Below are 129,847 nucleotides of genomic sequence, written 5' to 3'. Positions count from 1 at the left end.
AAATGGTGTTTTAAAAGTCGATGACCGACATTACTCGAAAACGGCTTGACCAATTAGTCTAAAATTTTAACACAAGCTTCTTAAATAAATTTTTTAGTAATTCATCAGTAATTAAACGAAGATTTTTTCTCACCGATAACACTGTGGTACAAAAAAAAAAGTTGCAAAAAAACTTTGGATCGGACATGATGAGGGTTGTAGCTTATGAAAAACTGAAAATAATGGTATAGTTGAAATTTCCAATACACCCCCAAAATCTCATTTTATGGCCATAAAACCGTTTTTCAGTAGGTTGATATGAACAATCACTCCTAACTTCGCCAATTTCCATCCGATTTCGAATTTGCTTTTTTAGTTCGAAAGAACAAAAACAAGCCTTTTTGACAGTGTGTTAACATTTTTTCTGAAATGACAACTGACGAGACTGTAGACGGAAGTATTTGGAATTTTTTTATTTTTTCTCTATTTTTTCGACTTTGACATAATTTTTACGATATTATCCGATATTGAGGATTTTTTTTAGTACACTACTGTTATAGTAAATTTAATTTTGCGTCAAATGAGCTATATTTGACTGTAATTGAATTAAAATTAATAGAGTTGTGCGAGTTTTAAGATTTTTTGTTTTTTTTTTTTACTAATTTGGAATGTTGGTATAGCTTACGCTAAATGGGAATAAGGACGTGTTTTGATGCGTTATTATAGATACGTAATATTTATTGGAGTATATATGAATACATAAGAGTACACTGTACTGCATACAACAGAACTGGTTAGAACTTACGAAAATATCTGACATATTAAAGCACATTTTTTTCAATAGAAATATGGAAAAGCTCCCAAGTGTGCCAAAGTTCACACTGTACATTGATTAACAAAAGAAGTTTGTTATTATAATTTAACCTTATTAAAACGTCAAAGTTTTATTGTTTGTTTCATTGAAATTCAAAAGATATAAATCAAAACGTTGCCAGAAAAGTCAAATTTCTCAATATTCTCCGATGATATGGCATCATCAGCCTTATCATAAACCAGATGATTGTTATTTTTGTAAAACGGACGTAAACGGTCATCATTATAAAACTCGAAAGCACATAAAGTATGCTGATGTTGCAACTGTTAAGAACCCCGTAGTCTTGGACGATATGATTGACTCAACTGCAGGTCATGAACTGAAGAAAGTTCAACTCATTGCTGATGATGATCAAACTGATAACAATAAACCTGATGACGAAGAGTACTTTCCGTCTGGTTCTAAGTCTTCAGAACGACACATTGTATCAAATTCAGATTTTCAGGATCTTTCTCGTGATTTACTTCTATCGGGAAGACAATCTGAAACGCTCGCTTCTCGATTTAAACAATGGAATTTAGTTGATGACGACTTCAGATGAATGCTGATGATCGAATTTCTTACAGAGAAGTATTCAAAACTGATGAAGAAATGACAAATGTACCGTACCATACTAAACTCCAAAGGGCCGTTTCCAATGCATTTTTAAGTTTGGAACCAGTGTCGTTGTGTACTGCACCGTACCATACCGTACAGTGCTGCACTGCACAATACTCCAATAAATATTATGCGTTTATAATGACACTTGTTATTATTTTCATGCTTCGAAACGCATACCAAATCTCGTAGTAAAAAAAGAAAAAATCTTAAAACCCACACAACTCTATTAATTTTAATTCAATTACAGTCAAATATAGCTCATTCGACGCAAAATTAAATTTACTATAACAGTAGTGTACTAAAAAAATCCTCAATATCGGATAATATCGTAAAAATTATGTCAAAGTCGAAAAAATAGAGAAAAAATAAAAAAATTCCAAATACTTCCGTCTACAGTCTCGTCAGTTGTCATTTCAGAAAAAATGTTAACACACTGTCAAAAAGGCTTGTTTTTGTTCTTTCGAACTAAAAAAGCAAATTCGAAATCGGATGGAAATTGGCGAAGTTAGGAGTGATTGTTCATATCAACCTACTGAAAAACGGTTTTATGGCCATAAAATGAGATTTTGGGGGTGTATTGGAAATTTCAACTATACCATTATTTTCAGTTTTTCATAAGCTACAACCCTCACCATGTCCGATCCAAAGTTTTTTTGCAACTTTTTTTTTTGTACCACAGTGTAATTATATATTTTTTTTTATAAACAATTTAAGGCCGAAATTCTTGTCAAAACTCAATTTTTTTTTTTTGTTTTTGAGAAACCGCCGAAAAAATTTATTTTGCTATTCCTTCGATTAATTACTACATAGATTTAACATTACATAAACGAAATCTGTTTGGTTTTTAAATTTCACAGGATCCAGTTCAGAGATATAGTCGTCACCGCAAAACGTCTTTTTCGAGAGGAGCTCCCGGAGATCAGCTCTGGCTCCTTTCCAAATAAACATTTTTACTAATACTAAGTCTTAAAATACAGTTAAAAGATAACATAATATGTGTACAAATTTTTGGATCAATAAATTTAAAAGTTTTCTTAGAAAAAAATTCTGGAAAATTCACTTTTTTTCGGTCTTCTAACTATATAAAGGGTGATTTTTTAAGAGCTATAGTAAAGCTTTTCAAAAAAACATACGTAAAATTCAGAAAAAAGCATGAAATTTTTATTTAAATCGATAGTACAGTCCGTATAATTTAATGTTTGAAGATTATTTCATGCAAATGTTGACCGCGACTGCGCTTCAAATGGTCCATCCGCTTAGTCCAATTTTGGCATACTCTTTCCAATGTTTCGGCCGATATCTCACATATAAATGCTTTAATGTTGTCTTCCAATGCGTTAATTTAAGCAGGCTTGTCTGAACATAGCCCCACAAAAAATAATCTAAAGGCGTTACATCGCACGATCTGGGTGGCCAATTGACAGGTCCCGAATGTGAAATAAAATGTTCACCGAACAAGTCCATTGTTACGAGTGCTGTGTGGCATGTGGCACCGTCTTGCTGAAACCACGTGCCATGCAAGTCAAGCTCTTGCATTTTGGGTAAAAAAAAGTTGGATATCATTTCACGGTAGCGCTCACCATTCACAGATACGTTACGATTCGCAGCATCTTTGAAGAAGTACGGTCCAATGATACCTCCAGCCCATAAACCGCACCAAACTGTGACCTTTTCTGGATACATTGGTAGCTCTTGCAATTCTTCTGGCCGATCTTCACTCCAAAATCGACAATTCTGCTTATTTACGTACCCATTGATCTAAAATTGAGCTTCGTCGCCGAATACAATTTTTCGATAAAACTTTCCAAGAGCCCATTCACCAAAAATTCTGCGTTGCGGTAGGTCGTTCGACTTCGATTCTTGCACCAGCTTTATTTTGAAAGGCTTCACACCTAAATCCTTTCGCAAAATTTTCCACGTTGTTGAGTAACAGAGGCCCAATTGCTGCGAACGGCGACAAATCGATAATTGATGGTCATCATTAACACTGGCCGATACAGCTGTGATATTTTCTTTAGTTCACACTCTACGTAAGCGTGTTGGTGGTTTGATGTCCAATAATGTAAATTTGGTTCTAAATTTAGTCACAATAGCTCGAATAGCCCCTTCAGTGGGTCGATTAAATTGACCAAAAAAGTGGAAGAAGCGCGCGATAAACTTTCTTAACAGAACACCCATTTTTATAATAAAATTCAATGATTCGCAAGCGTTGTTCGTTTGTAAGACGATTCATGGTTAAATTATAGACCAAACTGAAGATGTTTGACAGTGAAACAAAACACGAAACGTGCGTCAGCTATTTAAACCAACTGTTTAAAAAGATAATAGCTAAAAAATCACCCTTTATGCGCACGCTCTGGAGGCAGCCTATTTGTACAGCTTTAGACTCGTTATAGGATGCCCCCTGCCTTGCCAGTTCATCAGCCTTCTCATTTCCTTCTATGTTCCTATGGCTAGGTACCCAGATGAGAGTTATGTTTGCCGTGCGCGCTAAGGCATTAAGTTCTTCTTTGCATTGTCCGACGATTTTTGAATCGGTTAAAGGTGACTTAAAAGCTAAGATGGCCGCTTGACTATCTAAAAAAATGCATACTTCCGATAGCTGTTGTGAATTGTTTTTAATTATACTGCAAGCTTCCCTTATCAAGAAAACTTCTGCTTGAAAAATACTATTCCAATACTTTTGTTTCATACTCGAAATATATACTTACATATCGTCCCCTTAGTATAACAATAGCCTATGTGCTCATAGGCTATTATTTTTTTATTGCATTTTTTGATTCTCCATCGTCGATTTTATATGTGGTCAAAATTTTATCAAATTCTAGTTCCACAAAGTGGGTCAAAACGTCAGTCAAAAATAATAAATATTTACAGACATAACGAGATTTGAGTGAGAGCTACTTTCGACAAAAAGTTTGAAATTCATTTTCTCAAAACATCAAAAAATTTATAGGCTATTTTAATACTAAGGGGACGATATATACATTAGGGGAAAAAGAAATGTAAGAAGCTTTTCAAAAGTGGCGCCTAGATGTCAGTAGTGAATAATTCCTTTTTCTTTATGTCATCGTTGACATTAGCCATGTGGACAGATGTGCAATTTTAACCAAAAACGCGTTAAAATTATTGAAACTTACTATAAAAAACGTCGATCATTAGGAACATCATCATCATGCATAGCACTTCACCTCGGTGTAAGCCTTAATAATAATTGGTGCATACACTTCTCTTTGGTATAATCTCAGGCTCCCATATAACGCGTTTTTCAATAGGTGCGCTTCAACTTTTTTCCGATAGGGAGGGCGAACGACGCAATATTTTTTATTTTTCGCTTGTCATTTGTAAACTTCATTAGTATACATTTCATCATGGAACGCTACACACTTGAGCAACGATTGCAAATCGTGCAAATTTTTTATGAAAATAATCGTGCAAATTTTTTATGAAAATTTATAAATTTTCCAAAAAATCATCTTCAGTGATGAAGCTCACTTTTGGCTCAATGGCTTTGTCAACAAGCAAAATATGCGTTACTGGGCAGAAAGCAATCCACACGTGATTCATGAGGCAACGTTGCATCCCGAAAAAATCACTGTTTGGTGCGGTTTACATGCCGGCGGCGTAATTGGCCCATATTTTTTCGTTGACGAGAACGATCGCCACGTTACTGTGAATGGAAATCGATACCGCGACATGATAAACGATTATTTTTGGCCGCAATTGAATGGTATGGACTTAGACGACATGTGGTTTCAACAGGACGGGGCCGCAAGCCACACAGCACACGCTACAATAGATTTGTTGAAGAGTAAGTTCGATGAGCGCATTATTTCCAGAAATGGACCGGTCGAATGGCCGACGCGCTCGTGTTATTTGACGCCTCTAGACTATTTTCTTTGGGGTTATGTGAAGTCATTGGTCTACAGTAACAAGCCGGCGACGATTGGTGAGCTCAGAGCCAATATTGAACGCGAAATTGCTGGAATTTCGGCCGATTTATGCAAAAGAGTGGTCGAAAATTGGGTTCAACGATTGGACTTCGTAAAACGTGCACGCGGTAGTAATGCAAAAGAAATCGAATTTCATACTTAAATGTATATATTCAAACTCGATAATAGAAAAACAAAAATTAGTTAAAAAAGTCAAACCGTTTGTGTTTTATTCAAAAAAAAGTTGAAGCGCTCTTACTGAAAAACGCTTTACGTTTGTAAGAGTCATTAAGGGGTTAGGGGTAGTCAGAATTTTCAAAAAATTGATTTTTTTTTTTGCATTTTCTTAAAGTATAATGTTTTAAAAATATTGTGTAAAAATTTGAAGTGAATCCGACAAATACTTTTCAAGTTATTCAACAATTAACAAAGGGCGCTCGGCCGCTCGGAGCCGATAGCAAAACTTTAAATGCGTTTTTCTCAAAACTATGTTTTTCAAACTGGTGAACACTGTAACTTAAAAACCGCTACGTAGATTTCAATAAAATTTATACAGCTTTTGAAAAACATAAAAAACTTGTGCCTGATCGAAGGATTTTTTTTTTTTCAAAAATTTCGATTTTTTTTTAACAATTAACTGTTGGTTTTTTGCTCTAAAATCTGGAAAAAATTTTCTGAGGCCACCATTTTGTTCATTTTGAAAAAAAAAAAAAAGCTTCGATCAGGCACAAGATTATCTATTAATAAAACTAATTTTTCTTGTCCGATTGGTTTTAGATGAATCTGCAAGGACTTGTGATGTTCACCGCAAGGGTCTTCTGGAGAAACGGGCTTCACACAAACAGCGATAACTTTTGCAATTATTAATTTTTTTTTTTTGAAATTTTGGCGAAGTCAAGTTAAAACATGATGTTTTCATGCTATGTTTTTATTTTTGTTAAATAAATTAATTAAGTAGCAAAAAAAAATTCGTGAAAATCATCATTTTTTCGGGCCTCTGACTACCCCTAACCCCTTAAGAACAACCAATCGCGAAATTCGTGATTTTTTTGGTGGAAATAATTGTCCAAATGCGTCGAAAATTCAAAGGGTGATGGAAAAATTTCAAGAAATTGGTTCTGTCGAAGATAGAAACAGGACTGGCAGACCAAAAACTGGACGCTCTGTTGAGAATATTCCTGCTTAAAGGAGTTTAAGCTTAAAAGATCTGAAAAGAAGTGTTCAAAAATTGTATCAACGGAATTAAAATAATAAGATTTTTGCAGATTCTTTCAAATCGGTCCAGCAGTCATTTTAACGTTGATGCTATCAACATCGTCTGACAGCGTAATAATACCAACCGAATACTGACCAATCCTCTTCGTCGCTCCAACTACATATGTAACTTTGCTGCTTGCGGTTCCTCACAAGTAAAATTTTTATTTTCTTTTTTAATGTTTTCTGAACTAATAAGACATATTTTTATAAAACGTCATCACAAACGTTGTTTTGGATTTTTATTTGTTTACACTTCGTAAAACAGCGGATTTTAATTGTATCTTATTGTGCCTGATTTTAGATACGGCAGAAGTTACAAAGCATAAATTTCGTTAGAACTTCTAATGACTATAAATTTCTCAGTACAAAAGAGTCTATGAGCAGCAGTATTGGCCCATTACAAAACTTCACAAAGCGCGCCAGCCAACTGTGTTAAGCTTTGGCAAATCATCATGAATTGGAAATTTACTTTACGAAGAAAAGTCTGTTCGAGAAGTTCATAGAGCAAAGAATTGAAGAAGACGCCAAATATTCATTCGTTGGCGTTCTCAAGTTGTTGGCCTTTGTCCTTCGACTACGTGGAAAATATTACGTAAGAATATTGGCTTACGTGCCTATAAAATAAAGCTCGTGCAAAAATTGAAGCAAAATGATCATCGTCTGCGTCCCTTTTTTGCTGATTGAGCTCATTTAGATTTATTGGAAAAAGTAGTCAAAAATTTAACTGAAATTTTTTTAACTCCATTTCCTTCAGTTTGCACTTAAAATTAGCCCATTTACAAAATTTGGGCGAATATTGCAGAATATTGTTACGTTTAATTTGCAATGGCTCCATACACATACACACAGGGTGATACAGGCGATATGAAGTGCTACCTATTCAAAACACCATAACTTTTTTGTGTGAAATTAGTTTTTATTGATTTCAAAGAAAAAATTGTTCAAAAATGATTACAATTTTAACATATATCCACTTTAGCTCGATATGACCACCTTTTGCTTTGACTATAGCCTTCAAACGATCAAAAAATTAGTTACATCTTGCACGAATGTGATCTTGAGGTATTTTGGCCCATTCTCGTATAATCGCTTTTTTCAGCGTATCCATACTGGCATATTTTTTAGTCCTCACCTTGCTCTCCATTATGGTCCCTGGTTATTGACGACCTCCTAGTCAAACTAAGTGAGTTAGGCTTGGAGGTAATTGGCTATGCTGACGATATTGCAGTGATTATTCATGGCAAATTCGACAGAACAATATCCAGTATTATGAATCAAACATTAAATTTCATTCTAAACTGGTGTCGTGCAGAAGGACTTTCTATAAATCCCAGCAAGACTATTATTGTACCCTTCACAAACAGATATAAGTTGGACCTTGGTTCAATTACTGTCGAAGGAACAAATATAAACTATTCCAATGAGGTCAAATATTTAGGAGTTGTTCTGGATAAAAGACTAAATTGGAACTCTCACCTTAAATCGGTGATAGATAAAGCCACCAGAGCCATGTGGGCATGTCGCAGTCTCCTGGGGAGAACATGGGGTATTGACTCCAAAATGATTCATTGGATGTATACAATGATGATTCGACCAATCATCACCTATGCGTCCCTTGTTTGGTGGCCCAAAACCACACAAGAAACAGCCAAGAAATTACTGGCAAGTCTTCAAAGGCAGGCCTGTTTGTCTATAACAGGTGCCATGCGAAGCTATCCCACAACTGCAATTGAAGCGATAGTAGGACTATCCCCACTGCATATATTCATATGGAAATGTGCAGCCAGAAATGCACTAAAAATGCAAATCTTGTCAAAAAAGGAATACAGTGACTCTGGTCATATGAGTATTCTAAGAAAAATACCGGATAAGGATATTAGCTGTTCAGTAACAGACTACATGATTCCGAAACGGGTCTTCAATAGAAATTATGAGATAATTATCTCAGACCGTGATGAATGGGAAATTGGAGGACCTTGGGTTAACCCAAAAAGTCTAATATGGTTCACTGATGGTTCAAAAACAAATACTGGAGTTGGTGCCGGGATCTTTGGACCCAACACAAAAATTTCAGAACCCATGGGCAAATGGCCCAGTGTCTTCCAGGCCGAAATCCAAGCGATTTCGATCTGTGCACTGACAAATCTAAAAAGGGGTATCAAAGGGGCCCACATAACTATATATTCGGACAGCCAAGCGGCACTGAAAGCACTAATGTCTCACTCTTTGGAGTCGAGACTAGTGGAAGAATGTGTAAACAATCTTCAAAAATTAAGTACAAAAAATACGGTTGTACTTTGCTGGGTTCCAGGTCACTCTGGAATCGAGGGTAACGAAATTGCTGATGAACTGGCTAGGGCTGGATCGACATCAGACCTTATAGGACCAGAACCATATTGTGGTATCAACTGGGCGGAAGCTAAATCCAGGGTAGACCAGTGGGAACATACTCTCAGAATAGCTTACTGGGAAAATAATCTGAAACTTCGTCAAGCCAAGAGGTTGGTTAGACCCTTTACCTACAAAAAGGAACTGAATAACTTACGAAAAGTAGATATCAGGAAAATAGTAGGCTTTCTTACGGGCCACTACTATCTAAACTATCATCTTAACAGAATTCAACTCCTCAGGGACACTGAGTGTAGACTCTGTCTTGAAGATGATGAAACAACGGAGCACTTATTGTGCGAGTGCGTTGCACTGGCTAGAACCAGAATGCAAATTTTCCACCGTGATCAACTGGATCCGGAAGAAATAAAGAAAGCTCCTATTACAGATATACTAAGGTTTATACGTATAGCAGAAAAATTGTTGGAAGAACATGGCTTTCAACCAACTCCTTTCCAAAGGCAGAGAACAACTAGGCAAACTAGAACCTGATGTAGTGGTCGGGCAACTTTCGCGGATGATCAGAAGGATCATCCATATTAAATTAGGTAGCTTGACACAAAAGATCTTTTAGGTCGCAGTGTCGGTCATTGGACCACCTACTAGGATAAATTAAATTAAATTAAATTGCTCTCCAAAATGGACCAGATGGAATAGTCCATCGGATTTGCGTCTGGCGAATTCGGAAGCCATTGTGTGGACGAAATGAAGTGTGGAACATGATTTTTTAACCATTTTTGGTTCACACGAGCTTTATGAGACAGTACCGAGTCCTGTTGGAACGCCCATGCTCTACAACCGAAATGTTTGCGTGTCCATGGCTCTAAAGCAGCTTCTAAAACATTTTCCCAATAATAAGTCGCATTCACTTTGACACCAGACTCGATAAAAACGATTGGAGAGCGTCCATCAGCGGTCACTGCGGCCCGAACTATTACTTACGATGGGGAATTGCTTCGAGTGGCCATACGTAGGCTCAAATTCTCGTATGAGCGTTCGGTCAAGTAAACACGATCGTTTTGAGTGTTTATGAACTGCTCAATTGGGATTTTTTTTTCATCAGAAAACACAATGTTAGGAAATTCGCTACGTTCGTGCAAGCGCAACAACTCCTTTGCTCTTTCGCACCGAACTCTTTTTTGCTGGGTTGAAAAATCGTGTGCTTTTTGGAACTTGTAAGCCTTGACCTTCAGCTCATTTTTCAATGTGCGTCGAATGCTGTCTTGCGATATTTTCAGTTCTTTGGCCATTTTTCTTCCACTTCGACGTGGATTTCCTTCAAGTCGAGCCTTCACTTTCCGAACCATTTCTGGCGTTGTTGCGTTTTTTTGTTTTTTGGTCCACCTCCATAGCGTGTTGCAATGCTACCAGTATCATTGTAGCGTTTTATAGTGCGATACACAAACATTTTATTCACTTTGAGGTGACTGAGCTGACCGAACAATGGCTGGTTGTGATTTTCCAGCCAAATATAACGCAATCACACTATTACGTTTGAATTCCAGAAAAAACAGAAAAAAAAATCAACAAAACTGAGACGCAAATGCTTTTGATGGCTTATAAACAATATATTGAACTGTCATTAGAACAATTTTGACGTTGATGTCATGAGCTGTTTTACAGATACAAGCAGTGTGAAGTTGTTAACACTTCATTTCGTTCACCTTGTACATACTTTACATGTGTATGTGTCATGTGAATGATAAGCGGAGGAAATCGTTTTAATCTTCATAATTTTACAAATTCATACATTAAAAAATGCTAATACCAGTATATAGATATGTACATACATATGTACATGTATGTATATACATATGTATGATACGAACGATACCTTCATATCTACCTACATACATATCTGCCAAGGAACATAAGCGCATGCAAATACAAACAAGCATACATAAATATCTATCACTTGCTCGAATCATATGTACATATGTATGTATGTATTACTTGAAGAGGAAAAAGAAAGCAGCCCAGAACTAGACCAGGTGCCATCGAAATTATTTGTGTAGTCGTGCATAGGTACATACAGACATACTTATAAAGTGTAAATATATACAATTTTTTTCCTTTGATCAGTTGCTACTGCCAAAATAAACAACGCAGGCTTTATTGTGTATTAATGTACGTACCCTGTACATACATACGTATTGCCATTCGACTAATAGAAACAGGATGTGTTATAAGTGGCTCTTATAAAGAAATCAAGTTTGGAATTATTTACTCTACTGATTTTATTCCAAGAAAATACACATAAATAAGCAATGTACCTATGCGCGCGTATGTATGTATGTATTGTATGTTCTTGTGAGTGTTTATGTATGCAAATAAGTGATTGATCTGAAAGTAATTATAAGTTGAAGTCAGAAATAATTCATCAAATTTATATACTAACATACATCAATATGTACGAGTATGTAGATAAAAAAAGCATAACCCTTTAGCTCTACGAGGTACGCTCAGCAAGTATGCATACTGAAGCTCTCACGACCGTTAGGAATATTTGGGAAACATGTGTGAACAGTGCACCTGGAGTGATGGAAATTTTTATTTTTAAATAACGTTTTTACTAAATGAAAAAAATTATTTTGAGTGATGGAAATTTTTATTTTGTCCTTTATGCGCTCCATTGCTTGTTGGTTTGTATACTGCAGCTGTCTCGTTCACAAGTGCCAAATGTGATTCGCGTACGCCGCCATTTGCAAAATTTATAAATGTTCGGTTGGTTGATTAATTTTGCGCCTCTTGATTGAATGTATTAAATACTGGGGCAATTTCAAGTAAAATACGAGGTGTGTTGAAAAAGTAACGTGAATTTTTAAATTTCACGGACAACGTACAGGGTCCGGCACTCGAAGTGTAACCAATTAAAAAGGCCACAAATTTAGTTTGGAAAATTACTTTTTATCAATTCAAAGTAAAAAATGTGTGAAAATATTGTAATACAAAATTAAGAATCAATTAAGGTTTCCTCGATATGACCACCTTTAGCCTGGACTATGGCCTTGAAGCGGTCCAGAAACAAATCGCAAGTTGCCCGTATGTCTTGCAAGAATTTTGGCTCACTCGCAGACAATGACTTTTTTAGCGCCTCGAGACTGGTGCTTCTTTTATTTTGGGCCTTGCTCTCCAAATGGCCCAAAGAGACTAATTCATCGGATTCGCGTCTGGTGAATTTGAGAGCCATTGTGCACGTTATGAAGTTCGGAACGTTGGTTTTTAGCCATTCTTGTTTCACTCGAGCTTTGTGAGACGGTCCCGAGTCCTGTTGAAACGTCCATGGTCTGCCACTGAAATGTTTGTCTGCTCACAAATATGGCCATGTGCAGTTACAGCGGCCCAAACCATTACCTGTGGCGGGTGCTGCCTCCTGGTGGCCAATCGATGACTTAAATTCTCGTAATGAACGGTCGGTCAGATAAACCCTATGTTTTGGGAGTTTACGAATTGCTCAATTTGAAAAATTTTCCTCTCAGAAAATACAATGTTCGGAAATTGACCGCTTTCGGCCAAGCGATGCAAGTCCTTAGCTCTCGCAAGTCTGACTTGTTGCTGCTTTGGTGTGAGATAATGCGCCTGTTGGATCTTGTAAAGTTTGACTTTGAGATCATTTTTCAGTATGCAGCGGATTCTACGGTCAGATATTTTCAGTTCTTTCGATGTGAGATATATTCAGTTCGTTTGATTGGCACTTTGACGGAACGTCAATTCCGTCGTCGTCGATTAAGGTATCGGGATCTTCAAATTCTCTGTGACATGCGCAGCGATCACTGTTTAACAGGTTCGTGAAGTGTTCCCTCTATAATTTAAGATTGCTCTGGATGTGAGTCACCAGTTCGCCGTCTTTGTTACAGGAAAACGCCCCGGTCTTAAAACCTGTTGGCCAGCATCTCAAGCTCCTCGCACTCACGTATTTCGGCCTCTCGTTTCTTCTTTCGTCTCTCTTAGCGATCCCACATGGCCCGCGTTGCGCCCGGGGATTTCGTTTAAATTGCTTCTTCACTTTTCGAACCATTTCACGTGACGTTGCAATCTTTTGATGACCACCTCCTTGGCGTTTTGCGATGCTACCAGTATCATTGTAACGAGTAATGGTGCGATAAACAAAAACTTTATTTACCTTAAGGTGCTCGAGCTGACGAACAATCGCTGGTTGCGATTTTCCAGACATATAATGCAATCACATTTTCACGTTTTAAATCCATTACTGATTTTCACTTTTCGCGTTTACTCTCGGCAAAATGCATCCGCACGCTTGTAAACAATACTCTGGACTTTCATTCAATATGATGCACGAGCAGTCTGAAGTTAGTTACACTTCGAGTACCGGACCCTGTATATTCGGATTGCTCATAGTCACGTACTATTACTGCATACTCAGAAGCACCACCATACCACATTTCATCTCTATGTTATCTATGAGTTCATAATTCCGTTCATCTAATAGTTTGCAGAGACTAGATGTGGAATTATACCAGTCAGGCACAAAAAAAGAAAAACTGAGAGAATTTTTCACAAATTTGGTATAGGATATCTAGAGAATATAGAATAGAACTTGTGTTTCTTCGAAGTTAACAAGTGTTATAGCTTTATTTGCGCTAGAGCAATAATTAAGAGGAGTATATGATAAAAGCCACGTGTGACTAGAATTCGGTAGTGCCCGGGCTCGGAACTCCGAGCATGTATTTCTGCTATGAAAAGGCTCCTCATAGAGAACCATATCCCAGGTGAAAAGATTTGTAGAGGTGTGACCAAGGTCAGACCGTTAACTGGCTCTCAGCGAATTTTAAGAAATCAGCTGATTGGCTGACTTAACCGGAGATGTGCTTACAAAAATACTGAGACTGTGACTTGGTATATACGAAAAAAATCAGCACATCCATTGACTTCGTTGCCGTCTGAACAACGACTGATTGGACGAGATCGGACAAACACACAACATAAATGTGTAAGCGACAATTACATATATATATAATACATGGTGAAGTCCAAAATAAACAAGACTGAGCTAAAATAGAAATTACAGGAGCTTTGTTCTGACAACTTCGAGTTTATTTATTCAAAATGCGATCTAAAAGCTTTTCGAAAGAGTGTTTCAGGTCATTAACCGGAATGTCCTTCAGGATAACGTTACAAGCCTTTTGGATAGCCTCTACCGACGCAAAACGTTTTCCTTTCATGGCCAAATGCAATTTTCCGAATAGGTAGAAATCACAGGGAGCCATATCAGGCGAATACGGTGAGTGATTGATGGTTAAAAAGCGATTTCTAGTCAAAAAATCAGTCCCAAGAGTGGATCGATGAGATGGTGCATTATCATGCAATAAGCGGTATTCAGGGCGAACGTTTCATCACCAGTTACAATGTTGTAAAGAAAGTTCTCGTCTTTTCTCGCCTCTTTAATGAGGTCTTTCCAATGTTTAATTCTGAGCAATTTTTGGTCCTCAGTTAACTTGTGCGGAATGAAACGTGCATCGACTTTTCGTTAGCCCGAATGATCAGTTAAAATGCGATAAATCGATGTTTTGGAGATATTCAACTCTGACTCCATGAATTTCAACGATGACTTTAATTCATTTTTATAAATTTACGAACAATTTTTATGGAGTTTTCGGTGATTACTGATTTTGGGCGGCCCGTATGTTCATTATCATTTATGTCCTCCCAACCGTCTCTGAAACGTGTAAACCTCTCTTGAACTCTGGTACGAGGTAGACAATTATCGACATACACTTTTTTCATCAATTCAAATGTTTCGGTGAACATTGTACCGATTTAGAACAAAATTTGATATTAGCTCTTTGTTCGAAACTCATTTTTCTACCGATGACTATAACTTCGGTTCCACTGAACCGAATGTCATCACGCTTTCACTGGAAGTCAGCTAGGCATGTAACTTCCAACGCACTAACTCATTAAATAGATGGTGCCATGAAAAACACTTTTATGACGCTTGTATTTTTTTTTTTAATTTCACCTTGTACTAAAGAAATTGGTATCCACTCCATGATTAGCCCTTTAATGGCTCTAAAACATAACATATATGGCCCACTTAGAAATACTTCTGCTCAAATATGAACGAGACTGATTTAATAAAACACAAACGGTTCATTATTGTTCAATTTTTATTTTATCTCCTTCAAAGTAATCACCATTGGAGGCGATACACATATGCCAACGTTTTTTCCTATCATCATAGCATTTCTGGAAGGCCGATTTCGGTATGGATTTCAGTTCCTTCTTCGAATTCTCTTTTATGACTTCAATTGTCTCAAAATGTTTTCCACGGAGCGGCAACTTGAGCTTGGGAAACAGGAAAAAGTCACATGGAGCCATATCAGGCGAATACGGTGCTTGCGGAACGATATTAACATTATTTTTGTTCAAATAATCGCGAACAAGACGTGATGTGTGAGCTGGTGCATTATCGTGATGCAAGAACCATGACTTGTTGTCCCACAATTCCTTCCTTTTAAGACGAATGTTCTCGCGCAAACGCTTTAAAACGTCTAAATAATATTCAGCGTTAACCGATCGGCGGTCACACGGCAATTTTCAAGCACAATTTCTTTTACTTTTCCGATGTTTTCGTCGTTTACTGATGTTGCTGGACGACGTTCATGAGGCAAGTTTTCAACCGATGTACGGCCCTCTTTGAACGATTTGTACCACTGGAAAACACGTGCACGCGATAGAGCAGAGTCCCCATAGATTGTCTGCAACATTTTTAAGGCGTCTGAAGCCGAAATTTTGTTGGAATAACAAAATTTCAAACAAATTCTTTGTTCAACTTGAATTTCCATCGTTAAATTCGAAAAACACACTCGAGGTTGACTTGTTTACAGTAGCACAGAAAACAAACTATGTGACATATCACGCTGAAATTTGCCATGTAAGCTTATAACAGTCCTACCATCCAACAAAAAATTTATTTTTGCCATATTCATCCGCGAACCGTTTTATTGATAAAGTCTCGTTCATATTTGAGCAGAAGTATAACCAATGAACCAAAGTAATACTTTCTATCTTAATTTATTTTTTTGCAGAAGGTTTTAGATACTCAGAGAAATTATGTAAATGGAAATAAATTATTTATTATAATTATTTTAACCCGAAAGTATGTAAATATTTGTAAACATGCAAAATTGGGAGCAATTTTTAACAAAGGGATTAAACAATAATAATTAATGGACTAAACTCCGAAAGAGTTTCATTTACGCTCACGAAGGTTAGGGGCGGTTGATGAATTTTCTTTGCCGGCCTCAAAGGATAAACTTCAGCAAAGCTTTTTAAGGAGAAGGCCAACTAAACTAAATTATCGCTTGCCAGAAAGCTTGCTCGAATGCATTATTGATTGTTGTTGTTTATTTGCTTCCAATGCTACAGCATATTAATGTTCACATAGTAACAACCACATACATACATGCATACGTAAGTACACTTTTAACACAAATCCCTTTTATTTAATTTTTCAAATATTTATTTTTAGTGATTTTAGTCGTTACGCCGAGCCGAGTGTAACACTCTTAGGCGTACTGTTAACTGCATATACATACATATCTACATACATTAACATATATTTGTTTGAATGTCTACATACATATGTACATATGTAAGTCCCAACAATTAAGACACTTTATTCGTATGAAAAGTGCACTTGTAAAAATATACGGAATAAAATTATTTATGAGACCTATTTGTTTTGCTTTATCGCAGAATTCATGTAACAATGCCAACATCAAAAAGATCTCCTCCACTTCTGCTTCGTGCACATGTCTCGAGGTTTTCCTAGTCCGCCAACGGTTGGATGAGCAGTCAGGTTGCGCAGCTAATTCACTAGATTTATAAATAAAATCATGTAATAAGAAGGTATGTTTTAGTCAAATGCGTTCTGCACCTACAGTTTAAAATATTGCTGTTACTTCGTTAAATTATGGGCACTAATGTCTATGCTAGAATGCGTTTTAAGGTTAAATGCTTGGCATGCCAAAACTGCATACACTTACATAATTAGATATTTTCAATATATAAATATTAATTTTTCAAAACGACAAAGATTTTTTGGGTTGTACTTGGTTTTGTCGAAAAACCGCCGGCTTTCTCCTGATGCTTTCCATTTCAATTCAACCGGGCTATTCGGGACATTTTCTTCGATTTCGATGTAACTCAAATATGTTGCTCTCTGGTCAAAATAATGAGACACGTATTTTTTTGTTCGCCCGAAAAATTTTTTTTTTCATGATTTATCGGCAATTTTGTATTTCGGCTCAAAATCGATTTTTTCAATTATACTATATAAGAAAATTTGTTTTTCTTGGTTCAAAATGATCGTCATTACTTACACGAGCGCCTTCATGCACAAACAATAGCAAAAAAGTAGTTGAAAATTTTTTATTTTGCAAAAAAACAAAAAGTGCGAAATTTCGTCGAAATTCAATATTTCAAAAAGTGTATTTTTTTTAACTTTTTCCAAATCAAAAGGACATCTCAAACTTCAATTGAGCTGAATGCTCAGTAGCTCAAATGAGTTGTTTTTGAGTAAAAAACCTGTTTCGCACTTTTTGTTTTTTGCAAAATAAAAAAAAATTCAACTACTTTTTTGTTATTGTTTGTACATGAATACAATGACAATCATTTTGAACCCAGAATCATTAAAATAGGTTCATTTTTGACTAAGTTATGAGCAATTAAAAAAACATTTCTTATATAATTGAAAAAATCGATTTTGAGCCGAAAAACAAAATTGCGATAAAACTTGAAAAATTTTTTTTGCGGGCGAACAAAAAAATACGTGTCTCATTATTTTGACCAGAGAGCAACATATTTGAGTTACATCGAAATCGAAGAACATGTCCCAAATAGCCCGATTGAATTGAAATGGAAAGCATCTCCTAAAATTTGCGAATTTTTATTCTTTTAATCTGACCGTTTGTTGAGTTGGGCCGAGATCAAAAGTTTTTGTTAGAAGATAGTGAACCAATTCCATGTCCTTTATTGAAGGATTGCCCAAGTACAGGGTGTGCCATATACACTTGACACATGGGAACTATGAAAAATTTAGCGAAAAATCGGTCAATTTCGATTTGCTTGCGATTGGGTCAATGAAAAATAAAATAAGTTAATAATAAACTTATATTAGGTGTTTGACCGAGCTTCCCCTCATATATGTGGCGTGAGTCTTGATGCTGTTCCACAATGGAGGGACCTACCGTTTTAAGCTGACTCCGAACGGCAAATGGTTCTTTATGGGATAGCAGAAAAAGCTCAGAGGTTTGCCGAGGGGCGACCGCTGTAAAAAAAAACTTATTCTATCATGTTGCTGTTTCATGCACGCAGATTCAAACCTACACATTCCCGAATGGTAGTCACGCACCAACCCATTCGGCTACGGTGGCCGTCAATGGCCGTAAGCCATATTGAGAAAATTGTCACAATGGTCTGTTTTCTCCATTTTTCATAACATTTTTGAGCATTTCTGGGGTTACGAATATTGGACTTCAGGGAGTCGAATGTTGAGGTTTATTATTGCACACATTTCCCTTTAAGTAACCCCAAAGGAAAAGTCCGGTGCTATTAAATCAGGCGAGCGTGGAGATCAGCTGTCTTTAAAGATGAGCCGCTGAAAGAACATTATCTTCAGTAAATTCAGCGTCTGCCGCGCCATATATTGTATCATATAGTAAATCTTGCACCATTCTGCTGGAACGAATAATACTCTAACTGATTTTTCTCGATGGCGACAAAAATCCGGTGATCATCGATCGATATAGGTCACCATTGCCAGTATATCTTGGAATTGTAATGTCTGTGTTATTTACGATAGTTGCGAAGCTATAGGGTTTTTCAGTAAGAGCGCTTCAACTTTTGAACTTTTTTGAATAAAACACAAACGGTTTGACTTTTTTAACTAATTTTTTTTTATTATCAAGTTTGAACATATACATTTAAGTATGAAATTCGATTTCTTTTGCATGACCACCGCGTGCACGTTTTACGAAGTCCAATCGTTGAACCCAATTTTCGACCACTCTTTTGCATAAATCGGCCGAAATTCCAGCAATTTCGCATTCAATATTGGCTCTGAGCTCACAAATCGTCGCCGGCTTGTTACTGTAGACCAATGACTTCACATAACCCCAAAACGGGACGGCTTGTTAAATGGACCGTAAAATGGCCGTAATGCTCTTAAAGTAGCAGCAACAGAACGATTATTTTCATAAAAAATTTGCACGATTTGCAATCGTTGCTCAAGTGTGTAGCGTTCCATGATGAAATGTATACTAATGAAGTTTACAAATGACAAGCGAAAAATAAAAAATATTGCGTCGTTCGCCCTCCATATCGGAAAAAAGTTGAAGCGCACCTATTGAATAACCCTATACCTTTACCTCTTAGTTTCCAAGCGCCACTCGCTACCCACTTATAAATTATGACCACATTCATATAGTGAGCCACTTGCTCCCACCCGCTTACAGCCGCTTAGAGGTAAACAGACACAGTAGACTCTGATAGGCTCGTGTATCAAATTGTCGAAATGACCCCCCAGAATTTTAAGATATCATATATTTATAATCCCGCGATCAAATAGGTGTCAGGCCGAGAACGGTCAGAATTTTTAGGCTGCTTGAATCGTATACAAAATGATTGTTTCTGATCACTGGTAATTTTTTAAGATGTCCGGAAAGATAATCACTAAATCTAAGCCGCTGGTCTGCTTAAAAGCGTGAATATAGTCCAAAAATTCTCTGTGGCCCTTGGAATCAGGACTCAGAATATCCTGGCGACTCCACGTCATTCAATATACAAATTCGTAGCTGTGTTACTGCTCATTGGACGATGGCTTCACACGCGGATAAGGTAGGTTTACCATTTAATCCCCATTGCAGTAGCTGTGGGCACCTTTCAGAGAAGGAAAAACTGTTGAGCACTTTCCCTGTAAATGTCCAGGTGACCCTTTTTCCGATAGCCTTGGACAGTGCGCTAACTTGAATCCCATCAATATTCTCCATTACATCAACAGCTTTGACTGACTGTAGATATCTGCCTGTTGGGGAGTACCAGAGTGGTACTTCAACCATTTCACCTACCTGATTTCGATGCTGTGTGAATATTACTGAAACGTTTTTGTGAAATTATGAATAATTGCAATTCATGATATTCGATTATTTAGCAGTCGATCGCAAGTACCAAATGACGAAGACCAACCAGTAAATTTAGTGGTACATTGTGAAGAATAAAAATAGAAAAATTAACTATTTGTTGGACAGGTATGTACAGGGTTGGCCATATTAAACTGACCCATGTGATTATTAAAAAAATATGGAAAAAGAAACATTTTTTTGTGTTTCATTGTGAAAAACATTTAATTTAGTTCAAGGAGATTCGTTTACATCACTTTTTGAATATGATATCGCGCAGGTGGTCGCCCTTAGCTCGTATAGCGTAATGTGCCCGTTTTTCGGCGTTTTCCATAGTTTTGGCCAGCGTCTCGGCCGATATGGCGGCTATTTCCCGTCGGATATTGGCCTTAAGTGCGCCTAGTGTCTTTGGCTTGTTGACGTAAACCTTAGATTTCAAATTACAGTAAAAAGTTATAGGGTTACTCAATGGGTCAGTTTAATATGGCCAACCCTGTATATACATAATTGGCGCGTACACCGTTTTTGTTTTTTGGGTGTTTAGCCGAGCTCCTCCTCCTATTTGTGGCGTGCGCCTTGATGTTGTTCCACAAATGGAAGGACCTACAGTTTCAAGCCGACTCCGAACGGCAGATATTTTTTATGAGGAGCTTTTTCATACCAGAAATACACTCGGTGGTTTGCCATTGCCTGCCGAGGGGTGGTCGCTATTAGAAAAAACTTTTTCTTCATTCTTGGTCTTTCACCCAGATTCGAACCTACGTTGTTGGACGAGTATTCTGTTGAAGAATTCAGATATGCAATTGAAGAATTGCAAAAGGAAACTGACAATGAAAATAATAAAACTAATCCAGACGGATTATCAACATCTGAGACGCTAGAATTTATATTTCGACTTGGCTTTTTCACAAAGAAAGTACAAAACCTTGCGTGAAAACATTAAAATTTTCGTTACATGAGCGAAAGCAGACTTATTCCGGGTTAAAGTCCCAAATTTATGAGATATCAACTCATGATGATTCCTCCACGTGAATAAAAAAAGTCAAAAACCCTCATACGCCTTACACATCCCAATCAATGGAAACATACAAATAAAAGAGAAATTATAAATTTTCAGCAAAGAATGTGGCAAGTTGTATAGCAGTATGCGGAATATTTAGGTTTGCTCAAATTCGAGGTATTTGTTTCGAATTACTTCAGCAGAAAACATTTGTACGCTACATAAACACGCGAGCAAACACAAAATATAGTACATAAGTAAGAAATAATCGAAATACTTGAAAATTTTATTACATGCCACCTACTGTTGTTGCTGTTTCTTGGTTGCTTGCTGCAAAAGCAAGATGAAAGCATGTACAATATACACACAAACGCCGTGCACACATATACATATATATATAAATTAATTTACTCGGACATGCTTTTGTTGACATATGCTCGTATGTAGTCAAGCTTATGCGAATCATTTATTTTTTCTTCCCTCAAATGATTAGAGTGTATGTGTGTGTACGAGACGCTTACAGTGTAACGAATTCGGCTAAATCTATAAAAATTATACTTTTTATTCTGTACTTGTGAAAAATTATTGGCGAAGAAGTTGAGGTCTTCATCCTATGTAACTTTATGATTGTATAAAGCGGTTATACGACGAATTTTATCATACGGATCGTTAGTTTGTGGAAAGCTCTTGGAAGAGGTTACAACATCAAATTACTTGACAGAATGCAAAGATCAGCCAGAACGACCCGGATTTATATCCGGCTAAGGACTGTCACTTCAGCAGCATTTCCCGTATATGTATGGGGAATGTTTATGGTGTTACAACAACAACAACGGCCAGTGCATCTAGATCATGATTCACTGTTAAACGTTATTCCGATAGATCTACATATAAAGAAGATGCCAACCATGAGTGAATTTAGGTTAAATGAATCGGGTGGCTGGAAGGGAAAAACGGATGGTCATGTCAGTCTTTAATTGTGACATACTCAGTTCACTTCTGGGAGGATTGATTACATCGTCCTAACGGTGCCAATCAACGGAAATTTTACCACTATCTTTCTATCTCGCGAGGAATGGAGTAAGGGACTTTTACTAAACAACTTCGACCCTACGGTCTACACAGCTGGTTCAAAAATGTATTGTGTTGTTGGAGCTGGTATGTATTCTCATAGAATTAAAATTAAAAAACCTCGGCCTCTTCCCTGTAGGTCCGGCACTCGAAGTGTAACCAACTTCAGACCGCTCGCAGACCCAACTTCAGATCAGCTTTCTATTAGTTGACCAAATGACAGTCCAGAGTATTGCGGAAGCATTTTGTCGAGAGTAAACGCAAAAAAAGAAAATCAGTAATGGATTGCATTAAATTTGGCTGAAAAATCACAACCAGCTATTGTTCGTGAGCTCAAGCAGCTAAAAGTAAATAAAATTTTTGTTTATCACACCATTACTCGTTACAATGATTCTGGTAGCATTATGAAACGTCTTGGAGGTGGTCATCAAAAGATTGCAACGTCACGTGAAACGGTTCAAAAAGTGAAGAGGCGACTTAAGCGAAATCACCGACGAAGTGCCAATGAAATGGCGAAAGTACTGAAAATATCTCACCGTAGCATCCGCTGCATACTGAAAAGTGATCTCAAAGTCAAACCTTACAAGATACAAAAGGCGCACGATCTCACACCAGAGCAGCAACAAGTCAGAGAGAGAGTTGAGAGAGTCAAAAAGTTGCATCGCTTGGCCAAAAGCGGTCAATTTCCGAACATTGTATTTTCTGACAAGAAAATTTTTCAAATTGAGCAATTCGTAAACTCTCAAAACGATAGGGTTTATTTGACCGACCGTTCATTACGAGAATTTAAGTAATCGATTGGCCATCAGGAGGCAGCACCCGCCACAGGTAAGGCTTTAGGCCGTTGTAACCGCAGATGGGCGATCTCCAATCGTTTTCATCGAGCCTGGCGTCAAGGTAAATGCGAAATATTATGGGAAAAGTATTCTGGAGGTTGATTTGTAGCCGTGGCTAGACAAACATTCCGTTGGCAGACCAAGTACGTTTCAACAGGACGCGGCACCCTCTCGCAAAGCTCGAATGAACCAAGAATGGTTAAAAAACAACCTTACGAACTTCATAACGTCCACACAATGGCTGACATATCCGCGAGTGGGTTAAAATACTGGCAAGTCACATTCGGGCAGCTTGCCATTCTTTTCCGGACCGTCTCAAAGCCATAGTCAAGGCAAAAGTCACTTTTTTTACTTTGAATTGAATAAAAGTAATTTTCCAAACTAAATTTGTGGCCATTTTAATTGGTTACACTTCGAGTGTCGGACCCTATAACAGTGTCTTCCAGGCGGAAGTATTGGCAATAGATGAAGTTTGTATACTACTAATCGCAGACTTCTCTTTTAAGGGCAATATCCAGGCACTGGATTTGACTACAACAACCACTAAAATCGGTATTCACACCACTGGGTGCAATCAAGAATCTAATCTCCTCAAAATATCTACGAATAGGTATTGTAGATGGAAGGATCAGACAACCTGCAACGTCAGCAGATTGTTATAGCTCACCTACACCCACAAACAATAGTCAACATTGACAAATATGAAACGAAGGGATGCCTGCTTCTCACGGCAGTGATAATTAGCTTCTGGCCCATAGGTGAGCCAGCAGCCAAAATGGGTATCCCTTATAATATAAGGTTATTCAATAGGTGCGCTTCAACTTTTTTCCGATAGGGAGGCCGAACGACGCAATATTTTTTATTTTTCGCTTGTCATTTGTAAACTTCATTAGTATACATTTCATCATGGAACGCTACACACTTGAGCAACGATTGCAAATCGTGCAAATTTTTTATGAAAATAATCGTTCTGTTTCTGCTACTTTAAAAGCATTACGGCCATTTTACGGTCCATTTAACAAGCCGTCCCGTTTTGGGGTTATGTGAAGTCATTGGTCTACAGTAACAAGCCGGCGACGATTTGTGAGCTCAGAGCCAATATTGAACGCGAAATTGCTGGAATTTCGGCCGATTTATGCAAAAGAGTGGTCGAAAATTGGGTTCAACGATTGGACTTCGTAAAACGTGCACGCGGTGGTCATGCAAAAGAAATCGAATTTCATACTTAAATGTATATGTTTAAACTCGATAATAAAAAAAAAATTAGTTAAAAAAGTCAAACCGTTTGTGTTTTATTCAAAAAAGTTCAAAAGTTGAAGCGCTCTTACTGAAAAAACCCTATATATTAATATGAGGAAAAAGAAATACATTATTTTCTCGGTAAATGGCTGTAGGGAAGTTTATGCTCGTTGTCAAGGCGACATTTCGCACTAATAAAAAAATCGTTTGTTGTTTTTTTGTTTTTTTTTCATTCCGTTATGAATTACAGGGTGTTAACAATGGAAGGAAAATTCGGTACATTTTTTTTTCTTTGATAAAGAAGAAAATGCAAGCCAGGCCGCTGAAATTGTTAATGGTGTTTATGGTCCCGATACCGTGTCGTCGATTTCGTTCAGGCATTTTTGATGTTAAAGAAAATGTCGAGAAAAGCACAGAAATAATCGAAATTTACCGGCTTTTTAATAGTCTTAAAACTGTTTTAAGCCATTTGCGCAAACATTTTACGCAAAAATAATGTATTTCTTTTTCCGCAAATAAATATTTTTTTATTTCGGCCCGCATGAGAGGTAGGCGTGGCAGTGAGCCAATCTTTGTCACATTTCAATTATTTGTCTTTCCCAAGTGAACATAAAATAAGGACGAAAATTCAACGAAATCAAAGTAATCTCACTAATTGTGTGCACAAATTTTAAGGAGGCGTTGCACTGTGCACTTTCATGTATGTATGTACGTAGTTACTGTACCGAGTTTTAGCAAAGGCGGATGCGGTGGTGCTGTGGCAATTTGTTAAGCACTCAACGTACTTGTATTGCTTTGCGATTTCGTGGTGGCTACCCCGTATTTTTTATTTATTTTTTTTTTATTTAATTTCTTTTTTTTTTGTTTTTTTTTTATTTCTTTTTTTTATTTCTTTTTTTTTTTGTTTTTTTTTTTTTTTGGTAGGAAAAGAATGGGAGTGAATGTCAATACAAAAGCTAATTCTATTTATACGCCTATCTACGGCTAGCTCAGGCACTTGGCACATTCAAATGAATACAGTAGCCCATATTTTATATCTCGTCGGTGGTAAGGTGAATGCAAAAAACACTTTATTACAACGTAATCTGCACAACACTCTGCCCTGCATATTGTTTAAGTTAAAAATACCCCGTAACGTATGCGGTCGCAGGCGCTGCGCCTTGCTGCACTTTGCGCTGCTATGCTTTGAATAGTTTAGCATTGATTGTTGAGTTTTTAAATTAGAAAAAAGGCCCTTCTTACTGCTGTACTGGTATTTAACGCTGCTGATTTTTTTTTGTTTCGGTTTTTGTGTTTTTTTTAACAATTTCACAAATTTCATCTCCTATCGAAGGCGGCGATCATAAGTTAGAAGCTTGCAACTATAAGGCACACTGATACACGTACTCGTATATGTACGTACTTATACCTACATACATCCATATGGACCATCATATTAATATATTATTAAGTTTTAGCTAACACACAGCATGCGTTGCTACGCGACAGTAAATAAAGTGAAAACAACCAATCAGAGAAATATGAAACAAAATGAATTTTACTAATTTTTGTATCTTTCAATTTTTGGTCTTTACTGTTGTTGTCGCAGCAGTATAAACATTCCCCATACATATACGGGGAATGCTGCTGAAGTGACAGTCCTTAGCTCGTTCCGGTTACATAGAACCGATTGTCGTGGGAACTGTCAGTTTTTGGTCCTCCCATTTAGGGCGTAAGTAAGCAATTGATCTGGAGCAAGCTACCTAGTATAATTAATTGATCTTTACACGGATTTTCCAGTTCGATTCCACCACATTTAAAAAATTGTTCCTTGGCTTTATTTGTTGTACAGCAAATGCAAGGTGCATTAGAAAGTACAGCCGCTTGAAATTTAAAGGCAAATCCTTGAGGTAGGAATAATTGAAATAGGCGAAATAAGCACATTTTCCGCTTTCTACCGGCAACACTGGTTAACAAATAATTAATGATTTGTTCACCCAAGAACCAGACCATCGAATCCAAACTCGTAGCTGTGTTTACCGGTCACTGAACGATCGGCACACACACGGAAAAACTAGGTTTACCATTTAACCTCTATTGCAGAAGCTGTGGGGACCTTTCAGAGAAGGAGACTGTTGAGCACATTCTCTGTAAATGTCAGGCTTAGGCAGCTAGACGAAAGGTTACTGCGTGCTCCTTTCTTCGTCAGCCTGGGGCAGTGCGCCAACCTAAATCCCATCAATCTTCTCCATATATCAACAGCTCTGGCTAGCTGTGGATATCTTCCAGTTGTCATGAGACCTACCATAGTGATATCAAAACGGCGCTTGTAGTGGTACTTCCCAGTGTGGTACTTCAGCCATTCCACCTACATACATACCTACCTACCAGACCATCGAACTTCTATGTAAAATCGCTAGCTGTGCCGAGTTAAAGAAAAGAACGTAGATCATAAAAAATCGCATATCAAAAGAACCACTTAGCCGATCAAAACCAGTGATATATCGAATTAAAGGTAATTAAATTGTTCATGTTCAATTTTTATTACACTTTATTTATTACATTTAATTATTTTTAATAATAATAATAAATAATAGTAATACGAATTAGATGGATTGGGCACGTACTGCGCATGCCGAAAGAGCGAAATGCTAGGAAAGCTTTTATTTTAACACCAATTGGAGGAAGAAAAAGAGGACGCCCACGAAAGCGATGGTTAGATGACGTCGAATCAGATCTTAAGCAAATGAACGTACACAACTGGAGAGATGTAGCCATGGATAGAATAAAGTGGAGAAAAATTGTTGATGAAGCTATGGTCCACCACGGACTGTGAGGCTAAGAAGAAGAAGAATAATAATTATTATAATTTTTTAACATTTTGAATGAAAGAAATATATGAGAAAGCGATTTTCGAAACTTATTTCTTAAGTTAGAATTTTCAAAAAATCGTTCTTTTTTTTGTTTTTCTTAATGTAGATATCTCATATTTAAGAATACACACCGAAAATTTAATATCGTTCCGGTGAATATTTTCGAAGTTACACGCAAATTTGAAAAGGCGCTTCAGAGTGCTTGAAAGTGCTTTTCAAATTTTTGATGCGTTTTTCTCAAAATGGTGTTTTCAAAGTCGGTGCCCAACACTACGCGAAAACGGCTTAGGCGATTAGTCTCAAATTTTAACACGAGCTTCTTAAAAATATTTTTTAGTATTCAATCGAAGATTTTTTCTCACCGATAAATATTTTCTTTTATAAACAATTTAAGGCTGAAATTTTGGTCAAAAATGGATGTTTTTTTGAGAAACCGCCATTTTGGCAAAAAAAAATGTTTTTCTTATTCCTTCGGTTAATTACTAGATTTAACATTACTTTGACGAAATCTGTTTGGTCCTTCAATTTCAGAGGATCCAGTTCAGAGATATAGTGGTCACCGCAAAACGTCTTTGTTGATAGGAACTCCCGAGAGAAATGGTGCCTATACGAGTACATCAATATGAAGCAAAGAAAAGAGTGGGTGGCTCCAGGATACACGCCAAAGCCGAGAGTCAAGTCGGATCTTCAACCTAAGAAGATGATGATATGTGTTTGGTGGGACTGGAAGGGCATGGTGCACTGGGAAATACTTGAAAAGAATGCCACGGACAACAAAGAGCTCCACATTGCCCAGGTACACCGCGTGAACGAAGCTATTCGACTAAAAAGACCTGAACGCCATGATCAAATCATACTCCTTCACGACAACGCCCGGCCCCATGTTGCACAAGTCGTCAAAGCCGCACTACAAGAGCTCGAATGGAAGGTCCTTCAGCATCCGCCGTATTCTCCGGACTTTGCACCGACCGATTATCATCTTTTCCGCTCCCTGTGAAACCATATGAAGAGCGTAACCTTCGATAACAAAGAGGCCCTTAAAAACTGACGCAACAGCTTCTTTGACACCAGAACTGGCGATTTTTGGCGGAACGGCATCAACAAATAAGTCGAGAAGTGGGAACAGGTTGCAAATAGCAAAGACGAATATATAATTGATTAACTTATTGATATAATTATTGTTTTTTGTTTAAACAAAATTCTAAAAACGCTACGAACTTATTCCCCAACCCAATATATAAAAAACTACAATATTTTCGAAATTTTTAAACTCTAATTTTTGCTTTGACCAGACTTAAGAGGTTAGGGGTTGTCAGAATTTTCAAAAAATTGTTTTTATTTGCATTTTCTTAAAGTATAATATCTTAAATGGGTAGTATTCTAGGACCTTTGTTATTTATTTTGTTTATTAATGATATTTATTCGTGTTTTTCCTTGGCTAATTTTCTTCTCTATGCTGATGATCTAAAAGTGTAAGCTGAAATAAAAAATTATAGTGATTCAGCCGCGCTACAGTCTGAGTTGAATAATTTATTTTCCTGGTGCCTTATTAATCGTCTATTTCTTAATATTGAAAAATGTCATAAAATCACCCCCTCAACACCTCTTATCATATCAATCATACATATCTTGCTTCGTCTGATGTGATAAAAGATTTAAGGGTTTTCTTTGATTCAAAGCTTAATTTCTCTTGCTATGCTCGCATTTGTTAGACGTCACTCATCGCACTTCACTGATCCATATACTCTTAAGATTTTATACTCTGCGTTTGTGCGGTCCAAATTAGATTATGCCTCTTTTATTTGGAGACCTTATCATGCAGTTCATCGAGTGGAGAGGATTCAAAAAATTTTTGTGCGTTTCGCGCTTCATTCACTCAATTTCTCAGACCCCAAACCGTCATACGTCTCACGCTGTCGTTTGATTAGTCTCTGTCCATTAAGTGACAGAGGTACGTTTCAGGCAGTTTCTTTTATCTTCGATCTCGTTAATGGACTAATTGACTGCCCGTCTCTTCTAGAAAGAATACATTTTAATGTTCCTTGCAGGAACTTTCGCCGTGTCAAAATTTTTCATGTTGGCGTTAGGAGGACATTATATAATAGGACTATGGATAAGTTCGTGCGGTTTTTTTCGAAATTTGAAACTTTATTGACGTAAAATGGTTACAAATTTAATATTCAAAGTATTGTCCATCGCTTGCTACTACTTTTTCCCATCTTTCTGGAAATTCACGGATTCCCTTTGTGAAAAATTCGGTCGGTTTTGCCGCAATCCACGAATCGATCCATTTTTTGACTTCATCGTAATTACGGAAGTGCTGGTCAGCCAGGCCATGTTGCATCGATCGGAAGAGATAGTAATCGGATGGCGCAAGGTCTGGACTATACGGCGGGTGGGGTAGGACATCCCATTTGAGCGTTTCTAAGTATGTTTTGACCACTTGTGCAACATGTGGCCGAGCATTGTCATGTTGCAAAATAACTTTGTCGTGTCTATCGGCGTATTGCGGCCGTTTTTCTCGCAGTGCTCGGCTCAAACGCATCAATTGTCGTCGGTAGACATCCCCCGTAATCGTTTCATTCGGTTTCAGTAGCTCATAATACACAACACCCAGCTGGTCCCACCAGATACACAGCATAACCTTCAGGCCATGAATATTCTGCGCCGACGTCGATGTTGAAGCATGGCCAGGGTATCCATACCTTGCCCGACGTTTTGGATTGTCATAATGGACCCACTTTTCTTCGCCAGTCACAATTCGATGCAAAAAACCCTTTCTTTTGTGCCGTTGAAGCAGTTGTTCGCATGCCATAAAACGGCGTTCAACGTCTCTTGGCTTCAATTCATACGGCACCCAATGGCCTACCTTTCGGATCATTCCCATGGCTTTTAAACGTTTGGAAATGGTTGATTGATCAACTCCCAAAGTTTTTGCAACCTCTTCTTGCGTTTGAGCCGGATCTTGATCGAGCAATTCCTCCAATTCGGTATCCATGAACTTTGGCGGCGCACCCTCGCGTTCTTCGTCTTCCAAGCCAAAATCACCACTTTTAAAGCGTGCAAACCACTTCTGGCACGTTCGCTCAGCTAGAGCATGCTCACCATAAACTTCCACCAAGATACGATGACTTTCGGCTGCTTTTTTCTTCATATTAAAATAATGAAGAAGAATTCCCCGCAAAAACACATTATTTGGCACGAAATTCGACATTTTCAAGTGTGGTAAAAATATTGTTGTTTACGCTTCAAATAAAAAACTTATACTGACGTTTGTGCCTTACGACAGTAGCTCTCCAATGAATGTTTGGAAATGTGGATCGATGGAATAATAATCAAGTTACGCCATCTGTTGTAAAACCGCACGAACTAATTAATAGACCTATCTAGCAAACCCGGCCCCCTTCGCTGGGCACACTAAAATAGAATAGATATGGTTTAGAACAGAAAATATATGAATTTCATATTATTTATTTCTTTATTCTTTATTCAAGCGCTTTGGCATAAACAATATTTTTTGTTTTTTTATTTGTTTTTGAGTAAATACAATATATAAAATATAAATTGAAAATCAGGAAAAAAGAAGATTGTTTTTAAATTTCAAATCAACGCATATGAATAACTAAGAAACAATCGTCTTTTTTCCTGATCATCCATGAATTTTTCGTTTCAATTTATATGTTTTATTAAGCATTGGAGCTTTTTTAACCATTATCCATTTATATTTTTCAAAAAAAAAACGAAAAAAAATTGTTTTTTCCACGAACACATAATTTCATTCGGATTTCACATTAAATTCTCAAATTTCGTAAGAAATTATTCACTGTTCCAAAATCCACTCCAAAAAAATTCACAAACAATTTTTACATGTTGCACTTACGTTTTTTCCCTTATGGCATCCAAATCAGAAAGAAATATTGACACATTGTAACTCACACTGTCAATTTGACAGTTCAGTTCCGCCCCAAGCGTTAAAAAAGTAAGCGACATTATGGCTGGCTCAAAAGAACGCTGTACCCGTTGCCACTGCTCAGAATTACAACCAAACTTTACGAAACCCATTTTCAATACTTACTTAACAATGTGCATAAGTTTGGTTTAATTCGGTGCAAAGACACGGCGGGTCCACGTTTTGGCATATATTTCAAGACCCTAGTGATCAATAAGTATGAAAATTACCCCGTATTAAAGCACTTATCAACAGCTTTCATTTGATACCCATATTGTACATACACAACCAAAGGTTACCCGGGTCGACGTTTTGACCTATATCTCGAGACCCCAGTCACGGAGCGGCATGAAAAATACTCTTTACTAAAGCATTCACCAACAGCTTCAATTTGATATCCATATTGTACAAACACATTCTAGGGTCCACGTTTTGGTCTCTATCTTGAGACCCTAGTCACGGAGCGGCATGAAAAATACTCTGAACTAAAGCATTCACCAACAGCTTCCATTTGATACCCATATTGTACATACACATCCGAAGGTTACCCGGGTCCACGTTTTGACCTATATCTGGAGCCCTATCCACCAATAGGTATCCAAACTATACGGAAACCATCTTCAATACCTTCTTAACATTGTGTGTAAGTTTGGTTTAATTCGGTGCAGACACGGCCGGTTAGCGAACACACACAAAAAGTTGACTTTATTTTATATATAAGATTTTTTTCAGTTTGTGTCCGAAAAATCCAAATATCTTACGGAACCCTATTTTTTTCCAAAATAAAATGTAATCCATGTTACTCTTGGATAATGTAGTTTTCGAATGGTGAAAGAATTTTTAAAATCGGTCCAGTAGTTTTTGAGCCTATTCGTTACAAACAAACAAACAAACAAAGTTTTCCTCTTTATAATATTAGTATAGATATATAAATACTCTTAGTTCTATGTAGTCTGTAAGAAACTTTGTATTTCTTGTCTTACTAAAATGAATAATCCTCCTCTTTAAGTTATAAGAAATTTTATCTTTTTCTTTTACTCATTACAATTGAAGCTAGTTAATTATAAGTTTAATTTTACTTTGATTAATGATTTAGCATTAATCTGTTTTCATAGTCTGTAAGAAATACTGTATTTTTTAGACTATTAATTGAATTAAATATATTGTGTGAAAATTTGAAGTGAATCCGACAAATTCTATTCGAGTTATTCAACAATTAACAAAGGGCGTTCGGGTGCTCCGGAGCGTTTGAGAGCAAGTCAAATGCTAGCAGCAGCTGCAAGCAACCGATAGCAAAATTTTAAAAGCGTTTTTCTCAAAACTATGTTTTTTGAACTGGTGATCACTGTAACTTAAAAACCAATTTTGGTGATTTCATTAGTTGGAGTGATAAATTACTTAGGTAATAAATTTGAATTTCATTATATAATTTTTGGTTTCAATAACAATGTGATTATCCCTTTTAGGTTTAGCGTACGTGGAATTGCATTTTTGTATAGCTATATTATATATATCTATAACTGGAATAAAACCTTCGTTTGATATCTACCTTGACTGTAAGTGTACGGACACTCGTTGCTCATACGCCCGGGCTGTTCAAAAATGTGCATGCAAAATTGAGAATTCAACAACCTGGCTATGAAAATCATTAAATATTTTTTAGCTGAAATGCGTCTACTGCGAAAACTGTAATCAAATGTCGCGGTATTCGATTGCATCTATTCGGAAGATTTGACGGGATGCAGTTCCGTAGATTATGAAGATCGCTGAGTTGCAGAAAATATTGCAGATTTCTTGAGTATTTTTAGCTAAATGATAAAAAAAATGTACTTAAACCCAGTAAGAACATTTCTTTTTCGGTGTCATTCATTTTTTCGATTTGCACCACCTTCTAACCAAAGTAGTACTGAAATCTACCCTTTTATCGCAGCTTCAACATAAATATCCCATCAAAACGTAGAATTTTCGGATTGCTCTAGTTGCCGCTCGCTTTATTATCTTCGGACTTAACGCAGCTCCAACAAAACGCACATTTGCTGAACTCCGCGAAGGAGACGACCAGCATTTTGGATTATGGATTCTCCACCTGCTTGATTCGCCAGACCTTGTGCTATTCAACTTCTCTCTGTTTCCTGAACAACGTCAAAAATTAAACCATTTGAACCTATTGAAGCTATGAAAGAAATAATGGCCCCATTCTGCAGCATTCGACAGAAGCAGGCATTGAGCAATAGAAGATTTGCATGCTGTTTTTTTCATTTAATGTGATTGTAATGCTTGCTTTTTGTTATTATTGTTGGGTGGAGTTCAGTAGGTGTGCGTTTTTATATGTATGAAATCAAAATATAGCAAAATGTTTTACGGCATCTGGCTCGTGGTTTAAAAGGTACATCTCTTACGAAGGTTGCGCATTGTACACCCACGCTAGGTACGAGCTGACCTTTTTCCACTCATATTCACTCAAGGGATGAGTGGGCGGGGTGTAACATTTGGCGGCAAGGCATGGCAAACATGTTCACGGATGGCTCGAAGTTGGACGGAAGAGTTAGTGGGAGAGTTTTCTGTAAGGAGCTCCCCATCAAGCTCAAATTCAGGCTTCCGGACCATTGTAGTGTTTTCCAAGCTGAGGTAGCCGCAATTAAGGAACCAGTGGATTGGTTGCTTACTTCGCTAATTACCGTTAAGGTAGTAAATATTTACTTCGATATCCAAGCGGTAATTAGGGAATTGGGGTCGTTGTTTGTGCGTTCAAGATTGGTTGGAAAATGTCTGGCTTCTCTCTCGATTGCATCCGAATACTTCGATATTCGGCTCATTTGGGTTCCCAGTCACAGTGACATAGAGAGAAACTGAAGTGCTGATGAGCTGGCTAGACAGGGAACTTTGGAGACGGTTTCGCGCAAATGAGAGGATTGGGGTTCCCTTAAGAACCTGTGGTCTGCTCCTGGAAAGATGGGCCTCGAGTCAACTCAGCGAGCGCCGGGCTAGAGCAAGGTCGCGCGATCCTTCTGACCACGGCTAAATCGGGGACGCTCGAGGGAACTCCTAAGGTTAACAAAGCCCCTGCTCTCGAGTTTGGTAGGCATCCTTACCGGACATTATACGTTAGGCGTCCCTGTAGTGAGACATGGGATTGCCTCAAGTCCGTTCTACAGAAGCTGTCTTGAGGACGAGGTGGAATCATCTCAACACCTTCTTCTCAGCTGCCCTACTCTCGTTGGGCAAATATTTCGACATCTGGGCTCTAATTTTTTCGCTACGCCTGCGGATATAGCGGGTTTAAATATCATACATCTGGTGAAGTTCATCAGTAGCTTGATGCGGCTAATTACGAACGTAACTCAGCCACCGTCGGCGTCGTCGTAAGTGCATGGTCATCATCCCCTAATCCCAAAGCTCCTTCTTCCTTCCCTTCTCCTTTCTCCCTTCCCCTGTATAGCATTCCAACGGACGAATTTTGAATATTTGTCCAAGTGCGCCTCAAGCTAGGGCAGCCATTTCACCTAACCTTCGAAGGTTGCCTTTTACATATCGCGCCTTTGCATGTGGTGAGCTTTAATTCAATATTTTTATCGAAATGTTTGGTATTTTTTAGTTATATAGTAAATTTATATACAACGTTTGCACTTACGACCTTTATTTGTTCTTTTTTCAGGGAGTTAAAAAATGCATTTCGCCCGAAAGGTGGAATTAAATCGTGAAAATTTTCGTGCGATGGTTTATTATGATTTTGGACGCGGATTATCGATGTAGGAGTGCATTGATCAACTTAATGTACTCAACTTAACAAAATCGGTCAAATTAGCATAAAGCCTCCCTAGTACCTAGTGGCCCTGGCTAAATCCTCTCAGTCAAAGTTGCATAACTCCCTCAGTTTTCGTCTGATCTGCATGCAATTTTTACACAAAAAATACCAAATTGTTTTTACTATGTTGATGATTTCCCTGTCTATTAGTAATTTTCAAGTGGCTATAGACATAAGTATCAACGCCTTATACAATTAAATATCAAGAATTGTACCGATTCGCGCAAGTTCAGTTGCTTTGAAGTTTCCTGCTATGTTCCTGTGGTCTGGCACCCAAATAAGGTGGCACCCCAACCCGACTTCCTCGATTCAAATGAATGCCAAACACAATTTGGCTGAAACTTGGTGTGTGTTCTTCTAAGAGATGCAACTAACTAAACATAACCTCAATACGCGGTAGTAGTGCCATCTCTCTCTCTCTCTCATTTTGAACGCACTTTTCGAACAAACTCCCGTACGTATAGGGTTTTTCAGTAAGAGCGCTTCAACTTTTTTTTGAATAAAACACAAACGGTTTGACTTTTTTAACTAATTTTTTTTTTTTTATTATCGAGTTTGAACATATACATTTAAGTATGAAATTCGATTTCTTTTGCATGACCACCGCGTGCACGTTTTACGAAGTCCAATCGTTGACCCCAATTTTCGACCACTCTTTTGCATAAATCGGCCGAAATTCCAGCAATTTCGCGTTCAATATTGGCTCTGAGCTCACAAATCGTCGCCGGCTTGTTACTGTAGACCAATGACTTCACATAACCCCAAAACGGGACGGCTTGTTAAATGGACCGTAAAATGGCCGTAATGCTTTTAAAGTAGCAGCAACAGAACGAAAAATAAAAAATATTGCGTCGTTCGCCCTCTCTATCGGAAAAAAGTTGAAGCGGACCTATTGAACAACCCTATATATAAATATATAATTGGTGCGTACACCCTTTTTAGGTGTTTGGCCGAGCTCCTCCTCCTATTTGTGGTGTGCGTCCTGATGTCGTTCCACAAATGGAGGGACCTACAGTTTCAAGCCGACTCCGAACGGCAGATATTTTTATGAGGAGCTTTTTCATGGCAGAAATACACTCGGAGGTTTGCCATTGCCTGCCGAGGCGCGATCGCTATAAGAAAAATGTTTTTATTAATTTTGGTTTCACCGAGATTCCTACGTTCTCTCAGTGAATTCCGATTGGTAATCACGCACCAACCCATTCGGCTACGACGGTGTACGGCTCCCGTACATAGTGTATTTTCATTATTGGGCGAGCAAGAGTTCGAAAAAATTCCACGAGTTACGAGCGCCTCCGAACTAAAAAGAGAAATTAAAATGCTAAAAAATAAAAAATCCCCTGCCTTCGATTTAATCACTGCAGAAATACTCAAGCAACTCCCACCTAAAAGCATCCAAATTCTTACTAACACAATGAATGCATCTTTTAAGTTTCATTATGTTCTAATTCTCTGGAAAACTGCGGAAGTTGTTATGTTTCAAAAACCAGGCAAACCTGGGGTCGAATCGTGACAGTCGTTAACGAAACTACAATCGTTCGAACACAAATAACGTGAGTCGATAATCGAATGAACGAGTTGGGATCGTAACAGTCGGAAGAAGATGTATCGTAATTGTAATTTTGTTTATCGATTATTTTTCTCATCTTCTTCGTTTTTTTAAGTCACAATAGAATTTGAAGTGTCAAAATAAACCGCAGAAAGTAACGAAAATATAAAAAGTTTAAATGGATCCGAGTATTTTCTTTTATTTAAGTTCCAGCGATGAAGAAAATAATGAAAGAGTTGTGCGAAAACAACTTCGAGACAAAAGCAATCCGCTAGCATTATCAAACAATGCGTAAGTACTTTATATATGACGAAAAATAGGTAATAAAATATCCTTCGCTTACAGGTTTATCCAAAGGTTTCGCTTAAGCAAAGAAGCATTTAATTATGTTTTAAATAACATAAATATAAATTGCCAAGACACAAAAGCTGTTCCGGCGGTGCTCCAACTGGCTGCGTGTCTCAGCCTACTCGCAAGTGGTGGCTATCAGCATGCAATAGGCAATGACTATTTGATAGGAATGTGCCAGAGCACTGTCTCGAAATTAACGGGCAATGTTTTGGAAGAAATTGAAGCCAAATTGTGTCCTAAACATATTAAATTTGAGCCAGATGATTCGAGAAGGTGCAAAGAGTGGTTTGTTGAGAACTATCAAATTCCAGGAGGTAAATTCAATCCATGTTTTAGCTGTGAAAAATTTATTTAATGTTCGTTTTTTAATAATAGTGGTTGGATGCATTGATGGCACCCACATTGGACTACAAAAGCCCACGGTCAACGAGCATATGTATTTCAACAGGAAGGGTTTTCATAGCATAAATGCGATGTTGGTGAGTTTTTTAATAAAGAGATGGAATGTTACTTTAAGGTTGTTTCTGTTAGATTTGCGACCACACTACGAAAATTCTCGCAATAAACTGCCAATATGGGGGTGCAGCCCACGACTCATTCATATGGAAGCATTCAAACGAACGAATGGTTATGGAACATCGTTTTTTGCACAATAGGAGTGACAATGCCTGGCTGCTAGGTATGTGTTATACATATATAATTACAATTGATTTAGATTGTGCTAAATTACGTGTTATTTGTTTTTAATAGGGGACTCTGGATATCCACTTGAGCCGTGGGGCATAACACCGTACAGAAATCCATCGGACGGATCAGGTGAAGCAAGGTTCAATGAAATTCATTCCAAGGCACGGTGCATCATTGAACGAACTAATGGTGTACTGAAAGGTCGGTGGAGAATCCTAGAATACAACAAAAGAGGAAGATATGATCCTATAAAAGTGGCTAGGTTTGCGAATGTGTGTGCAGCGCTTCACAACATTTGTATACAATTTAATGTGAGCTTTACAGCAACAAATTCAGAGAGTCAAACCGCATCTGACATAGTGTCTGGAGAAGGCCAGTATACTAGAATCGGCCAAACAATCAGAGATCAAATTAAAATCTCGTTGATGAACTCGACATAACCATCTTGTTAACCATCTGCTTTTGAAGTATAATGCTAACCGACCTAAATAAAATAAAATAACTCGAAACACTAATGGATACTTATTCAAAATCAATTTCATTTAATCCATTTAAAAACGTAAAATTTAGTTAATTTAAACTTGAACAAAACTTCAGGCATAGTTATTTAAAAAGAACTGAAATAAATATTCAAATGCATATATACATATTTACAAAAACCTTAAATAAAACTTAAATATATACAGACTTACAAAAACTTCAATTACATATATACTTATTTACATAAAACTTGAATAAAAATTTGGAATATAATGGATTTTAATTCAGAAGGAGGGACACTATTTTTTTTCTTTGACCTTCAATTGGTTTAATTCAAAGCTCTTTATTTTTAAGTCAATTTCTTTAACAGCTATTATAGCTCGGTGCTTCTCCTCCTTCATCGCCAAAATCCTGCTAGAGACAGCTAGCTGTCGTTCGCTTATTTCAAGCTGCCTCTCGTCAATCTCTAATTGCCTCTCCTTAATTTGAAGCAGCCTATCTATTTTCTGCCCCATAGCTTTATGGTGATCTGCTGTCAATTTAATATTTTCTTCCAGCAGCGAAGCTTTATTTGTTGTCCTTCTTCGTGGAGTTGGAACGACTAGACGAGAAGGCGTACAGGAAGCAGGGCAGTTGGAGGAGGAACGACTTAGAACACTCCTGCTTGAGGCCGAAGCACTTGATGCTGGTCTTGAAGCAACTGCGACTGGTGCAGGTTGTGAACTACCGTATGTTTGCACCATGCGGTTTCCTGAAACAGATGCTTCAAGACCAGCAGCTTCAACTATTAGCTCCTCAGCTGGAGTTAAAGCCCTCTGCTGGTAAGGTCCTCCGCCTGTCTGCCTTTTTGAACTTTTGTTGAAGGACAACTTTCTTTTCGCATTATACTTCTGATCTGCGTTCACCTAGAAAGAAACTATATTAATAAGTTTCATTTTGATAACATGATTATAATATATGTACTAACTTTTTTCCACAACTTCGCATTTTTTATTGGCGGTCCTTCCGCATTTAACTGCTTGCTGAGCTCTTCCCAAAGTCGGTTGGCAGTCGACCTTCCTTGTGCACAATTCGGCAAGGAATTTTTGGCCAAATCTGTGTGCTCACTCATGAAATGAGCCATTATATCCTTCTGCTTGCTGTTTAATTTATTACAGTTTGTCCTGAAATTATAAAACTTCATTTAAAGTTACACAATTTACATATATTTTAGTTATTCTTACATTTTTCGTTAATGCTTTGAAATTCTGCGCAATTACGTTTATAAATAACCGATCGAATGACAATTCGAACGAACGAGTTGTTCGATTGCTCGATGACGTTTGTCATCATACCGAATAACGATAGCGATGACACGTTCACGATAGTTATAATCCGATTTGCGTGACGAATTGCTCGTTCACGACTGTTACGATTCGGCCCCTGGGCACGAGGTTTCATCGTATAGACCCATATCACTTCTACGTGTGATCTTAAACCTATTGGAAAATCTGTTGATTAAGCGACTCAATAAAATCATAGAACGAAATAAAAGAAGTCCAGCACATCAGTTTGGTTTTCGAAGTAAACATTCTACAATCGTCCAGGTACACAGGATCGCGCTCGAAATAGAAAAAGCACTCGAAAACAAAAAAGTATGTTCTGGCGTATTACTCGATGTGACAAAGGCATTCGATGGAAATCTTGGAGTTGTACTTATCAGGTCGCTACTTTCAAGTCAAATAAGTTGGCAGTGTTCTTGGGCCTCTACTGTACCTTATCTTGACACATGAACTATACATACATCATCAACAGGTACCATATTCAACCTCTGCGAAACACCTAGGTATGACACTTTATTGTAAGCTTCGATGGAAAGAGCATGTTGAAAAAAAAAAGAGAGAAGAATTAGACATCAAACTCAAAAACATGAATAGCAGATCATGTCTAGCGACAGAAAACAAGCTGTTAATCTACAAGCAGATATTAAGACCAGTATGGAGTGGGCTACCGTACACTAGGCAAGGCTAGTTTACTGGGGCGGCAACCCTTGGTCGGGAAAAACCCGAGTCATTCCGGTAATGTAGAACCGGGCGCCATGGGAAGGCCAGGACAAAACAGATCGACAATTACTGGACCTGACAGTGTACAGACACCGACCACCGAATGCCGTCATCGGAGTCACACCACCCACCCATTGCAGACGAAGATCTTCAGCTTCCCCGAGAGTCCCGCGAAATCTTGGCACAATTACATTCTGGATACTGTAGCAGGTTAAACTCCTACTTAGCCAGAATTGACCCCGACATACTAAACATATGTCCGGCATGTGAAGGCATCCCGCACCACACTAGCCACCTTTTCACATGTCCCATCAAACCCACTCATCTAACACCACTCCCCCTCTGGACCCAACCTGTCGAAACAGCAAGTTTCCTGGGTCTACTGTTAGATGAGCTAAACGAAGGCGACCGGTAATTTACACTATACTGACAGGGCAAAGTATACTTCTACAACAACAACAACAAGAACAACAACCAGTATGGAGTTATGGTGCGCAACTATGGGGATGCGCCAGTCAAAGTACGAAAAACCGAATCCAACAATTCCAAAATAAGATACTTACGTGAATTAATAATGCATAATGGCACTGTAGAAGTTCCGACATTGAGCGCGACCTTAAAATAAACTCCGTCAACACTGAAATTGCAAAAATTGCAGTGGCCGATAAAGAAAGATTAGTAAACCATATCAATGTAGAAGCAAGCAATTTAATTAAAACCCACGGATTAATACGAAGACTCAGACGCACTAAGCCGAGCGATCTCATACTTCCATAAAAAGGCTTTAGTAATGTACAGGGTTCGGCACTCGAAGTGTAACCAACTTCCGACCGCTTGCGCAGCTGATGCACGCACATCAGCTATCTGTTAGTTGGCTAAATGGCAGTCCAGAGTATTGTTTACAAACATGCGGAAGGATTTTGTCGAGAGTAAACGCGAAAAAAAAAAATCAGTACTGGATTTCAAACGTAAAAGTGTGATTGCATTATATTTGGCTAGAAAATCACAACCAGCGATTGTTCGTAAGTTTGGGCACCTTAAGGGGTTAGGGGTAGTCAGAGGCCCGAAAAAATGACGATTTTCACGAATTTTTTTTTGCTACTTAATTAATTTATTTAACAAAAATAAAAACATAGCATATAAACATCATGTTTTAACTTGACTTCACCAAAATTTCAAAAAAAAAAATTAATAATTGCAAAAGTTATTGCTGTTTGTGTGAAGCCCGTTTCTCCAGAAGTCCCTTGCGGTGAACATCACAAGTCCTTGCAGATTCATCTAAAACCAATCGGACAAGAAAAATTAGTTTTATTAATAGATAATCTTGTGCCTGATCGAAGCTTTTTTTTTTCAAAATGAACAAAATGGCGGCCTCAGAAAATTTTTTGCAGATTTTAGAAAAAAAACCAACAGTTAATTGTTAAAAAAAAATCGAAATTTTTGAAAAAAAAAAAAAATCCTTCGATCAGGCACAAGTTTTTTATGTTTTTCAAAAGCTGTATAAATTTTATTGAAATCTACGTAGCGGTTTTTAAGTTACAGTGTTCACCAGTTTGAAAAACATAGTTTTGAGAAAAACGCATTTAAAGTTTTGCTATCGGCTCCGGAGCGGCCGAACGCCCTTTGTTAATTGTTGAATAACTTGAAAAGTATTTGTCGGATTCACTTCAAATTTTTACACAATATTTTTAAAACATTATACTTTAAGAAAATGCAAAAAACAAAAAATCGATTTTTTGAAAATTCTGACTACCCCTAACCCCTTAAAGTAATATAAATAAAGTTTTTGTTTATCGCATCACTACTCGTCACGTCAAATGGTTCAAAAAGTGAAGAAGCGACTTGAGCGAAATTCCCGACGAAGTGCCAATCAAATGGCGAAAGAACTGAAAATATCTCACCATAGCATCCGCTGCATACTGAAAGGTGATCTCAAAGTCAAAAGGCGCATAATCTCACACCAAAACAGCAACAAGTCAGACGTGAGAGAGCGAAGGAATGGCATCACTTGGCCGAAGTGTGTTTTCTGACGAGAAAATTTTTCAAATTGAGCAATTCGTAAACTCCCAAAACTATAGGGTTTATTTGACCGACCGCTCATACGACGTATGAACAATTTGAGTGAATCATCGTTTGGCCACTAGGAGGCAGCACCCGCCACAGATAATGGTTTGGGCCGCTCTAACCGCAGATGAGCGCTCGCCAATTGTTTTCATCGAGCTTGGGGTGAAGGTAAATGCGAAATATTATGGGCAAGTATTCTGGAGGTTACTTTGAAGTGGCGGGCATACAAACAATGCCGTGGGCAGACCATGTACGTTTCAATAGGACGCAGCACCGTCTCGCAAAGCTCAAGTGAACCAAGGATGACTAAAAAACAACGTTCCGAACTTTATAACGTCCACACAATGGCTCACAAATTCACCAGACGCGAATCCGATGGATTATTCTTCTTGGGTCTTGGGTCGGGTCAAGGCCCGAACTAGATTTCTAAGATTCACTAGACTCGAGGTGCTGAAAAAAGTCATTGCCTGCGAGTGGGCCAAAATACCGGCAAGTCACATTCGGGCAGCTTGCGATTCATTTCTGAGCCGTCTCAAGACCATAGACAAGGCCTTTTTAAGGGGGGGGTAAGGGATAAAAATCGATTTTTTTTTTGCATGTTATTGTAGTAAAACATTTCAAAAATACCGTGTTAAAATTTTAAGTCAATCCGAGCAAAACTTTTTAAGTTATAGAGCATAAAGCCGAGCCGCCTCAAACATCTGCCGAGACGCAGCAGTTGCGCGCGTAGTCCGTTACAAACTTTAAACGCGGTTTTCTCGAACCTTTTTTTTTAAAGTGCGTAGACATTGGCATTTGAAAACTACTCAACCGATCCTTTTGAAATTTTGGACACATATTTTACATATAAAAAACCTCCCCCCAACGTTTTTTTTCGCCATTTTTTTTATATTAAGGTGGTTTTACACCGACAAAATGGCGGCATTTTTTCGTCAAAAATCACTTTTTACTTCAAACGACTACCAAATGGCTGAAAATGAAAATAAATCGTCAAAATAAACGTTGGGGGGAAGTTTAACTCATACTTTAACTAAATTATTCGATTTTTTTGATTTCAGATGATTCTACGCTGAGATATGCTGACTACTGCAAAATGTATTTTTGAAAAGACGTCTACGTAAATGTGCTCTCATTCGCTCATTTTGCAATATTTTTACATGAAAATTTTATCAAATATTCTTGAAATGTTACTTTATAATAAGCAACAACTTTTAATAAACTGACTTGAACCGTTTCGCTACAATAAATTCATGAAAAAAGTGTTTTTTTAGCGTTTATCGTTTATAAAAGGCAACCCGCGTATCAATTTTCATAAAACACAAACGCAATTTACATATTTATGAACGCTTTATTTCAATAATATTCTCCATTATCTACATACTTCTCAAGTTATACATATTTATAATAAAGACATTTTTGTTTTCACTTTAAGACCGGTCGTAGTCAGTATACCAGGAACTAAATAGTTTGTTCTTCTTCTTGCGTCTTATATTAGTTCATAATTGATAAATCCATTTCATCTACATATTTGTCACACACATTTTGTCATTCGATTAACATTCATTTAGTAGAGAAGTATTTCTAAATACATGCATATATATACATATATATATATGTATATATATCTTGTATATATCTACGCAGTATACGAATACAGACAGAAAAGTTCAATAGATACACACATACATATGTACATACATATTCGTATTGTTATATATGCGTGCATGTACCGTAATTAATTATAAAAATATTGTATTAATGCATGTATGTATGTGTGTGAATGTGTGTAACCTCACTTCTCCATTGTGAATTCGTTTCTGTATTTTGTTTTCTGTTTTTGGTTTTATTTTATTGTTACTCCTCTTTTATTTTCACATTTTTTGTTTACATTACATTTTAGAAACAACATTTCCTTATCTTCGAGATTTTTCTTTATTACTAATATTTACGCATTTCATTTTCATTTATAACATTTTCCAATGTATGGTAGTCTTTGTTTGCATTCATTTCTTGTATTTTTTTATTTATTATTTTGTTTTTTTTTTTGTTTTGTTTTTAATTAAAGAAGGCCACATTAAATTTTCAACTAATAGTTATAATACAAATACTTTGCCTAAACCTTTAATACTTTATTTGCTCGCGGTGCTGATATTCAGTTATTTTTGTTTTTGTTTTTTACACGTTACAAAGCACCAATAAATACCAAAGCTAAATATGAGTGAAATTTGCTAAAGTATTTATCTAATAGTGGTTGGATTTAGAAATACGCATTAAATCAATGGAAAGCTGTGTTAGGTTCCCGATTTTTGCTTTTTTTTTTTATTAAAAAAATTCATTACCCAGGAATACAGTATAAAATGTGGAATTCTCAGTTGCAATAATAAAGAATTTTAAAATTTCTAGCATAGAATACAAAATTTACTACAAATTTAAATAACTTGTAAATATTAATTTTCTGTTTGAAATTTATGTACCTTGATTTTGCAGCTCAAATGCTGAACTTGCGCAAAAAAATATTAGTACAGCATGAAACAAGGCGAATTCATGCTTTGTTTTCTACGCTGCCAATACTTTGCCGTGAGAATGAAACATACAACACATTGTTTGTTGTTGGTCTAGTGCCACCACCTTTAATGCAAGCGCCTTGTATCCAATGAAAAATTCAATATGTAAAGTTCGAGAAAAAATCGATTTCAGAAAAATCCATTATTTAATGGAAATAACATTCGAAAGGAATAACTTCGCCAAAAATGCATACGAAGCGCAGCTCAATTTAAAAAAAAAAATAGCAAAAATGTAATAATAATTTTTTTTTAATCCTTTACCTCACAGCTTTTATTAATAATTGCGAATGCTATTTATTATAGTAAAATATAATAAAATTCATTTAACCTACAATGAACAAAATCAAAAACATTTACAAACCATTCCAAAATAATTGCAAACTTAAATGGTCTAAATAGTATACTACATTTTACACAAAAATTTAACATACGATATGTATGTGTGTGTATGTGTAAACCAATTTAATAATAATGCGAAAAAAATTTAAATAATTTGGATAAAAATGCGCTTAATACCAATTTCAATTCGTTTTGATCCAATTAGCAAAGTGTTATTCGAAAATAAAATTTTATTAATGCTGAATATATGTATGAATATTTATATATGTATGTATGTATGTATTTGTATATGTATATGTGTATACGTTCAAAAAAATTCAGGTAATATTAGGAATAAACCAATAGGAATAAAAATGCGTAAAATATTAAAGGCTTTCAAAACTCAGTAACACACCCTGTTTCCAGCTGCAGCTACTCAGTTCACCAGTCTATGGAAATATGATTGCATTTTTGTTTAATACAAATATTGTTTTGTTTTCGTTTTTTGTTTCTTTTTTCTTTCTTTTTCATTTACTTCCTGTATCTAAGTTTATCACAGAGTTCGATTTAGGCTGGTAAGTATTGGTGCTTGCTTCCATTTTAACAAAAATGCCTTTTACGAACTTAATTCAGCTACGGTGTAAACTTCACTGAAAACTCGAAGTTTTGTCTCTCTCTCATCTACAAATTATGTAACTCGCAATCGGTGTAAATTAAAGAAAAAGAAAATCATACATACATATACATATATTTCCTTTGTACCCTATATTTTATATCCTGAACTGTTACAAGTGCAAATAAAGTTTCGCTGCTCCTCCTCCTCCTCCTCCGTCACTGCTCTCCTTTTTGACTGGGCGTTGACTGTTGATTTTTGTGAAATTCGTTTACGTTTCTTCACACTTCCGCTGCGCGATAAAGACACGCCCTGCTGATACGTCGATGACAAAATGCTAATAAGTTTGTTGATTGTGTTGATTGAATGATGTTTGTTGGACTTGACGGGCAATCGTCTCTTTGGTAGATTATCGAGTCGCATCACGTCTACAAAAAGAAGAAGAAAAGGTATTTGTAATACTGAAAACGTAGAAACAAATAAGATTTGAGTGCAGGGCTAAATTTTTTCAATAAAAAAAGAAATATTAATAATAACAAATAATTGGCGCGTACACTGTTAGGTGTTTGGCCGAGCTCCTCCTCCCATTTGCGGTGTGCGTTTTGATGTTGTTTCACAAATGAAGAGACCTACAGTTTTATGCCGCCTGCCAACGGCAAATGGCTTTTTATGAGGAGCTTTTTCATGGCAGAAATACATTTGGAATTGCCTGCCGAGGGGTGACCGCCATTAGAAAAAACTTTTTCTATCATTTTGCTGTTTCATGCACGGAGATTCGAATCGCACGCACTAACCGTTCGGCTACAGCGGCCGCAGAGAAGAAAATACAGTTATTTAAAAGAGAATTTAAATAAATTTTAAAATGACTATTCCACAAACTAAACTTCTTTATAAAACTCTAAATTGCCTATTAAGCGTGATTCTGAAAATTATTGAAATCTAACAAAAATATTGATTTAAATTGGCCACAAACAGGGTAAAATTCCCAGCGAATTGCTGCAATTGAAAGAAAATCCATCGTGTATGACAAAGTGCGGGCACAAATACAAAGTAATTCAAAATTTTCATTTACCCCGGATTTGTTGCTAGTTCGTGGCGCAGTTTGTGGATTGTCTAATTTTTTTACTGATCATCGTGGAGAAAAGCGTAAGCGGAAAAATGACAAGTGTTAATAAAAAAATTTTATTGTAGAATAATTAATAGTGTTTCACAAATGAGCCATCATTATGGCAAATAAAAAGTTTAATTATTCAAAAAACGGAGTGGAAAAAAATTCTCAAAACTTTGACCAGAGGCAAGAAACCTCAACTTATCAGAAAGTCTTTTATTTGGCGTGATTGCTTCCCCGATTTGAGTAGCCTATTTTTATAAAAGCAGACACAGAATTAAGCAGCTCCATATAAGTTTCAGTCTCCATGCATAGTTTCAGTCTCCTATACCCCTCTGGAGCACTCATTTCCATATTTCCTAACAACTTAATATAAGAATGATTGCTGCTATTTTGCAACCACTCTTTCATCCAAATCCATTCTTTTTTTTTTTTCTTAATGCACATGTAAATAACTGCAAGAGCAATCGCGTCATCCGCTGTTTTGTTTCTCATGTTAACAGTACGACGATCACAACGAAATGATGGTTTATGGATTTGTGTAGTGTGTGCTGGGAATTGTGCCCTGTTTGTATATATATATATATATACAAGGAGTTATATATATATTCCAGATCTCCAGCGAGTATGGTTTTGCGCTATAACCCTCAGTTCGCTCCATGATAAGCCAAGAGTATCACTTCGCTTTGCACACTCTTTGTTCAACATCTACATATGTAAGAGCCTCCACTTGCGCCAACAATACTCCCGACGTAGCAAAACTTCTCCACGCTCTCGAACTGCCGCCAATCGACGTCCAATGACTCAGAGGTGGTCCTGTTGAGATGCAAGGCTTTAGTTTTATTGACGTGCAACGGATACCGCTTACATTTCACGTGACGTAATTCACACTTCTCGGATCCCATCCTTTCCTATGAAGCGCGATGATTATTGATTAACTTAAAATCATTGCAGAACAGGAGAATAATCTTATCTCGCGCAGAGAAGTGGTTGGCGCCTTTTTACTTCAAATACAGTTTCATTCAAGCACGTGTTTCACGGGTATATTTGCTGTCTTTATATTTTGCTCAATATTCTCCTCGTCACATCTGTGGCCTTTTAAGGGATGTAAGTAAATACAGAGGAAGTTTCGCGCGAAACTATCGAAACCATGTCGATCACATTTCTATGCAACAGCCTGCAACTGGCGTTCCTGTGACTGTTACCAGTCTAAGTTACCAGAACGGCATGAATTTGTTTTCTGTCACTCAAACATCATTCGAAAGTTTGGAGTTTTCTTATGTTCTTACACTACAACTATTACTTAAGTGGAATATTTTCCCTAGTCTAACGCCTTAGTCCAAAGAAGTCTTCTTTCGAGTTTCAAGCATAACAAAAAAAAAACGTTCGTAATTTTTTTTATTAAAATCTTACCGTAGACAGCGATGTTTCTTGCACTTTATACGCCTGCCGTTGATAATTGGCCAGTTTAGCTCTATTAATGGGTGCGCCTGCGTAAAAACACAAAACATAAAATAAAAAACATGTTAATTAAGAAATTTTAAATCACATACAAATCACATTTCATAGACACTTGATTTAAACACTCACCAATATAGCTGAGAAGCACCGGCAGGAATATAAGCCCATGAGCAGCACCAATCAACACGATGCCCAAATACATACGGAAATAAAATACTTGGAAAATTTGACTTTTGGCAAACGCCAAAACCAAAATACCGCCAAATTTCGTGAGTGTGATGCCCGAGAATATGGAGCTACCCATTTTGGTTAGACAGTCTGCGGCACGTTTTTCGCGTGTATTCTCCATTGAAATGGAGAAACTGTGCACCAGATGCGAGCAAAACTCAACCGAAATGCCAACAGCCATTACCAAATTCACCAGCGAAACAGCATTCAATGAAATATTCCAGTAATACATGATGCCACCGAGATTTATGACAATCATTGTAATTGTGATCACCACCACCAATGACGAGTGTATATCGAAACCCATTAGAACGAATGTCACAATGAATATCGCCAGCACAGATATGCCCATACTTTGTAGTGTATCGGGCCACATAGTCAAATATTGTTCGTAGAACACGTAGAAGACGGAATATGGAAATACTTCGACATCGAGCGTTTGTTCGAGTGGCACACCTTGTGACATTAAACGTCCGCGCAGCATATGTGTGATATTAGCGGAGATTTTTCGTGCCGCACGTAGTGATTCATAGTAGTCAGCAGATGTTTTCAATATGGAATGGTAGGCCATAAAATATGATGCTTCGACTGTGGACAAATTTGTATGCGGATTTGTTTTATATTCCACGGCACTGTAGTAAGCAGCGTGACCAGCTTTGGCACAACTATCGTCAGGATTATCGCGTAGGAAGAAGGTTAGATATTTGCCAAAATCGTGAGCTGTGGGACGCTGAATTTCATTTTTATCGATTACACAGTCAGAACAGGCAGTATCTGTGAACAAAACATATGAAAACATATTAAAGTACGCTATGTAACAAAATCGGGTTTTAAAATACAGTGGATAGCACTAGCATATTAGATTACACTATGTAGGAAAATAATTTTTTTTAACAAAAAAATAATTTTAAATTTATTACGTATTAAGAAAAGTTTTTGGAATAATTACAAATATGGTCATAAAAATAGGTACGCTGTCTTTATCTAAGGATTTCTTTGTGCCGCTCAGAAAAACTTAAAGCTATTATTGAAATTTCGCTGTTTTTACAAATGGCGTCACTGATGGCATTTTAACAAATTAAGTGAAAAATTTTGAATGAACATAAGTAGCTAGAATTAGATAGTTCATTTAATAACAAATAATTAATATGAATTTCTTTCAAAGACGGGTCATTACACAGTTGCGGAGCGGAGGCTTGTTGCCAATCTTTGGAAAAAACAAGCAAATTTATCGCTGAATCCCTTCATTCAACGGTTCAAAAATTTTGTTGTAAATGCCCTTAAGGGGGTCTCCAGCGAAAAAAAAATCGATTTTTTTTTTTGCATAATTTTGTTGTATGTGTATGCGAGAATACGCCACAGAAAGGATTTTTTGAAAATCGCATTTTTTCACATTTTTCTGGGCACCGAAGTGTACCCTCCTCCGGCCGTTTTATCATAAACTTTATCTTTAAACGCGTTTCCCCGAAAATCGTGTTTTTTAAGCATTTTGGTCACACTTTTCATAGTAGTTATACTCCGATTTCAATGGTTTTGGTCTTAAAAGGTTCGGAAAACTTACCGCTAAGTTTCCCCGTGTACGATTTTTGAAATTTTTTTTCATTCCATTTTTATAACCTTTTAAAGTTCAAAAAATGAGCAAAAAAAAATTTTTTTTGCAAATTGTTGCATAACTTTTGAAAAAAATTTAAAAAAAAAAATCTGTCACGGGAAAACTTAACCAGGGCAACTCTGAAGACAACACATATCTAATTTTTGCTTTCTGATTACCCAGGTGGAAAAACCGTGACCAAAATGGAGACCTGTTTCGTTTGGAGGTGGACGTCTTCAGTGCCATTTCAAGGTCGCGGGTGTTAATTTTTTTCAAAGTCAAAACCATTTTTTAAAAGCCAAGACATGTACCTTTAAAATAAAAAAAAAATTTTTTTTAAATATTCACAGGATTTGTCACAATCAATCCCCAAAAAAACCCTTCATTTCAGGGCCTCGAGACCAGAAGACCCCCTTAAACCCAAAAAATCCACAGAACGACGTGGTGACAAACTGAAAACGGGATTAGACTACTGGTAATTTAATTGTGACTCTTGCCAAAAGAAATCCCTTTAAGCCATTAAAGGCCATTGCAGTTGAAATCAACAACGTAGTATCAGCGAGAACTGTATGGTGTCGATTTTACAACATAAACCTGCCAAGCAGAATAGCGCGTAAAGTGCCTCTTTGAGATAACCAAATTTAAGGAAGAGAAAAAGTTTTGCTCAAGAGCACAAGTTATGGTGTGAACCAGAGGGTATGGAAAAATGATACAACATACTTTGGAGCGATAAAACAAGAATAAATTTATTTGGCAATTATGCTGGACGAAATGTCATACGTCCTTAAGAACAAGAAATCTTACTGCAGTTCACAAAAAAAAAACAGTGAAGCACGATGGCGGCAACGTAATGATTTGCGGATGTTTTTCTTGGTAACGGAGTAAGGCCCATTCAAGGGCATACTTCAAGAAATGATGCTACCATTTGTTGATATTGTATTTTTATGCACGATAATGACCCAAAACACTCCTGAATGTTAGTACGTGAATGGTTTTTACAAAATAATGTTAAAGTTATGAATTCACCAAGCCAGTCACCCGAACTAAACGCCATTGAAAACCTTTGTGAAGATTTAAGAAAGCGAATCGAAAAGAAAACATTCAAAAATAAGCAGGATTTATGGCAAAAAAATCCAAGAACTATGGTAATCCACTCCCACAGAAACCTGCCGTAGCATTATCAATGCTATGCCAAATCGAATACAAAAAGTCATTGACAATCATGGTGGACACAGTGGTTATTGATTGAACGTCAATAATTTAAACAGCATTTTTAATAAATTCACTAAGTTCGCTTTGTATCGTATCTATATTATTTATATTTCGTACCTATTTTAATGACCACATGAATGCCTCTTTTTTGTTCCTAGTTTCACTACATAGTTTAAGTTTTAAAAGATCCTTGCATTATTAATTATATAATATTTTATTATATTAATCTATGAAATAAAAACCACATACAATTGAATATCTGTTATTATAATAGTAATTGAAAGCACATGCATTTTCCCTATGAACGTGGGAGTACCTATTTTAATGACCATGTGTGTATATCTGTTTATTTTTGATAAAATAACTTATGTAAGTCGACTTAGCACTTTGTTTGGAAGGATTAAATTGCTTGCCTTTCTAGAGATATTTCATCAATCAATCATTCATAGCCGTGGCTTGAATAAGCAACTTAATAAAAGTTGAATAAAATACTAAATTTTTCTATGGCAGATAAAAATTTATTGACTTTAAAGTGAAATATTTTAAAGTAACTTAAGTTGTTCTGCCAAAAGTTCACTGATATATATAAATAAATAGTTATTATCCAGGAGAGCGTTTCTTGTCAGCATACCTATTAAACTGCATTTTTTTTCATACAATAAACCTACAATCAACGTCAAAAGAAAGTGTACACCACATATTGATAAGTCTTGACTATTTGTTAATTTATTTTGTGTTTTCAATTATTTTTTATAAAAATATAATTGATACTACAACAAAAACCATATAAACCAAAGTGCCGAACTTTGCATAAAATTTGTAAAAAGTTCGGTAAATTTTCATCAAACCTTTTACTCAGAGTTTAAATTAAATTAAATTATCAATTATCATTAAATTTTGGTATAATAAAGTGCAAGTTTCCAGTAGATAAAAAATCACACTGATTTTTAAAAATTATTTTTGGTCGCGGTCATGTGCATTTTCTCCATTTAACGCCTAGTCCTCTTTTTTTATATATTATATGAAAGAAAGCAATCAACACCATGAGCAGAGAAAATGATAAATGCAATTTTTTAATCATCTCCCAGGCAATTTAGAAATATAAGGTTGTCAGAAAAGTCTTGCGGTATTTCCGCAAGCTTGTCTTTGCAAGCCCGTAGTTCTAGTTGTATTCGTCGCATCGGTTCACGCTAGAGCTTTTTGGAAAGCTCTTTTCACGTGCTAACACGTGTTTAATTAATTGTTGTTTGCTTTTAGTCGTTCGTGAGTTATAGCGTCGCAAACATGGAGCAAAATAAAGAGAAAATACGGCATATTTTACAGTACTACTACGATAAAGGCAAAAATGCATCTCATGCTGCCAATAAAATTTGTGCAGTTTATGGACCCGATACAGTTTCCATTTCCACCGCACAACGATGGTTTCAACGTTTTCGTTCTGGTGCAGAGGTGATCGAAGATGCGTCCCGGTCCGGAAGGCCTGTCGTCGAAAATTGCGATAAAATCGCTGAATTGATCGAAAGAGACCGGCATAGTAGCAGCCGTAGCATCGGGCAAGAGCTGGGCATGAGTCATCAAACCGTTATAAACTATTTGAAGAAGCTTGGATTCAAAATGAAGCTCGATGTATGGGTGCCACACGACTTGACGCAAAAAAACATTTTTGCCCGTATGGATGCCTGCGAATCGCTTCTGAATCGCAACAAAATCGACCCGTTTTTGAAGCGGATGGTGACTGGCGATGAAAAGTGGGTAACTTACGACAACGTGAAGTGCAAACGGTCGTGGTCGAAAAGCGGTGAAGCTGCCCAGACGGTGGCCAAGCCTGGATTGACGGCCAGGAAGGTTCTTCTGTGTGTTTGGTGGGATTGGCAGGGAATCATCCACTATGAGCTGCTCCCCTATGGCCAAACGCTCAATTCGGACCTGTACTGCCAACAACTGGACCGCTTGAATGTAGCACTCATGCAGAAGAGGCCATCTTTGATCAACAGAGGCCGAATTGTCTTCCATCAGGACCACGCCAGGCCACACACATCTTTGGTGACGCGCCAGAAGCTCCGGGAGCTCGGATGGGAGGTTCTTTTGCATCCACCGTATAGTCCGGATCTCGCACCAAGTGATTACCACCTATTTCTGTCCATGGCGAACGAGCTTGGTAGTCGGAAGTTGTCCACAAGAGAGTCCTGTGAAAATTGGCTCTCCGAGTTTTTTGACAATAGGGAAGCGAGCTTCTATAAGAGGGGCATTATGAAGTTGGCATCTCGTTGGGAACTCGTCATCGAACAAAACGGCGCATATTTGATTTAAATCGCATTATTATAACCAATTTTATGAACAATTGAAAATTCAATAAAAATACCGCAAGACTTTTCTGACAACCTTATATGTAGCTCAAAAAAACAAAAAACAAATAGTTCGCCTTTTTTCAACAGCCAACCAAAAACTACATACAGCAAACAAGCTCATAGACTGTGTGTTTTTTTTTTTTTTCTTAAAAAAGAAAGTATAAACGACAACAGACAATTTCACTAGAAGAATAGTAGTTGCAGAGTTATAATAACTACCACTATCCCATTTACGCATTGCAAACAAATTCAGAAATATTTTATATTTACATATATGCATGTAGATAGCGAAAACCCAACCCAACATTTAAGCATAAATTAACAATCGGAATATTGTAGGGATATTAACCTCTTGCGCTGTTTGGACGTGCTATACACGTCCAACGAAATTTGTCAAAATTTAAGAGCTTTATGTGCTCCTTACATAATAAAGAACTGTAAAAAATAGCCAATCTTTTATTAAACATAATATATAAATACATATAAAATATGTATTTTATATTAAATAATAAATAGTAGAATTGTGTGCATTTCGCGCACGCGATCTACCCAAAGCTTTAACAGAAACTATTCCAAGTAAAAGCTAATTTGGATTTTTTTTGCACGGGATAGTCACACGCTTTTGGAAATTAATTTATAGCGCAAGAGGTTAAATGTTTATACACACTTTCAAATAATTCATATGTGTATATAGGTATGTATAAGATTTCTTTCTAGCCAACGTTAATTGTTTTAATGCACTGCATAATGTATGTTATGTGCATAGCTATGGATTCAATATAATAGTGGGTATGGGTTTATTTGGTATTAGGAAAGTTTGAAGTTAGTATAAGAATTAAAATTGTCAACGACCATATCACGCTGAAAACATCGGTTCTCGTCCGATTACCGAAATTAAGAAGCGTCAGGTTAGTACTTGGATGGGGGGCCGCTTGGGAACACCACGTGTTGTTGACATCCAACAATTTTTTCTTTATTTTCTTTTCTTCCTTATTCTTCTTATTTTTGCATTTTTTGTTAATATAATATTTATTTCAAATTATAATTTTATACTCTGATCTTATATTAACTTTTGCTATATGTATTTCAATCAAATCAAATTCATCCTCACTCTTGAAAAGGCGTATATCTGCAGGGTTTCTTCACTAGATTAGCAGATAATGGAAGATAACGGAAGTTGAAGTAACGTACTTATATCCTAGGATAAAAGTTTTACCTTCTCTCGTAACCCAAACATTGCCTTCTCCAATTGGCAACTAAGCTTCCTTATAAAAGTTTATCCTTCTAACCCTACTTTTTTTCTTCCAGCTGAAGATGAAGACTGGGCATCATAAAAAGAAAATTCGAGCAAAGTTATGGCCTAAAAATTGATGACTTTTCTTTAGAAGAGTAGCATTCTAAGGCAAGAAAGTAAAATATTCAAATAAATTACCCCCCTTTGGTCCGGGCTTTGTATTAATCACTTAGATTTATGGCGTCTAATGGGAGGTTGCAAAAATAGCTCATACGACACAAAATTTCATTTGCCTTTATGTCAGAAGCATGGGTTGAGTAATGGGTTGACTTGATTAACTTTTGGAAATTCTTTTATAATATATGACAACGCAGCATGCCAGGTGTACATGAAAACTACAAATATTTTATTATATCAGAAACCAAACCTTCTAATTTTCATACAGCAACTAAACTTGATTTGAAATTTTAATTTTGACACATTCCTGTTTCTGGCATAAGCGGGACGATATGTAAATGCCCACTTTTTTAATTTGAATTTTAATATCATTTTTTTCTGATTAGTAAGCCAACACCACCCGTAAACGCACAAAAAGTAGTAGTAAAAGGTAGTAACCAAATTAATTTTCCCATCATTCCGAACACTTTTCATATCTACGAGTAAACATACACACTATGATTATAACCAAAAACAATCGTTATTTGAATTTTTTTTGCAATGTTAACAGCATATAAATTACAAAGCAGTAGTGTAAAAATATAGAAAATAAATCACTATAATATCGGCAAACAAAACTTACTTTGATGTGGACAAAAATCGCCAGATTGCGGGAAATATTTACAGCAACTTGACGACTGACTCCAATCGAAATAGTCATCAATCCAACTAGAGGCAGGACGTGCAATGTATGTCACATTTCCGCGACGACTGGCTAGATAAATTTGTGTCAACACACTGTCATCGTTACAAAATTTGCCGGAACAAACAAGATCTTGATGGAATGTTGTGGAGAAGTTCAAGCCGGATTTCAACACGAAGTACACCGGTGGTCCAATACTCAAATATTTGTTCAGTGCTCGGAAATAGTGCAGCACAAAGCTATCTTGCGGCATTGACAACTCCTGATCGAGTCCGATGTCAATGTGTGGTGCAATGGCGACACTGCTGCAAAGCCAACCGAAGAAGACAATCATAACAATTACACGCATCGTTTTACGCATTATGAAGGGCACATAAACACTCTTGAAGAATTTGTACAACAAACCCTCGTGGTTGGGTATTGCATCACTTTTCTTGCCACGTATGAAACAGAAAATATCCAAGCGATTTTCGGCTTGCCGCTTGGTGTCGAGTGTTAGTAGACTAACAAAACAAGTGATTTGCAGTATAAAATCGAATAGCAACGCCATGCCGGCATACAAAGCGAATGCTCTCACGGCAGGCATATCGGAGAGTCCACCAAGAAAGAAGCAGCAGCTTTCACTCACTGAAGTTAGCAACATAGATGGTCCAACGCGTCCAAGAATTCGCCCAATGTGATCCTCGTGTGTTTCGTCAGCGCGACGCGCATCACGCTGGTAAGTCTGCACCAATATGAAAATATTGTCTACACCCACAGCTAATACCAAAAACGGTATAACTTCGACAATGATAAGTGTCGCCGGAACGCCAATGTAGCCGAAAACGCCCACCGAAGACACCACGGATGCCAACACTATGATCACACCACCAACACCCAGCGTAATTTTGCTGTCGATGAGTGCGCGACGCATCTCCTGCACGTGGCCCAATGAAATGGCAATATAGGCGAACATTATTATGTAGGAAACGAGTATTGTCATAACATCGGATTGAGATTCACGATTTAGTTCGTCTTCAATTGAACGTTCCGAAGTGAATGCAATATCCATGTGTTTGCCCATACGAGTCTTCGTGTAATTTAACATAAAATTCACAAAACGTTCCTCCCATTCCAAGGCCGGACCCAACTTGGCTTTTTCATGATAATTATTCACTAGGAAGGTAAGTATTACGGCATTTGCACGCTCGAATTTGGTGTCTCCCGATAACTGTTCACCAGTTGCCAAAAAACCGCCCAAAGCAACCGCTGGTTCCACTGGTCCGCCATAGGGTGCCAGACATAGATATGGATTTCTAGTGCATTGATATAATGCATCCAAGTAAGTTATCTGGAAATAAAATTAGGTAAAATGTAAATGTAAGTAAAAAAAAAACACCTTTCAACTGCTGACTACTTTACCTCGAAATTGCCATCTTCATCAGTTTCATCCAAACGTTCGATATCGTTGCCGAAGTATCCCCAAATGGATTGTACAATGCACTTGGAACTATCTTTCGTTGATGTACCCTCACTCGACAAAGGTGAAAAGCAAATATCCTCCAACACGGTGCCATTGTCCTTCCTACCCAAATTCATAATTTCTTCTTGCAACTCGAGGACTTGAGCGAGAAACGCTTTGTCGAATACTGGGCCAAAGCGGATGGGACCATTAGACGTGTTGTGCACGATATCGGGTAAGTCAACTGCATGTATTATTACCTGTATAAAAATATGTAATTTAATGTTAGAACTTCAAAATCTGCAATCTCTAGAGCGAATTTCATTTTGAAAGTGCGAACTAAATAGTTCTAGTTTTCTACAAGCAAGTTTTGTTTCTTAAAACCACGAGTTATTTCCCGCTGAGTTCCTATGCCCTGGAACCCAAATAAAAGAAATGCTTCCTGCACGTTCGAGATGTTTGATCTCATCCTGACAGGTCTTGTCCAGAAGAGAGCTGCAACATGGCGACGGCAGGGCCCTGCTCGCAGCTTGACTATGGGAAAAAAATATTTATGTCTCCCTTCCAACAGCGATCTCTAAGCATTTTGAAAACCCCTACTAGTTTTCGGCAGTTTAAGGAGACTGAAATATTGACTGGTTTAGAGAAAACAGAGCTAATGGTATTTTAAATGTGCGAACTAAGTAGTTCTAGTAGGTTAGGTTAGGTTAGGTTAACCCGGCTGGCATTAAGCCACGCATAGACCTTTTGGTTCCTAGCGATACCAGATTTAGTTAGGTCTAGTATTCTGCCCGCAATTTTTTTTCCTTAAGTACCCTCGAGTTAAAAAAATATATATTGGAAATAGCAGAAAGTATATAATTTAAAAAACTACCATCCATTTAAGAAGGGATATTTTCTGAACCGTTTTTAGACCAATCCTGACTGACCCTTATTCGCAGTTGAAAAAATACAGGGTGGCGCAAAATTAATCATCCTATCAAAATATTTATAATTATTGCAACTGATGTACGTCAATCATGTTTGACACCTGTCAACTATATAGTGAAAAGATTTTTAAAAGGAAAATATCAGACCCTTAACCGGCTCTCAGCGAATTCGACAAAATCAGCTGATAGGCTGAGTTAACAGGGGATGTGTTTACAAATCAATTGAGATTGTGTTGGTGATACACGAAAAAAATAAACCAATGACACTTCGTTACCGTCCGAACAATAACGGTCTGAACAATAACGAGCGGGCAGAAATCGGCTGCCGAGGACCCATACTGAGAAGAATTTTAGATGTGCACTTTGGCATATTCAACTCTGAGCGAATTCGACAAAATCAGCTGATAGGCTGACGAAACAGGGGATGTGTTTACAAAACAACTGAAATTGTATTAGTGATATACGAAAAAATCAACACTGTCTCCGCTCATGTTACTTCGTTGCTGTGAATACGTGTGAGGCGAGCGGGCAGAAATCAGCTGGCGAATATCCCAAGTACCCTTTAGCAGACCGTTATTCGACTCTAAGCGAATTTGGCGGAATCAATTGATAGGCTGATGTCACTTGGGATGTGTTTAAAAAAATACCAAGATTGTGTGGGTGACATTTACACAAAAATTAACCTATGACACTTCGTTGCCCTTGTTTAGACGGCGAATGATTGGACGAGTGACGTGGCAGCCGAAATTTCCCTCCCAATTTTGTTTTTCATCATGGCTAATGGTCAAAACCTGGTAAATATATCAATCTAAGAAACAAGCAGTGGAGCACATAAGGTCGAATTAAATATTTGGATTACCCAAAATCATTTTGTTTTTTTATTTGATCAAAACCGAAATTGGATGATTCATTTTGCGCCTCCATGTACTTGTAATTATCTACGTAATTAGTAAAAAGTTTGCATAATAAAATGCTTCGTGTTAGTGTAGATGATGGGTCCATATTTACATACATATAATAATTTTATAATGAGAAAACACTTGAAAATACCCTTCGCTTCCTCATGCAATTACCATATAAATCGGCAAAAAATTTTAAAAATTTTTCACAAAATACCGTGATAGAATTGACTCACCTGTTCCAAACGGTAAAACGGCTGGAAATGTGAATCGAAAAATTCTCGTTCAATTCGCGATTTTGACTGTGGCGAGGCCCACAACTGCACCGGATCGGTAGTTATATGCAAGAACTTGATGCCATAGCCCATAAGCATGACAAAACAAATACCACCAACCAACGTAATTTTCGGACGCCGCGCAAAGAATTTGCCCCAAGTTGTGAAGAAGGCTTCAAGACACTTTTCAGTTTTGGCGCCGAGATTTTCAAAATAACCGGTTTCATATTCATCAAGTGCGCCCTGAGCACCGTCCACCTCGTTTTCATCATCTGTAAAATAGAGTATGCAAAATGTTTATTAAAATAAATGTTTCGAAAAAACCCAAAAACAAATATAAATACAAGACATTTTCGAAGTCATTAAACAAATTGCACAATGCACAAATGGAGAAACTGTGCAGTGAGAGTTGTATGAAGTTATATTAGCTAAGGACATGAAGAAATAAAAGTTAAGAACGAGCAGACGCAAATTAATAGTATTTGTTAGAGTTACATGAATTGCTGTAGCTTAGAATTATGTACTTAGTTATGCAGTTGTGAAAGTTTTATAAAATTGGATATTGAGTGCTGAGGCTCTGTAGTCGCTGAGGAGGAAGAAATTGGTAAATTTTGCTAAAAGTTTGTACTCAGAGGAAGTTGATTTGCCACGGCTAAAAATCACTTTTGAGCAAAGGGAGTGGACGAAGTAAGTTAGAGAGATTTAGATTGCATTTCTTTCTTGTTCGTCGAATTATAAATAATAGGAAAACTACACAATTTATTTTGCATATTTGTTTGAACTCGGAATTTTGATCTTTCATAAACTATTTTTATTTATTTTTTTTTAATTTTCTGGTACACAAATATAAATATGCATAAGGGGTGATCAGATTGGAGGTGCTTTTTGCAACCGAGTTTTTTTGACAGATTACGAGTGACTACTGTCAAAATAAATACATAATTTTTTCTGTATTCATTGATATTTCGTCATGGAAAGACTTACGCTTACAAATCGTACAGTTACATCACGAAAATCGACACTGTGTGAAAAGCGTTCATCGCGCGCTCAGGCCAACTTTTTGGCAATGGCTACGTCAGTAAGCAAAATTTCCGTATTTAGGCTCACGAGCAACCCGAAGCCCGAAGCCATTCAATTGAAAGCAACCGTTTGGTGCGGTCCATAGGCTGGTGGAATCATCGGCTCATATTTTTCCAAAGAAGAAACTGGCGCCGGAAATTGAAGCCCGTGAGCTCCACAACATTTGGTTCCAACAAGACGGCGCTATTTGACATACAGCCCGTGAAACAATGGAATAATGGATTTACTGCATTATTATTTCCGATTTATCTCTCGTCTCGGACCAGTGGATTGGACACCAAGATCGTGGGATATCACACTTTTGAACTTCGATTTGTGGGGGTATGTAAACGCAAAATGCTTTGTGGATAAATCAGCTTCGATTGAGCCATTGGAGGTCAACATTACTAAAATTATTCACGAGATACCGACCGTAACCTCCAGCGAATCATTCAAAATTGTTGTTTACGGATGTCCGAATTACGGCGCAGTTCCGACCAACATTTGAAAAGGATTATCATGAAAAAATAAATATCATGAATGGTTCTACACAAAAATAGTAAAGACTGCCAATCAATTTTAATTTTCGTTGTTTTATTTCAATTTAAAATCGGATACCTCTAAATTAGTCACACTTTAGTAACTCTTTAGATAAAAATGTATCTTCATTTTAACTTAGAGGGGGACCGAAAACTGTGAAGCCGTTTTTCTCGAATTTTTGAGCGATTTTATAGATTGTCATTTTAGCTTGAGAGTTTAATTTTTCCGCGCGCGAGTTGAAAATATTTATGACGATTTTTTTTCAATACATTTTAAATCACTCACCAGCAAGCCGAGGGCAAGAAAGCAGAAAAACAAAACTTGCTCTTAAATTTTTTCGTTCGCGAATTAGTGGTTCGAAAGCTTTCGAGTCAAATTCCAATGAATATTTGTATTAGTTTGCTTCTAAGGAAATCAATTGTTTTTTGTTTCTTTTTTTTTTTGTATTTTGCTGTTATTTTGAGAACAGCGTATGCTTCCTAACCCATCAGTGAAAAGTGCCTAAGAAATAATGAAAGCCCTTTGTTATTTTTTCCCCCGCACAAACGATTGCCGTTTTCCAACCAAGGTGAGGTTAGGTTATGGTGGTAGTCAGTCTGTACGACCAACTCACTTAGACCTTTCAGGTACATTGCGATGCCACTAAGCGACACGCGGGAACCTCATTTATTTTTCTTCGTGAAACCATTTTATGGTTCTTATGAAGCATAGGATTGGTCCAATCCCTACGCCGGAAAGTTCCGTAAGGGAGTTGAAAAAGTATCTAACTAGAAAACCTGCTCTGATTTTAGCTAAGGCTAGACAATTGCAAAGGAAATGCTCAACTGTTACTGCATCTTCCTCATGTCTACAACTTCTCACAAATATTCATGGGAGAAAACTCCTAATCTCAAGGAATGTCTGCCAAATAGCCAATGACTGGTTATAAAGCCATGACGTTCGAAATATCTTCTCTTGAAAGGCTAAGCAGTTCCTTTGTTTTTTTTCTTATTTATTTGCGGCCACACTAACGTAGCTGTTACGCATGTGCCTTCATCTCTCCATGACCTAGTGGCCTCTTGGATGTTGTTTTTAATTATTAGTTTGCTCGCGGCCGTAGGCATCCCAATGGTGCTTCTATCACTAAGCAGTTGAAGAGTAGCTGATCGGCTTTACAATTTTCCTATTATCCGTTATATCGTAGAAAAACGGGGTAAGTGGGGGAATGCTGCACTTTTTCTATTTAAAAGCGTAAACGAAAGCAACTTTCGCGAGCCATTTATGAGTTATCTTTTCTCCCTAAGGCCTGAAAACTTTATTCAATTAACCTTTTACTGTCAAGTTTAGGCAGCAGGAAGGTTATCATGTGATTTCTGCAAATTCTAGCGTGTAGTAACTCCTTAGATACGCATATTTTATGCTCCTAAAAAAATCTCAAGAAAATAGTTAACGTTATTGTAGTCGTATTTATTTCACAATCAGTTAGTAAAAGATTTTTTTTTTTCGAAATTCAAAATGTAAAGAAGTGCAATAGTTTTTTTTTTTTATTTTTTATAAATTCAACAGCATTCGTTAAAGATGAGTGCTTCTGATGCAACTAAATCGAAACTCAAAATGTTTGTAGAAGAAAAATGGTTAGCATCACCAACTCTTTAACAGTTAATGACATTTCTACAGTTGATAGCGCAACGAAAATGGAAACTAAAGCCAATTAACACACATACACACACACAAACAATCATCACGCACACACATTCACATTCGCGAAAAAGTTGAAAGTATAGATGAACAGCAGATATTTACAAAAGCAAACCAATTTCGAGAAAATGATTTCACAACAACTACGACACAAAATTTCAAAATTTCATATTCAACATACTGGTCAGCTTCGATTGAAGTGGGGAATCCTCCTCGGGTGCAAACTCGTTACTCACTTGTCCAGTAAATCGGTTGTTAACAGTGGCGTTACACAGCCCACTATCCAAACCATCACCTACTAAACAACCAATGCATAAGATTACATAAATATTAGTAAACGAAAAAAATATATATAAAAGAGTCAAAGATTAAAAACAAAAATGCTGTAAAAAAAATAATATATCTCTTTACAATTTTCGGGAATAATCAGAATGCATATTTTCGTAGATGAAATGAGTTTTCAAAAGCACCATAAGTCATTTAGTTAATACATACGCATCATAAGCCAAATAATGTCAATAAGTGATGAAAAATCAGCTTAATTTAGTTTCTTTTCCACCACAATTCAAGTAGGTTTATAATAAAAAAATATAAAAAAATTCTTAAAAATATTAAATCTCTATACTACATAGTATATTGAACAGCTAGAATCAAGGCGCATTCATTAAAGGTGGTGGCACTACACTAACAACAATGTTTTGTACGTCTGATTGTCAAAGCAAAGTATTGACAAAGTAGAAAACAAAGAATGAATTCACCTTTTTTCAACCTGGGCTGACAGCCACATGGACACCATGAAAGAATAAAAAAAAAAGAAATCAGCTGATTGACAGATACCACCTTTAATAGATTCGCTTTGGGTAGAATTTCATTAAATGTTTTCAATTTATTTATTTTTTGAACTGTCAAATTTTGTTACATTTCGTAAACAAATTTATTTCAATTATACAAAATTTTCAAAATAGACAAAATCAGCTATTTTTGGCACACTATTAGTCTCCAGTGTGCAAAAAATACACGCCAGTATCATTTCAATTTTACTCTACTTCTACTACCTGTTCAATGTGCCGTAATAAGTTCTAAACGGCTAAACTGGCAAAGCAGATACCACTTGTCAGCTGTCAGCAGTCAACAATGTTTTCAAATCATTGGGTACATTTTTGTGACAAGTTCATTACATCGAGAAAAAGTCATGAATTTTACTAAGTCCGAAGTGATGTTAAGGGGGTCTTCTGGTCTCGAGGCCTTGAAATGAAGGGTTTTTTTGGTGATTGATTGTGACAAATCCTGTGAATATTTAAAAAAAAAAATTTTTTTATTTTAAAGGTACATGTCTTGGCTTTTAAAAAATGGTTTTGACTTTGAAAAAAATTAACACCCGCGACCTTGAAATGGCGCTGAAGACGTCCACCTCCAAACGAAACAGGTCTCCAATTAGATATGCGTTGTCTTCAGAGTTGCCCTGGTTAAGTTTTCCCGTGACAGATTTTTTTTTTTTAATTTTTTTCAAAAGTTATGCAACAATTTGCAAAAAAAAATTTTTTTTGCTCATTTTTTGAACTTTAGAAGGTTATAAAAATGGAATGAAAAAAAATTTCAAAAATCGTACACGGGGAAACTTAGCGGTAAGTTTTCCAAACCTTTTAAGACCAAAACCATTGAAATCGGAGTATAACTACTATGAAAAGTGTGACCAAAATGCTTAAAAAACACGATTTTCGGGGAAACGCGTTTAAAGATAAAGTTTATGATAAAACGGCCGGAGGAGGGTACACTTCGGTGCCCAGAAAAATGTGAAAAAATGCGATTTTCAAAAAATCCTTTCTGTGGCGTATTCTCGCATACACATACAACAAAATTATGCAAAAAAAAAATTCGATTTTTTTTTCGCTGGAGACCAGAAGACCCCTTTAAAACCGTCGACCACATTCTGAAACCATAATCAAAGAATTTTAGTTAGAAAGCGTGGCAAGTATAGATCCAAACTAAAAGTGATTCCAAGTATGTAACGCTACATCGCATACGTACATACAGCGCGTGCTTGCATCGATTATGCTAAGTTTCCACCGCAGCCGCTATCGTGTTCTCTGCCGCTATCGTGTTCTTAGCGCAAACACGAAACAAAACTCCTGTCAAATCCCATACAAAATTAAAACACAACTCCATACCTAAACTCACTTTCAAAGCGTGTTTTGTGGGTTTGCGTCTAATTTAAAGCGTGTTTTGTTGGGTTTGCGTCTAATTTAATTATTAAGTGGTGGCAATGTTGCTCATTTTCCTCATTTTTTATTGCATTCGTAGCCGAGTGGGTTGGTGCGTGATCACCATTCGGAATTCACAGAGAGGTCGTTGGTTCGAATCTCGGTGAAAGCAAAATTAATGAAAACATTTTTCTAATAGCGGTCGCCCCTCGGCAGGCAATGGCAAACCTCCGAGTGTATTTCTGCCATGAAAAAAATCTGCTCATAAACATATCATAAAACAAAATGAAATAAATGCATAAAAAAAAAAAAAAAAAAAAATTTTCTTGTGATTCGAACCAAGGATTTCGGATCGGAAGCCCACATTGCTAGCCGCTGGGCTATCGCGCTGTGCTGTCGCCGCAAAATAATGTATCATAAATCTGTTTACCATACCAAAGACCATACACTTTGCAAACACATTTCGGTGGAAACAGTTGACAGTTCTCATAAACACAACTCCTGCAAACACGGTGTTTGCTTTTGGTGGAAACGGGGGCTTATGATCCAACATTTTTGAGAAACTGCCGATCTGACCACTTACCGAAAATAATATTGAAACGGGATTAACTGTAAAATGAGCTTTACTTTTTACTGAGCTTTTAAGTACATATACTTTCCTGAATTAAATCAAAAATTTTTTATTTCATTTTTTTTTTACATTTCTAACTTCAGAAATACTCTATGGCAAAAAAATTAGAGTTTTCACGGCCGTGGGGCAGGTGACTTGGATTTAATGCAGCCGAGAACTGTCACTTCCGCTAAGTTCTCACAAGAACAAAACAGTTTACTAAGCATTTTCTAAAAATGGTGGCCCCCATATTTGTGTACAAACTACAAGCAGTACAGACGTGGCCACAACAATAGCACAGCGATATTTTGACAAGTTTCGACTAATTTATTTTTTTTTATGTAAACATATAGGTTCTGCTACAACAAAAACAATACGACTTCAAGTTTAACTCTTGTTAAAAAATGAAAAAAAATTCAACAAATTTTCCTTAAAATTTCAAAACTTTTAGTTAAAATTTTTAGAAAAATTCTGGGTACGCAGCTTGTTTAATTTTAACATTTTTCGTCGTTTGGAGGCGGCATAAAACTATAGGTGGACCGAACCACTCGCACACCACAAGTAGGAGAAGGGGCCAAACACCCAACAAAAGATATACGCGCCAATTATTATTATTATTAGGGTGTTACGCATTTTGTTCCATATAAAAATCGAGCATTTTCAAGCAAATCTGTTGAATTTTCTTAAATTTTGTATCGGGTGTTTTTTAGCTGCATGAGAACTATCGATATGGATAACTATGGCTCGACAGCTGAGAATGGCAAACTATGTTGACACTTCTGATCAATAAGGTTTGTCAAGACATCATGAATTGTTAGGGGGGAGCCTGGTTTATAAGGTCAAAAAAATCAATTTTTGTTTTTTCGTTTTAAGCGATTCCTAATATATTTCAGAATATTCACACAAAGTTACAGAGCCTAATTCTCAATATTTCCGTAGATACAAAGCCAAAGGTAGGCGAGCGTTAGGTAGTTACGCTGTGAATTGAATTTGGAATGAAAAAAAACTAATGAACCTTTTGAAATGATCCATAGCTTGTTCCCTTCAGTATTAAATTCTCTTCTATTTGAACTAACAAAATATATAAAAAAAAATGTTTCAAGATTTTTATACCAAGTTGAAGTGAATTTTTTTTTATAGAAAGGTATTTTTTTCTTTAAAACCTCCAAAAAGTTGAAATTTTGGAATTTCTCTCAGTTTTCTTAGTTCATCTAGAATAAAAAATCATGATAATTAGAAATCCATTTGAATTTTTTGCTTTCGATAATAATTACGAGCTGTCTCTTGTACGCCAGTTGGAAACTCCAGCGTTGCAGCGCTCTACTAATTTCTATGTTAAAAATTTTTTTTCAACTTATTTTAACCAGTACAAAAATTTTTTATACTTTTTAAATGTTCATTAAAAGATAGAAAAAACTTTGCTGTGCTAAATCAATTTTTTCCTTAAAAAAAAAATCGCAAAGAGATGCAATTTTTAGACCTCATAAACCATGCTCCCCCCTTAACGCCAAAATAACTCTTCCAAATTGTGGAAATGTATTATACTTTGAAAAAAAGAGTAATCTGTTCGCGAAGCTCATAGAGCGAAGTATTGAAGAAGACGTCGAAATGTCGATTCTTCGTCATTCTAAATTTATTAGACTTTTTTCCTTCGACTACATAGAAAATTCTATGTAAGGCTCTTGGCTTGCATTCCTATAAAATACAGCTCGTGCAAGAATTTAAACCAAATAACCATCGTTTGTGTCGCATTTTTGCTTATTGGAATCATTTAAATTTATTGTTCAGAATTATTGAAAAAAGTAGACAAAAATTGGACAGATAAGTCATAGCTGCGGCGAAAGCATACATAATATCATATTAAAAAAATAAAAGCCATGAAATTATCTACCAGATTATTATAAAAAAAATACATTTCAACAATATTTCTGTTTTGTATTATCATTTTAAGTCCTCAAGCTCTTAAAAAAGCACCCTATGTAAAGAGTGGCCATTTGAGTTATATGGTTTTTGTTACAGTATGACGTCCCTTTTTATGAAAATAACAAAAAAAAAAGTGAATAAACGAAACTGGCAAAATGTCGCTGTTGTATTATTGCGACCACGTCTGTATGTCTAGGGATCGATGCCACTCGGGACCTACAAAAAATTCACAAAACTCTTTCTAGCAGAGGTGCCACCATTTAAACAATATCAAACTAGTGAGTATATTTGTCATGAAAAGCTTCTGCCGTTGGAGTAAAAGTTTAACCTAAACTCTTTTCAAATATGTGTCTGCCACTTTGTGTATATTTTACCATGCTTTGTGTCAAAGGCTAAATGACAGATAAAGATATTCTGAACTACAAATATTAAATTGAAAAGTTAAGTAGCACTGTAAGGATTTTGAAATCTAGTTATCTAAAATTAAATTTATATAACAATCGGTAGGTAATGGCAAACACCCGAGTTCATACTCGAATCTGTCAAGAAAAAGCTTTTCAAAAAAACTAACTGCTGTCCAGAAATGGAATACAACTGTAGGACTCTACATTTGAAGAACAGCATCGAAACACACATCCTATATGGGAAGAAAAGCTTGGCTAAACACATAACAAAGGATGAACGAACCAAATAAATACATATAACACCTTGATCAAAAAATTCTCGGAATATATTCAGAAAATTCTAAATACAAGTTTGTTCCTCAAAAGTGACAATATCGCCTTCAAAGTACTTCCCATCAACTGCAACGCACTTTTGCCAGCGTTTGATTAAGCTTTCGAAACATTTCTGGAACTCTATTTTCAGTATATCCATCAGAGCTGTCTTCGAATTTTACTTCGTTTTGGCTAATAAAACGCATTCCCCGTAGTGGTTTTTTGACTCGATCAAACAGAAAAAAATCCCAGGCAGCCATATCAGGTGAATTCGATGGCTGTTGAAATGGTATTGGTCAAATATTCACGGATAATGATGATACTGTGCGTCGATGCGTTATTAAATCCATGATTTGTTTTCCCAAAAATCCATTCCTTTTTGACAAAATACTTCACGTAAATGTCTCATAACGCCCAAATAATAGTCCTTATTAATTGTTGGACCTAGCATCGCTTTCTTTTCTCACTGAAAACGACGTGATTTTTTGGCCATAGTTCATTCGAAGCTCTCCAATCACTCGCCTAATGTCTGTACTACGTGTCGTACTCATAAACCCACGTCTCGTTTCTAGAAATGATGGCTTGATGAATGTTGGGTCGGTTTCAGCCTTGGACATCATGTCTTTGGCGATATCAACAGGGGACCGCGTTTTGCATGAAATTATGGCACTTTTTGACCAACTTTGCAGCAACACGACGCAAACCTAAATAATTAACTATAATATCCTAAATGGAGCCATACGCAATGTTTAAGTCCTCTGCCAGCTCGCTGATGATTAATTTGCGGTTATTGATCTATTATATTCATCAATTTTCGATGTCGACGGCCTACCACAAAGTTCGTCATCCTCGATGGACTCACGATCTGTTCTAAAGCGGTCATGCCACTCGTAAACGTCTGTTTTCTTTAGAGTATCAGTACGGAAACAGTTTGCCAAAATTTCTAAGATTTTCGCATTTTCATTGAGTCAATTTTAACGCGATACGAACTTGTTGTTGCAAATTCAAATCCATTTTTACAACTGTAAAAAATCGAGAGTCTGCACGTATTTGCCGTATTTTTACAAATGCTAAGCAATAGCGATAAAATTTTGGTGGGAATTTTAATGACAGATCTGGCAATCAAACACAAAAAAAAAAAACAAAAAACAACTCAAATCAGTTGACTTAGAACGTTACCTGGCGGTTGTTCCAGGAACTATTTGATCAAGGTGGTATATGTATATGTAAACCGGCAACAATCATTACTAAAACAATTTAAGACTAAGCGATTCCCACTCAAGAGCTTTAAAATTTGGCGGCCAAATTTTAAAACACAAGAAGAGGCAATCAGAGATAACTTAAATCTATTCAGCTCTTTTCAGCAATCTTTTAACATTAGATAGATAGACATTAGCGTATATCTTTAAAAGTGGGCCATATAAATTCCTTCTTTAAGTTACTAAACATCGGGTGTGCACGAATTCGTTTTCGGAAATGTATGTTAGACCATTTAAAAGTGTTCCAGTGCCGAACAACTTGCCATTTTCAGTGCCGAAAACATTTTTCAACAATTTCATATTAAACCATGTTAGAAAAATATTATTTTAACTTTAAAAATTGAAACATTTAGTATATTAAAGTAAAATATACATGCAGCCCCAATTTTTTTTTTGTTTTTTTGTTCATTCAACCCATCATCAGAAGCTCTTAAATTTGAAATTGCATGCGTAAATAATAGAAAGTTATGTGTAACATATTTCCTAACAAATAACTTACGTTCGCTGCGTTTGGAGGGAAATAGGCAAACGCCCATGAGAAAGAGAATTGTGCCAACGATAAAGACCACAGCCATTATTACAGCGAATGCATCTAAACCTGCAATTTTAAATGGTTCGGGACGCGGTGGTTCTGGTACCGGCACTGGACAGGAATCTTCACAATCGCTACAACCACAGGCTGCAGTTTTATCCTGTAAGAAAAGATATCTGCCATTATATGAGGGACTTACAAGTTTACAATTTGATTGAACTTACGTTAAGCTTTTGATTACATGGTGTAGTTTTCGGATCTAAGGGAGTGCGTCCATCAATTATCGCTGATTTATTTTCATGTTGTACGTAGTTGATTTGAAAGGGTACATATATATTATTTTTATCGCCCATAAATTCAAACCATTTCGTAGGGCTACAACGCGCCGCCATGTGGCTGCCACACATTAAATCCAAAGCCTTTTGGCCAGTCGATGGTACGGAGACCTATAAATGACGAAAATAGTTTTAAAAATAAATGCCAATATAAATATAATATTATAAAGGGTGTTTCAAAAGTGACGCCTAACTTTTTGTATGTCATCTTTGACATCTTTCAAGTAGACAGATATACAATTTTACACGATAAAACAATGCATTAAAATTATAGAAACTTATTATGAAAATTGTTGCTCTTCAAGAATAGCATATCGCAAAATCCATAATTTTATGGTAGAAATAATCGTCCGAATGAGTCGACAACGCAAATATTGGTGGTAAAATTTGAAGAAACTGGTTTTGTCGAGGATAGAAAAAGGTCTGTCAGACCAAAAAACTGGACATTCTGTTGAGAATATTGCGACTGTGGCGCCAAGTGTTGCTCTATGAATGAATATGATAGTTTAGCAACGAGCAGCGTCTGGAAATTACTAAAAACTATCGACGAGATTCCAACTTTAAGTCGTGTAGATCGGTCGTAATATGCGTCCCTCTAGACAGGGTGTGCGAGCTATAGCGCATAAATTCGAATCAGGTGAATATTCATGTGCCAATAAAATAAGAAACTGCGCGATATACTGAAATATTACAAGATTTTAGGGTCATTATGAATGTATATCCGTTTCTTGGGTATTTTGGTTTTACGGCTGCGCAATCCCAAGGACGTCAGTGGGAATACACTGGCAAATACATCTTAAGGCATTCAATTCTACCTGTCATATCACATTTTTTATAGTGAGCCGCTTGCTTCAAGTACGGACACCCGCTTTCGACCGCATCTCACGTAACGAATCAAGACGTCGAGGAAAGTTAGTTTTTTTAATGAAGTTTACATCTCCGAACTGTGACGTCCACGGCAGATATTTCATTTCTCTCCTACCACCCATATCTGGGAGGTATTCCCCTATCCGCCCCCCCTAAGGACGAGCCATCTAGGGATAACAGGGCTCCCTATGTTCGGACTAGGAACGACAATAAATTGTAACGTTACATTTTTTTTTTTTGGTATTGAAATTATTGTCAAGGAAATAAAAACAAAAAAAACGTATCTCTAAGTATATATGTAAAACTGGGGTTTTTTAATAGAATAAAAGGTTGCGCTACAATTTTTGGGAAACTCTATTGGAGTGGCAACCTCAGCTGTCAAACCATAGTTATCGATATCGATAGTTCTCATGCAGCTAAAAAAATACCCGATACGGTAGCTTAAAATTAATCATCCAATTTTGATTTTAAATAATCTTTTTATTAAATAACAAAAAAATTATTTTGAGTGATGGAAATATTTATTTTAAACTTCACGCGGTCCTGTATATTTGTATATTTTGCTTGTATATTTGTATGCTACAATTGTCCAATTTACAAGTGTCGAATATGATTGACGTATGACCCCATTTGCAAAACTATTAATCTTCCGATAGGCTCTGATTCCATCTTATTTTTATATATTTTTTAATTAATTCTAAAGCAATATGATTCCCATTCGGTTCAAAACAAATATAAGCACTACTGTATAAACAGTATAACAAATATAACAACTGCACCGTGAATTTATATGCATCAAAGCCGGTATTATTTACAATTCACGGAACAGTACTAAGTTACTTGTAGCTGAACGTTCTTTGTAATTGTAAGTACGTATGAGCGTTTAACTGTCTGGATATCGATTCAATTACTTTTATTTAATAGAAAACTTCGCCCAGACAATAAATATTTATTTATTACAATTACATAAAATGAAGCTAGTTTCTTTATGTGTCTGAACAGCCAACTACACAACATACATGTATACATCCATCCAAACACCCATCCACGCATATATACATTCACTTGATTTTTCACTTCATTTAATTCTTTAGCTGATCCTTTTTTTTCTATGTTAACAAACTATCAACAACTAATAACGCAGAAATTTTTTTACGCGGTATGACTAATTCGAATTTGGCTATTTTACCTTGACTAACAAACACGATGATGAGTTTAAAAAAGTTTGAAAAATGTCGTATGCACCAAGAAACGAAGTATCTTTCCCACAATCAATCTCGCTACATGGCTTTGGGATTGAGATATTTCGAAAAATTACACTTTGAGCTGTTTTAGATCACATCGTAAATATAACGGTGAATATTTATATGTCTTAGTGTCGTGAGAAAAACGATTGTCACCGGGAGAAAAGTGAAATACTCGAAGCTTGTAATGAGTCATGACACGGCAATAGACGGCGAAGATCACAGAGTTTAATATGCCATTAGTAAAAATTTCACGACTTTTACGGTGGAAATTCGAGATTCTACAGAAATAAATATATAATAATTTCAAGCCAACGAGGGAACATTATTAGATTAGCGCCTAAAGTAGAGCCTACGTGGGCGCAAATACTGCATGAACTTAATCTGTCAATAAATAGTGGCTGGTTTTGGCAAATTTTGAAGGTATCTTTATCGAAACATTCAATTTATTCCTTCAGCATAATGAACAAATTGTGTACAAAATGAAATATTTAAGTTTTGAACGGGCCCACTCGCAGTCCGTCGAGTGAACTAAGTACTACGAGTAAACTAAGTGAAGGATTAGAAAGGAGCGATTATCTATAGGGGCTTCCAATAAGAGTGATCGGAATAGAATAAAACTAAGAATGAGATATTAACAAAATTCGTTTTTATTTGAGGAATATGACATCATTCCATGAATGGAATATGACATCGTAAGGTGCGGAATATGTATGTTAAAGAGATTAAATTTCGGTAGGAAAGCGCATAAATGCGGCTTAATTTAAGCAATGGCCTGTGTTAACTTTGAGGGCAACGGTCGTTTGAGATTTATTGACATAGACCATAGCGATGCCAAATTGCATGATTTTGTTGGCCAATTCAAGTCAAATCTGCGAGTAATAATTGCACCCTCAAATCGTGCATAGTAAAGTTGTATCGTGTATGCAAATACTGTTACAAACTGTCCCATTTTAGAGTTTTCATACCCAAAAAACTTGGAGGTGGAAATTGAGATTGCAAAGTGAAATTTCATTATAAACGGAATTTACAAGTTTTTCTAAATTTTCACTTGCAACAAGTTATTGCCTGTAAGAATAAATATAGCGATCTGGTGACTGACGTCCAGGGCATACTTAAGTTATGGACGAAACACTGCTCAAACTTGCGGAATAGTGACAACTGCGGTTGTCACAGAGAATATGAAGATCAAGTGAAAATGTGAGTATTCATTCATTCATTCATTTATTGCCCAAAATCATTTTAATAATAAAAGTACCACTTCTGTAAGGTTGGCGGTTAAGACCGCTACAAATTCTTAAAACATATCGTTCAAATCGTCTGAGTCTCTAAACAAAAGAGAATGAAAATGTGAGTCATTCCGCTAGCCGACCAAGACGAGGTGAGAATAGAGATAACGCGGCTGAAAAGAGCAAAATCGCGGGAGCCCACGGACTGTTGATTGAATTATTAAAACATGGCAGCGAGGAGCTGGTAAGGTGCATGCATCAGCTCCTATACAAAATATGGTCGGATGAAAAGATGCCTGTCGATTGCAATTTAAGTGCGTTGTCGAATTCATAAACGGGTTATCTTGCAATATGTGCCAATTATCGTGGGATTAATCTTCTAAATATCGAGCGTATGGTGCGAAAGATTGAAGCTCACCATCAACCAACTGATTGGACCTTATCAGTGTTTCTTTAGACCTGGAAAATCTACAATTAACCAGATATTCACTATACACCAAATATTGGAAAAGAAACAATCACAATCATCGATTTTAAAGCAGCATTCGACCGCACGAAAACGAGTTGACTATTTCTCAATTTAGTATAAGAGCGTGTAATTGCTGGCGCATGCCGATGATGTTGATACCATCAGCCTTAAAAAAGGCGCTGTTTGTTCTGCCTTTTATAAGCTGGATAAAGAAGCAAAGCATAAGCAAAGGATATGACGTCGACACGCTTATGTTCAAAGTATATTTGTCGTTTCCACGACAGTCGGTTCTACGTTACCGAAAGCGATGCAGCCGCTCTTGGGGTGTTCGAGATAAAAGTTCTTCGTAAGATCTTCGGTCCTGTGCGCGTTGGCGAAGACTACCGTTCAAGAATAAACCACGAGCTGTATGAGCCGACATTGACGTAGTTCAACGCATCGCCATCCAACGCCTGCGTTGGCTAGGGCATGTCGTGCGTATGGATGAAGAAGCTCCAGCAAAGAAGGTGTTCGAAGGCGAAGTCCAAGGGAGCCGACGAAGAGGAAGACCATTGCTCCGGTGGAAAGACCAGGTGGAGGAAACCCTATGCTCGCTTGGTATACAGAATTGGAGAAGGCGCGCGCGGAGCAGAGGCGCCTGGAGAGAGCTAGTGAGGTCGGCCGTAACTCGGTAACGGGTTGTTATGGCCACCTAAGTAAGTAAGTAAGTAAGTAAGTGTGTCATGAACACTTGTAAATTTTGCATTTTTCCACTTTCTTTGATATTTTTCACTTTGACAGCGATTGTTGTCGAATTCGCCGAAATTTAATTACTGGCTAACTTTTAGTGGAAAATAATGAGGGCAGTATTTTTATGTTGTTACTCGAAATACTGGTGCTCTAAAACATAAGCAGATGTAAATTGGCCTATTATTATTTAAATATTTTTTTGCAAATTTTTTTTTCTTGTTCTAGTTTGTAATGTTAAATAAACTGCTAAATTTATACATTAGCGCCATGAACTCTTTTGTAAGTTTTTGTTACTGTTAAATCGTTAAAAATATATTAGAACTCACCTGTGAACATGATTTGTATGTATTGTTTATGTATGCAGCCGTTATATGTAAATCCAATGCGCTTATATAAACTGTGCCTGTAAATATTATTTATATAAGAAAATTTCAAATAAACACACACTAAGTTAAGCTGGTCTACTCACCATTCGGTGTGGTAGTAGTTTCAGCAACTTTCGCAAACTCCGATTGCTTTGGTGAACACGAAAAGTCACATAAATGACGCACAAGATTTGCCATGCACGACGGGCAGCGCTCGAGAAAATTCGCAGCTAATTTTATATTATCATTAAGTATTGTAACCTTAAAAAAATGGCAATGCAATTAGCAATCGAAAGTTTCACATATAAATATACGAATGATAGGTGTATGGCAAGCCTCAATTTTTTACCTGTTCAACATCGCAACAAAATTCAGTAGCGCCGCCTTCTAGTATATGACTGCATCTTGTTTTGAGTAGCTCTAATCCGTCGGCAGGCATAACCTTTGCAGTTCCATTGTAAACACAGTATTGCTTATGCTGATAAGCATCCCTATTGCAGACTCCATACCAGACGCAGTCCTGAAAGAGTAGAAAAAATATAACTTTAGTTAGTGAATCATAAGAGATGCGCTGCATACGAATGTAAACAAAGAATTTGTTGTTTTTGTAGTATACGTGCATATGTAAACACATAAATCTACCTAAGCATTTAAGAGTATACAAAATATGATTCACCCAAAAATATGGATACATTCATTGATTGCTTCAAAAAGAAAACGTCGTTCATGCGAAACTTATTTCATTATGCGAAAAACATGTTAAGGTGCCGCATTCAAAAAACATACTGCTTTTTCAAGCGAATCATAAAACTTGGTTCATTTTATGACGTGAACTGATTTGAATTCTTTTTTTTTTTTGGCGTGTTGCTGCAAAGTTGGTCCCTGACTCATGCAAAAAGGGAACGCGTTGATATCGCCAAAGACATAATTTCCAAGACTAAATCGGACCCAACATTCACCAAACGGTTCATTACTGGCAACAAGATGTGGGTTTATGAGTACGACACGCAATCCAGACATTAGGTGAGTGAATGAACAGCTCCGATGAACGCCATTTTCACTCAAAGAAGAAAACGATGCTCATAGTTTTTATGGATTACAACGGTATTGTACGCCACGAATTTTTGTCAGAAGGTTCGACAGCTAATAAGGGCTATTATTTGGGCGTTATGAGACGTTTACGTGAAGCAATTCTCCAAAAAAGAAAGGATTTTGCACCTTGATAATGCACCATGATTATACGAAACGAATACCATCCAACAGCCATCGAACTCACCTGATAAGACACCCTGTGATTTTTTTCTGTTTTACCGAATCAAGAACCCACCAGGAGAACGCGAGAGGAAATAATGGAAAAATCGAAGATGGCTCTTATGGCTATACCGAAAATAGAGTTCCAGAAATGTTTTGAGAGTTGGATCAAACGCTGACATAAGTGCGTTGCAGTAGATGGGGAATACTTTGAAGGCGATAATACCACTTTTGAGGAATAAACTTCTATTTTGAATTTTCTGAATATGGTATATTCCAGAAACTATTTGATCAAGGTGGTATTTTAAAATAGCACGAGGGTATTTGTGTATGAACGATGCTGAAACGGAAAATTTTATTATTTCGAACTTGCATAGAAACTTTGATGCAGATTTATTAAAATTTAACTTTTCCTATCATCTGAGGTCATTTGCTGAAAATTAAAAAATGTGGCAACATGTTTTCCCCAGATTTTCCCTGTCATCTAAATGTTACACACAAAGGGCCTTTCGAAAGGGGTTGGAGATTGTTCAGCAACACTTTGCGCTAGCGGAGTTGTATGATATCTCTCTATATACAGAGATCAACTTGGACAGAAACCTCCGGAATGTGCGAATTGCTATTCTGAGCGACAGTCTGGCAGCACTCAAGGTTTTGTCATTGGCCCTTAAGTGCATCGAGAAATTAAACTTGCTAGGAATACACAATCGCATCCGGCTCACATGAGTCCCAGGAAGCAGGGAAATAACTGGGAATGAGTAATAGGATCCGAGCTCTTCCTTGTTATGGCACAACACGCCATCAATGACAAGCTTAGAAATAAAGTGCTAAGGCTAAGAGGTGTGAGCTTGCACCAAATAATGGGGCTACTCCAAGCGAAGCTCCTACTGGGGACTGCAGCAATCCACCTCGGAGATTCCAGCACACCTTCTTCTCGAATGTGACGCTATAGCGTTGAAATATCTCGGTCAGATGCAGCCAGAAGAAAGGCGCATACGCTCAACCCAACCCTGCTCTATCTTAGATTTATTAAGTGAGCTGGCTTTGGATGGGATGCTGTGAGGAGTAGAGGGCACAAAAGCTTATGAGGTCGAAGTGCAAACCGTATTTTAATTCAATCATTCATGGAAGCAATAAAGCAAAAATCGCAAGATGCATTAAAAGCTAAAAATTAATACTTTGAAAGGGACGATTTGCATTATAAACAGGTGGAATATTTTTTTTATGAATAAATTTCAAGGGTACCGGCAGGCAGTCAGTAGACCGGTTTGTGGTTAGAGTCTTCAACCTGATCATGACGTAAGAGCCTAGCTTATCTTATTAAATTAGAATATAAGGGTCTGGCCCTATCCCCTCCTAAACTGTTCCATCGTATCATATGATTTCATTCTGTAATCTTTAGATTGTCAATTCCATTCACAGCCACACATTTTACATTTAGTAAAATAGGAGAATATTTATTTGCCTTCAAAATAAAAATGAAATCAAAAATTCAATGGAATGCAGGTATATGACTCAAACTGCCGATCACTACGTGACTACCAATGATTTTCTGTTAACTTATCTTTTATTTATCTTGGACAATTTACAGAAATTAGAGAAACGAGTAAGTAGAGAATATTACTCGATCATAAAGCATTCATATTTCAGTCTTTTTAAGAGCAAATGACTTGTTTATATATTTAATATGGTTAAAGGAAATAAAAATAAATCAACTAAAGAAAAATTATAGCTACGGTGTGCACAAAATATCAAATAGTACACACGTATTTTTGTATCATTGTACTCATACATACATAGGTGACTCAATAGTTGCTTAAAAAAATCATAATAATATTTCAGCTCTTTATTATGAATTACTGGTATAACTGCTTTGCTTAGAGCTTCTGTTATGCTTTCTTCCTCCAAGCGAAAAAAAAATTATGCACAACAAACAGATTTGAACTCTGCTTGACCTATTAAATATGACAGATGTGAAATTACTCTCATCAATCGTCAATTCGTGCACTTTCAATTAAATATTCAGAATAAATTTATTCAACACGGTCATCAATGCACTCAATTTAACGAAAATTTTTCAACTACTATTTGTAGCATATAAAATACACACACTGTATACACATACCAATATATATATATGTATATTAGGGTGGCAGTTATTTTGCAAGATTATTTTTTTATTGGTGCTACCCCCCAGATTGGTTCCTTTATATATAAAAATGGTGGAAAAAAAGTTTGAAGTAAATCTGGTAAGTGGAAAGTGTGCCCCCGGGCCTTCAAAGTTTCAAAAAACCCGAAAATTCGTAGTATAAGTACTAGTAGTAAATAAAGAAGCCGGTCACTTAGTTTATCACATTACAATGATAATTCAAATTATTACGCTTAAAAAAAATATATTCAATGCAGAATCTACCAAGTCGTTCGACCCTTGCTTTTTGACAACTCTGTCAAAAATTTTCCATTTTTCTTCAATTTCTGAATTACAAAAACAAAACGGAAGTTAAAATATGTGAGATAACTTATCAACTGATCACATTTTGAAATTCGAAATGAAAATAGATTTCTTCAAACAGATTTCCGCGCATAAAAAGTTGGGTTCGCATTTTGACTAACGTACACATCGTGTCTTGGATAATAAATATCAATATCAAAAACTAGTACTAGTATCAAATAAAGTAGGCGCGCATGTCGTTTATGAAATAACAACGGCAATTCAAATTTGTATGGCTAAAAAAGTTTTGTATTAAAGTTTTTTAAAAAAATCATTAGTTGCGTACAACATTTGAAGTGCAGACATTCGGTAGTACAATGTCGCGACCTCTATTACGAGAAAAAGTTTATCTGCTCGGGTATTATTCAAATGAAATGTTTGGAAACAAACTTCCATCTGTAAAACAAACGTTACAAGTTTTTTTTTCAATTTACGGGTGTGTAAGTTAACAATACTGCAATGCTTCACTAGCTGTGCGGGAAGTGCTGATATATTGGGAGAAAGCCCGAATTCCGACGCAAGAACTAAATAACTGTATACCAAAGTTAGAAGGTCTCTATCAGCAGTGGCGGCAACTTCAAAAGCATGCTGCAAGAATTCGTTGAAAAACTCGAGGATCTCTTCGATATTGCACACGCCAATGCATTGAATATCATATCCATTGAAGAAGATAAGCAGTTCTTAAACAATCAGTGGATGAAGGGACGCCCGGGGTTTATGTATGGAATTGATTACCAGCTAAGTGCGAAAGAGACTCGAGTTTCTGAGCGAAAATTATGAGAGGAGAAGAGAACAGAACGAAGCAATAATGAAGTTTTTCAATTGAGTAAGTATGATGACGTCGAGTTCAAGCAGCGGAGAATATTTAGAAGCGCGTGCTTCAGAGGAAATTCCGCATTGCTCAAAACATTTGTCTGTACCAGCAAAACAAAAAACGAAGACGTCAAATAATAATAACTCTTAAGCTTGTTGCTGCTTTGGATAAGTGCAAGATCAGTGACAGGAATGCAGTTCATATTCTTATAGCTACACTTGAAGCCCTTGGTCAAGATGTGGAGAAATTCATTCAATTCTCGTGAGAAACTCCGCGAAAAGAAAACTATCGAAATCAAAAATATCTTTAAGGATAAGGAATTGCCTGCCGCTACGATACATTGGGATAGTAAATTACTGCCATCACTAACAGGTAAAGAGACAGTAGACCGACTTCCTGTTATTCTTTCAAATTGCGGTGCTGATCAACTTCTTGGTGTATCTGCATTGCAATCAGGGAATGGAAAAAAAAAGGCAACAGCTGTTTGCGAAACCCTTGCGGAATGGGGCCTTTAAGACTACGTAAAAGCATTGGTTTTTGACACTACTGCTTTAATACGGGCGCTTTTAATGGTGCGTGTGTTTTGATTGAAAGCTTTCTAGAAAAATATCTCTTATATTTGCCTCGCCTTGCCGCCATCACATATACGAAATCATTTTAAAAGCCGTTTTCGAGGAGAAGATGGGTAAAACTACCGGCCCAACCGTACCAATCTTAAAAAAGTTTCAAACTGCTTGGCCTAAAATAAATGTAAATAATTTTAAAACCGGAATCGTGAATAAGAAGATCAGAAAACATTTGTGGATGGCTAAGGCTATTTATTGCTTTAAGATATTCATGTTTCGCGACGAATTTAAATTATCACTGCGTGAGGAAAATCCAATTTGTGATATTTGCATTTTCATTATCTGTATATATATCGAAGCGTGGTTTTATGCACCTTCTGCAGCCAAAGCACCATTTTTGGATTTCAGTGTTCTTTCCAAAATTTATAAATACCGGACAGTTAACGATTTGGCTTTACAAAAAATCAAAAATCATTTGTGGTATTTATCACCTGAATCCATCGCCTTGGCCTTCTTTGACCCAAATGTGACGGCAGAATCAAAAATTAAAATGGTAATTAAATTCAAAATTAGTCGTGAAACTGATGCTGAATGTGAAAAAAGTATTAAAAGGATAACCGTGGAAACAAGCCAAGTTCCTGAATTATTAAACCAAGGACTTGAACAATTTGTCTCCAACAAAACAAAACGATTCTTTGCAAGATTTAACATAAATGACGAATTCCTGTGCACAGATCCTGCCCGGTGGCACAAACATGAAGATTTCGGCCAAGCTTTAAAAGTAGTTAATAAACTTAAAGTAACAAATGATACGGCGGAGAGAGGTGTTAAACTAGTAGAGGATTTTAATAAGTTATATACAAAAAACGAGCGACAAATGCAGTACGTGCTCCAAGTTGTAAGTGACTATCGACAGAATTTCCCAGACAGCAATAAACAAACTATATCTAAAAATAAAGATTTTTAATTAATATTTATTTTATTTTATTCAATGAATTATTTCTTTTTTTTATGCATATATGTATACTAATATAAATACTGTATGGATAATAATTTCCTTCTTCAATTTATATATGTATAATTTAATATACTTTACCAATTAAATTCTTTTACTACTTATTTACGCTGTGTATATACTCATGTAAAATAAAAAACACACTTTTAATGAAATTAAATGTTTTTGTCATTTTGGGGTAAATTTTGCATATTGAAAGGCTCGGGGGCACACCTTTCCCCTATCCGATTGGCACCAAATTTCACAGAGGTCATTTTTATATAGAATGGAACCAAACTGGAGGGTAGCCCGCGAAAAAATATTGTATATAAAAAAACAGGTCAAATAACTGCCACGCTAATGTATATATATGTTATTTAGATAATAAGCATCAATTGGCTTACACACGCATACTTTGTTGCACACTAATGGATTCAATGTAAATAAGAATTATTTTTAAGCACCGCTTAAGCAACTTGTGAAAAGCTTTTATAAATAATAGCAATATGAGAGATATTTGTGTCAAATTGTGAGCTGCAACAGGTGAAGAAAACATACACTCACACACACATTCATACAAATTATGAAATTTGGAACTTGGAATTGAACACAAAGTTGGATGCAAAAAGTTTTTTTTTCTGTAGTAAGATTTGGAACAACATCAAGACGCGCGCCACAAATAGGAGGAGGCGCTCAGTCAAACACCTAACAAAAATGTACAATTATTTATTTTTAATTTTTTTTTCTTAGTCATATGCTTCTTACCCAGAATAGACACATTATTTACATAAAGGTACAAATAAATTCGAAAACTTCAGACTTACATGGGCTAATGAACCGGAAATCTGCATTCAAATTAGACTACAAAGCCCTATTATACAATTCCATTATAAAGCCAATATGAATATAGATATGTACATGGATATACAGTCACTTACAGCTTATGTGATACAGATACGATTTTTTGTAAAGTGTTCTACGAGTATATTTCATAATATTTTGCGAAAATGGAAAAAACAGAGTATGCAGACAAATCTGATCTTAAAAAGGCGATACTTGAAGAGTGAAACCAAATTAGTCCAGAATACACAAAAAAAAATTGGTGACTCCATGCCACGTAGACTTCAAGCTGTAATTGATAATAAAGGATACCCAACAAAGTACTAAATACCTTAAAATTTTTAAAATTAGAGATAAAAAGTTGCTATTTTTTAAGGTAGTAGTCTGGTCAAATACTCATTTTTTATAGATATTTTTTAGGATTTTTTTTTTTAAATTGCATCTTTTAAGCTGCGGAGTGAATTCTCTGTATGTTGTTTCTTTTTTTTTTCTTCTTTTTTTAATAAAATGAGAGGACACTTTTTTGTATTTAATCTTCAAAAATGAAATAAAGCAAAGTAAATAAGAAATTTAATGTGAATACTTTATGAAATATAGAACACTTAAAAATAATCGTATCTGTATCAAATAAGCTGTTAGTGACTGTATGTATGGTGTACAGCTTTAAACACTACTGGTTCACCAAAAAACTGTATAATCCCAGACCAGATACTTAGAATTATCTCAGCAGCGCTATCAAAAACTTGAATATACACAAAAATTTTCAAATATTCATGGCGGAGACGAAATAAAATATAGCAGTTAAAAATATCTAAAAAAAATTGCAGACCCGCCCGAACCCTCACATGACATGGGCATATCCCGTCTGGAACAAAGAGATCAGCCCGCATTAGATGGAGATGCGTAAATCAAAGAGAGCGCACGCAACGGGCAGATAGTCAGATTCAGATTTAAAAACTACTGCTAAGCTTGCCTCAAGCGATTCAGTAAATAAAACCATGTCTGTAATATTGTCCAGCTTACTTAAGAAAACAGATACCTGTAAAATTTCGAAAAAAAAAATGTTTTTCATAAAATGTTAATAATCCTTTAAGAATATGTCAAAAAAAATTTAGAACATAAATTTAAGTATTTCTTATATTATAGATCGTCAACCTTGACGACTCTATTCTTTGCGTTAGAGCGCTGGTATAGTTACGTTGCCGACTTTAGACGCGTACACGATAACTCGAAAAGTTATTGACCGATCTCCCTGAAATTTTGCACACATCTTTTTTATGATATTACTTTCTATGCGAATTTACAATTTTGAAAATTTTTTGAAAAAATAATTTTTTCGAAGCAAAAATAGTAGGAAAATTCGCTCCAAGATTCGTTGTTTTTTTTTTTTGAAGCAAAATTTTTATTTAATTCATATAGAAATTATGGCATTAATAAGCAACAAAATTTTTAGTTTTTTGTATTCAATTCACTGACCCCGCTGCGACCTTCCTGAAAGAATTGAGTGTAAATCCGCCATTTTAAATGATTAAAATAAAAAAAAATTAAAAATTTCTATTATTTTAATGTATAAATAAACTGTATGCCAATTTTGAAAAAAATATATTGACTTCTTCATTTTAAATAATTTTAGTGAAAATCAGGGAAAATATATATTAGTCGTTTACAGGTATCTGTCTCCTTAATTCCTGTTGTCCTGATCTTCTCGTGGAACATAGGACCTGACTTTTCTATTCGTAAAATTCATTTTTTTATCACTTGACTGGGGTTCTGTAGGGCTTGGTTTGGCAATTGATTATAACTAATTTACGGGCTCTGGTTTTAAGCTTTTCAATTCCGCTATTGGATGAGACACTTTGATACTGCTTTTGTCATAAGAATCGCTACACCCTCTATGTGGTCTTCAATCTCCGGCTTGCCGCAGTAGACAAAACCAGTTTTATGAGCATTATCCGAAATTGTTCCCCTTCCGTTTCATCTGGCTCCTTTAATGGCAAGGATATCAATTTTGTATCGGAGCATTTCATTTCGTAATTAATCCTACCCGGCTTCCTATTCAAAGACTATTCCAACTCAAACAATTTCACAATACCTTAATTTTAATTATGGCCAAACAATAACCCCTTATCTCTACAAGCATTCGTTCATATCTTGATAAGTACGGATGTCACACCACACTTCAACATTTTACATGGAGTTCATTCATTGCTTACGAAAAGCAATAAATATAAGAGTTTAAGTATATTTGTGAAGAATTGGCAGCATTGAACTGTCAAGTTTCACTGACACCTTTTCATTTGAACGAAAGGCCGTGGTGAAAAGTTTTTTTGAGATATGCTATTTAGCATAAGAATGATAGATACCAGGTTTGCTCGTTAGGTATGGTGAAAAAAAAAATTGTTGAGGGGAACTTGGGATTCTATATCATTCACTTTGTGTTTCACAAAATTTAGCTTTAACTATTAGCATTCGCGAATTAGACAGAATCAGCTGAAGGCTGCAATGAGGATGTGGGATGTGTTTAACAAAAATACTGAGATTGTGTTGGTGACATCAACACAAAAATCCACCAATGTAACTTCGTTGCTATCTGAATGACGACTGATTGGGCGAGTGTGTGAATACATGTAAAATGATCGTGAAAAATTCGGCTGAAATTCCCAAGTGACGAGAAAGCCAAAGTTCCCCTCACAATTTTCTTTTTCACCATAGCTAAATAGCAAACCTGGTAATCTATCATCCTTGCGAAAGGCTCTTGTTGTTGTTTGGATAATACCGTTGAGGTGACAGCCCTGGGCCGGGTATAAATCCGGTTTGTTGTTGTTTGCTGTTGTTGAAATCCTTGATATGAACTGAAATTTTCTGTTTTCTTCTTCCTTATTCTTCAAAATTGTGAACGTTTTTTTTTATTTTTTCCTTTATCGCTCGTTTTTAGGAACTTTTCGCTATCTTTTGAATGAGTTCGCAATCTTTTTATACGAGGGGTGCCTTTTATATTTCGGGATTAGAGAACAAAAACAAATTTTAATCAACGAAAATCACTTTATTGTTTTTCAAAATATTCTCCATGAAGATCTATACACTTTTGCATGCGTTTGAACCAATTGTCGAAGCACTTTTGCCACTCTGAATGAGGTACCTCCAAAACATGCATTCTGAATGCCGCAACCGCTTCTTCAGGTGTCGAAAAACGTTGACCTCTCAGTTTGTTTTTTACGTACGGGAATAAAAAGAAGTCATTCGGTGCCAAGTAAGGACTATACGGCGGATGACCCATTAATTCGATGTTTTGGGTGCTCAAAAATGCAGTTGTTTGAGCCGATGTGTGAGAGCTCGCTTTGTCCTGGTGAAGAGTGATCCGTCTTTGGCGATTGGTTTTTCTAATTTCTTGGAAGACAACTGGCAAACAAATGGTTGTGTACCACTCAGAATTTACTGTTCTGCGTTGCTCTAGTGGTACGGTTGCGACATGTCCAGTTTTTCCGAAAAAACAAGGCGACTATTTGCTTGGAAGTGCTTCGTGCGCGAACAACTTATGTTGGATTTGGCTCATCTTGAAACACCCATACAGTCGACTGCTGTTTACTTTCGGGCTCATACGCGTAAATCCATGATTCATCACCTGTCACGATGTCATAGACGTGTTTCGAAGCCCCGCGATCGTATTTTTTAAGCATTTCCTTCGACCAATCGACACGAGCCTTTTTTTGAGCGATTGACAAATTGTGTGGGATCCAACGCGAACAAATTTTTTTGACAGGCAAATGTTTATGCAATATTGAATGTATGCTGGTCCCACTAATGCCTAAGATTGTCTCAATCTCACGATAGGTCACATGACGATCTTGCAATATCAGTTCGCGCACAGCATCAATGGTTTTCGGAACAACAACTGATTTTGGACGACCTTCACGAAATTCGTCTTGGAGTGAACTACGACCACGATTGAATTCACCATACCATCGATAAACACTGGTCCTTGATGGAGCTTCATCGCCAAAAAATGAATTAAGTTCATCCATGCAATGTTGCTGAGCTAATCCACGTTGAAAGTTGTAAAAAATAATCGCACGAAAATGTTCACGATTTAATTCCATTTTTGGACCGAGATGAATCTTTTAAGTTACTTTAAACAACACAAATAGCGCTGGTATTTCAAAACGTTCTGAGTACGTAAAAGCCAAAAAATGTCAAACTTTGCGATACAGCTGTCAGTTCGCAGATTGCAACACCAGGGTTGCCAAATCCCGAAATATAAAAGGCACCCCTCGTATGACTTTATTTTACAAATACACATAACAAGATATCAATTATACACACAATGTATTTACAACGACATGGCTCATATGTATCAATCAAACGACAGTTAATTTGCATACAAAGCGAATGTATAAGGGGAAATCACTAGAGAGGTTGTTTTTTTTCTTACTCTTCGATTTATTGAATTCCAAAATATCAGTTGGATTGTTGTTGTTTTATTTGTTTGTTTACATTCAGATTGGAAATTGGACAAAATATATGAAAATTTTGTTTTTGTACCACTGCTATCATCTTGCCTGCAGCTGGAGAGATGCTTGAAAATTAGAAGGAAGTTCAAGTACCCTCACGGTTGGTGTAAAACAGAGTTTGTTGCACGAAATTTTCAGGAAAACAGAGGATACGGTGGATCACTTGAGACTTTCAGATATTATAATCTGTGATGAAAGGAAGCATTGGTTCCTGAACGCTGTGTCATATCCTCCACTGTTGCCAATTACAAGCTCAAACTTTACTTCTCGCCCATTGCCCAGGAGTAAGTCATGAATCCGGCCAAAGTTTTACTAATTTAATTCGAACACTTCAAACGATACTCTGGAAGCACTTTGTTTACATTTATTTATTAGAAATAATCATTATGACAATTGAGCATCCAAAGCAAAGATGAAATTTTTTGTTTTTGTACTACTGCTATCATCTTGAATAAATTCGCTTTACGTATGGGCTCACGAAGATGCTCGCATTGCAGAACGACATCCATATATATTACATAAGCCATTCTTTTCTACGTCTATTAGAAAAAACAGCTGAAGACACATCTTGAAGACTTTCAACAGAGAAACATCACCGGATGGAGACCAACAACAAATTCCAAAACTTGCTCATTCATTTCTTCCACTTCCTTTTTCGAAACCGAATAGTTAAAAATCAAAAGTAAGAATTTTTAGAGCTCTAACCAAAAAACGGCCGGAATAGGAACAGAGGTTTTTTTACATGGCAATGCTCGGCCACATTTTTTGCAAAAATTGGATCGATCAACGCATGACCCAAAAGAGCAAGAGTTTCTCTAATACGAAATCCAAAAAGATAAAAACGCGGTAGAAAAAAGTTTGAATAATACACATTGGACCATTTTCAAAATAAATGTCTTCGAAGTTGGTGAAGCATCACCAATACGATTTTGAAAAATCTTCAACGCAGATATCTACTTCGACCGATAGTATAAATGTATCTATGTATGTTGAAAAAAACTCGATATACATATAACTTACATCGCTAAAAAAGTTATGAAATCATATACGGATGTGAAATCATAAACCGATTTCCCCGCACTTCAGTTATTATCACAAACTTTTTACAAAATGCTTGACACCTATGTAAAGTGACATCAACAATTTTTTCATATAGCCATGCACCACAAATCGTGACTCAATCAATCTCTTTCTTGTAAACCAGCTGTGTAAAGTAAATAATTCTCGACGAGTTTAACATTAACTTCCAGCCCAACGAAAGTGCAAGGGCAGAAGTGAAGGCGAAACATGATAGCGCAACTTGACCCAAACAAAGCAAAAATCGTACGCATCACCATAAGAAATATAATATTATTGAAAGCAAAATCGAAAGCGGATGAGAGAGAAAATATACTGCATGTGGGTCGCAAAACCTTATCTTTGCATAACAAGTGCACTTTGATACAAACTTTCATAATTTGCACGTTTACTTGGATTTTCGTAAAATGCAAGCTATAATTAAAAAATTATGACTCAAAAAGACGATTTGCCTTACATGCATGCGCTTCTTCGCCATGCCATGCCATGCTGTGTTTGCATAACCAGACTTTAAGGCTGACTGGTCTTTATATCGCGACACTATTGAAATTAACTGCACCATGTAGTAACATGCCAATATGTAAAATAACAGTTTTCGATGCTTTATTCTATCACCAACTGTGGCAAATGTCACATGCGTCCAATTAGACAGTTCCTATTACACATACACCTACATATGTTCACAATATAGCAGCGCGACATATTGCAAATATTTGATTATTTATTTAGTTTTTATAAAATTAAAAAAACAAATTTTTATAAAAATTTTTAACAAATTTTTTATAAAATCTTTTTTTTTTATAAATATTTTTTTTTGTTTATAAATATTTTTTTTTGTTTATAAATATTTTTTTATAAATATTTTTTTCCAAATATTTTTTTTTATAAATATAAATTATTTTTATACAACTTCCTCTTGCTATAAATTCTGTGACAAATTTTACAAAGCAGACGGTAAGAACAAATTCGCAAAGAAAACTTCCGTTATTTTTGCTTTTGTTCGTATGCATTGTCTACTCATAAATTTAACTCAGTTTCGTGGCAAATTTCGCTTGTAAACAATGAAGTGGGTAACATCGAAGAGATTGCATTACTTAAATGAGATAAAAGTACAAGTAAGATTTACGAATTGCTGAAAAAAACTTAATATTTCGAGAATGTTTGTTTACCGCACGATCAATCGTTTTTCCCAAACGTCTGAAGTGACAGACATAGAAAGAAGTGGTCGTCCTCGCGTGGTTCGAACCAGTACAGCGATAAAAAGCCATTCGAGTCATAAAAGCCTTCTTCGACGACGGCCACGAAAATATTCGATTCACGGATGAGAAAATTTTGACAAAAAATGTTGTTCCAAGGGTCACATCTCTTCATTTCAGCGAAAAAGGGGTTAATACTGGCGTTAAAGTGTACCAGGAGGATGTCTTAGAAGGCGTGGTGAAGCAGTTGAGCAGTACTCTCATCAGTGGAGAGCTTTGGATCTTCCAGCAAGATTCCGTTCCAGCCCATGAGGCAAAAACGCCCCAGCAGTGGCTAAAACACGATATTTCTGGGTTCATAGCCACAGAAGATTGGGCGTCTGGAAGCCCCGATCTGAATCTATTGGACTACTGTTTGTGGTCGGAATTTGAGAGCATGCCCTGTCGAAGACCTCACAGAAATTTGGAGAGTCTCAAACAATCTTTAGTTCGAACAGCGACGTCAATATCTATGGAAACTGTGCGTGCTGCAATAGCTGAATGGCCTAATCGTGTGAAGGCTTGTGGAAAAGCAAATGGTGACCATTTCGAATGAAAATTAATTTTTTTTTTTCATAATTAAATAAAAATAACTTCATTTAAAGAAGTATTACAATTTCATATTTATAACGGAGCTATATATATATACAGTAGGGAGCAAAAGTGTTTCCATAGTTAACATTATCAACTTTGTGGGCCAATAAAATGCAAACGAATGAAGCAAATCAAAAAAACTTTTAGTTCGAATAATATGTCTTTAAACCTCAACAAATTGCCGTATATGATAAAAACAAAACAGAATCAGTAAAATATTCAAACAAAAAAAAACAAAACAACTCCCATGTGTACAATTAATTAATTCTCTTTTCAGCAATAGACATGCAGTTTTACCGTTATATGTTTTGTTTGTTCATTCTTCGCTTATATGATCCAGAAAATCACGTGTTTCTTATTATTCGAAGCAGATTTGTTGATTTTAGCTATTAGTCTATAAAGTACCGCGAAAAAATGAAGAAGCTTTCGTCTGATGTCGAAAATAGTATTATTAGCCTAACTGAAAGTGGCTGTTCGACTCGTGCTATTGCAGATCAGCTTAAGATTTCCCATTCAGCGGTGTCCAAGGTCCAAAAAAGACGGAATGTTGCCCCCAAAAACATTATTAAGGGGTTATATACCTTGTGTTTTTCAAAAAAATCAAAATAAATTTTATTTCTTTATCGTAAAGTACAATCCCTTGAGAACATTTTCCAAAAATTTCATAGAGATCTGAGCAATAGATCGAAAGTTACAGCGTTTTAAATTGTGCGTCGTCACGTCCTGAGCGTACGGCCTCATGCGGCGCTTGAAACTTTAAACGCGATTATCTCAAAAACGTGTTTTTCCAAAAATGCTTTTGCGGTGGACGCGATTGCAAAAAAAGTATTCAACCGATTTTTATAATTTTTTTTTTAAATTGTTCGTAATTGATGTCGCCTCTTAGTGAACGATCAAATTTTTATGTATAAATTTTTATTTTGCAGATATGAATTTTTTAATGCCAATTTTAGGACTGTAGAAGTGGAGTTTTTTAAAAACATGTTCCTATTTTCACAAAAATCAAAATATTTAATATATTGATCGTTCACTAAGAAGATATAACCCTATACTAATGAAATCTTTTCGATTTTTTGATTTCAGTTGACTTGGTGGACTTGAATCGCGTCCACCGCAAGCCTCTTCCAAAAAAAGGGTCTTGGGGGAAAACGCCATAACTCCGCCATTTTTAAATATTTTTACACAAACAAAGCCTTTTTTTTTCTTTAAACATTGTAATATCCAATAATAAAAACTTTTATACAATAAAATTATTGCTACATATCTTTAAAAAAAACCCAACTTTCGCTAATTTCACCGGACCACAAGGTATATAACCCCTTAAAGGCCGTAAGCGCCTCTTAAAAGTCTCTGACGCCAGACTAATGATGTCGAAAATGAGATCTGATAAGTTCCTAACACCAAAGAAGGCATCTATGGGCATAGGAGTCGGTGGACAGCTAGAAGAGCACTGGCTAAGATTGGATATGTGGCAAGTGTGAAAGAAAATAAACCAGCTCTATCCGAGAAGAATGTCAAGCTCGATTGAAATTTGCCCGGGAACACAGAAACTGGACTCTAGATGACTGGAAACGTGTTATCTGGTCAGATGAATCCAAGTTCAACCGTTTTCAGTCGGATGGCAAGCAATACTATTGGCATAGGCCCGGCGACAAGCTTCAAAAACACCATGTGAAGCAAACCGTCAAGAATGGAGGAGGCAATGTCTAAGTTTGGGGATGCTTTACTTGGTGGCACATTGGACCATTACAAAAAATTGATGGTATAATGTTAAAAGAAGACTACCTCAATATTTTGCAAACCCAACTATCAAATTTTCTGGACAAGTGTGCACATCCCGAAGAGGAAATTACTTTTCAACAAGACGGGGACACTGCCAAAATTGTCCGCGAATGGTTAAAAAGCCAAAATTTTAAGTTGATGGAGTGGCCAGCTCAAAGTCCCGACCTCAATCCGATTGAGAACCTGTGGTCAATCGTGAAGCGACGGCTCGGGCAATATCAATCAGCGCCATCCAACCTAGACGATTTTTGGAAGCGTGTAGAACTGGAGTGGAACCGAATTCCAAAAGAAACCATAGAGAAGTTGGCCGGGAGTATGCCAAACCGAATAAAAGGTGTAATAGCTAATAAGGGTCTGTGGACAAAATATTAATTTCATATCATATTTCATTTTGTTCACTAAAGGTGCAAAATTGTACACATGCGAGTTGTTTTGGTTTTTTTTGTTTGAATATTTTGCTGATTCTGTTCTGTTTTTATCATATACGGCAATTTGTTAAGAATTAAAGACATATTATGAGAACAAAGGTTTTTTTGATCTGCTTCATTCGTTTGCATTTTATTGGCCCACAAAGTTGAGAATGTCAACTATGGAAACACTTTTGCTCCCTACTGTATATATATATGAGTATATAATTGACGCTTGCATCCTTTTTGGACGTTTGGCCGAGCTCCTCCTCCTATTTGTGGCGTATGTCTTGATGTTGTTCCACAAATGGAGGGACCTACAGTTTCAATCCGACTCAGAACGACAGATGATATATTTTATGAGGCGCTTTTTTATGACAGAAATACACTCGAAGGTTTGCAATTGCCTGCCGAGGGGCGACTACTATTAGAAAAAACTCTTTTTTCTATAATATCATTCGGTGTTTCATGTACAGAGATTCGAACATGCGCACTTCCGAATGGTAAACATGCACCAACCCATTCGGCTACAGCGGCCGTCAGGTTTTATTAAATAAGCCAAAAACTCGCCAAAATATCGCTCTTACCCACAACTACGACCTATTAATGCATTTTTATAAATACATTTTACCAAGGCGATAAGCGTATAACCCAACTCATGAAGTTCTTCTTCCATTGGAGTGGATCTTGAATAGATCTCCAAGAGATTTAGATTTAGGTTGGATGTTAAAATAAACCCGTTTTTCCTTTTGCCTTTTTATTTATTTAAATTAGGTAGCACAAAATGTATCATAATCGGTTAAAATACATATCTGGTGATTCATAAGGCGCCCGCAAAACCTTCGTTTCCTCGTTCATGCATACAAACTGTATGCCAATATGCGTGTGTATATGTACGTGAACGGAAATAATTTTTTTCTCTATTTGTATATGTACACACATTCATATATTAACTTGTAAAAAGGCTTTTCATGAAACTCTAAACCAGAATAGTAAATTATTTAATTTTATTTCACTTTTATTTTAATTTTTTGTTCTTCTTTTGCTGAGCTTACATTTTATACATTATTCAGGCATCATATTACCTCGTCACACCGCGGCATATAAGAAATCTTTAATGATCTACTTCATATTTGCATTGTATAAATTTAAGAAATCGAAATAGTCGAGTTACAAATTATTTGAGATCAGCAAAACCGGGACATTGCTGATGCCACATTTCACTTCGACTTAACCATGGACTGAAAACCAAATTTGTATATATCCTAAAAACACGACAATTGCCAACTCGTACATGCCCCATTAGCATTTTTTAGGAGTGAGAAGAAGTAACGGGCAATTACTTTGCATTGCTAAAACTTCTTGTTGTCACTTTTAAGCTATTTGGCGATAAAATCAAGAAAAATATTCTTCGACATCTCTATTAGTCTTCGGAATGACTCGTGTTTTCCCCGACCAAGGGCAACCGCCCCAGTGATCTGGCCTTATCTAGTGCACCGCACCTATATTCTTGTTCTTTGCTTTTTATTACTATTATTTGCTGTGAATATCGGTAATGTAGAAAAATAAAGTAAGTTAGAACTAAAATTTTACACTATTTTATAACGATAATTATTTCTTTCATTCTGCAGCAGTAATAAAAGTGCAATTGGCAGCAGACCGGCGAAAGAGCGCTGATAGAGATATGGGGTGAAAAGTCAACGAGTAACGTGGCTGCCCTAAAGCCGGCCACATACTTTTAGAAATGGTGTGGAGTTGCAGAATCAAGAATTTGTGTACCCGGATGTTGGAGGAAAAAACGAAAATGCACAACATGACTGCACGGTTCCCTTGAAGACAATTTTGTTTCTTTCACTATTCTTAAGGCTGCCTCTTCGACATAAAATTGTTTTCTTTTTAATTTTGTTTGCCTTCATTATTATAAAATAACTTTTTTTTTGGAATTCTCTTGTTATTGAATCAATATTCAACGTTTGTTAATTTTACTTCCTTGTTTTTGTTAACATTTTCGATAAAAATGAGGAAAGACAACGGTTTGTTCGTTATGCGCAAAGGAATTGTGATTGAAACAGTTGGTGCCTCGCGTATCGGCACCCGCGACCCGCGTCACTGTTGACAGTTATAATTTTGAGGTTGTAAGAGACTTCGTTCTTTTAGGAACCGGCATTAACAGCGGTAATAATGTCAGCCTTGAAATCCTACTGAGAATCTCTCTCGCTAACAAGAGCTTCTTTCGACTAAGTAAGCATAAATTCCTGTCTCGCAGAACAAAACTAACACTTTATAAGGCTCTCATCATGCCCGTCCAAATGTATGGAGCAGAAGCTTATACTCGTATATATGTATATAATTGGTGCGAACACCCTTTCTAGTTGTTTGATCGAGCTCCTTCTCCTCTTTGGGGCGTGCGTCTTGATTTTGTTCCACAAATGGAGGGGCCTACAAGCCGACTCCGAACGGCAGATATTTTTTATGAGGAGCTTTTTTCATGCCAGAAATACCATTGCCATTACCTGCGGACCGGGCGACCTTTTCTTCATTTTGGTGTTTCACCGAAGTTCGAACCTACGTTCTGCGAATTTCGAGTCACGCACGGATTGTTTGAGAGAAATATTCTGGGGAAGATTTTTAAACCTTTGCACCTCGGCGACGGCAAGTATCGTAGGCAATGAATAATGAGCTGTATGAGCTTTATGACGACATAGACATAGCGCAGCGAATAAAAATCCAGATGCTTCTTTGGCTTGGTCATGTCATTCGAATGGATACAAACGCTCCGGCTCTGAAAGTATTCGATGTGGTATCAAATGGTGGTAGCAGAAGAAGATGGAGAATACTTCCTTATTCTTGATAGAAGAAATAAAAAAAATCTGATAAAAATTGGATAGCCTATATTTTCATTACAGATTAAAGGCTTAAATCTACACTATATGACACTCCACAAATAGGAAGAGGAGTTCAAAGGAGGAGGAGGCCAAACACCTACCAGAAGTAGACGCACTAAATATTTCTTTATTTATTTGTTATATGTTTTAAAGAAAAAGTAAAAAAATACGTTTTTCGCCTTAAAATGTTTCTTTAAAAACTCTCATAAAACAGATTTACACTGGCCAAGGCTGCCTTTCGAGAATAAATGATAATGGAATTTTGCGCTTACTGAAGAAAATATTTTATATTTAGTTACTACAACCACTGCTCATTCAATATTTCTTCACAAAAAGATAAGGATGTTGATTGTTTGTATAAAAAGTTACAACAACCACTGCTCATTCCATATTTCTGCGCAAAAAGATAAGGCCACAAAAGTTTCTTAATAATCCAATCTGGGCGACATTCCCATCAGCGCTGTGTCTGAATGGTTTGGCGGTGTGAAGGAATGAGAAGTGAAAATGAACAATATTCCGAATAGCTTTCTATCTGTATGGCTTGGGTGGGGGTGTTTTTCAAAAATGACAAAGCAGAAAATAATTTTTTTCTCAAAAACAAAAATTATTTTTTTTTTTAATTCGTCTAACTCAAAAAAATATTTTTTTCTCAATTCGCCTTAAAGCTTCAACACGGCGAAAATCACAGAAATCATTCCCACGACTTTCGATTTCATGTTACCGGAACGAACGCACGGATAATTATAGACTTAAAGAAGCATCCAGATAAAGCGGCTCCAAGCATAGTTAAATTCCCAAACTTAAAAGTAAGCAGCAGGACTGTGCAAAGAAAGGTATGTGCCGATGGACTAAGAAATTATAAGGCAGCTAAAAAGCCATTTATTACACGAAAAATTCAATTAAAACGTTTTTAATTTGCTGTCAGTGAAGAGTTTGGCGACTGTATAAATAATTTCGCATGAATCTATTAGGTCTATGAATAAGTTCGTGCGGTTTTTTTTCGAAATTTGAATTTCGGATCATTCCCATGGCTTTTAAACGTTTGGAAATGGTTGATTGATCAACTCCCAAAGTTTTTGCAACCTCTTCTTGCGTTTGAGCCGGATCTTGATCGAGCAATTCCTCCAATTCGGTATCCATGAACTTTGGCGGCGCGGCCAAAATCACCACTTTTAAAGCGTGCAAACCACTTCTGGCACGTTCGCTCAGCTAGAGCATGCTCACCATAAACTTCCACCAAGATACGATGACTTTCGGCTGCTTTTTTCTTCATATTAAAGAATTCCCCGCAAAAACACATTATTTGGCACGAAATTCGACATTTTCAAGTGTGGTAAAAATATTGTTGTTTACGCTTCAAATAAAAAACTTATACTGACGTTTGTGCATTACGACAGTAGCTCTCCAATGAATGTTTGGAAATGTGGATCGATGGAATAATAATCAAGTTACGCCATCTGTTGTAAAACCGCACGAACTTATCCATATAAATGTGAAATATTCAGACGGAATCGATAAGATCCGTCACATTGTCCAAGTACACTTAAGCTTGGCGAAAATATTTTTGGCTTGTGGAGATATTATTCTGGATTCTGCACCTGAAAAATAGCGTAATGCAACGATGTATGTTGTAAAGTGTAATGCTTCCGCATGAAGTGTAGGAAATGCCCCTTTCATGGTTATTCCAAAAAGCAAACCACAAAACTAGCAGTAAATGAGATCGAAACTGAAAAATTAATGTTCTCAATCGTCTTGATCCAATAATAAATTTCTGGGAAATAGCAGGACGATGGGCAGGGAGGATAGTCAAAAATAAGCTAATTGAAATTGTAAAAGAAGACTGGTTAAGTATTCATCGAGAAGACATAAATAGCTATATTTAGTCGCACTGTATCTATACTAATATTATAAAGAGGAAAACTTTGTTCGTTTGTAATGAATAGGCTCAAAAACTACTGTACCGATTTTAAAAATTCTTTCACCATTCGAAAGCTACATCATCCACGAGTAACATGGATTTTATTTTGGAAATATGGCTCGAGATGTAGGTTATAACGTGGACCCGGGTAACCTTCGGATGTGTATGTACAATATGGATATCAAATGGAAGCTGTTGGTGAATGCTTTAGTCCAGAGTATTTTTCATGCCGCTCCGTGACTAGGGTCTCGAGATAGAGACCAAAACGTGGACCCTAGAATGTGTTTGTACAATATGGATATCAAATTGAAGCTGTTGGGAATGCTTTAGTACAGAGTATTTTTCATGCCGCTCCGTGACTGAGGTCTCGAGATATAGGTCAAAACGTGGACCCGGGTAACCTTTGGTTGTGTATGTACAATATGGGTATCAAATGAAAGCTGTTGATAAGTGCTTTAATACGGGGTAATTTTCATACCTATTGATGTGTAGGGTCTCGAAATATATGCCAAAACGTGGACCCGCCGTGTCTTTGCACCGAATTAAACCAAACTTACGCACATTGTTAAGTAAGTATTGAAAATGGGTTTCGTAAAGCTTGGTTGTAATTCGGAGCACTGGCAACAGGTACAGCGTTCTTTTGAACCAGCCATAATGTCGCTTACTTTTTTAACGCTTGGGGCGGAACTGAACTGTCAAATTGACAGTGTGAGTTACAATGTGTCAATATTTCTTTCTGATTTGGATGCCATAAGGAAAAACGTAAGTGCAACATGTAAAAATTGTTTGTGAATTTTTTTGGAGTGGATTTTGGAACAGTGAATAATTTCTTACGAAATTTGAGAATTTAATGTGAAATCCGAATGAAATTATGTGTTCGTGGAAAAAAAATTTTTTTTCGTTTTTTTTTTTTTTGAAAAATATAAATGGATAATGGTTAAAAAAGCTCCAATGCTTAATAAAACATATAAATTGAAACGAAAAATTCATTATCAGGAAAAAAGACGATTGTTTCTTAGTTATTCATATGCGTTGATTTGAAATTTAAAAACAATCTTCTTTTTTCCTGATTTTCAATTTATATTTTATATTTACTCAAAAACAAATAGAAAAACAAAAAATATTGTTTATGCCAAAGCGCTTGAATAAAGAATAAAGAAATAAATAATATGAAAATCATATATTTTCTGTTCTAAACCATATCTATTCTATTTTAGTGTGCCCAGCGAAGGGGGCCGGGTTTGCTAGTATTTTATAGGTGCAATTTTTATCGTACGGAGTGAAATAAATTCTACGATTGTTTGTTTTCTTAAAATAACTATTTCTTTTATAATATTTATTTTTATTATTCAGAATAATATTTGCCAGTACAAAATATAATAGTGCCAGTTCAATTTGTTTTGTACGCCACTGTATATGTATATATGCGCACGTAAATGTAAATACAATTTAAGAAACATTTGTTATTTTTTAAATGTCAATAATTTAAGCCAATAATTTGAATTCCGGCCGATAATATCACAACAATTTGAAAAGTGTGTTGGAAATTGTTAAAACCTGTTTGTTATACAAGTTACACGGTCTATTACACATCATAGCGCAACATTTTATTTTTTTTTTTTTTTTGCAACATTAAATACATTTGCGTTTACTCACGTCATCTTGTCGTTTATTTTGGTGGATCTTAGTCTCCGTAACTATCCTATACAAATGCCTATTTGAATATGTGCGGGCACATATTTTTATATTTTCCAAATATTTTTACTATACTACTATTTAATTAATATCTACTCACTTGCAGGCTTCCAACGAAGAGATTCGCCAGCACAGCAAAAAATATAATATAATAAGCCCTTTCGATGCGACATCTGCGTTTTCTTTGTACAACTTGCTCCATAGTAATCTGCACTTTCACACCTTTATTTTTTTTTTAAACACGGAGCACCCGCCGGTATTCCACACGGCAGCAAAACTCCGCGGAAATTAGTATCGCCTCAAGGTAATGGCCAAATACGTTACTTTAACTGCGCTCTTATTGGATGCAACGGAGGTCAACGTAATATGTGAATTGCATACAAATTCCGTTAACTATATCCATACATATAAAGGCCCGCGTACCTATGTTTATACGCCTGTCAGTGCCCTGATGTCAACATACAAACAAGATTATGTTAGTATCCTACGCTTAATTTAATATAACCGAAGAATGTAGGAATGGTTTGTCTGTCCACAATTTTTTCTTTGCCCAATTTTTGAGTTTGGGGTTTTTTTTCAGTCTCGATATGCGATAAAATACTTAAAAACGAAATGAAATTATATTTTTTCCGTCCATGAAAATTCCATACACGAAAAAATTACTTGCACAAATCGATAATTTGCGAGGTCGCAATTTGCGTAGCACTTATTTAAACACTCCGATTCGCAACTGGATATAATCGATTGGAGGACTATCCGAAAGTATTTTATATTTGCTAACACTTTTCAAAATTTTTTAAAAGCATTTTGCAATAGAATTGAGAAAAAAATCACATAAATTACTGACTCTGTAATTATGAACCAAAGAGCAGCTAATAACCAAAACGTTTGCTTTTATCATCCGAAACTCTTATTGTGAACGAATTCACCACGACTTTTGCTGATTGGCTGAATAAAGAAATGTCAAAGCAAATGTTGCCATACTGATACATTTTTGTTCAGTTGACTGTGTGATAAAATCAACTGGAATAGCCGACACGGTAAACAGGAAGGAGTGTTATTAACTTTAGTGTGATGCAACAAGGTATAATGAATTACTTAATGAAACAATGTAACTCTTCAACTGTGATGTCAGTTCTAGAGAATAATTGTCAAACGAAGCAAAACGTAATGGAGAAAACAGAGATTATGCAGATGTAGCAGAGTTTTTCCATGTCGTGAAAAAAAGAGGTTGTCTGTAAAGTCGGGGTTTACTGACGATAGTTTAACGTGATAACGTCATAAGAAAATATTGATTGAATGGTTGCATTTTTCAAAAGAAAATTTTAATTTTATTTGTTTGATAGATATTTTGTATGGATATAGAGAATGAGTTAACATAACATAACATAACATAACATAACATAACATAACATAACATAACATAACATAACATAACATAACATAACATAACATAACATAACATAACATAACATAACATAACATAACATAACATAACATAACATAACATAACATAACATAACATAACATAACATAACATAACATAACAAAACATAACATAACATAACATAACACAACATAACATAACAAAACATAACATAACATAACATAACATAACATAACATAACATAACATAACATAACATAACATAACATAACATAACATAACATAACATAACATAACAAAACATAACATAACATAACATAACATAACATAACATAACATAACATAACATAACATAACATAACATAACATAACATAACATAACATAACATAACATAACATAACATAACATAACATAACATAACATAACATAACATAACATAACATAACATAACATAACATAACATAACATAACATAACATAACATAACATAACATATCATAATATAACATAACATAACATGCTGTTCAAGGTAACGGCGCATGAGCAAGATAACGACGCATTTTTTGGTGCGTGCAGCCGGCTACATAGAATTATAAGACGTTATCACGTCAAAAAATAATAATAACATTAAAACAACAGGTATTATTAACAAACTTGGTTTTATTTTAAATTCTTCCAGTAAATCAAATGAATAATAATCAATAAGAAGGCATATGCAAATACAAATACGTGAATTTATATAAGTACATATGCGCATATACATACACATATACGCTCACTTAAGTACGAGAGAGCAAGATGTCGAACGTTGCCGTTCGTTTGCTTTGTTTGCTTTGTCGTTCGTTCCGCGCTTTCGCTTGCAGTTCATTCAAGGTAACGGCAATGAGCAAGGTAGCGACACATGAGCAAGGTGACGGCAATGAGCAAGGTAACGGCAAATGAGCAAGGTAACGACAAATGAGCAAGGTAACGACACATTTTTTCGTGCGTGCTGTGCGTGTACTTACGGCAAATGGCGAGCGCTATCGAGTCATGCTGACTGAATTTTTGTTTCCAAAAATTAATCAATTAAATAGACGACATTTGGCTTTATCGGAAATAGTAGCCAAACATTGTACTGATCGAATGGACCATGTAACATGTAGGCGCGATGGACATCCGACATATATTCAAAAAATAAATGCCTTGAAATTATATTCTTGTTTATCTTCTTCTTCTCCTTAATTAACGCGATAACCGCTTACGCGATTTTGGCGGAGTTTAATAAAGGCGCCAGCCGTTTCTTTCTTGTGCTAACCGGCGCCAGTTGGACACACCAAGTGAAGCTCAGCTCTTCTCCACCTGATCTGTCCAATGTAGAGGACGTCTTCCTCAAATATCTATTGAAATTATCCACCAAATTATAATCAAAAAAAATCATTCCGATAATATTTCTGTTTTTCATTATCATTTTCAGTTCGGAAGCTCTTCAAAAAATACCCGTTAATTAAACTTCCTATCAAGAGTATAGGCAAAATTTTTAAATCAGACTGTTCAAGTATTTCGCATCACTTTAAAATAATTTAAAAAATATTGCATTTTTCTATATAAGTAAGTTAGTAAGTTAAAAAACAGTTTTACTTTACGTTTCTTTTTTGAAGACAAACTATGATTTTTTAGGGACTGAATTAGAACTTGCTGATAAAACTTTAACTGATAATTTCCAAGTTAAAAGCACATAACCAAAAATACAGAAAATCTATTTTTAACGAAATTTATTATCTATTAAAAATATATTAAAATTTAAGGTGGCCCAAGTTTTATTTGCTCTGCCTTTTGTTGTATTATCTGTTACTCGAATGAGAACCAACAAAAATCACCCATCATTAACTAGTACGAAAAGCCTTGTTAGCGATTTTTCGTGGCCTTTATTGGTTGGTGAAAGGGGGGCATGCGTGCACGTATGTACAGCTATTGACAGCTAATTAGAAACGACACTTATTTCAAAATAAATTTTCCATTTTCCTTTTAAACACGTATTTTCATAACTTTTTGCCAATTTTATTTAAACATATGATAAACTTAAAAATTAGTGGAAAACAATTTAATCCCAATTCTTTATTAAATATATATATATATTTTTTAAAGCATGTGAAATGCACGATTTGGATAGGGCAACTAATTAGAAACAGTAATGTATTATCAGATCAACATAAAGATTATGTTAGTATTTGGTTCCATAACCCTTTTGCTTCAACACTGCCTCACATCGATTGCGCATTGATGTAATGAGTTTCTGACAGCGCGCCACAGGTATTGCTTGCCATGCCGTTTTTACTTCGGCAAAAAGGACATCTATATTTGGGATATTTTTGGCACTCACAGTTTTTTAACGTCACCCCAGAGATGCTCTATTGGGTTTAAGTCCGGACTGGATGATGGCCATTCCAAAACATTGATGGAATTTTCGTCGAAAAACTGTTTCGTCAACTTTGCCGTGTGCTTTGGATCATTATCCTGTTGAAACTTCCATATAACAGGCAAATTTTCCTCAGCCCACGGCAACATTACATTTTTTAGTATATCGACGTATTTCTCCTTATTTAAAATTCCATAAATCCTATGGATTGGGCCAACACCATTCCACCATAAACATCCCCACACCATGATTGATCCTCCACAATGCTTCACTACCCGTGAAACGTAGCGAGGATTGAATTCTTGGTTGATTGGCCGTCGACATACCTTCTGTCATCTAGGCCTCTGCGATTTATCTTGGTTTCATTGCTCCAAACGATATATTTCCATTGATTTGGAGTCCATGACCAATGGGATCTCGCAAAGACTACTCGCCGTCTCCTTTGTATCTTGGTTAGAAGGTGCTTCTTGCGTGCTGCTCTGCCATGCAGTCCAGATTCGACCAGACGCCGAGCAATTGTCCTCTTGGATATTTCGAAATTATATTGATCCTGAATTTCCCGTTGGATGTCAGTGGAAGTCTTTTTTAGGTCTCTTTTGGAGATGATTGCTATCTTGCGGTCAATTTCTGCGGAAGTTTTCCGGGGCCTTTTCTTACGTGGAACATTGTCAACAGTCTTAAAAAGTTGGATATGCTTTAAGGCGTTAAAAACCATTTTTTTTTTGAGCATTTGACTTGCTTAGAAATTTCACTGTACGACTTTCCTGCTTTACGAAGGTCAAAAATGGAGCTCCGCAGGGCAGGTGTACAGCTGCTGCTTTTTCCCATTACACATCTTGAAGACGAATATTTCAGTTGCTTTTAAACAACCAATTTAAAATATATACATACCAAAAAGTCGATTATATTACTATTAAAATAACACAACTTGCCGAATATGCTTCCATTGAACAACTGTTTCTAATTACTCGTCTCAGTTTATTTACCTTGAACTAAGTAACCCATGCACTGCGTTGGATAATATTAACGGTACTTCAATTACACAACTACAAAACTAGGCGCATTGGGTAGTAAATAGAGTAACAAAAGCAATGCAAATGATTTTAAGAGAAAAAATAACGGTAAATTTAAACAGTTTAATATTATGCTCATCAAGCGTTTATCAAAAGGGAGCGTTTCTAATTAGCTGACAACAGCTGTATATGCACGTACATATGTAATTACAATTCCTGAAGCAATGACATTGAAAAAATAGCCTTACTCGTATAATTCTCGAAAAAATATTTTGTGAAATAATTTGAGATTGGGTGAATATAGCACATACTCGTACATACATACATACATACATAGATTCACGCACTCGTGCTTAGAAAAGTATTTCTATACATACAATCTCTTGATTTTTAAAGCTAACATTTTGAAATATTTTATTGCAATTTCACAACTAAAACCCTGTATTTTTACACCGTTCCTATTTCATCTGAGAAATTCATTAACGCTGTCTGTAATGTAATTATGTATCACAGGTCATTATCAATAGCTTCCGCTAAAGGTATTGGACACAACTGACTTCTCTTTATCTCTTTCGAAAAATGTGTTACTCTTCTACCATTCTTTCAAACTAAGTTCAACGAAGTACATTCGACGCTTCTCTCTCAATCAAACCATATGAATTCACACATACATACAGACATATATTCTATACACACATGTCTGACGCCTATGCGGTGCGTCAACTGGGGCCTACAGCTAATAAGACTTAAAAGCTTCAGCGTTGGCATTTTGCGAGAACATCCAAAACCTGTCCGCGCTGTTGGTAGCAAAGCGGCGGCAATAACGGAAATGGCAGTTCAACGTGTGCTTAGTTTGTGTGCAGCGTCGCGGTGAGAATATCTATAGTAAATTGTCGCGCAAAGAGTAACAATAAATATGTGTACATAGCTAGTTGTGTGAGAAAGCCGTATTCATGTTTAAGCCAAGTATTAGTCATGCCATATCACAAAGAACGAGTGGCGTAGATCGGAGCGTTAGTTTTCTTTGTGGTTGATTATAAAACGTGTAAATGCAATATAAATAACTATAAACATATAACATATGTGAATATAAATGTAAATGTAATGTGTAAGAAATCACGAAATATAATCTAGACTTTAAAGTTTTTTAAATAAACACAGCGTTATACAAAAATGAAACAGAAGCTGTTGCATAAAATCAGTTCACATATACGTTTCAGAGCTCCTTGATTCTCGCCTTTTATACGTAAGTTAATGCATATATACAACCACATATACGTAACATTACTCGCAATATTAATTTAACACGCAACAACAGCAATGAGTACTTTCGCAAACCCCATTTGATTGATCGAGCCCGCGAAAACAAAAAAAAAAAAGACAAAAAAAAAAACAGTATCAATCAAGTGAATTTACCTTTATACAGAACATTTAGTATCTAAATACTGCGTGTCATCAACAACGCGTTTGCTTCATTGCTGTCTATAATATTTTCATGCTGTTTGCTGGCATACATAAGTATGTATATGTGTGAATGCATGTATGTGATGTATGATTGCAAAAATTAACCGTACAGCTGATAGGCGGAGCAAAGTAAAATTGATTCATAAAATTTATCGTAAATAAAACAAATTTGGTGAAAATGAAAAAAAAAAATTTTTTGAAAATTTTTTTTTTGCATTTTAAGTTTGTCACAGTTTTATTTTGAAGAAAATTGTTTGTACATTCTGTCAAAAAAGTACCGGGAATTGTTCAATAAAACGCAAAATAATTGTTTAATCATCAAAATTTATTTTGTCGACTTCAAAAGAGGCTCCATTCGAAGCAATCCACATATGCCAACTATTAGTCCCGTCGTCAATGCACCTTTTAAACGCGTTTGAAGAGATCTTCTTCAGCTCCTTCAGCGAATTCTCCTTAATGGCCTCTATCGACTCAAAGCGGCGTCCGCGGAGTGGCAATTTAAGTTTTGGAAAAAGGAAAAAGCCACAGCGAGCTAAATCCGTTGAATATGTTGGCTGTTCGATGATATTTGTCGAGTTTTTGGTCAAAAAAGTGTTCACAATATGAGCCTTGTGAGACAGTGCGTTATCATGCTGCAAGATCCATGAGTTGTCTTTCCACAAATTGAGCAGTTTCATACGCACATTCTCTCTCAAGCGTCACATAATTTCCAAATAATATTCTTTATTTACCGTAGTACCACTCGGAACGAATTCCGAGTGCACAGCGCCATGATAATCAAAGAAAACGAGTAGCATGCCTTTCACTTTTGCCCGACTTTGAAGTGGTTTTTTGGGTTTCGGCTCATGTAGATAGCGCCATTCAGCCGCCTCTTGACTAGTTTGCGTGCCAAACTCATATACCCACGTCTCATCACCTGTTATGATGCACTGGATAAACGTTAGTTTACACACTCGAGCTTGACTTGTTTACAGTAGCACAGAAAACAAACTATGTGACATATCACGCTGAAATTTGCCATGTAAGCTTATAACAGTCCTACCAAAAAACAAAAAATTTATTTTTGCCATATGTCATCTGCGGACCGTTTTATTGATAACGTCTCGTTCATATTTGAGCAGAAGTATATACAAAAAACAAGACCTATTTTCTCAAAGTGAATAGCGCAATCTCTGCTTGGTGCGGCGTCGTCGGTGCCTGGTAAGAAAATAGGCTGTTTAGTTACCTGCAGTATCCACAACGCAATGTGTCAGAATAACTTGGGTTGCGTAACAAGCTTGAAGCTTTTCCTCTGTTCTATGTAGAAGGTGCTTGGACTCCAACGGCATTTAGAGGGCAAATTAACTTAGCGTAAATGCGCATATTTGCCACTGTACTTATGTTCTTTGTCAATACTCCCTGAATCGTAGCTATGATGTAAATGGCCGGGTTATTTTTGACTCGAAACTTTCATTTTCGAATCATATTGGCTATTTTGTCTCTTACTCATTCCGTATGCATGGGCCCATACGAAGGAACACTGATGATCAAAGATCGATCCTATTACTTTAAATTCACTTTATATTTGTTTAATCAGAAATTGGTTGTAGTATTATGTTCTCTGGCATCCCTACTATTTGATGCAGTCAAATAAAGCAGCAAAATATATTATATTATAAATTTGGCTTTGCATGAGTTGCAAATAGCGGTCGCCCCTCGGCAGGCAATGGCAAACCTCTGAGTGTATTTCTGTCATAAAAAAGCTCTTCATAAAAAACCATTTGCCGTTCGGAGGTGGTGTAAAACTGTTGGTCCCTCCATTTAAAAAAAAAAACATCGAAAACCGATGATACACAGCGCAGTGGACGTCCAAATGAGGCGGTAACACCAGAAAACATAGACGTTATCACGTCAAAAAACTCACAAAATCGTTTTGAATGATTGAAAAGAGAAGTTGCGTGAGTTTGCTGATTTCGTAAAAATATCAAAAAGAACAGAGAAGCTCTGTGGGTGCCGCGTTTGCTCACTTTCAAAACAACACACTGTGTGACAAGTCAAACAAAATAAAGGCAAAACTACATGAATTGAACTTCAAATGGCTCCCACCTCCACTGTATACGCCAGATTTGGCTCTCAGCCGTATACTGGCTGTTCGCAGACCCAAAAAAAAATAAATACTCGCCGTTACTCGCTAAAACTGAAACCGATTTTGAGGCAAAGGTAAATCGTTCCAAAAAAGTGGTATTGGAATGTTAGAGCGGCACTGGAATGATTGCGTTGTTCTTGATGGAAATTACGTTGATGAATAACGCTAATTTCAAACAAAAAAACGTTGTTTCTTTGTTAGGCCCAGGACTCTTCAGCCCATGTTTTATATATATATATACTTATATAATTGTATTCACCTTCTTTGCTGTGCCTATCTGCTGTTCGAACAATTATTTGAGTCACTGAATGTAGTTAACGCGTTCGAATATTTTGAATTGTATTGCTCGCAATTATACACCGCCTCTGGTAATTATTTATACCAACAACATTAAAGGTAGTTTTAGAAACTAAATGTATATACGAGGGTTGTTTGAAAAGTCCGTGCAAAAAGAAAAACTACTAAATGTTTGAGGTAGATCTTTTTTATTTTTCGACATAGTCTCTTTCTATAGTTATACTCTTCGTTCGAGTTTTTTTTATCTCTTCCGAATAATAGGATTTGTTCACGCCTGAAAAATAGCTATTCGTTTGGGTAAAATCGTTTTTCCGCCACACATTTCTTCGAATTGGGGAACAAATAGTAATCCATGAGATCAGAGGGAGCCAAGTCTGGGGAACAGGGGGGGCATGAAACGCGTTAGAACTCTATTTCCATTAATTTTGCGACCACAACTGCTGAGGTGTGATCTGGTGTACCTATTTTCATAATGAAAAATGAAAATTACTCAACTTCCTCGATTCAAACGAATGCCAAGCACAAAAAAATACGCCGATCTGGCCGTAACTTGGTATGTGTCCTTGCAAGAGATGCTACTAACTAAACATAGATAAGATTAGATTAGATTTGTGGGGGGTTGGACAAGTCAAAGCACTCAGTCAGGAGGCCATTGTACTACTCGGATAGATTGCAGTAGAAAGAATAGAGAGATAGGAAAGATAAAATGTGGGTGGTAAGACGGAAAAACTAGTTTGAGGTCACTCTTCCACAAATCTCTTGGATTCATTGATGAATCTTAAGAAATCTGGAAGAGGAAGAGTATGAACTTTATCCATACTCAGTATATCGCAACCCAATATCCTAAGTCTGATTTTGGAAAACGCCGGATAGCTACTGAGGCACTGCTCTGCAGTGTTGTCATCCTCAAGACAGGATAGACATATCGAACTGTCGACGACCCCCCATGGCAGCCATATGCTGACCACAGATGTTGTGCCCTGTGATTACACCCACGAGTACTCTCAGGTCCTTTCTGCTGAGTTTTAGGAGAAAGGTCGTTATTTTCCTGTTTGGTTCTTTCATAAAACACTTGGCTACTCTGCACGAGTTCAACCCAGACGAACGTCCTCTATGAGTAGACCTCATGAAGTTGAATAGATGCAGAATTGACACCTAGAAAGGGTTCAAGGCATGGTGGCATACTTGCAGAGCCTTCCTTAATCAGTTTATCAGCTAACTCGTTCCCTGTAATACCACGTCGGTGTAGAAATAGGATCCAAATAAGACTAACTTTGCTGTGTATTGCAACACAGCTCAGTTTTGTCTTACATTCACCAACTAACTTCGAAGAGCAGCGTGGGTTACCAAGCTCTTTTAGTGCAGCTTGACTTTTACTACAAATTCCAATACTGCTACCCCACCACTTTTTCTCAATTAGCCAGTATGCCTCGCTCAAGATGGCAAAGACTTCCGTAAAGAATACCGAGGCTATCTGTCCTGTGGCGTAGAAGTACTTAGTTTCTTCGTCTAAGTACCATCCAGACCCGCTATCATCACTGGTTTTGGATCCGTCGGTGTAGAAAGTGTGCTTATATCCCGTTAATACGTTCTCTGCACTTAACCACTAATCTCTATTTAGGATAAAAACATCACACTTCCTACCAAAGCTAACGAAAGGCACACGATTGTCCACTGGTATCGAGAATAGTGTGCACCGCTCCGACAACTGGTGGTATATCTGAACATAACCTCGATACGCGCCAGTAGTGCCCAGTCTCCGACTGTGTACGGGCTTTTCAAATAACCCTCGTAGTTTTTTGGCAATCAAAACACTCCCATATGCCGAATCGGACTTTGTAGGAGACTCGCCGTACATTTGGTTATTGCTTACATAATATGTATGTATTTGTGTGTATATACATATGTAAATTGTTGTATTGAATAGCACACAATCTATTATTTTTAATGCACAAATAATGATAGAGTAATCGGAAATAATAAATAAACAGAGAAGTGAGTAAATTAAGGCATAGCATAACTTTATAAATCTGGCAGACGTTTTATCAAAATAAAGGGTGTTCAAATAAGAGGTGTTATTTTGATATTCAAAGAAAAATGCTATTTTTTAATATAAATGGACGGATGTTTATTTCATTATAAAGAGGAAGGTACGCCGTTAATAGTGAAAAATAACATCAGTCAAATTACCACCACGACCACCCTTAAAGGACAATATCCTTTTCATAAAATTTTCCATAACCGAATTGCCGAACCGAATTGTCCTCGATAGCCTCACGAATTCCATCTTTGAGGTCTTGAATCGACTACGCGCTATTGGGGTAGACCTTCTCCTTCACGTGGCCCCAAAGAAAAAAAGTCACAAGGTGTTAAATCACAAGATCTCGGTGGCCAATTGTGATCACCTCTTCGAGAGATAACACGGCCCAGACACTTTTCCCGTAAAAAATCAATGGTTTCGTTGCTTGTGTGGCACGTAGCGCCGTCTTGTTAAAAATAAACTTTGTCCAGATCAATACCATCCAATTCCGGCCATAAAAAATCATTAATCATCTCTCGATAGCGATAGATAACACCTGTTATTGGAAAGCCCTTTACTACACCATTTGTACTCTGACAGTATCTACAGCAGATATGATTTTTATTGGTTTCATAGTTACGTTTTTGTTTTGTAAACAACTGAAACTTAATGTGGCGATCCTCATAATGTCGGATTCTATCGAGGCAAGAAGTCCCAGTCGCTTTGTTCGTGAAATTAATTTCTTGTTGCCATGATGGTAAGGATGTTGCAAACGACCTTTGCTGACTCGACTTTGTTAAACAAACATGCTTACATGTGATACAAACAATTCAAAAGAGGCAAAGAAAAACATCAGAAAAAAAAACGAAATAAAAAACTTCGCAATCAAAAATCGTCGATTGCCCTATCTTTTTGATATGTTTCGCATATGGTATAGATAAATTCCAACCCAGTAGAAAAAAGAAGGAGTGAAAAGCGATTACAGAAGCTCTTCTTTGGAATCGGGAGGGCCTTACCATCTCCATGATTTCCTTAATTATTTTTTATATGAAATGAGCCAAAACGCAAGGCATTGCATTTTCGCTTGCGACGGAACATCTTATAGAAGGTGTTATTGCAAGTCATTATGCCACCGCTTGTACGAGAATGCTTTTGAGAAGGAGCTGTCTTCAAGCGCTTCACAAACGCCTGGCAGTATGCCCTTCTTGCTCGCTTACTTTGTAAGGGCTGCAGGAAGCCGTCTGTGTCATGTGATGTTATCTTACTTCCAAACAGCAACGATAATTTCAAAAAATTATTTTAATTTTAATAATTATAAGTATTTTAATTGATGATTTATTTATTTTTTATAAATATGAATTTTAAACAAAAAAGATAAATAAATGTAATTATAATTTTTATAACATTTAAATGATTCTTTTCCTTGTATTCCGTCGTAATTGAAATTAAAGAATACGTATTTTCCAAATAAATTGTGGATATTTTTGGAAATGCCACCCCTTTCACATATTTTTGTTATGGTATTAATCTGTAAGTAAAGGACATTTATAAGTTCATCTATTACATGGAGATCTGAATGAAGTAATATATTTATTTACAGTCATGGAGTAACGATCAAGAAAATTTTTTTTAATATTTTTAGTGTGGTTTTCTTACTCGTTATCTGTTTCATATAAATATATGTCGTAAAAAAGTAATTAGGCTTTTTATTTACCAATTCATGCTCTGCAAGGTTTGGTATTTCTTCCTCAAGTCGCTTCAATTTATCGATGTTTTTTATTGGAAACATTTGAATTATGTGGGAGTTTTGTTGATTTTTGGCTGCTAGCTGTTCGTATGACTGCCAGTCATTCGCCGGAAAACATTCTTGTTTTCTGCCAGTTTTGCCTTAAAATTATGTCAAAGTTTAATTAGAATTTTTGTAACTGCATACAGCTGTGTAGTAGAGGAATAAGCACGTGAGTATTTTCATATGGTAAGCACATTATTTTGCAAACAATTTCATTGACATTACATCACTTTCTTGTAAAACTATACTTCTGATTTTTTCTGCATTACACTTTTTTTGGGGCTTCTACTTTTTCATTCTTTCTTTCACACAGCTTAAGTTTGCGTATTAAATTATTTCGTTCCTTAAAAATTTTCTTTTAATAGAACTCGCGCTCATTCCTCTTCTACCCATCTTTTTATTTATTTAATTTACACTCACTCTTTTTATTATAAATTTTACTTTCCGAAGCACGTCTTTTCATCACAAAAATACACTTTTAATAAATTTACAGAAATGAACGCGTCACTTTTTTTTGTTTGTACCGCCTACTGTAAATTTCGACAATTGTGTATAGCTACAAACGTTAGCCCGACAGTTTACCTTGCCTACTCACTTCTCGAGAAGGAGCACTGGAAGCGCTCTGTGAGCAGTGCTGTTGACATAAGCATTTCACTTGCTTAGAAGCTGTTCTGTAATAGCTTATGAAGGCAAGATATTGCACCATTTCCTTCTGGGAACTCTTTTGAAATACTCATGAGGTACAACACATACATTAACACTAGTAAACGACATTCAACGTCATCACAATTGTTAGCTAGACAATATGCCCTCCATGCCGGAAAACCCAACCCGTCTTCACCTACACCGACACCCCATCTGAACTGCGGGCGTCCCCTTACTCTATGCCTGTGGCACTTTGTTGGGGTGAGTAGGTAGGTAGGTAGATGAAACGGTTGCAGTGCCAGTCTGGCACCCCTCAAGTAGCACTAAAGCGCTGTTTTGATACCATCATGACACCTCCAACAGGAAGATATCTACAGCCAGCCAGAGCTGTTGAATAATGGAGAAGATTGATGGGACTTAGGTTGGCGCACTACCCCAGGCTATCGAAGGAGCACCCAGTGACATTAATCATCTAGCTGCCAAGCACGGACATTTGCTGAGAAAGTGCTCACTAGTCTCCTTCTCTGAAAGGTCTCCACAGCTTCTGCAATGGGGGTTAAATGATAACCCTAGCTTTTCTGCGTGTGTGCCGATCGTCCAGTAACCGGCAAACACAGCTACGAGTTTGGAAATTGAATGGCGAGGAGTCCAAAGGACTTTCTGAGTCCTTCGTATATTATACTGTGGCCAAAGGGTTTTCGAAATAGCACATAAAGAAATGAAGCTCCATCTTTTCTGCGCTTTCCTAAGAAATAAGTTGTGCAATTCCCCTTTAACAACTGTCAGGGGGATGCCGATGACCGGATAGGAGGCCTCTGAGGCCAATTCAGCCCCCTTCTTGGCAAACTCATCACTAATTTCATTTGCCTCTATGTTCCTATGGCCTGGAACCCAGATCAGAGAAAAGTTACCTGCACACCCAAGAGATTTGATCTCCTACTTACAGGAGTTTACTAGTTTCGTTCTGCACCTTCGCGTCGTCAAAGCCTTGATCGCGGCTTGACTGTCGGAGAAAATGTTAATATCTCCCTCGCTCACACGATTCCCAAGCATTTTTTTAACCCTTGAATTTCACCGATGGTCGTCTTCGACCAGAAGCGACCACACCAGTATTTGGCCTATGGACACTTGCGTAGAAAAAACTTGAAAATTTCTCACATGCGATCCGAGCTGTTAAACGTTCTGCTGTGGGAGAGCCCAATTTAGCCTGTTTGATTCTCCAAAATGTTTCTTCTCGATACATTCAAGCAAATTTTAGCCTTCTTCTGCAATAATTAAATATTTTTTACAAACTTAGAAGTTTGGTCATCTTCTTTTAACCAGTTCAAAAAGATGACTACCCTCTAGCTCATTTTTTTTTTTTTTCTTTTTTTTGTTTTTGTGACTGTGAGGTATGGTTTAAAATGCCTTCGGACTTACAGCGACCGTTAACCAGTTCAAAAAGATGACTATCCTCTAGCTCATTTTTTTTTGTTTTTTTTTTGTTTTCGTGACTGTGAGATATGGTTTAAAATGCCTTCGGACTTACAGCGACAGTCTACTGCAACTTCACGTGATATGCCACTAAAACAATCCCTCCTCTTCTTCCCCTGGATCTTCCCTCTGCCCGAGGAACTACGGTAGCAGAAAAGATCCAAGTAGGCGTTTTAATAAAGACTGCCCCTTCTGATCGCCATGCGTTCAGGGTCGCCAGTTTTGGAGCCAGCTATCGGCTCCCCTTCTAATTAGTAAGTTAGGCTTAGGTTAGCGTGTCGGTTAACCATCTCTGTAAATGTCAAGTTCTTTGGCGTGCAGGACTCGCTCTATGTACATACGTGGCAATAAGTTGTCAGCTTTCTGCGCCTCTAGCTCATTTATAATTAACATAATAATTCAAATTAATAGCTTCGGTAGGTAGCATGGCTAAAAGTGTTGCTCGACTTTTGTTTAAAGAAAATAACTACTTAACTTTTAGTGGGTAGCCGCGTCGCAAATCATGAGGTAATAATAATTTACATGTTCCTGTAGTAAGCCTGCAATCAAAAGATTTCATCACATTACATTTGATTTTTTTCATTTCACGGGTTGAAAAACAATTTGTAAAAAATTATACAGCTGAAAACGAAAATTGGGATCGTCTTTGCTCTTTAAAATCAGTCAAATTTCCGCATGGTTCCATTCCATTTTATTCCTTGAAAAACCATTTTAACCGAGCAAGGTTTCATTGCGTATACGCAGTGCAGGCCGTAGAGCCCAACATTTGCCGTAGTTTGAATAACAAATATTACCTTTCAATTTCTGATAATAACAAAGATTGAATAACATCATCGGGTAGTATTTCTAAAATATTATATTATCCTTCTTGGGAAAAATGTTAATTTTAGAGACTTCGCGCTTTTTATGTGAAAAAAACGAACGTTTTTCACGCGAATCTGGTGTTCCAGGTGTTCAACAAGCAAAATTATCTCAAATCCTTTAAGCGACATTTTTATCACACGAGAAAAGTTGAATTATACTGGACTATGTCCAAGGCGCATTCATTAAAGGTGATGTCACCAGACCAACAACAATGTTTTGTACGATTGATTGTTACGGCAAAGTAGTGGCAAAGTAGAGAACAGAGCATGAATTCGCTTTTTTCATTTTGTGCTGACATCGACATGGACACGCCGAAAGAAAAAAAAAACAAATCAGATAATTTACTGATACCTCCTTTAATAAAGGAGCAGTTAGACAATTAATTTTTTTTTGTCGTAAATTTTGTAATAAATTATATAAATAATAAATAAATAAAATGAAAAAGTGCACAATTTGTTTTAAATAAATAAATCACTTCTTTTTTTTTACTTTGACGTGGCATTCTAATGTACAAAATGTTGTTGTTGGCTTAGTGACTAGTGTTTAATGAGTTCGCCTTAATTTCAGATATGTAAATGAGGTAAACAAAAAAGATAATTCTCAAAAACAAGCTCTTACAAGTGGTCAATAAAAGGCAACCAGCAATCGGGCGATAGGAATTTTTAAATTATTTTTTTGAATTATTTTTAAATTTGTTATTCACGAAAATAAATTGTATTGCATATTTTTTTAATTCAATTCAGAGTTACAAACAATTAATTTATATTTTGTTTGTTTTTTTCATTTCATTTAGTTTTTAATATGTCGAAGCTGTGCGACGTACAAATTAAGAGACAACAAAACAGTCGCTTCCCAAGAACCATAGACAGTCGACAGGAAATATTTGGCAATGACATACGCGACAGACAAGGGAAATTGGATTTATTTCGCGAAATGATTGGAGCCAGCGTTAATTTGGCGTTACGCGATAAATCCTGCTGTATGGATACAAATTTCTTAAACCGTTTTTTATATGCGAAGAAATTCGATTGTGAGGCAGCTTTAGATTTACTTATCAAATATTTACTATTCAAGGAGAATAATAAGCACATTTTGCAAAGACTCAGTATTTTTGATGAAAACATACAGACTTCCTTAAGAGATGGCAATCCATCTGTGCTGAAGCAGCGCGATCGGAAAGGTCGCAAAGTATTAACATTTGCTGCAGCAAATTGGGACGTAAATAAATATAGTTCGGATGATGTCTTCCGCGCAATGCTTCTATCGTTGGATAAATTGCTGGAAAATGTGGAGAATCAAGCACTGGGATTTGTGGTTATTGTTGATTGGACAAATTTCACATATAAACAATCTACCCATCTCTCACCGAAACTGCTCAAATTGATGATTGAATGTCTGCAAGTAAGTAGCAATTGACGGAATATTTTTTATTGGTTTTGGTTAAGTTAAAGTTAAGGGGGGGGTAAGGGATAAACGCTAAAAAAAACACTTTTTTCATGAATTTATTGTAGCGAAACGGTTCAAGTCAGTTTATTAAAAGTTGTTGCATGTTATAAAGTAACATTTCAAGAATATTTGATAAAATTTTCATGTAAAAATATTGCAAAATGAGCGAATGAGAGCACATTTACGTAGACGTCTTTTCAAAAATACATTTTGCAGTAGTCAGCATATCTCAGCGTAGAATCATCTGAAATCAAAAAAATCGAATAATTTAGTTAAAGTATGAGTTAAACTTCCCCCCAACGTTTATATTGACGATTTATTTTCATTTTCAGCCATTTGGTAGTCGTTTGAAGTAAAAAGTGATTTTTGACGAAAAAATGCCGCCATTTTGTAGGTGTAAAACCACCTTAATATAAAAAAAAATGGCGAAAAAAAACGTTGGAAGGAGGTTTTTTATATGTAAAATATGTGTGCAAAATTTCAAAAGGATCGGTTGAGTAGTTTTCAAATGCCAATGACTACGCACTTTAAAAAAAAAGGTTCGAGAAAACCGCGTTTAAAGTTTGTAACGGACTACGCGCGCAATTGCTGCGTCTCGGCAGATGTTTGAGGCGGCTCGGCTTTATGCTCTATAACTTAAAAAGTTTTGCTCGGATTGACTTAAAATTTTAACACGGTATTTTTGAAATGTTTTACTACAATAACATGCAAAAAAAAAATCGATTTAAACTCTTATTTGAAAATGCGAAAATTCTAAATGGGAAGAGTAAATTAAAAATCAGAAACAGTAAATTTAAAATAGGTGAGGTTAGCCAGGTTGATTGTCTAAAACAAGATACTCGGTGGCCTAAGGCCCATTGTAATACCCACAGTAAGTAAGTTGCTTACACCACTTAGATCTGTTTTAAGAATGCAATGAGTCGCTTCAGTGAGACATTTTGCTAATTTCCCAGGTCTTGAAAGAAATAATCGCCAAGATTTTTGGCACGGCTTCTTTGAAGTGCAGGACAATCACAAAGGAGATGTTGTACCGACTCAATTTCTTCTTCATCTCCACAACTTCTGCGGAAGTCTTTGTAAGGTACATCTATTGGCTAGGGTAGTTGTTAGTGGCTGGTAGCTAATCTGTTGAAACCAAGCAGATATGTTGTCCTTTTAAGATACAGTTTTGGCCAGACGCTTTGGAGACTCTGCTTTGAAGACTTTAAAATGATAATGTGGAATATCGATCTCCGCCTGTTATCCAACGATTTTACATTTTTGATACAATTTTTACCGCTGATTCCACATCACAACAAATTTTTTTTGATTTTTTAATCACTTTTGCAGCCGCGGCCGATTCCCGAAAAGCTGGCCAAAACTCAAAAAATTAAGTAATTGATTCAAAATTTCTTACTCGGGGGTTGTCGGGGTCGCTGATTACGAATTTGATCTTAAAATGTTGAAAATCCACCCCCTTCCACCCCTATTGGCCACCCCCTCACGTGAAATAGCGTATATTCATTCTCTCTTCGTATTTATTTCTTGTGCACAAAAAATGGCATAAAAGCCAAGGTAGCAAGTGGTAGCAGCTGAATCTTGTTTTATTCAGTAACCATTACTTTTTGGAGTAACCTTTAATAGGTTTCAAAGTAGCATATGACGGCGCACAGTGGTTCTAAATCGACGAAAGGCGGAAACAATTCAATATCTTGCAAACGGATAGTCCGAATGAGCTGAAAATTGGTACACTGAAAATTCATAAAATGTCTAAGCTAAAACTAGAAAAAAATTTGGAAATTCTAAATAGTTTTGAAAAACTACGGAATTGAAAATAATATTTTACAAAAACTTGTCCTTTTTCTATTATGAATAAGAATAAAAACGGATTTCAAACTCGTAAAAATAAATTGTTAACCCTTCTAACTGCTTATTTGTCAGGGTTGAAGTGACCCAAAGGTCGTTTAATTGCTAAAAATAAATAAAACTCAATTGCATTATTGTTTTTTATGTTTTAACTTATGTACTAAATCTAGTCGCAGTAGAAAAGTTTAAAGCAAATCATAATTTCAAAAATTAAGTTTAATTTCAAATGGTTTTAGTAAATATGGCGTTAATTAGCACTACTAATATTTTTTTGTTTTTGTGTTTTATTTTAAAAAGATTTTTTTATAAAGATAATAAAAAATCATTATGAAAAGTTATTATTATTCCTTAAGAAAAAAACTAATATTATTATCTACTTTATTCGTTATTGTTAATATCGCGTAACAAGTTTTTTGCCTCATCACTTAAAATAAGAAATTTCTTTTTTGGAGTCGGTCTTAATTTGTTGATAAAAGGGTCAGATGATAGCAGCATCATGTGCATAACATCTTCATTTGTTGAAACCCTATCACACTTTCTTGTATGCAGATTCCGATAGCGTTTATAATCCTTGTTTCTACATTCTTGAGCTTCTTCAGAAAGCGCGCCAACAGAAAATGTACAGTTTTCAATTATTTGCTTACCATGCAATAATACTTTATGTACTGATGATGGCATGTTATACCATCCATAGTTGGCGACTAACATTTTTGCAGTATCATATGCATAATTATCAAATTTACAACTATCCACCGGTTCTGTGCAGGTTATTGCTTCTAAAATCACAGCACATCTATTAATTATTTCTTCTTTAACACCTGTTATTTCAGAAGCTAACGCAGGATTGGCAAAAAATCTCCTGGATGTGTTGCCATCATTGGTAGTTCCCTTACCTTGCTTTACCATATCTAATCTAAGTCCAGTTTTCTCCGCAAATTCATTCTGAATTTGTGCTTTTCGCTTTTCTTTTATTGAACGCGTTTCGGCATTCGTTTTCCAGCACATTATTGGTAAGTTATATGCTATATGTAAAATGTATTCCATAAATTTGATACGCGCGTGTAAAGGAGACATACCAAATTTGATAGCTTCAGGATTTATAGGCCGAGCTTTAATTTTTCTAAGCAATTCATTTGAGATGTGGTTGCGAGACATATGAAGCAAGAAGAAGATGCAGGAGTTTCGGTTACAGCTTGAGCCGTTTTGCCATCCAACATTGTAAAGAAAAACTCATGCCAAACTTTAAAAACTCGATTTCGTATATCAACAACTGAATCTTGTATTTGTGCGATTTCCGCATCTACTCTATTTTTTTCAGCTCGAATCTTTTCAGGGGTTTCCTTTGCGAATTGAAATTGGATACATCGACAATATCTCGTAGAAGAAGGACGTTCGTTTTTCCATACTACGTTGTTGTTTATTCGACAGGACAAATTTAATGGCACTATTGATGTCATAAATAGATTAGAATCAAATAACTCTTTATCACCAAGTTTTTGGCTGCATTCGCATTGTCCAGACGCACCATCACAACGCCATTTAGAATACATTATTAATGATTCATCGTCAATTTCAGCGATTTCATCCTCAGTCATCGAATGAAGCAGCCGCTTTGCTGTGTGGTCTATAAGTTCTTGTAAATCAATAGACGCTGAAGTATCCGTAATTGTCATGCTTTCAGGATAACACCTTTTCTTCGCATCCAAAATCTTACTATAAGGAGGAAGAATGTCGTGGCCCTCTTTTTTTAAACCTTGACTCAAAACTTGGTATTGGTATTTCGACATTTCCGTTTGTATAAATATAGCAAGTGCTTTGTCAGCGTCGATATGGTGCATTTTTGGAGCCTTTGTGCGTGATTTAGCAGCACTTTTAATTTGCTAATCGGAATATAATGAACGAACTTGACTTATTTTATATCGTTTAGCACGCGTACAGCAATTCTCAAACTTTTTTTGAGGTCTACCGACTCTTTTTGTAATTTTTTTTGAAACAGAAGCACACTCTACATCTAAATTGAAGTGAAAAACTCCTTCAAGCCAACTACTATACTTAGCTTCAAATTTGGCTTTTGTCCTGCTACAAGTATTCCATTTTTTATTGAAGTGTGGTAAAAATCGCTGTTTTATTTGAAATAAAACTTTTTGAATTTGAGAATCGCTGACGTTAGGGTAAGTATTTTTGAATAACTGTAATTTATCAAGATCGCGATTATTATCAATGATCTTTTTATACAAAATTTTATAGGAAATCGAAAAATTTTCCATTTCAATAAAGTAATTCAATAAATTCTAATTATTAAAATAAGTATACTCATATAGAATCTACGGAATGTTTGGTTTGTAAGAAGGAGCGAGTATTTTCCTAGTAAGTGCGGTATGTCAATGAACTTACACAAAAAAAGATGGCATCAAAGTAAATCCAACTGCATTAATCAGAGACTGAACCCATTACAAAATGTTGTCTAAAAAGCTAAAAATTAATGTCAGGGTTGAAACTTTGATAAGATAGAAAATATTTATTCATTAACCAGTACACAATATACTTGTAAAATAAATTATTTAAATGAAATATGAAATTAAGCAAAATGCAATTAGAAGAATGTTTTCTTGCTAATTTCGAATAAAGGCAGCTAAATTATATTTGTCAAACTCTCCAAGATAACGCTGCGATTCGCCGGTGGCTACACTTTTTAATGACATTTATTTCAACTCCTTGACTTTATTCTCAAAAACATTTTTTTATTATTCCAAATGCTACTTCGACCAGTATTTGTATTTCATCAACAAGTGCTTTTACACAGTACATAACACAATTGATTTCATCAAGATTTTGAGCTAATACGAACATTTAAAGACCTCAAACGGCCAAGGTGGCAGCTGGTGGCAGCTGATTTTACATCTATCTGATTGCGCAGAATGTACTTAATACTAAAATATAGTACTCAGCTTGGAGAAGAGTGGAGCTTTTTTTATAGACCTCCTAATCGCATACTCTTTTACATATTTTCTTTCGATTAACTGATTTATGTTCTACTAAGACCATGATAACTGGAGGAACGATATTATATATTCTATCTAAGGTACTATCCATACCTAATATAAAAATCATAAAAGATTTTAAATATTGTTCATCCAGCTAAGGAACTTATTAATCAACCTTTTATGAAAGATATTCAGAAAAACCTGCTGCCAGCAATAGTACAACTTTGGCGATTTTTCCTGCGCAGCACATATCATATAAATAAACGAATTTCTTTTTTTCAGAAACCTCATTAAATTAGCTATTCAGAAAAATTTTTTTAAAATATTTTTGTTAATTTTCATCATTTGGAATTTTTTCCGCCCAGAAACCACTGTGCGGCGTTGTATTACTATACAGTTTGAAAACTCAAATTTTATAAAAAAAATTGCAAAAAATGTATCTACGTATTGCTGCAGCTAAAAATTTTGTGTCGAGGTATTGATATGTACTAAAGATTTCTCGTATTTTACTAACCTTCCGAAGATGATTCCATTTGGTTTTGTTCAATTTACTCCATTACAAAATCTTTCAAATGTGTACAACTTTCACTATTCATCGACAGTAATACGATGCTCAAACGAAGGCCACGTTGCGACTGAAAATACAGAGGATACTTAGGGTACAGGACGTTGCTATGAACGGTTTTCACTACTCAAGGCATTACTGTAGCCAACCCAAAGACAAAAAAACTCTATCTAGAAACTTTTTTTTTCGACTTTTGGCCAGCTTTTTGGGAATCGGCCGCACTGTGCGGCGTAAATAATTTCGGCCCTTTCGAATGCGTGCATAAAAATACCGCCTCAAAACGCTTCGCGTACTTCTCACTCATTTCTGTTTGGTTGCGTTTACGGGAAAGTTTCGAACGACACTAACCTGAGTTAGCACTGGCGTCGTAGCCCTTGAGTGGGACTATTTCGCAGCAAAAAGTAGAACGAAATATATCATGAAGTTACAAGAAAGAAACCTGTTCTTTTCTTCTGACACAGACTGTATATCTTTCGGAAGTATACAAAAATAAAGTCAAGAAACCTTTCGAGTCGTTAAGAATAAAGGTTTTGCGATTAGCATACAATGCTCTTTGTAATTCCTCGACTTTATTGCTTATTGAAGGGGGGATGTACACAAAATTGTTATTCTCCTTATAGATTGGCGCGATAACCGGTTATGCGATTTTCTTTGAGTTTAACAAAGCGCGCCGGTCGTTAACTTCTCGCGCTGACTGGCACCAGTTGTAAACACCAAGTGAAGCCAAGTGCTTCTTCACCTAATCTTTCCAACTCAGAGGAGGCCTTCCTTTTCCTCTATTAATCAAGCTGGCTTAACGGTATGTGCCTTGCGAAATGCCGATTGTCTTTTGATTAGATCAAAGTAAATTAGCATCTCTTATCTTCATCAGACTTCAACCGTAGCCGAATGGCTTGGTGCGTGACTACCATCCGGAATTCAGAGAGAACGTAAGTTCGAATCTCGGGGAAACACCAAAATGAAGAAAAAGTTTTTTCTAATAGCGGTCGCCCTCGGCAGGCAATGACAAACCTCCAGTGTCATGAAAAAGCTCCTCTTTTATTCCCTTTCCACAGCTGATTGTTTGGATTTAAATAAAGTCTGTTGTTCAAGTCTGTTTCTCGAAACATAAAAGAACTATTTCTGTTCTACCTTACTGCAATTGGCGACAGGTAGCTGTCGGTGTACATATCATCATAAACACTTATGCATACGGGTATACTATGTACATGTACTGGTACACATGCACGTTGTTTGGCTGGGTGGAGAAGTTATGAATTTCTCCGTTTACTTATATATGTATGTTTGTAGTATGTTTTCACATAAAAATATATGGCAAACAAAGCATGACAAAGAGTTCTGCATGCATACATACGTATACATAGATACAAACAGATATATATCATATATCCAACCAAACCATACGCGTATACAAAGACCAGATACGAAGGCAAATATTTGATAAATCTTTTTAATACCCAAGAATTGGTTTTCGGTGGAATGCAAGTGTTTTTATACTTTTGTATGTATGTGCGCTAACTTTATTTTTTTTTGGCGAATAAGCTAATAATTACATGTAAAAAGCCGGTAAGAGAAAAAAACCGCTGCATGGGTAAGCATTAGGGCGCCCCTTATGCAATTTTTTGCTAACTGAAACTCGCTGGCTGGTTTCTACATCCTTTTTTCAGTTGTGTTAAAATCTCTTAAATCTCTTTGATTAACCCTTTGAGGACGAGCGTCGCTGAGGACGAGTGGTATTGGAGTGCGCAGTAAAGAAAATAAATACTTTGAACCCTATAAAAACTAAGGCTTTATTTAACACTAGCAAACCCGGCCCCCTTCGCTGGGCACACTAAAATAGAATAGATATGGTTTAGAACAGAAAATATATGATTTTCATATTATTTATTTCTTTATTCTTTATTCAAGCGCTTTGGCATAAACAATATTTTTTGTTTTTCTATTTGTTTTTGAGTAAATATAAAATATAAATTGAAAATCAGGAAAAAAGAAGATTGTTTTTAAATTTCAAATCAACGCATATGAATAACTAAGAAACAATCGTCTTTTTTCCTGATCATCCATGAATTTTTCGTTTCAATTTATATGTTTTATTAAGCACTGGACCTTTTTTAACCATTATCCATTTATATTTTTCAAAAAAAAAAAAAACGAAAAAAATTTTTTTTTCCACGAACACATAATTTCATTCGGATTTCACATTAAATTCTCAAATTTCGTAAGAAATTATTCACTGTTCCAAAATCCACTCCAAAAAAATTCACAAACAATTTTTACATGTTGCACTTACGTTTTTTCCTTATGGCATCCAAATCAGAAAGAAATATTGACACATTGTAACTCACACTGTCGATTTGACAGTTCAGTTCCGCCCCAAGCGTTAAAAAAGTAAGCGACATTATGGCTGGTTCAAAAGAACGCTGTACCCGTTGCCAGTGCTCCGAATTACAACCAAACTTTACGAAACCCATTTTCAATACTTACTTAACAATGTGCGTAAGTTTGGTTTAATTCGGTGCAAAGACACGGCGGGTCCACGTTTTGGCATATATTTCGAGACCCTAGTCATCAATAGGTATGAAAATTACCCCGTATTAAAGCACTTATCAACAGCTTTCATTTGATATCCATATTGTAGAAACACATTCTAGGGTCCACGTTTTGGTCTCTATCTCGAAACCCTAGTCACGGAGCGGATGGAAATACTCTGAACTAAAGCATTCACCAACAGCTTCGATTTGATACCCATATTGTACATACACATCCAAAGGTTACCCGGGTCCACGTTTTGACCTATATCTCGAGCCCTATTTCCAAAATAAAATATAATCCATGTTACTCGTGGATGATGTAGCTTTCGAATGGGGAAAGAATTTTTAAAATCGGTCCAGTAATTTTTGAGCCTATTCATTACAACCAAACAAACAAACAAACAAAGTTTTCCTCTTTATAATATTAGTATAGACAAGAAAATGTTTTCATAAAATCAAGAAATAATTATAAACAAACAAATTAAAAAAAAACAAGAACAAAAAGAAGCTTGGTTATATTTATGAGGCTAGTAGTGACGGCTAGTAATGTCACTATCTAACGTTTCATCTCTAGATCGCTTAGCCATCGTGCGTAGCATAAAATATATAAAAAGCCTGCTGGTTGCTCTGATAGTGACCCTGAGAAACTGAATCAAAGAACTGAAATTCGTTCTGACTCTACCGTCAGAATAAGAAAGATAAGACTTCATCGCTAATGGCCCCTAATGTCTTTGAATGAAAACGTGACTCTTTTACTATACCTATGCGTATTTTATCGCTCAGGACGACAGACGTCGCGAGCATTACAGCTGCGAACTAATTTGGGACACGCGTCAACGGTAAAACGCCTTAGACGGCTATATGCCGACACTTGTCTCCAAAGGTTTAAAATCCGGCTTTTGCGTCATGAGTAAACACTAGTACCGGTGTACAGTGAAATATTCGTATCTGGTTGAGTCCTTACGCTATGTATTTACAACACTAGCAATATTGAGGCCTGGAAGTCTGTATATAGCTTTTAAAAATTTTCCGATTTTTGTGCCTTTCATACAAAATTATCGAGTGCATTCCACAAGTAACGTACATAAATACAGTGAAACCTCCATACAACAGACATCGTGATAGCAAATAGACAATTATTATTTCCTATGGTTCCAGGGTACAGATACTCCACTTTGATCTTAGCCATAAGGCCGAGTAGCAACCGCCGAAGCTGAATGCGTTGGTACATGACTACAATTCGGGAGTGCGTAGGTTCGAATCTCTGTGAACATCAATGAACATCAAATAATAGAAAAAGTTCTTTTTTAATAGCGGTCGTCCCTCGGCAGGCAATGGCAAACCTCCGAGTGTATTTTTGCCATGAAAAAGTTCCTCATAAAAACCATTTGCCGTTGGGATTCGGCTTAAAAATGTAGGTTCCCCCATTTGTGGAACAACATCGAAACGCATACCACAAACAGGGGAAGGAGCTCGGCCAAACACCTAACAGCACTATACGTGTCAATTATTTATTTATGGTTCCAGGGAGGAACAAAGGGTCGAAAAAAATGCCTTCCATTCAACAATCGTCTTCAAGTGTTCGATAGCCTTCCTCATGTACGGCTGTCTTGGGAATTCCAAAGGACATGGAACGTGGCCAATCCAACCCCACTTTCCACTGCAAATTTCAAACAGTATTGTGGTTTCCGGAGTTATTCTCCACCACTGATCAGCATTCTAGATTGTGTTTGACCAGAAGATTTTCAGGATATTGCGAAGACGTTGTTACTTCCACGTTTCACAGGCATACAGATCCTCAGCTTTGTGCATTGCGAAATGTGTGATGCTTTCCAGATTGGGCATAGGGAGCCAAATGTTGCTAGAGCTTCCCTAATGCGGTTTTTGGTGTCTTCGCTAGAGCCACCTGACACCGCCCAGATAGCAAAAAGTTTGCACCAGCTGGCTACTATCGATCAGATACAGGTGCTACTATCACGTTTCTCAAGCGGAAATGAGCGCTATTCATGAATCCTTAAGATGATTAATGATAAACAGAATACCATCAACAGACATCTGCATTCTAACAGACAACCAAGCTGACCTACGCACTCTGGATGTATTCCAAACAACTCCAAGTAGTGTCTTACATTGTCGTAAGTATCTTAAAGAGATGGCTAAACAGTATCGTATTATCTTATGCTGGGTTCTAGGCCACGGAGATATACCAGGAAACTTTAGGGCTGATCAACTTGCAAGAGAGGTGCCTGTATGCCAAACATAAATAATTTTATGGTCGTACCTCTCGCAACTTGTAAACTTCTTGTTATGGGCGCACTAATCAATTCTGTTAATCAAAGATGGATTAGTGCCAATACCTGTGAAATTGCTAGGCAAACATGGCCAAAGCTATATTTAGCTGTAGGAATGAGAAGGATTTGGAAAAAATTAAACACGTTTTTTGTACAAATCAGAAGCAGGAACCGATATTTAAGATCCTGCTTCTTAATGAATATAGATAATCTATACACTTTAGGTATCAACAACGTTTTACGCTTTGTCCTAAGCTCAGGATGGTTCAATCTGCGACTCACAACGTACCCATTTCGTGGCTTAAGTGGCATCGCTGTTCCTATGCGCGATGCGGCTGCTAAACTTACCTACCTATCCCGCTTTATGGAGTTAGTCGTAGTCATAATTTAAAAAAAATGGATTTTTTTGCATTTTCTTAAAGTATAATATCTTGAAAATATTGTGTGAAAATTTGAAGGGAATCCGACAAATATTTTTCGAGTTATTCAACAATTAACAAAGGGCGCTCGGGCGCTCCGGAGCGTTCGCAAAACTTTGAATGCGTTTTTCTCAAAACTATGTTTTTTGAACTGGTGATCACTGTAACTTAAAAAGCGCTTGGTAGATTTCAATAAAATTTATACTGCTTTTGAAAAACATAAAAAACTCGTGGCTGATCGAAGGATTTTTTTTCTAAAATTTTGATTTTTTTCTAACAATTAATTGCCGTTTTTTTTTCTCGAAAATCTGAAAAATATTTCCTGAGGCCGCCATATTGTTAATTTTGAAAAAAAAAGCTGCGATCAGGCACAAGATTATCTATTAATAATTTCTCTTGTCCGATTACCGCTAACCCCTTATGTTATGTTTTTTTATATTTAATGTATATTATAATTATTGTTTTCCCCTTCATTGTCTTATTGTATAGCGGCTATTAGTGTAACTGTTTTGCAATACAAAGGGGGGTAAAAGGTTGTTTGGTGCTTTTGCATGCTGGCTAGCCTCTCAAATCTTTACTCTCCCATATTTTGGTGTCTCTCTTCGATTTTCAGAAAATAATACATCTTTCTTATTCTTTCAACTACCGATAACTCTTCTCAATACGAGCTTTGAGTGCACCTGACTGCAGTGAGTTCCACGACGAGATTTTTTTATTTTTTATTTTTCATTGCCGGTTGGAATTCTGCTTCCAAAACATACTCGAATATTTAAATCACTATTTATTTACACACAATTTTATATAGTCGCTAATTTTTAAATTATCTCTTTCAGAATTGCATGCCAGTGAAATTTAAGGGTATACATTTCATAGGACAGCCCTGGTATGTTAATATCGCATTAACAGTGATAAAGCCCTTCCTCAACGACAAAATAAAAAGACGTCTTCTGGTACATGGCACTAATTTGACTACCTTACACAGTATGGTCAGCAAATATATTTTGCCACCCGATTTAGGTGGAGAAGGTCCGGCTATAAATACATTAGACTGGTATCACTATCTGCTGGAATCAAGCCAGAATTGTGAATTACGAAAATCGTATAGACTTATTGAGGCAACTGTGTATTCCAAAACTGCGGATGGGCAAAAACCAGAATCCGAGATGGAAGCGAAAAAAATCGAATCGAATGAAAACTTAATTAAGGAAATTAACCAAATCTCTTGACAATGTAGACTTGTAGTTTTTATAATAAAATATTTTAACAATGTAGCTCAATATTTCTTTCAGAAGGCATTAATAACGGGTAACGTACATTAGTAAGCAACTAATGATTATTTTATCAAAGAACTTTAAGAGGTTAGGGGTAGTCAGAATTTTCAAAAAATATTTTTTTTTTCATTTTCTTAAAGTATAATATCTTAAAAATATTGTGTGAAAATTTGAAGTGAGTCCGACAAATACTTTTCGAGTTATTCAACAATTAACAAAGGGCGCTCGGGCGCTCCGGAGCGTTCGCAAAACTTTAAATGCGTTTTTCTCAAAACTATGTTTTTTGAACTGGTGATCACTGTAACTTAAAAACCGCTTGGTAGATTTCAATAAAAAGTATACTGCTTTTCAAAAACATTTAAAACTCGTGCCTGATCGAAGGATTTTTTTTTTTCAAAAATTTCGATTTTTTTTTTACAATTAACTGTCGGCTTAAATATTTCTTGAAGCCGCCATATTATTAATTTAAAACAAAAAAGGCTTCGATCAAGCACAAGATTATCTATTAATTAAACTAATTTCTCTTGTCCGATTGATTTTGGATGAATCTCCAAGGACTTGTGATGATCACCGCAAGGGACTTCTGGAGAAACGGGCTCTACACAAACAGCAATAACTTTTACAATTAAAAATCATCAATGCGAGCCTCTGACTACCCCGAACCCCCTAAAACCAGACCATACATTTCCTATGTAAAATCTCTTGCTAAGTATAAGAAAACATTTTTTTCTTTTACCCACTTCTTAAACCGCTTATATATATATATATATATATATAATTGGCGCGTACACCCTTTTTGGGTGTTTGGCCGAGCTCCTCCTGCTATTTGTGGTGTGTGTCATGATGTTGTTCCACAAACCGCTTACACCGCTTTAAAAAAGTCTAAGAATAGTTAATAAAGAAAATATAAAAAGTTAAAATGAAACAAAAATAAAAAAAATGTGCATTGACCATACTGAGGAGAAGAGAAGTTTAACAATTGACCAACACAGCGTCGATTTTTGTAATATCATTGGCTGGTTTTTTGGTAACAATTTACTGAGAGCAATACATTTTTAAATTATATAGCCAAAAAATGACGGCATGGCATCGTTTCCGGAAATTCCCCACACAACAAAACCTTCTGGAATATAAAAAGCGAAACGCGATCTTCCGAAGAGAAATGAAGCGTCTTAAAAAAGCTAGCTTTGAAGACTTTGCGAAATCCATCAACACAAAATCAGCGCCTCAAGAACTATGGGGCAAAGTGCGGAGACTTACCAACCATCATACGCAAACATCAATCTACGCTATGAAAACCGCTCAAGCTACAATAACCGAACCCAAGGCAATAGCCCATCTTTTTGCTCACAACTGGTCCGAATGTTCCAACGACTCTAACTTCCCTAATCAATTCAAACTAGCTAAGAACTCGCCCATAACACCAAATAAAGTAACTAACACAACAGCCAAGAAAATGGAAAATAGCATCTCAATGGAGGAAATGCTTTTCACTTTAAAGCTAACAAAAGGCAAAACGCCAGGTTTTGATCGCATATCATACCCAATGATCAAACACCTGAGCATATCTGCAAAAGGGAGGCTTCTAGCGTTATACAACAACATCTTTCAATCCGGTACCATTCCCCAAAACTGGAAAAGTGCAACTATCATCCCCATTCCAAAACCTCAAAAAGAGCCAAACCTTCTTGAATCCTACCGCCCCATCTCGCTAATTTCGTGCCTCTCGAAACTAGTAGAGAAGATAGTGGCGGCGCGTTTGCTATGGTTTACCGAAACAAAAAGGCTTATTTCATCCAACCAGATCGGATTCCGACCAGGACGAGGATGTACGGATGCCCTGTTGCACATCGACTACCATGTGGCAAAGTCCTTATCAACGCACAACCACATCTCTATATTGTCAATAGACTTTGAAAAAGCTTTCGATAGGATAGGAGCACATGTTATTTTAGAGAAACTTCGACAATGGCAGGTTGGACCAAAAATTTTTAAATTCGTCAAATCTTTTCTTATAAACCGAGTCAAGATAAATGGCATTCATTCCAATCTACATCCATTAACGAACGGTATCCCCCAAGGGTCACCACTCTCGGTCTTACTTTTTTCGATCGCATTTAACGAAATCAGCAACATAATTCTAAAACATAAACTTGTAGACCACTGTGCTTACGCCGACGACGTTTTCCTACTATGCAAAGCGAAGGATGTTTCCGAATCCAATCAAATCCTTGAAGATGTTTTGAAAGAAATTGAGGACTGGACCATAACTTCAGGGGCAAAAATTTCGCTCGAAAAAACGAAAAGGCTACACATATGCAAAAAGACCAAATGCGATTATCACACCCACTCAATAAAACTAAACCAACAACCAATCGAAAACGTCCAAGAACTCCGTATATTAGGACTCATATTCACAAAAAACTACTCTTGGAAAAAACATCTCCTAAAACTAAAGAAAGACCTGCAGCCCAGAATCAATTTGCTATCTTACCTATCACACAAAGGGTATGTTTACATAAACACACTTATACACATCACTAAAGCAATAATCATAAGCAAAATTGACTACGGTCTTTTCTTATATGGCTCCGCATCTAAAACTACACTTAATATCATAAAACCCATATACAACAAAGCTATCAGAAGCAGCCTATTCGCCTTCCGCACCACCCCAATAAGAATCCTCCATATTGAATCTGGTTTGCCTACACTTGAAGAACGAATCCAAGAAATCAACTCTAAACTTATTCCAAAAACACTTTTCTTAAATACATCAATTATAAAAGATGACGTAAAAAAACTGCTACCATCCAAAAGAAGCTACAACGTTACGCCTGCGCTACTCAAAATCATTAATGCTTCCCGCGGATATAACTTAGAAACAAAACCGCAAACACTCTCCTATTATAATCCTCCTTGGAAATTAAGCAGTCACACATGTGATACCACGCTTCATACACATAAAAAAGACAACACCACCAATCCAATATTTAAGCAGCTTTTTCTCGAAAAAGTCAATACCCATAAAAA

The 129,847-nt window shown here is 36.3% G+C and overlaps 3 protein-coding genes across 6 annotated transcripts; 2 read left to right on the top strand and 1 right to left on the bottom strand.

Moving 5' to 3' along the window:
* Positions 1–36,580: 36,580 nt before the first annotated feature.
* On the top strand, positions 36,581–38,815 carry LOC129247596 (putative nuclease HARBI1). The gene is made up of 6 exons (XM_054886776.1): positions 36,581–36,763; positions 36,818–37,137; positions 37,199–37,302; positions 37,355–37,502; positions 37,574–37,649; positions 38,548–38,815. Exons 1-6 carry the CDS (start codon positions 36,651–36,653, stop codon positions 38,813–38,815), a joined length of 1,029 nt encoding a protein of 342 aa, XP_054742751.1. The 5' UTR covers positions 36,581–36,650.
* Positions 38,816–43,424: 4,609 nt separating this feature from the next.
* Positions 43,425–98,888, bottom strand: LOC129248210 (NPC intracellular cholesterol transporter 1). Of its 4 annotated transcripts, none has more exons than XR_008582607.1 (14): positions 98,089–98,888; positions 75,281–75,451; positions 75,036–75,192; positions 74,893–74,969; positions 69,918–70,139; positions 69,661–69,853; positions 62,634–62,750; positions 59,138–59,448; positions 57,034–57,333; positions 55,573–56,962; positions 48,290–49,162; positions 48,113–48,189; positions 45,718–46,019; positions 43,425–45,659 (listed from the first exon to the last, which is right to left on the bottom strand). XR_008582607.1 is itself a non-coding variant. In XM_054887675.1 (14 exons), the coding sequence occupies exons 2-14, from the start codon at positions 98,188–98,190 to the stop codon at positions 46,014–46,016; spliced, it is 3,996 nt and encodes a 1,331-aa protein (XP_054743650.1). In that variant the 5' UTR covers positions 98,191–98,436; positions 98,652–98,888; the 3' UTR covers positions 43,425–46,013. The 4 variants fall into 4 exon arrangements, 3 of the variants coding, with proteins under 3 accessions (XP_054743650.1, XP_054743651.1, XP_054743652.1); XM_054887675.1 differs by having other exon boundaries at positions 43,425–46,019; positions 98,089–98,436; positions 98,652–98,888; XM_054887676.1 differs by having other exon boundaries at positions 43,425–46,019; positions 62,634–62,747.
* Positions 98,889–103,579: 4,691 nt separating this feature from the next.
* LOC129248209 (clavesin-2-like) lies at positions 103,580–126,814 on the top strand. Its single transcript, XM_054887674.1, has 3 exons — positions 103,580–104,031; positions 114,256–114,863; positions 126,377–126,814. The coding sequence occupies exons 2-3, from the start codon at positions 114,264–114,266 to the stop codon at positions 126,767–126,769; spliced, it is 993 nt and encodes a 330-aa protein (XP_054743649.1). The 5' UTR covers positions 103,580–104,031; positions 114,256–114,263; the 3' UTR covers positions 126,770–126,814.
* Positions 126,815–129,847: the final 3,033 nt, after the last annotated feature.

This window comes from Anastrepha obliqua, chromosome 5, assembly GCF_027943255.1.
Source record: "Anastrepha obliqua isolate idAnaObli1 chromosome 5, idAnaObli1_1.0, whole genome shotgun sequence".
Lineage (NCBI taxonomy): Eukaryota > Metazoa > Arthropoda > Insecta > Diptera > Tephritidae > Anastrepha > Anastrepha obliqua.
This window is presented reverse-complemented; position numbering and strand designations above follow the sequence as displayed.

Bases quoted from the DNA above. Each gene is read 5' to 3' on its own strand.
- LOC129248210 (XM_054887675.1), bottom strand. From the start codon at position 98,190: ATGGAGCAAGTTGTACAAAGAAAACGCAGATGTCGCATCGAAAGGGCT. The intron at 69,854-69,917 runs GTAAGTTCAATC...CTTTTCTTACAG, and splicing joins CATGTAATCAAAAGCTTAAC to GATAAAACTGCAGCCTGTGG. The intron at 56,963-57,033 runs GTAAAGTAGTCA...TTTTATTTCCAG, and splicing joins ATGAAGATGGCAATTTCGAG to ATAACTTACTTGGATGCATT.
- LOC129247596 (XM_054886776.1), top strand. From the start codon at position 36,651: ATGGATCCGAGTATTTTCTTTTATTTAAGTTCCAGCGATGAAGAAAAT. The intron at 37,138-37,198 runs GTAAATTCAATC...TTTTAATAATAG, and splicing joins GAACTATCAAATTCCAGGAG to TGGTTGGATGCATTGATGGC. The intron at 37,303-37,354 runs GTGAGTTTTTTA...TGTTTCTGTTAG, and splicing joins ATAGCATAAATGCGATGTTG to ATTTGCGACCACACTACGAA.
- LOC129248209 (XM_054887674.1), top strand. From the start codon at position 114,264: ATGTCGAAGCTGTGCGACGTACAAATTAAGAGACAACAAAACAGTCGC. The intron at 114,864-126,376 runs GTAAGTAGCAAT...TATCTCTTTCAG, and splicing joins TGATGATTGAATGTCTGCAA to AATTGCATGCCAGTGAAATT.